Below are 102631 nucleotides of genomic sequence, written 5' to 3'. Positions count from 1 at the left end.
GTTTTTTTCTCTGTCCTCTCAGAACGGGCAGCTGCAGCAGCGCTTGGACAATGTCCAGAGAGACTTCATAGTCTTCAACAGAGAAAAGTAAGAAAACTTCTCGACCTGACCTGCATCCCACACACAATAATGTCCTGCAGTGAAATTAAAAAAAACAATCTGTTTATTCTGAAAGTTAACTTCTTTTGTTTAAAAAATTGCCAAAATGAAGTTAATATGTGATAAAAACTGCTTATATTTTCCAAGAGTTCTGTTTGTGTTAAACTAATACTTATACAACTAATTACCATACTCATTCAAATTCCATAGCAAATACTAAGACTTGTTACACTTCACCTAAAACAGTTAACGCCTTAGTCACAATTGCCCTTATAAGTGAATATGGGCTGTCTGTGAGTGAATATTGGCAATTTTAAGATCATAGACCACACGGCATCCAGGAGAACAAAAATGTTTATGTACGTTTTTTCTACTGGCATGCTAAGAGTTACAGGTCATAGCAAACATTTAAACAACATGGCCGTATGAGCCTCAAGGGAACTGCAAGCCATAACTGCTTACAACCCTTCAAGGGCCCAGACAGCCCAAAAACCTGCAGCCCCCATATGGGTCAACCCCCCGCACAGAGGCATGTAACTTAGACATAGTCAGGGACAACTGTAGTGCAAATCAGAAAACAAACCAAATTAGTACAAATTTAAGCTACTTAGAACAATTGTTACTTTTTGCTGATCCACATTTTTGGCCAAAGCTTGATTAATTGAAACTTGTCACTTTTCATTTGCACCAAATTTGGTTCAAGTTGTGTTAGTGAAGCTCTGTGTCTTACATGAGAAGTGTTGTAGAACCTATAGAATAGGACTTCTTTCACTAACTTGAAAAGGAGCATAATAATGTTTTTGAATTACAGTTTTAGGTAATATAAAATTAATATATACAATGTTCTATAATTAGGGCGAGTTTAATAAAATGTTTTTTCCTCCAAACAGGTCAAGAAAAGCAGCAGTGGACACTTCAGAGTTCTCCATGAGTGAGAAAAACAAGGCAATAGAAGATGGACAAAACAATAACGTTGAGCCAACCCCATTTTTATCAGGATAGGCCATATACTCTCTAACCCTTTCCTCACTCCTTGCACCTGCTTGTTGATTAGCAAACAATGCCCAGACAGCTACAGTTCTTGCACTCACTGCTGCCAACACTGTTTGCACGTCTGCAACCCTGTTCACCCTTACACAAGTCCTGCTGTCAGGAAACCTAGAGCGGCTGGATTGAGACGGACTCCTTGAGCAGCAGCCATGTCAGACTCTTCCCTTCGCTGTCACCAAAAAACGAAAAAAAAAAGGAATCAACTCTCTGCAGTTTCACTCATAAAATGCTCCCTTAAACCACTCCGGTGCTCACATGGCTGCTCAGAGAGACATAGCCAGATCCTTGCCAAAAGGAAAACAGGAGTGAATCTGCTTAGCTGGTTGGCTGCGCCTGAAATGTTTGAGCTGCACGCTGGCAGAATACAGTTTTTGAAAAAATGGTTAAATTTGTGTTCAAGCAAGGTCTTTAAAAGCATTTCTCTTGTTCAACTTTAAAACCTTTATGTGGGAAGCTTTAAAGAAGGGTTTTTTACCCAACGATGGCATTCTAGCATGGCAGGAAAACAAACTTTAAAACTGAGATTTAGGCAAAACACAGAGAGCAGACTCCTACAAGTATTCGGGCCAGCATAAGAAAAAATAGACTTTACGAGAAAAAAGTTATAAAATTAAGGGAAAAAAAGTCGTAATTCTAAGATAATAAAGTTGTAAAATTACAAGAAATTAAGTAGTAAAATTATGACTATAAAAATGTAACATTATGATGAAAAAGTGGTAATTTTTTGAGAATAAAGTTTTAAACTTATAGAATGAAGTTGTAAAATTATGAGAGAAAAATTCATAATTATACTAAAATAAAGTTGTAAAATTACAAGAAATTAAGTAGTAAAATTATGACTATAAAAATGTAACATTATGATGAAAAAGTGGTAATTTTTTGAGAATAAAGTTTTAAACTTATAGAATGAAGTTGTAAAATTATGAGAGAAAAATTCATAATTATACTAAAATAAAGTTGTAAAATTACAAGAACAAAAATGTAACTTATAAGAAAAGTTGTAATTTTTCGAGATTATAGTTTACATATCCGAGATTAAAGTTTAAAATTTATGAGAATAAAGTTGTAAAATTATGAGAAAAAACAGATTTCTATGATAAACTAAAGGTTTATTGCAAAGCTTAATGGCTACATTGATAGATTTAGTTTCCACGTAATGTGGATGAAGGCTTAAACAATCAACTAGCTTATATGGCTTTTTCCCTGTAAAATGTCAACTTTTTTCTCTAATTTCGCAAAATTATCATTGTAAAATTGACTTTTTTTCTCTTAGTTTTGTGAGTTTTCTCATAAATTACTCTTAATTTTTTTTATGGTGGCCAGAATATTCCATTGTAGAATTCTGAAATGCTTGTGATTGAAAATAAAAATAAAAATGAGCATGAATGACTCAGATACATGCTGTGGGGATTATACTTTTGTTAATGAATCTAGTGTAGAACCCCAGTTCAGTCAGAAAATCATGTGCCTCAATCAGTCTTTAGCTCAAGTTACAAGTAGTAATATACAGGTTTGTTTGCAGCATTATGTTCAGAAGCATTTTGGGGTTTTTGGCTGGTGATCCGAGTAAACAAGCTAAATCCTTTGATTCTCGGATTAAAGCCTATTTAAAAGCAACTGGTGCCAGGCTGAGTGCAGCGTACCCACTAGAGGCTTGTTACACAAGCAAGTCTGTACCCTCTTACTCCAATGTAAAGTGGTCCTCTGTGGCGAGATCTTATATGTGGGCCTATATGTGTGTGTGTGATAACTACTGGGGGTAAATTTTGATGAACTAAAGTTTATTTGATAGCAGATTTCTGAAAATTCTTTTCAAATGGCAGGCAATTGTCAAATCCAGTAAACCAAATTACTCTAAATTTTAGGCTTGACCTGCCTATTTTTCAGGTTTTGTGACGTTACATCTGACTAAAGTAGAGACTACCATAAAGCAAAAACCTTGCTGCAAACTTCTCCATGTGGAAACCAGTGATTACATATGATGTCCATCTCTTTTATAGTCTCTGGTTTGGACAAAAAAAGAACAGATTTGACCACAACATAAGTACACAAGCAAACAGCCTCTATATTACGACAGGTACCATGTCATGGGTTTGAAGACAACTTCTTTATTCTATTTTTGAAAGTTTGAGTTTTATTCAGGTTGCCTGATGTAGCTAAAACTTTAACGCAAATTAATCTTGGTCAAATTTTTGTCCAAATCCCACAAGTCTTTGGCTCATTTTGCAAATGCTTAACTGGGGGGTTAAAATAGTAAAGCTAGCTGGTCGATGTTTGATCTGCACCGACCCTTGCTTTGCACATGCGTCTTCATTAAATGTAGCATTTATGCACAAAGAGACAGAAAAATCTGAAGCTGTGAGCAAATACATTTCCCCTTAGGGATGGTTTTATAGATGTGGATTAAACTCTTGGACAAGATTAGTACTTTAGTGTTGTCTGATCTGTAATGTGTTTTTTGTCAAATATCTGTTCATGTTCTACTTTTGTGTTAGATACACTTTACTTTAGAATGTGCCACCAGACATCTGTTTGCAGTCTTACAGCAACAATCTCAAATTCTTCTGCAGACAAATGTTGCGACTGTAGAAGGCAAAGAAACACTTCGAAGTCTTCACGTGAGACCGGACTAAAAAAAGTCTCTAACGTTTGCAGAGGACTCTTATACTCAAAGAACACCAAAAATTTGGATTATTTTCTTCCCACATTAAAAAAAAAAGCAACTTAATTTCTACCAATACATGACAGTCTCACTGACCTTAGTCTTATACAAATTCCATAGGAGTCATTCCTTTCAGGCCTCTGATCTCTTGTAAGTACATGTAAACCAACTTTTATGATCTAAATGAAGGTGTATGGGTGTACTGTATTTCTATTGAACACTGGTACAACATTTTAACTTTTATGTTGTTTGGACTGATGTGATTTTACAGAAGATGATGTGGTCCGATGTACATGTTGAGAGACTTTGTGGGATCAAAAAAAATGGCTACACACATTGCATTGGTAAATCTGGTCTAAAAAATGTTCGACAACAGTTGTTTTGTCATAACGTGGGGTCATGCATCAGTGTAACGGCTTTTATTTAAAAGACCCATGAGCTAAAATAACTGTTATCAAATAATATTTATGCCAGTTAAAACCAATTAAAATATTGATACATATAAAAATACAGGTATATAATAATAGCTTAGCCCAAAACAAAGCTGTTTTACACAAGTGAATTTAATCCTAAAGATGTTTTTTTTTGTTTTGTCCTTTAGCTGTCACTGTGTCTACTGTAATCAAATGTGACTTTTAAGGTGTGCCTTAAATAATAACTTTCTTTATCAGAATCAAAATGTGTACGTCTTGGGATTTATTACAATGCAAACTTCTAAGTTAATCACATTTGTAAACACAGAGCATTTGGTCCAAAGGCAGCTTAGTCTAAATCTAATCCTGCCCCCTAGCGTTGAACAACTTTAAGTGCTATAAACGATCATTAGAGAAGTGGAAAGTCTTGAAAAATATCATTTTATAAAATGGTTAAGACAAAAAACCTTTCATTTATCATGACACACTGAAGCTGAGACTCACTGGTCGTAGCTGCTTTCTGACGTGACTATTTCTGTCCCTCACCAACAGTTATCCTGAGCTCACAGATTTGAGTTTTCTTCGAGGTCATCTGTAGGGTAAAGTCTCTGCTCTACACCAACCAGACAGAGCTGAGGCAGCACATTTTCACATAACAGCTAAACTGGGGGAGGGACTTTCAGTTGATAAATGATTCCAATTTCTGGCTGGCATTATTGCGGAACGACAACAAACCTCATCTCCATTGGGAGAACAAAGAAGATATGCTGTAAGATACATATACTGTTTAGACTGAGTTTGCCAAGTCTCCTGTTTTTATTAGGTATTTCTACAGTCGACAAGTCTTTTTTGTTTTCCAGTTCAATATGACATAAAAGAGAATTTGAAATCATCTAGATTGAAAAAAACGACCTGAAAGGTGGAATTTTCTGTCTACAAAGCAACATTAACTTGTCCATTGTTTTACAGTTCCACTAAGTCAGTGCTTCTCAATTACTTTTTGCCAGGCCCCCCCTAGGAAAAAGAAAATGTGTCGGGACCCCCTAACCCCCCATAATCCACCCCACACTCGCGTGGTGACGATATATTAGGTTAGTATCTATAGAAATTGTGTAAGTATACCTAAAATCGTATCTTTTAACAGTAACAAAAGAAAAAAGGAATATAAATGCACTTTCAACAAATATTAACTTTATTTAGCCACAGAAACCCTGTTCTAGTCTAAAACAGAAAATAAGCTTAAAGTGCCTGAAATAAAAGAAATCTGTCATTCCTTATTTAAACTAAAAACATTTTGACCAAATGAACCATTTGATGCAAAATATTAAATGTAAATTGGTCTAAAACATTAACACAGCAGCACCAATATATTTTGGTGCTGCTGTGTATTTTTGCTCCTCCCCCTGCAAAAGAGTGCAGACGCTTTTTCCCCTGCTCCTGCCGCTTCCTGCTTTATTTGCTTTTTAATCATTTAATTAATCATTTTTAATTATTTTACCTCATCCACAAATCCTGGAATATCAGACTGGTCATCCTTTTTTGTGACTTCCACCTATACAAATCAATATTTTTACGTCTGACAAGCCAGCGACATGTCCGGAAGAGGAAGAAAAACAAACTCCCACTGTGAACGCTGTCGGATCTACCAACAAGAAATAAAAGAGCTACAAACACGGATATTTACTTTGGAAACTGAAAATGGACTTCACAAGACCCTTCCAGTGACATCGGGTGGTAAGAAGCCCACTCTTACTACAAATGAGAAGAATAACAGTGACATAGACCTGAGTGATGTTGTGTCTTTTCCGAAACTTTGTGCGGAGGAACTCTGTGTTAAGCCAAAGCGAAAAGATGACAAAACATCCGAAATAAAGCTCACAAACAGATTTTTACCCCTAACACAATGTGAAGTTAAAGAACAAAGTGAAATTGGACCACAGAATAGGAGTCATAATGTTGGAAACAAAGCACAGGCAGAAAGAAAATCTGTGCCAAACGTCAAGGTCAGAGATACGCTGCTGCTTGGAGATGGCGCTATCAGTGGAGTCAGCCACAGAAGAATGCAAACTTTATGTTGCCCAAGTCCTACTGTTCCAGTGATTACAGGACTCTTATCTAAAGTCTTGTACCAAGGAGTTAAACGAATAATCATCCATGTAGGTGCTGTCGATATCAAAAAAGAACAATCTGAACGTCTGAAAAAAGACTTCATCAAGTTATTTGAAGAGATCGACAAAGTAGAGGTTGAAGCATTCATCAGTGGACCTCTTCCTAACATCGATGGGGTGTCACTCAAGTTCAGCCGTCTGTTTCAGCTGAACAATTGGCTCTCCAGAGAGTGTGCTTCCAGAGGATTCCATTACATTGAGAACTTCAATACATTCTGGAAACGAAAGGACCTATTCATGGGAAGAGGCCCACACCTGAACAGAGGTGGAGCAAGAGAGTTAGGGAAGAACCTCCTCCACGCTCTGGGGCATAGAGGCTAAGGCCCTGAAAAGGCAGTAAGGAAGGACCGAGCCAGTGTCCCAGGAACCACAGCACAACGGCAACAACAACTACCTCCACCACCACCGGTCAATGACTTGGATCCAGCGGCACCAGCACAACAACCACCTCCATCTAAGGACTCAGCTGCACCAGCATCACAACAACCACCGCCAGCTAAGGACCCAACCGCAGAACCACAACAACAACCACCAGATTTGGCCCCAGAAATACCACCATCTGACCAGCTCTGGGCGCCCCCTGCTACATCTACTCCCAGTGAAGACTCACTTTCCTTTTCATCCCCCCCACTTTCACCCATGGCCCTACCTAGCCATTTTGATAGCCTGATTAAGTCAGGAATTAAGATGGCTCCCCTAACACCTGTGAGCCTCACACCACACAGGAGCTCTCCTACCCCTCCAGCGCCCCCTCCACATCCTTCACCCAAAGTCCCTCCAACACGTCCTTCATCCAAAGCCCCTCCAACACGCCCCCTCCATCGTTCACCCAAATCCCGTCCAGCTCCCGCTCCTCCTGGTCCAACACCCAAACTACCCTCAACTCGACCTCCCCTGCGCGCCTCTAGACGTGCTATCCCCCAGAGCTAGGATGAAACGGGCCCCCAGTGTCCTAGGAAAGGTTATGTCAAACTGGGGCCCTGTGATGAACAGCTTCCTTCTGGTGCTATACCTGTAGTTGCACCACGTAGAATGCAAAAAAGGGCAGTTAGACTGTCCAATCACAGAAATCTAGTTGATATCCCTTGCAAGAAGGTTTTGACCAGTCCCAAGGAAACTAATCTTAAACTTGCTGCACTCAATGTCAGATCTTTATGCAACAAATCATTTTTAATCAATAATCTTATCTCTTCTTTTAATCTTGATTTTATGTTTTTAACTGAAACATGGCTTGACAAAAACACAGGAAACATAGTTCTAGTTGAATCAACTCCCCCAAACTACAAACATGAATCGGAAATACGAGAAAATAAAAAGGGTGGAGGCGTTTCTGCACTGTTTAGAGATAATATTGCAACCCGCAGACTATCATTTGGTGTGTTTTCATCATTTGAGTATGTGTCCTTTAAGATTGAGTTAAAACAAACTCCTCCCTTACTCTGCATAGTCATGTACAAACCTCCTCAGCACAGCCAAAGTTTCATTGATGATTTCACTGAAATGCTCTCAGTTGTGTGCACAGACTTTGATGGTCTAGTCAGTACAGGTGATTTTAATGTTCATGTTGACAATGTCAATGACAAAAATGCAAAAGAGCTCAATGGTGTCCTTGAAACCTTTGGTCTAATTCAGCATGTGAGTTGCCCCACCCACAACAGAGGGCACACTCTGGACCTGCTCATCACAAAGGGGGTTAATATTTACAATGTCAGTGTGGTTGATGTCGCCCTCTCTGATCATTTCTGTGTATTCTTTGACCTGTCTGTTGCTCCCAAACCACCGCCTGGCCCTGCAGTTGTCCAAAGGAGACAAATAAATGAGAGCACTAGGGCACAGTTTGTAGAAATGATAGACCTTGAAAACGCCTCTGGTGCCAATGTTGATGAAATGCTGAATTCTGTTACTTCTAGCATCTTGAATGTTCTGGATGCCATTGCCCCTATGAAGGTTAAATTGAGAAAACATAGACAGAAAGCTCCCTGGAGGAACGATGATCTAGTCAGAGCACAGAAACAACAGTGCCGCAGAGCTGAACGACAGTGGCGCAAGTCAAAACTCCAGGTTCATTATGAAATGTATAAGGGGGAGTTGTACGCTTACAACCAGATCTTATGCAGAACAAGGGAAAGGTACTTCTCTGAAATCATTGGAAGTTGCAGCAGCAACTCTCGTGTCCTGTTCACAACAGTAAACAGATTAACTAACCCTCCAACCCAGCTACCAATAGAACTAGTTTGCACACCTAAATGTAATGAGTTTGCTGTATTTTTTAATGACAAGGTTCAGGGCATTAAAAAAGCCATCAACTCCACAACACATATAACTATCGAACGGCCACCTACTCACTCTAAGCTGACTCACTTTGTACCTGTCACTGACCAAACTGTCCAAGAGACCATCACCCGTCTGAGCTCGTCTACATGCTGCCTTGATGTGTTACCCACTAGATTTCTAAAGTCGGTCCTGAACAGTGTGTTGCCATCAATTACTCAAATAGTTAACATGTCTCTTCAATCTGGAATATTTCCAGAGGCCTTAAAAACTGCAGTCATTAAACCTCTCTTGAAGAAGAGCGGTCTTGATCCCACTGTACTGAATAATTACAGACCTATCTCTAATCTGCCATTTTTAGGAAAAGTCCTTGAAAAAGTTGTCTACCAACAGCTCACTGATTTTCTCTTATTAAACAATTCATTTGATGTTTTCCAGTCAGGTTTTAGACCCCATCATAGCACAGAAACTGCTCTTATCAAGGTAACCAACGACATCCGCCTGAACACTGATGATGGCAAAGTCTCTGTCTTAATCCTGCTAGACCTGAGTGCTGCCTTTGATACTGTTGATCATGGGATCCTTTTGCACAGACTCCAAGACTGGGTTGGCATCTCTGGATCTGCCCTAAGTTGGCTCAAGTCTTATCTAGAAGACAGGAAATATTTTGTTGAAATTGGGAGTTGTGTCTCAGACTACATGGCCTTGACTTGTGGTGTGCCCCAGGGATCGATCCTGGGACCCCTTCTGTTCAACCTCTACATGCTGCCACTAGGGCAGTTAATACGCAGTAATAACATATCTTATCACAACTATGCAGATGATACTCAGATCTATGTGTCACTGACAACAGGTGAATATGGGCCGGTGGATTCACTCAGCCACTGCCTCCAACAGATCAGTGCGTGGATGCAGAACAACTTTCTCCAGCTAAACTCAAACAAGACCGAAGTTATTATTTTTGGCCCACAGAAACAAAGAGAAAGAGTCAGTAGCTACCTTCATTCTCTGTCTCTTAAACCCTCAAATCAAGTCAGAAACCTAGGGGTAATCATGGACTCTGACCTGAACTTTAACAGCCATATCAAGTCAGTAACATCAGCGGCATTTTACCATCTGAAAAACATTGCCAAAATCAAAAACATAGTGTCAAAACCAGACCTGGAGATACTTATTCATGCATTTGTCTCCAGTAGGTTAGACTACTGTAACGGCCTGCTCACCGGCCTCTCCAAACGAGCTGTAAAACAGCTTCAGTACATCCAGAATGCTGCTGCTCGAGTCCTGACCAGAACCAGGAAGTATGATCACATTAGTCCTGTGCTCAGGTCTCTGCACTGGCTCCCTGTACCTCAAAGAATAGACTTCAAAGCAGCTCTGCTTGTGTACAAGTCTCTCCATGGCCGAGCACCAAAGTACATCTCTGACATGTTAGTGCCATATGAACCATCTCGTACTCTGAGGACCTCAGGGGCCGGCCTCCTGTTGATTCCCAGAGTCAGAACTAAACAAGGGGAATCAGCGTTTCAATATTCTGCAGCTAAAATCTGGAACAGCCTCCCTGAAGTCGTAAGACAGGCCTCTTCTGTGTTCATGTTCAAATCTAGACTTAAAACATTTCTGTTTAGCCGTGTATATGACTGAAAGGTCCTATCTGCACTTTGTTTTCCTTTCCTTCCTTTATTTTTAAATCATTTTTCAAATTTTTTCTTTTCTTTTAAAGTAAATTTTACGTTGATTATTTCAATGATGTATTGTGATTTTAATGCATTTTTCTGTTTTGTGAAGCACCTTGAATTACTTTGTGTACGAATTGTGCTATACAAATAAACTTGCCTTGCCTTGCCTAGTCTGAAGAAATAGCTAAAAACTTTGTGCTGATTTTTTTCCCCTAAATTATGGATTTTTTTTTATTTATGATCTCATAAAGTGCAGCTGTTTTCCTGCATTACCTGCTGTCTTTATGTCAAATACTGTTACAAACTAAACCACAGACAGACAAAGAAAACATTTATGGAAAATAAAGACACGTCATCAACATGTCTACAAAGAATGACATTATTAGCATGAGCTGAGGAATCTAAAGGCACAAGATGATCCTGGTGTTGCGCAACAGTGACAGCGCTCTGCGTAGGCGTTTCACCTGGCAGCCTGAGCCCACTACCCCTCTCCTTTCGTTCTCACATACGCAGCTGCGTGTGACAGGAGACAGGAGCGGCTGCAGGGACGGCAGTTCACAGTTTCAGGCTGTTACAAACTCTGTGATAGAACAGACAATAAGAATCGAATAGTGGCGCCGATTTTTTCCGCTGTCATCACCGGCCCCACGTTAAATTTGCGCACCGGACAATTGCCTGTATTACCTGTGCCTAAAACTACCGCGCGCCCCCCCTGGCATCGCATCGTGTTGCCAGGGGGGGCATCGCATCGCGTTGCCAGGGGTGAACCCTAGTTTTTATGGATTCTTACTCATGCTGAATTTTCCAAAAACTGGGTGGATGGTCTGTAGGCGAAAAATGGGCAAACCTGTACGGGACCAGCAGGTGCCCTGCACAAAATTTTAAGATTGTAGACCATTCGGTGAGCTCATAGAGCGACGATGTTCATGGACCTTATTTCTACTGGTATGCTGCAGGCATCAGGTCATTACGAACACTTAAGGGTAATCAAGGGTGAAGTAATTGAGACACAGGCACGTCGTGTGCTTTTTTTTTAAGTCCCCCGAAACCCTGCGCACTGCACAAGGATGTGCTATTCAAGGGATAAGTCTGCATTCCTTGCATATAGGAATCCTACGGACTTTCTACGAGCACTTGTCAATCACTTGCACAGCCCATGTGTGCAGCATGCGCTTGGACAGGAAGATTCAAAGATTTTTATTCTTATTGTATTTCTACAATGAAATTCTGTTGGCACTCAGTCAAAAAGAAACAGTAGACATAAAATTAAAAAAAAACTAATATAAAAATATAAAAAATCAGAAAATACGTTTAGAAGTTTTAAATAAAAATGTCATAATAAATTAACAATAAATTAGCTTGCCCGATTGCAGCGACACAAACAGAGAATGTCCAGGGTGGTTGTTGTCCATGCTGATACACTTTGTACACCGCGTCCAGGTGTGGGAGCTCAGCTTCCACAATCCTCTGCGCTGTCCTCACCACCCGGGACAGGTCTCTCCTCTGCTGTACCACACTGTACAGCCCTGGCAGGGGATGCTCTCCATGGTGCTCCTGTGGAACTTTCTGAGAAGTCCCATTGCCAGACCCGCCTTCCTCAGCTTCCTCAGGCAGAACATCCTCTGATTGGCCCTTTTCACCAGTTTGGAGGTGTTCAGACTCCATGTCAGGTTCTTGGAGATGTGCGTGCCAAGAAACCTGACAGAGTCGGTCTGTTCCACCTCCTCACCTCTTACGTGGAGTGGGGATTGAGTTGTTCTCCTGGTCCTCCTGAAGTCTTTAATGACCTCCTTGGTTTTGGTGGGATTGAGGACCAGGAGGAAGGGACCTCACTAACGACTAGAGAGTGGGGTAAGGGATACGACATAATCAGCCGTACATAATGAGTTTGTGTAACTTATATTATCATGACGTCCCTTAATGCACGTCCCTTAACTGTGGCAGGTTTGTAATAAGCAAAAATATACAAAGTACTCCTTGGCTAACAAACTTCTTTGTATTCATTGTTTAGGATAAAAAAAACTATGTAACAAAAAAACTCATTTTTAAGGTTTTCAAAATCACTTAGTGTAAAATGAAGCGGCCAACAAAAAATACCAGGACCTGGTCACCCTCTCTACACACAACTTACAAAAGATCCAACCTGCAGGTGAACAGGTGCACTAAATCAGATTCACCCCTTGATCATGTGACATAGTGACAATAGCAGCTACGCTCAAGGTGGCTGTAAAAGGGAACTGCAGGACACACTTGTGCTCCCCTAAAGATGCGAACGCTCCTGACTACTCTACAGGCCGGGACGACCCAAAAACCTGCAGCACCCATCATCAGTGGTTTCCAGTCGCCCACACAAACCACACTCCAGTATCCTGTCTCGTCATGGCACAGTTCAACCTCGTGTTTCCAAATCTGTCTGTCAACATAGAGCTGTTTCCTGTTCCATCTTGTATTTCTCCTCGTTCTCATCTTGTACAATCACTGATCTCTCCTTTGTTCCCATTTCGCATGATATCTAAATGTAACCAACAGACCCAATTCTTGAATTCTAAAATTATTTTTTTAAGTCTGAAAGTGATTAAGGTCTACTAAACCTTATTTCTTAAGCATGGGCAACCATGGTGCAGAAGTAAAGCAGTCAATCTCTGATCCAAAGATAGTGGGTTTGGTTCTTACCTAACCTGCCCATGTGTCAAACTGTCCTTGGGCAAGACACCGACCCTCTTAATGCTCCTGGGGGTTTGGTGAAAAGGTAGTAAAGCACTTTATGACATATATAACACCAATAAACATTTACTTTCTGTAGAAACAAAAAGTGCTTTACAGAATAAAAACTATCAAGCCAAAAAAAAAAAAAAAGTAAAACAAAGACTTTCACATTTAAAAATATGAATATAAATCCCACACACTTCCCTCTACCCCCTTGACCCACACCCATCCAACATAAAGAAATATACAATATAACATAAATAATACCAGAAATAGAAATCCGGCTTGATGCTACAGTGAGACAATGAGATGGGGATCTGTCTAGATTAGGGACCACCTCACTGAGGTCACAGAGGGAATCACCACAGGCTTCCTCTGATCAAAGCAAGCAGCCAGACCCTTTTCAGCAAGATCAGAGTGTGAATTTGCCTATAATCAGCTTCCGCCTGTTGATCTAAATAAATAAATAAATGCTTAGTCACTAGTGTAGAGGAGGTGGTATTGTTGGAATTTGAACTAAAAAACTATTGTCAAAGGGACCTATTGACATTTCTATTGTTTCCTGTTGTATCACCTTTACAAATTTGAAATAAGAATCTTTACATTATCACCTTTTATATATATATATATATTTAAATTGAACTTAACCTTTGTCATTGCAACACGAACAAGTAGAAGATTATTACGGCAAGGACGACAAGGTAGGGAAGAAGAGAGTCTACACGTGGAAGGAAAAAAAAGAAGTGGCGGCGGTAGTGGTACTAAAAAAATAGTTTATCCCTTTAGAAAATAATAAAGCACCAATTGTTAGCTTGTAACCAGTTCTTTATCGAGGAGTTTGAATATATTTGGTAAATTTCCATTAACCACACACACTTTTGCTTCATCCACTCCGCCGATATGAATTTTAAACTTGTGTTACAGGCTGATCCTTTTCTTCTTGTGTTGAGAGAGTTCTTCATTTTGACATGGATTGGAGTGATCTAAAAAACGTGAATCACTAAAACAAAACTCTGATTGAGATTCAAGAAGGGGAATTGCAGCCAGATGCAGCTAATTGCCTTCCAGTCCTTGATGAATTCATCCCCAGCAGGTGTACAGACCTCCAGAAGAGCTGAGCTTTTTGGATGGAGTGTTGCTTTGGAGAACTCAGGTGTGCACCTGTATCACCGTGTTCTTAAAAAAGCATGTGATGCAACTTCTATTCAGCAACTTCAGTTGGAATGCTTTTTAGTTCCAAGTTGACTGCTTTGATATGTACCTTAGAATAAGAATCTGGCTCTTTATACCAACAGACCTTGTTAAGCTTTACTGAGTACAGTTCAGTTCATAATCAAGAGCTGGCAAAAAAAAAAAAAAATTCTGTCTAAAATTATGCTGAAAAGAGTTTGATTAAGGTTGGCAAGTCTGCATCCAACCACAAGATGACTTTGAACAATGTTCTATCAAAATCCTGCTATTTTCCATTTGCTTAATCACTCATTTTTACTGAAAACCAGACATTTTCCAGGAAGGTCTGGTACCAACTTTCTAGCATGTAGAGACCTTACATTCCCCAAAATGTGTCGACCCTGGAGCCTCTGATTTTTAAAATGACCTTGCCGGTAAACAAAAGAATAAAAAGCCAGGGTTTGCTTTCTTTGTCCTTTTGCCAAAATCTGACGGTAAAACATCCACTTTTAACCCCATGATGCGTAGTAAGGCAAATATGCATCAATCCTCTTCAGTTTCAAAATGACCTTAGATTAGCTTGTACTTAAAAGCAAAACCATAAGGAATTTTTATTTCTGTTACTTTTCACAACTGGCGATAAATTAAGGCTTTAAGAAAAAAAATAAGTGCATAAAATGTAGTTGGTAAGTTATGATTATGTTTCCATTTGAAAATATTACTCTGAAGCTGCGTTCTAATCACCCTGAGCCACATCCATCGAAAAATCTATGTAAATCTACATAAATGATACAACGCAAACTTGTGTCACTACCAAGTTTCTATGACCGTCTCGTGGTGACGCTGTCCCTTTGCAAGTTAAACCAGGTAAAACTCTAAACAAACAGTTACTCGAATTTAATGTATGGATGGTGTCTCTTGTAATTCTTGGAAGTGCCAATCTTTCACAAAAGTGGCGGCTACTGGTCTGTCAGAGAGGGGGAGCTTATTTTTGGCCTACATCATAAAATTGTCTGTTAATTTAAAAGTAAAAAATCAAGCAATTTCGCCAAGCAAATATCAAAGAAATAGGTTGAAGCAGTTTTTATTTCGACTGAACTTGAGAAATCCGCGATGGGAATGAGCGCGAATAGCTTCATGGATTCCTTATAATACAGAATCGCTGTCAGTCAAAAGGAGATGCAGTCTTTCAACAGACCCTCCAATCATCATACAGAAGCTCGGAGTCTGGGCCAGCCCACTCCCCATTCACCCCCAGAGACGCTGAGCATCCATGGGCGGGACATAATTGCAGCGTTTATCCAATGACCGTCTAGTTTCGAAGCGCTAAAAAAAAAACGTTCAAAGCAGCCCCATTGAAGTCAATGGACGCTGGGCTTCAATAGGGAAATGCACTGTGAGGCTGCGGGAATCAATGAGAAGGAAATAGAGTCAGCCGACCTGCTGTATGTAACTGATTCTGAACGAACTCGTCTTTGAGATGAACGTTTTCTAACGCATTTTAGTAAACAAAATGTTAATACAATAGTAGATATTTGACCATTAATTTTGTGACATTATAAGGGAAGCCGAGCTTCCCTTGCAGTCTTAAAGAAATCGCCACTGGTTCACAAGGTGAACTTAATAATAGGTAATAGTAATAGGTTTATGCCCAGGCAGAATTGTAGAGCACCAAATGTGTGGTTCAAGAACCCACATTTGCATGTTCTTTGAACACATCTCACTTTCCCTTAGCTTAACAGTTAACATTTGTATGCCCGGTTGTCTTGAGGTGAAAAACTACTAGACAAGAGATGTCAGTTGCAACTCGTGTTTATTCAGGAAACAAATCATTCTTCCACACCTGTTTTTTTTTTTTGACCTGCCATCTGTGGGTTTTGATACAACAGTAAAAAAAAGTGACATAAAAACAGTAATAAAGGTTGTCAAACAAACATAAATACATCACACCGCTGCTTGTACCTGTCTCAGTCTGACAAACAAAAACAGCCTACTCCCAGTTTTGGATGTGTAACCAAACAAAAGCTTCCCTTCACTATAATCCTTAGCCTTATCAGGACACAGCAGAGAAAAAAAAAGGAAAAAGTAAATAAAGATACAACGCCCCCCCCCTCTCCCAGCAGAGTATTCGGCTGAATTTAATGGTAACAATGGGCTGTTTTGTTAGACGGTATCATCTTTAGGAAATAACTGCGTTAAGTTGAGAACCCAGCTGAAGGAAAAGCTCAGCATCGGATTGCTGGGATGTTATGCTGCGAGAAGCTGGAAAGTTATCTGGCTTTCATCTTCTTTCACTTTTCTGTCTGATCACTTCAGAGTTGCTGGTATAATAGAAGTGAGATCAAATGATGGGAAACTGCGATATTCATTTTACATCGCAACAAGGGATTTTAAAAACTAAAACACATACATTTTCAGAAAATACAAAATAAGACATTTTTAAGCAAAAGTGTTGTATTTTTTTTCATTTAAAAGCAATAATCAATATTGTATGACATGAGAATGGTATTAATCAAAGACCTTAGAGTTGTGGGGTGGATTTAAATGGATCGTGGATCACGTCACCCATGTTCATGTGGCCCATGCAGGTCCATGTCCGACTTCTATCCTCCCCCTCCCCTTAAGATCTGACAAATATATTTTACTTGGTCTGGTAAACCCAAACATGCTGCAACCACATCAATCACAAAGCTACTTTACATCTATCATATGTACATTGCCACCTAGAGCTAGCTAAAGGTACTGCATGAAAATACATGACTAATGAGGGTCTAGTTTAAAGTTTCGCTGACTATGGAGAAAGTAGGTAAATGACAAGGGGGGTCATATTAAAAGCCAAACAGAATTAAAGACCAAAAGCTTCTTTCTGAGAATTATTGAATCCATTTTCCTTTTGAGAAAGAGATAGACTTTTTTTAGAATGTGTATTTTTCCTGATGTAGGAAGTGTGTTTTAGTGTGAATGATTTTCTATTTTTTCTCCGCATAGAGAAGAAATAAGGCTAGAGTAAGACTTTGGTGGTGAATCTTGACAAATTTCCTCCGCAGGTAAATGGAAACAGTTCTCATCCGAGCATAGTAGCATTTGTGACAGGTAAGGCATGAGGATTCAGTGTTTTGCTTTTTTTTTTTTAATCTTTAGTCTAAACGCATTTTCCTGCATCTCCTTCAAAGTTTCCTTCCTCCCACCCTCAATCTTGCAGCCTGGGAGCGTTCCGTCACCTTCCAGCAGTTTAGCTGAGAGATGTGATGTTAGAGCGGCCACCAGGGGGCACTACAATACGGCGTCCTGCAGGCCTGATGGGAACCTCATCAGGAGTGGGGGGTCCTGGACCATAGGAGAAGGGGAAAAAAGATAAACAGGAGGATTCCAATGATTAATTTGGGATTGCAACATAAAATATTTTATAATTTGTGCTAAACACACAGATATCACTTCCCAAACAAGCTTTTTAGGCACATTATTATTTTTTAATAAGTGGCATACTTTCCCGGTGATTACATGAGTTGAAACACTGACAAAATATAATAAAGTTGGCTATAAAATGTGCTCTTTCCAAAGGATGAGTCAGTGTTTCTGCTAAAATGATAGATGCATGTTTAAATAACTGTCTAATCAAGCTCTTCCTCTCATCTCCTTCCAGAAAAAATAAACTCTGCAGGTGGTAACACTGGAAAAATAAAACTTGACAAGAGACGTACTCATCCTGGGAGTATGCACCTATTCACACTAACATAAAATACACAAATGCTACCACAAAGTCTGGGAAACCAGAAGCACCTTTCTCCCCCTCGAGATAAATCCAGTCAAATTTGGAAATACTTTCCAGCAAAGGCTACTCTTTCTCCAATGAGGTCTCACTCATCAGCTCTTCCTGTAAAGACGTGTTGTTCAATGCTGCCAAAGGCCAAACTCCATTGAGTGTTCTTTCCTTTTAGGATGAGCTCATTCATTAAAGCATACACATGGAGTCATTCAATCTGTCATGGAGCGCAGATTTAGTTCTGAGTTGCAGTGCCTCACTGTAAGAGGGTGGAAACAGCGAGCAAGGCCAGTACTTCTTTATGCATAATGTGCAAAAAGTACTGGTGTTTGATAGACTTTTTTTTTCTAAGTCTTACATAATCTTGTGTTGACCCAACATGTGGGCACAATCAGCATGTCACTCTGCAGCCCCGCAGAATGGAACAGATGCCAAACTAAAACACTATTGTGATTTCTCACGCTGGATAGGCCTGGTTAACAGCCTATGTCCAGATGCCTATTTTGAAAGCACTGCATGTTTTAAGGCTTGGGTCAAATCCCATCCAGTATGGCTTCATATAATGGCAGCCATCAGATCAGAAAAAATGTTGCCTCATTGCAGCCTAATTCATCAAAGACACAGTAAGCAGAGGTCAAAAGAAGTTCTTTTAGAACTAATTGGGGGCTATTTCAAATGAACAGCTTGGAGAATTTCTAAATTGGTTAAATTAAGTTGATCAAATACAAAATTATTCATGTGAAGTCCATATAAAATTAACAGAGCTAAGCTAGTAGGTTTACATACAGTATGTCCAAACAAAACTACAGGTAGTTACATTTAATAATTCTAAGTAGGTTGGTTTAAATTGTTTTACATTTTTCGAATCCTGGATTTGTGAATTACTGTTTTGATTTTGATTTTTTTTTTGGCATGAGTGGGCCTGACAAAGTTCGCCTCTTTTGGAACCTTGAGTTGGAGTGATAAATGTAGCTAATATCCTATGGGTGAAGCCAGAGATTATCATTCCAGTAATGGTTCCACCTTAACCTTAAACCTCACACAGAAAAATGGCTTACTTTAACTTAGAGATTTTTTTTTCTGCATTGAGAATTTAAATCAAGCTGAATTCAATAAAAATTTTGCTGCAGAAATTGTAACAAAAACATTGTTTCAATATTTACAAAATGCTTACTATGATAAATATTCCATGACTGCCTTCTGCCCAGACCAAAGTAGAATTAAGGTGCAGTAAAATGCTTCAGTTACTGATGCATATCCATCAAATGACTTAGAGAAAGCCCGATTGGTTAGGAGACTTGACTCACCACAAGCTGCAGGGTTACCTGTTAGAGAAAATCCAGACTGGTGCAGGTTTCTGACAGGCTGTTTGGTGGGAGAGGTGCGTGCCGAGGCAGAGGGAGTACCCCCACGGGACATGGAGAATTCAGACACTGGTCCATCGTACATTCCTCTGGGCACTGCCCTCAGAACCGCCAGCTAAAGGAAAAACAAAAGCATTGAAATGACCAAAGAAGAGGGGACAGAAAAATGTCCTATTTTTGGAACAGAATACTGGTAAATACAGCCAAGCTCTCTTGTGTTGGGTATAAAATGACTGTTGGTACAAATACTGATTTCTTCTTTACATATTATTCACTGAGTTATTCAACAAGCCCCAGATTTGTATGCTTAAAAAACACTACAGTACATCGTGCTTAAACTTTATGCTTTAGCAAACAAGTCTCTGATTGTGTGCGACAGTGTAGTGACTCAGTGGAACCTCTGTCAACACTTACAAGAAGACAGCTGTGAGGCAAAAAAATGTGTTACTAACTGAAAATTGGCCGTTGCCACAACAAACCAAACTCTTTCTGCTGCTCCATTCCCTCACAGGATGTAGCATCAACTGTTGAAAACAGTTTCTAAATAAATATTCTTATTCCTGTTGGATGTTATAAATAAAAAAGTGAAACAGGGGAAAAAAAGGTCGTTTAGAAGAGCAGCATAGTTTTCAGTTTTATATGATGTGACAGGATAATTAGACTTTGAAGGGACTGCAGTTCTCTGGGTTGTTTATTTTCTCTTTAGGGAACTACCAATTTGCTAAATTTAACATATTTTCTTTTATTCAATGACTATGTACATAGAATGTACATAGTCATACAGTAATATACTACTCTGCTGACCTTAACTAATTTTCAGGTCATGTCAGCTCTAATTTTATTCTATCTTTTGGCTAAAATTTGCAGTGTAATTATCACTTAATCCTACTTCAGTCTTAAATCCTCACCAGCTTCTTCTGTGTCAATCATCATGTCTTATCTATTTTAGTCTAAAAATTCACAACAATTCTAATAGCTTAAGGTAACAAAATGTTTTTCTGTCATGAATTTAGTCTATGTATTGCATTTTTTTAAATGTATCAGTTTTGCTTTCATAAGTACCTGATTATACATTCATTCTTTGATGATTTTAACAAATTGTAGGTGCTTCAATATAAAACATAACAATGAGTTTTTTTTTATCTGAAATCCTTCAAACCACTCAGATGAAAATTGGGATTTTGTTGTTTATAACATGTTCTTGAAGCATTTTGATTCCTTTCTCGATAGGTCTTGCCTTTTTCCAGGCCACAGTTGTAAATAAGAATGTTTTTTTGTTGTTTTTTTCATCCGTCCTGCCAGGATGAATAAAAGTTAAAGAAAAATTAAAGCTGCAAGCTTTAATTTTCTCAGAGTTTGCCACAAAATGGCCGCCAAGCCGTAGGTCCTGTGGCCATCCCATAATTTCAAAACTTTCTTGGGATATCCCCAACACGTGTGTTTTGGTTTCGTAACTGTATTTTGAAATAGTTTGTTTTCGGCCCATTCGCGATTTTCGGCCCATTAATTTTTTTTACAGGATCGCTGGCCGTCATGTCATCGTCTTCGGGGGGGCTACGTTGACTTTGTGGAAAATTCATTTTCAATTTATCCCAGGTGTGTGCACATTTTGGTGACTTTTCGAGTATGCGCGGGGGTCAAATTTTTGCTGAAAGGCGCCAAAATCTTTCCAACTGCAAAAACAATATGGTCCTTGCAGTCAGTGACTGCTGCTGCAACTGCAATGATGGAGGACAAATGGAGCTTAACATTGTGTATCAGGAACAGAATAAAGAATGCATCTTTGTGACGTAGGAAATACGCTGTGCAGGCCACAAGCTCCTTGCTCTGCTCCTTTTGATGCATTCACTTGCAGACGACTAAATCTATGTGCGTCTTGGCTTTAATTGTCTGACATGGCATCCGGCTCAAAACTGTTCAGCTCAATAGCTCCAATATTGTTTGCCGTTATTGTTGCACTGGTAAAGCTAAATAAATGTAGCTAAACTGCTGTAAGTTAGCGAGAGAGTGCAAAAACAGAGAGCTCTGAGTTATGGGTTATGGTGGTGGCTCTGCCCCAACGTTCCGGACCACAACTCAGAGGTGAATTTCTATATTTCGGCTAAAAACTGCATAATCCTAATTAAAAGACCACTGAGAACGCTTTAACAACAGATCAAAAGATGATGGCGAGTGGGTCTTTAGTTAAAACGCGAGACACTGTTGGCTAACTTTGTCTGCAGGGGTTTATCGGCATTGCTGACACATTTATGCTTACCTGCTTTCTGGCTTTGACCCGCTTATAGGCAAAGTCTGGGAATGGAGAGCAGGGAATGAAGCGGCCCGCTCCAGAGGTGACTTGGAGTTTTCCATCTTCCAGAACAATCTTGCCCTGGCAGATCACTACCAGTGGAGCTCCACGCAGCTCCATGCCCTCGAAAATGTTGTATTCAGCAGCCTATAGCACAGAAGAAAGACTATTTGAGGGATTTGTGGACAAACTGATGAGAGCAGTTTTCTGATTTGCTGTCAGACAACATGGAACTTTTTGTTCCTCCTGCTCTCACACTCTTACTCATTTGTCATCCTATTTCTTACTTGTGTGTTTGGCATGCAAAGACAGCTGCCATCTCCCAGCTGGCCCTTCATAAGGTTGCCTCTACTCCCTTGGCTCTGTCTCATCTCCTTTAACACCCATCACCTTTCAAGTTTTACACCTCTTTATTTAGCCATTTATCTCTTCTTCAGTCTTTTGTGCTACTCCCTCACAGTTTTTCAACTTTCCATTGTCCAGGTTCCCTTGCAACAAGCTTTCTTTTCCTAACATGTTGGTGATCTCTGGTGGCCCCCTCCCCTCATTCCATTGTTGCTTATTTCCTCTGCACACGGTCCTTTTTTCTGCTGCTGTCCAAATCCAGGCCAGAACAGGACATAACTAAGACTCACTGCGTGCCAAACATGATGTCATGAGCTTTAGCCCCTTGTGGATTTCAACGAGTCCAAATATGCTTTTATTTTTGACAGCAGCATTCAGTGTCAGTCCAGATGCGGGTTCACTGATAAACTGGGAGACAGCACAGTAAGCTGGTAAACAGGGTCACTTTTGTTAGCTTTGGCATGTTTAAAGGAGTGGGAGCTGCTTCACTCCAGTCTTTTTACCCACTTCTGTTTTTTTAACTGAAACTAGCAGGAAATTAAAGGGTGAGATCATCATACAAGAGCCTCTGTAGATGTTCTCCACATTTAAAAAAAGAATATTATTAGTCAGTTTAGCTTACACGTCTGAAAATGCAAAAAGAAGAAAGTGATTTACTTTATTAACATCAAATTTTCCACTTTGCTCCCCTCTGGTGTCATTTCAGGATATTTTAGCTTTTAACAAACATTAAACTCTAGCTTCTCCTTTGCAGCCGAGCAGCTTGTGTTGTGCAATTGTCATGTCATTCTAGCAAATACCAGGTGCACTGAACTCCTGTGGTGCAGCATGAGTCTCAAGACACGAGGAGTGAAGACAAAACACATCTGCAGTGGGAAGAACCTTTTGTTTCACATACTTTGAATGCAACTTCAACTTTTAGGATGTAACTCTGGATGCATGAAGTCATAAAAACTACTCAGTTGGAATTATTAGGTCATCAGAAGCTTTCTTTTTTTAAGGTAATGGGTCCCTGACAGTTTACAACTCTCTTCATGGGAAAGAAAATCTCTGTAGAAACTTTATCTGACTTTAAATTGTGAGTAGGTTTGTAGTTTGAAAGAAAACCAGCAAGTGTTTTTGATAAACAGACCTAAGCAAAAGTCATTTATTTTAACTTAATTTGAGAGTTTATCTAAATGTAACCAAATCAAAGCTTGATTGTCAAATATTCTTTGAACAAGATCCTTGACTGGAAAATTTGCATGAAGTGTCTGCAATAAAATGAATCTTGCAGGAAAAATGCTGGAGTTCAGCTGAAAGAGCATTAGGGAAAATGTTTAGATCTGACAGCAGGTTCTATGGATAAACTCCTTTGTTTGAGTCATCCATATGTTTCTAAATCATAGCTAAGCGGTTTGGGATTTTTTTTCCACTGAGCAGAGCAGGTCATAGGATGAGTGCAGTGTGATTTGAATTAGCAGTGAGCATCCAGTGAGACTTTGTTTCCGTTCAGCGGAACTAAGAGTGATCTGGAAGATGCTCAAAAATGTGCACTTACTCCTTCACTGTCTGTTTCTTTTTTGACTAACACTTGAAGGAATTTATGTCACAAAGTCCCACCACACAAGACAGTCATTGTCTTTTTGTCAAACATGCTAAATCCTATTTCATTGTATTAGTTTTTCCAGTGAATATGCTTGGATGTACAGTTCCAGTTGAAATAAAAAAGAGCTAAATGAGAGTCGAGTGTGCAAAAATGCAGGATGTAAGAGATTCTTTAGCCCTCTAAGGAAACAAAAGCTCTGCAGTACATACCGAATTGTGAGTCTTGGCAGTGATTGTACGAACAGAGTCTGTGTCCCAGATGATCAGGTCGGCATCGGAGCCCACAGCAATCCGACCCTTGCGAGGGTACAGATTCAGGATCTTGGCGGCATTGGTGCTGGTGATGGCCACAAACATGTTTTCATCCATTTTACCTGTGGTCTAGAAGCAGAACAAGACTATTTAAAAGATTAGTACTCACAAGTAAAAAGAAAACTCAAAAACATTTCCCTATTAATATTTATTAATGCTTCAGCTAAAATAGTAACAGATGGAGGGATCAGTGGAGAAGAGAGAACAACAAAGTCACCAACGTACATTTGCAGACAGTTTATTCAGGGGACAAAAATTACTGCAAACTATAAAAGAGACGTTCTGCAAAACATCCCAAAATATATATCTCCCAAAATAACACCATCAATGCACCACCATGAGAAACTGTCTGTATTTGACATTCTAGATTTCTCTCTGTTACCAAGACAAGACTTGCTGCAAAGGAGAAATACTGCCAATACAATTCATCCTGTAATTATTCATGTCCCTGAGAGACAGAGTCTGGAAGTTCATTTTTATTCATCCAGAAAGTTGTTTTTTCCCCTGGCAATAGTTTACATTTAAACAAAAAGGAACATCTCCAGATTTTACTGGGGGTATGAACAATTTTCAGCTTGACTGTATATTCATGATTGATTTATTTTCTATTAAGTTATTTTAAGTTTCATTTTTGTGTTAAATTTTAAGTTCATAGTCTAGGTCGACAGTGACAACAAAACAACCTTCCACTTGCCTCTGGTGGAAGGTTGGCGCCAGTGTTCGGCAGCGGTGCCGCCATCAGTGTGTGAATGTGTGTGTGACTAAGTGAATGGGTTTGTGACTGTAAAGCACTTTGGGCCTTCGAGGAAGGTAGAAAGTGTTATACAAGTATTACCATTTACAAATAAAGGCATGTATATCTATCTATTAAAGACCTACTCTGATGTTTTTTGGTGTTTTTAACATGTTCTTGTGGCATTTTTCTAATGATGGAGGACATAGAAACCCAATTTTAAGCTTAAAATTCTTATGAGTATTTCTTTATTCAAATCCTTGTTAATCAGGAGCAGATGAAAACAAGCTGTTTGAAGAAAAACAGTAGCAGTGATGCAGGTGCTACAGTCGGTGGGCCACTGCCTTTCTAATGTATCCACTTGTAGACAAAAAGATCTATGTCCGTCTTTGTTTTCCTCATCCGAGCTGGCATCAGGCTCAAAACGGTTGATAGTGCCGATCTTGCTCGCTATTTTTGTTGCACTGGTAATGTTAGGCTGGGATTGTGAGGGGCTGTAAGCTAGTGAGGGAAACAGAAAGCTCAGTAATGGGGAGGAGAAGGGGGTGGGGGTTGCTCCAGACCAGCAGTCGCACCCAGAATTTAAATTTCTAATGAACCATGTCCTAGAAAACAGATTTTTTTTTATTTTGCCAAAAAACAGCATAATCGTAATTTAAAAGACCAAATGATGATTTGCATGGGACTTTAAGTCATCAGTATAGAAAAGTTTAAAAAACTGAAAAGCGATAACCCGACTACCCCTCACCACTGCTTTGTCCCAGATGAGAGCCATCCTTTCCTCCACACCATTAACACCTTCAGGGATCTGAGTGAAGTCATCTTTGCCAATGGCCTTCTGGGCCACGCTGAAGGTGCAGTGAGCGCTTCCAGTCACGCTCAGGTCTCCGCTGTAGGAAAACGTCAAAGAAAGATGGAGTTAGTGTAACGCTGAAAAGTTTGTGTATGTGAATAAAACTCTGCCAACATGAGGGAATGTGTTTATTTCATTCAGCTGGAGAAGTCAAGCAGAAAAGAACAGAAAGAAGCTGGAGCAAGCAGCCTGCCAAAGTTTGTTCTTCCAGGACAAAACATTATGAATGTTTCCTGAATGACACAATAACTCTATTTCCAGATGAAGAGCGCGAACAGAATTTTTTTGCAAATCAGTAAATCACAATGCATTTCCATGAGTCCTATTAAAAAAAAGAAATAGAATTAAAATTTGTGCAAAAAGTTGAGATATAAATATTTTAATAATATATGTTATGCTAAGTCAAAACAATTCTGATAGAAGTTTTCTTTACTTATGAGGTTATGTCTACAGTTCTGCATGGAAGTATATTTCCCCATAACATAAAGTTTAGCAATAATGCAAGTATCAAACTGAAATCAATTGCATCATCAACTTAAGCTCCCATAGAGGGAGGTGCTGAGCCACACACCTAGCCAGCAGTGTGTTCAGATAGTCAGGAGTGGTGGGGTCAGGGCTGAGAGGAGGGGATGTCACAAAGGCTGCTGCTTTGGCCCAGTTCTTGCTCCAGTAATGCGTTCCATCAGTCCCCAAACTGGCTGTGATTGGCTCCCCAAACACTACGTTTCCTGAGAAACAAACAAAAGCACAAAAAAACACTGAGACATAAAAGGCAGGAATATTGGTAGCACCTTAGTCTCCCCTCACAATCTTCAGGTATGTTTGGTCATAACCAAGCATTGGTTTATTCCAATCATGGGCAGGCGTCAGCTGTACTTGCAGAGCTGACTCACTGACTTGCAGAAAGTGCATAGAAAATGTATCCAAACTATAGTATTTCAAGCATAGAAAGAGTTTTAATGAGTGGGTGAATTAAAACAAGTCTGAGAGGTTCTTCAGTTCTAACAAGGAACCTGAGTGATCCACTGAATCCAGAGTTTTCTGATCTCATTGTGGTCGTTTTTCGATCAGACACCAAGTCTGAAAGAAAGACATTTGTTCATCTGCTGAACCAAAGAGAGAATCTAGGATCGGTCAGTCACAGAATCTGCCTTTTTAACAAATTCTGAGCCAAACCTTGCATTTTTGTGTGCTTTAGAACTGACGATTAAATGTAACAGAGCAGATTTTAGTGGGAAAAGTTGGCATGAGCCAGGAATGTGTCGCTGTCTGTTATGAAGCACATGTAAGGCATTTATATAGCACAGTTTAGGCATTAGTGGGCCGTATGTTCGGCAACTCTTTGGGTAAAATAACCGAGGTTAAGTGAATTCCTGCAGCAGATCAAAAATAAAGGAAAAACATTCCTCTTAGTTGTTTTAAAATACATATTAATACCTCATAGTATATTTTTGAATAGCAGTTGTTCCATATTACAGCTACCTGATTTATGCAATTTCTAAAACATAGTTAGGTCTGCAGCTGTTTTGTGTAAGGATTTGTATTTCCATATGCTGCAGACGTACAAACCAAAGCCTGATCACTCGAGACAGATCTGACAAATCTGAAAACAACAATACCAGCTCCTGAGGTCAGTCTTTGGCTTGGTAAACCTCCCTGCAGAGTTTCTCCAAAGACTTTCAGGCTCTCTTTCTTCTTTCCCAGTGATCCTGTTATCCTTCATTCTTAAAAATCCATAAACACATTTTCTAACCCATAGAGGTTGAACAGATCACATCTGTTATTTTTATGAGAATAACAGCTAAACTTTGGCAAAGGCCAAGTTGAAAATGATGCAAAGATCCTTTTTCTTATCCCTTCAATCAGACACAAAACCTGTTTATCTGTAATCCCAGTCAAAGTTTTTAGGATAATATTCAGCCCTTTATTCTAAGATTAAAGTAAAAACAAGCACAAAGAATGTTGTTTTGAAGGTAAAAATCAATAATAATAATAATTGATACTTTATCGATCCCACAATGGGGAAATTGTTCTCCACATTCTGACCCATCCCCTGGGGGGAGCGGTGAGCAACAGACTAGCCGCGTTCGGGGGGCGACAGCAGGGATCAATCCGCCAACCCATCGGTTGTTGTACGACCTGCTCTACCACCCGTGCTAAACCGCTGCCCAACTATTGCTTTAAATTAATGATTTGTACCATCGGTCCTTGCTTGTTTTGGTCCTATTGTGATTGTAAACAACTAAGTACCTTTTTTCCGTGCTTGTGAGATGATGTCAGCGGCGCTCTTGCTCATGACACGGGTCACATAAAGAGGACAGTTGGTCTGGCTGGCGATGGTGACAGCCCGAAACACAGCCTCGGCCTCCAGCTACAAAAAAGATTTCACACAACGGTTGACTTGAACACGCCACAATAAACGTTTTACATCCATTTAAGCAAAATAACAATCAGGCACATAATATAAATATTGCTACATGGCAAAAAAAAATAAAAATGCTTATGCTGTAACAAATTGGAGATAGTCATTGGCAAATACATTTTAAAATAAATCAAGTAAGAACATGAGCAACAAGTGTATTCATTTTGTTTTTTCCAAAAATTTAAAAACAGTCAGTCAGCAATGATTTTCAACACGTTTACTTTTGATTATTACATTTCAGTTTCTACATTTTTAAAATCAAGATATTTGACCTAAAAAATGACTTTTCACAATATTACTGTCTGGAGATGAAGAAACCGGGTTGCTTTGTAATTTGAAAAAGTTCTCAAAAATGTTGTCATGAGACTTAATGTAGAGCAAAATTACCCCACTGAAAAAAAAAAAGACGAATCTTTTTTCAGATAACGGCAAAAAAAATTAAAGTTTTGCTTTGGTTTTGACTAGGGAAAGCAGGAACGTTTAAACACAGCACCTCTAATGTGTTCAAAACCACATGCATGTAACAAGAGCAATGTGTGGGAAGACCGGTCAAAATACGGTCACAGTCGATAATGAGAAGCAGACTCTTCCTTTTCTAAAAGAACATTTGTATTTTTAACACATTTTCAGTGTGTTTGTGTATGTTATACCTCTTCTGGCCTGCTCAGAACGTGTCCCTCTGGTCCTGTGATACCCATTTGGAGCATTCGGGCTTGCTCCTATCAGACCAAAAACAAAAAGAAGCCAATCCGTTACTCAGCATACAGAGACACTGCATTGTGTGTAACACTAGCATCCCAATCTTCTTTGGTTTATAAGCTGGAGCAGATGGAAAGTGATCGTCACGCTTTGGAACAATGGTCTGTCTCTGCGTCTTTCTTTCGGGGTGATGCACACGAGCAGTAACTTTGCCATCTTGGTCAGGCCACACACAGACATCTGTGGGAACCTCCTAGAAAACCCACACATACGCAGACAAAGCTGCAGTAAATGAAGAGGCAACAATGACTATGTCGGATGGAGATTTTATGAAGCTTCATTTAAACTGACCACTCAAATCACAATTAATACAATCTCTTCTATCACCCTTTCAAAGTCATATTTAGTCCTATGTTTCTACCTTTCACACTCTTGAGAGAGTGGGGAGGCAAAAGTACCTTCAGCCCTAAGCTACATTAATAATAATAATAATGGATTAGATTTATCTGCGCTTTTCAAGTCACTCAAAGCGCTTACATTGTATCCATTATTCATTCACTCCTCATTCATACTTGGTGATGGTAGCTACTGTTGTAGCCACAGCTGCCCTGGGGCAGACTGACAGAGGCGTGGCTGCCAGTTCACGCCTACGGCCCCTCTGACCATCACCGGGACATTCATACACATGCACACACCAGTGGAGCCACACTGGAGGCAAGGAGGGTGAAGTGTCTTGCCCAAGGACACAACGACAATTGGCTGGGGGGAGTGGGGATCGAACCGCCGACCGTTTGATCATTGGACGACCCTCTCAACCGCCACATTCACAATGCCCTCAGTAAGGTGCATTCAAGCGACCACTTCCAATGAAAAGTCTATGTAAAGGTGTGTTACGGGCTTCCACGTTCAAAATTCTCCTAAAGCTACCCAAGTTTCTACGACTGTTTTGGGGCTCTAGTTTCAAAATGCGTGGCAATTAAACACTCGTTGAAAGTTGTCCGAGGTCAAACTTTGACCATTCAAGGACTCGTGTTTGGGGAAAATGGTCCGGTATAAGTGTGTGTTATTGTGTTTGTGTGTTCAAGCTGTAATTTATCATTAGGTTACAATCAGCCGTTTTATTGACAGATTTGTATGTTTTCTGGGTAGAGAAACCTGTCTCTAAACCTCTGGAGATAATGTGGCCTAACAACCTCCATAAAAGTAAAAAAAAAAAGGCATGAAAAGGTTGTTTTTCTATGGTGGGATTTCACTAACAAATTTAAATGAGGATCATGGTGGATGTGCTGGCTGTTGGTACAAAAATAACAGTTTTCTTATGTTAAAGTTTTAAATGTGTCATATCATACAGCCAGTCTTGCTTTAAGGGACATTTTAGAATGAATTAAAGCTTTCCTGCTAATTTTCCAAAGCCACACTAACAGCTTTTCTCACAAACAGGTGGATCTGAGTTCTAAAGTCTAACATAAAAATCTGGTAACAGCAAGTTCACATGTTTCTAGACTTACAGCTGATGGAAATCAGAGCGGGACTAGATAGGGGAAGTACTGTGAATCAGATCCAGCATGCATGCAAGGTGAGGAAAACCAGGCATGGTGTGGAGACTAATAACAGTTGATTTACTTTAATTTGTCTTCACACGGCAGAACCTTGAATAAACTACGCCCACACATTGATGTCCCACAGGAAACTATCTCCCTCTCATCACTGACAGTGTGTTTAGTCTGTGGGTAAAGAAATGCACAGTGATAAGGCTCCTCTAGAAAAACGGACTCAAGTCAAATGATTCAAATTTAACATACACAAATTCATGGAGGGAAAAAGAATGTCATGTCAAACACAGATGATGGGAAGCTTTCAACGCTACCTCTGCAATGATCTCTCCGTTTTCAGCATGGACCTGAACAATGCCCCCCTTCTCTGCCAGGAAGGTGAAAATCTCGTAGAGCTGCAGGAAAAGACCAAAAATGTACTTTTAAAATGCAGCCCAATTGTTTAGGCAAGAACAGAGTGGTACTTTTGGACTAACTCAAAAAGCCACAAAGTAACCCCCAATTTCAATGATGTGTTCTATGACACACTGCAATTAGTCTGTGTGGTCTCAAGAAACGGGGTGATGAGCTCCAGTCGTTGCCATGTTACTGTGCCATACTTTCCCAGCGAGCTGCTCTATTTTAGCCGCCTCATGTGCTCCTCTGGTAACTGAATTAGTGAGAGAACAGCGGGAAACAAAGACCTCATACCAGCTGGACTTTTTTATTTTTCAACCAGGACTCTCATGATGCAGCTTAGTTCAGGGTAATTCCTGAACTAAATCATTTTTCATCACTTTGGACTAAAAACTCTGGTCAAATCATGTGATCACCACTTTTAATAACTTGACTTTCAAAGAGCTTTTTGTTAGATTGTAATCATCTTTTAATTTCTTTTTTATCTTTGTTACCACTGACTGTTGCAAATGCATGGTACTCTTTGAGTGACACATGGACTTTGTGTTTACAGGTTAATAATAAAATTATATTTCTCAAATTCCACAAATAATTTCACAAAATGCTTATTTCTTCTGAATTCCCCCCATCTCTCATTTCTAATTAAAATGAGTAAAATACTCTATACGCTATAAAACACGCTTCCATAATGTGATTATTTACTGACTAGAATGACATTTTAGCAATAAATTTTCATGCTAAAATAAGGGTTCTACCCTTATAATTTTTTACGTTGATAAAAACCAATCTATTGTGTTTTCTTCGTATCTTTGCGAAATCTTTGGGACTTAAACTCAAATTGAATGTATTTATTTTTTACCTGGCTGTTGCTCAGCTGATAGTAGTCCTTGTAGGCCATATAGACCTGGAATGAGTTCACTCCTGTAAAAATTTAATACATTGTAAAAAGGGGAGAAAAAAACATAATAATTAGACTACATTCCACCCTAGCCATCTAAATATATAATACACAGTACTACAGGGGCAGCACTTCCCCATAAAAGTCTGTCAGCCTATTATTTACGTACTGAAGAAGAAGACTGATCGCAAGAAAAGGGAAAACTACTCAAAATTATTGAAGCTACTTGAGAAAGATGTTGCCCTAAAGATCTTCATCCCAGTTTCCCAAATAAAGATAAATCTAACAAGGAAGTTCCCAGGTGGGTTACCCACATTTTACTAGAATTGTTTCTTCAAGTGTGCTGACAAAATAAGGAGATGCCATTAATGCCAACCTTTGTCCTTGATGAGGCTGTCCACTTCCTGCTTCACGCTGTCATTCCAGTGGGTGATGTCTACATGGAGAGAGTAGTCACAGCAAGCCTTCTCATCTGCCCACTGCCTCCATTGGTCATAAGCCTCCATCAGGCTGGTTCCGGGCTCTGGTATCACATGGTCCACTGGTCCAGATACACGGAAGGGAATAAGAAAAAGGAGAGGAATAAGTGAACGAGAAATTTATTAGGATGTAGCAGTTATTATGCAGGAAGTGGAGACATGAAAGGATTGAATTGAACAAACAGTGATGAAGAAGAAAGTGCCATCATGTATGGTTAAATTTTTCTTGTTTTGCTGACAAAGATGAGAAATGTAAGTTTTGAGTCTGTTCTCTATAGTTTCCATGATTAACAAAATAAAGCATATTCACAATATTCAAGGTCTATGTCAGAACCATGACTGTTGCTCTCCGCTTTATAATGGCAGGCAACAAATCTATATACATCAGTGTGTACTCCTTTTATTTGTTTACCATATGTCCAAACCTTAAAGGAAGGTTTTTGGAATAAAGAGCACACCATTTTAAAGCTAAATAGGGATGCAGTGCAATATTCACATCTATGGTTATTCTTAGGGATCTCACTGCAGCTTTGTCAGCACTGGGTGATACTGAGTAGTTTAGAGGAAGGTTAGCAGCATCTTGTTTGCTCCAGGACGTATATGTAGTAGCCATTGATTGTATATGAGAACTGGACAGAGTGAGTGTGACTTCACCCATGGACTAAGGCTTGCTTTTGGTTCCAAGGACATAAAGTCAATTCAGTCACAATTTTTTCGTGATATGAACACAGTAAGCAGTGAGCAGTATTTGGTCCAAGTAGGTCTGAGTCAACAACTCCATGGCAACCACTTGCCAGTCATAAGTGAGCTTGTTGGAAGTCCACAGCCCTTGAAAGTGGGCTTGGGAAAATCTTTCAATTAAACATTTTGAACGTTCCACACGACACCACATACTTTTATTCAGGTATCTGATTTGCCAGTTTATAACTTGAATAACTTGCACTACGGAAACAATACTAAGAAAACGGATGAGCAAGAACATGTTGAAAAAGGTTGGGGAGCAAGAAGGGTTATTCTGACAAATAGAATAGAATGAGTAACACCAGCTTTTTTCTCCATAGAGGTATATGGGATTTTGGCTTTTTGGGACCATTGGTACTTACTTCCTCTTTGGAACGTGAGGAGGGAGGGGCCACCCAATCATACACAGTGAATGACAGTAGTGCATGTGGAACTAATAGGATAGGAGGGTCAAACATGCTCAGGCTAGTGATCAGTTGTATTTGTCATGGGTCAGTATCACAATAGTGTAACATTTATTTTCACAAAAGATGAACTTCATAGAATTCTGTAAGAGTATATTACATTTTTGAAATAACAATGGGGTTTATACTAATATATTTTTGTCCTAAATCATTGTTTTAAAAATCAACAACAGTTTGGGAAGTTGGTCTGGAAATACTCATTAACTATTTGTGTTCTTTTAATCTCTATATTCCCCTTTACCTTCTGCCAGTATAAAACATTCAGGGAGATTTTCTGGATCCCTGCTACAGAAGAGGCATTCAAAAACTAAAACTGGAGAAGCCCAACAGGCAGACGGCTGAAATGAATGGTCATGTTTACACTCCAATGGTTGAATTTTTGGCACCTAAAAATGTTGACAATTTAAACATAGTTTAACTAAAAAAAATCTTAACCAACATTTTTTCTCAGATTGTTATCACTATCTTTCTGCATCCTACTCAGCTATTACCAAAGAAGGATGCTTGCCTGGCATCTGCCTATCCTTATAATCTCATTTAAAAAGGCTCAATCTGCTTATGATAATAGGATACCAAGCCAGTAACGGCAGTGGCTTGAACACTTTGAAGAACATTTGTTAACAATTCAACAATACTTAAAAAAAAACACAGTTACTTGGTTCAATAATCACCGGAAATATCTTTTTTCCTAATTTTTATCAAACATCTAAAGGGAAAATGATACTTAATAAAGCAGTCTTTACCACTTTCTCACGCATTACCCTCTGCAATATAATCTCCTAATGAATGGAGCGCATTAATGCTACTGTAGCACGCCTGTTAGTGCCGTTTTAAACAAAGAGACATACATGCAGGCAGAGAGCAGAGCAGCAGCCCACATAAAAGCGGTTTAATGAAACTGTCGTTTACGATAGCCATGGGATGCAACTGTCTCTAACCTACATCCATGCAGGCATGCAGGCACCCTTTGGTGTCCTAATTCCATGGGTGCACAGTTGCACTATAAAACCCCCTCTACTCCTGCTCCAGACATTCAGTGTTTTGTGTTCTCTGTTCTTTGGCGAGTTGCCCGTAACAGCCCCAAACTTCCCTCAGCCTTTTTAGCTTCTCTTGTCATCTGTTTTGGTTTTAGCCCTCCTTAACTCATCACTGTGCTCTCCATTTGGCCGAGGTCCCTGCCTATAATCTCTGCGTGACATCTTCCCTTTCTGCTCTCACCGATCATGGTCGTTCCACCAGCGAGGGCAGCCTTTGATCCCTGAGCGAAGTCATCCACAGTCGTGGTTCCACGGTACGGCATCTGGAAGTGTGTGTGGATGTCAATGCCACCTGGGATCACCATTTTCCCATTCGCCTCGATGGTCTTAACGCCACCGGGAACAATGAGGTTGTCTCCAATCTGCCTGGAAATTAGACATAAATGTACAAATATTATGATTATACTCTAACACAAAAAAGTAAAGATTGTGTAACGTTTTAATCTACGAAAATAAAATTCTATCCGTGCATGGGTTTTCTCCAGAAATATGCTTCAGAGGTTATCTGGATACTCTAAATTGTCCCTAGGTGTGATGTGAGTGTGCATGGTTGTGGGAAGTGCATATAGCTAAGAATCCAATTCAACTTTTCACAGTGATTTGAGTTTATAGTCCCACTCCAATCATATTTTGATCTATTCTAAACCATTCCCAGGGGTCTTTAAACTATGATCATGTCATTTTTATAAAGGCAAATGTGACATTATCATTTTCCTGAAGTGAAAACCGAATAAAAATGAACATTTTATGAGGACTATTTATGAATCCACTGTGTTCTGAAGATGAAAACTTGGACAGTTTATAAAAATAAATTAAAATACATTTTTTCACATGACAAGTCATTCAAGCGTTAAACATCGTGGTCTATATTTGCCAAACTAGCGTGCATCGATGCATGTTGCCACCTGATCTGTAACTGCTAGTTTTGTGCATGCGTGGAACTGATCGGATGGCCGTTACAGATTGGGTAGCAACTATGCAAACTGGTTTTCTGCAGAGACGTCTGGGGCATTTCTAGGGCGATAGATTTTCAGGTTTGTAGAATTGGACACCCATTAAATAGTGAATAGTGGAGGAATTTGGACACAGCCAAACACTTAAAAATGACATTTAAACGAAGAGTTTCTATAGTGACAACATCGTGAATCTAGCCACGTCTGGATGAGCACCTTGTTACCATGTCAACATATCAACATGGTCTGTTTTTCAATAAAACCTGTTCAGACTTTACAGAGAAAGTGAGCCAGTCAGAAAGACAGGCAGTGAGCCAGAATCTCTAAGGGTTTGCCAACAGCTTAATAGAGCTGAAGGTGAGTGGATGTTTATTATGCAACACCCTGAGGCTTTCTGTGAATTATTCTCTCTGAGCTGTTTTACCGGGGACAAAGAATCTACAGAGGGAAATGAATGGGGGGCTGTAGGTCCAGTTCCAATTACCTCAGTCTGGCTTTGTGATTTTGAGGCAAAACTAAGAAATAGTTTAGCTAATAAACCATTTCCCTCCTATGGCATCTCAGATTAAGTTCAGAAAAAAACATTATTGTTAAATAAGGTTTTTTTATGTCATTGTGATCCATCGAAATCCTCATAAAATACTGATTAGAGCAGCAACTTTTAAAGGTTTCTGAAAAGATGAAAACAAATCAAAAGTTCTTACTTAATGAGGCCATCTTCCATGTAGATATCGGCATGGAAAGACTGGTCGTCGTTCACAATCCTGCCGCCTTTGATCAGAAGCCTGTCGCTCTGAAAGAGGGGCAAAGAAAAGAAGAAACAAAAATAGATGAGTGGTTAGGATGCAGTCTGGCTTAAAGTGACGTTGAATAAAAATAAACTACAGTAAGATCAACTATGCAAAGGCATTATTGTGTAACATCTAAAGTTACTTTTTTATGCTTTAGGCTACAATATCTCCTCTTTTTCTGCAATGAACAAGGCTTCATTCACAAACTCGTTACTGGAAACAGATGATTATGTTTGGAAGTCTTTCTCCATGCAAACACATCAAACGCAGTTTGGCTAGAGACCACCCAGTGAGTCTGTCTGGCCAGCAAAACAACCTATTTGAAGGGATATTTATCAGAAATATGAAATGAGAGGAAACTAGCTTTAACCTTCAACAGCAAAGGGTGATGACATTGAAAGAAGCTCTGGATATTTATGGAAAAAATATACTGTACAAAACCAGTTCTTTGTCTCTAATATAAATTACAGCTCATCTATGTTTGTTAAAAGCTACATTGAGCCTGATGACCAGCATTTAAATGCAGCATAGGCCTTCAAAAAGCTCATGTAGCCACGGAGCTTTCTTTACAGTCAATGTCTAAAGTGAATGTCAGCATTAATTTTAAAGGAAACTGTATGCAGTTGCTGAGAGCAGAGCTCATGCAGCTCTAAAGCATTAATCAGGCTTCGACAGCTTGACTTTTTTAATGTTGTTATGCAACAAATCAGCTGCGGAAGTTGAACTCTGAATAATCCTTTCATCCAACAGACCACGTAAAACATGTAGGATTTAGGAATGTGGTTTCAGGAATCTCCCCGTTTTGGGATAAATACAGTTCCATCTTATCTATGTGCTACAAAACTGGAAAAACACTCATCAGTGGAGCAATTCAGTATTATTTTATTCCAGTCTGGGTATCACAATGACATTACATAGTCAGGCATCATACTTTTGCTCCTGGCACACCCCATGGGTGTGTTGTTGCCGTGGCAACAGGCTGCTACAAGATGAGAAACTGGCTTTTCTAAAATTGTGTTTCTCTTGAACTGAGCAGGGGGCATCAGAGAGGGATGGTCAGTTTTTTGGCAGATTGTCAGTCGAACAGCAGCTTAAAGGGTTCTGGGCAAACATTGAATTTAAACCTGATGTTTAGATGCTTTAATTAGCGACACAAAAAGATGTGTTAATACAATGCATCTATGAACGGAGAACATGATAGAGGCAACTAATACCTCCTGATCATGATTTCAGTTACCTTAATTATTCTTAACTTTGCAATTTCAAAACGACTTTTTTTTGTGATTCAGAACCAATTAAAAAGATCAGATAATACAGGTCTGAAAAAAATGTAAAGGCCATGGTAAAATTAGGAGCATCTCTGATTGCATAGTTTATAGGTTTTATGGTTAATTACTGTATTCATAGTTAAATAATAATAATTTATTTATGATTAATTAATGATTAATGACCTCTTTTGTATCTATTAACCAATTTGACTATTCTTGAATGTACTTAAAGAAGAAACAACGTTTAACCATTTATTTAAAAAAGTCTTTATTTACACAAACTAAATGGTTAAAATAACTGCAAGTTGCTTGGCTTTACTACACTCAATTATGCAAAAAATAATGTTTCGATTTGAAAAACTTCTCAAAATAAGGTTTTTTTATCTGTTTTAGCAGCTCAGATAAGGTTTAATGGCCTATAACCATCACTTTCATCAGGATTCGATTTCAGAGGTTTTTGGATGAGGTTCAAGTTGGGTAACTGTCATGCAAGTCCCTAAGGTATTTCATCCACACACAAAAAAAAACATTCCATGGATTTAAGTAATACTGTTGAAGCTTTAGGAAGCCAGTTTTCTTCCATTGACACTCTCTCCAGGTCTGGTAATTTTTTTTTAAAGCTCATTTATGTTTTTTATCCTTAGGGCTTTTTCCAGCTTATACTACTCAATTCCTGCTCTACAGAAGTGAGATCAGAAACATTCTCTTTACCCCAGCTGCCCTCTGACTTTCCATGGTCATGTTTGAGAGATATTGGACTGAGCTGAGGCCGTTTGACATTTTTAAAAACTAGTTTATGCTGTTTTTTTTCATTGATGTCTCTTGCGTTGCCTTGTTTTTATGAACCGTGGTATTTAACATTTTAGGAATGGAAGCCACTTCAGTCAGAATTGAATGGCTTTCAATGGCGTTTGTGCTTTCAGTGATACTATGTGTGGGTTTATGTAAGAATTCAATAGACATTGAAACAGAATACAGAATCTCACACAAAAATAACACACAGCAAGCAGAACTTTGTTCTTAAGTGTTTTAGATGAATTAATTTCTTTAGATATAGGGATTTTGGAATTATGTTTCCACTTGATTTTTGAGTAAATACACTCTTAAAGTTGTATGCACTTTAAACCTTTAACTTTATCGGAACATGCCTTTTTAGTCCTTTTGGTTGTGACTTTGAACGCTTTCTTAAGCTGCAAAAAAACTCAAGTGCAAGTGTGTTTGATTTAAAAGCACTGAATATTGAATCACTATTTACAAAAAAATAAAATAAAATAAAATAAAAAATCCACATCAAATAAACAAGTTCAGCCTTGTTATCTCTTCCACATTTTCCCATGAGCATGTGTGTGCAGCAGTTCACACCCCTGGCCTTGCACCCAAAGTTTCATCATTGCAGACAGGGAAAGGGTATAAAAAACAGTTTTCACTTATGTATAAGATTGCTAAATATTAGGAAAGCTCATACATTTAATCTCATTGTATTTGTAAATGGCGGTGATGTCTGTGGTGATGGAGCACATTGCAACCAAACCCAGAATCTGCATGCAGCCCCACCCTGAAGCCTCCCGAAACACACAGTCATCGACTGCAGCACACATCACACTGCTGAGCTCGCTGCCCTAAAACTGTCACTCATTCGCTCACAGACAGCCCCTTCCAATACAGAGCACAGTTAAAAAGCATCAGCACTACCTTCCTCTGAGCTTTAATGCTGCCTTTGATTTTTTCACATTATTTTAGAATCAGTCAATTATAATGTTCAAAATCAGCAACCATAAATATAAAGCTGCTGTTTTTAGTTTGTAAAATGTTTAAATTCAGGAAACGGCTTTGTTTTCTGAAACTGAAATGATATTATAGTTAGTACAGGTATTGAGGAGTGAAACTCGAGGTGGGGAAACTCAGCAGCTTAACAGATTTAAAGATTTCTCTTTGTCAGATATATGGCGCTGCAGTCAAGAGTATGCCCTCGTGCATGGCTGACTGACCTACTGATCCGCACAGTAAGAGGAATGCTGAAAGTTACGCTTCCATTTGCAGACCTCTGACTCATGACAAAGTCCAAGGAAGCATGTTCATTTAACAATCAATACCTTTTTATTAACTAGCTGGATGGAAAATGGAATGCATCCACCCCCGTTTTTGGGTGGAGAAAACAGCTACAGTCTGCAAAGCTAAAAGCATCAATAAAATTGAAGCAAAGAGTTAGTTGGACGCTTTCGAAAATCTGCAGTATTTTCCACACTATAAGTTTCACTTAAAAGCCTTATTTTTTTTTAAAAATAATCTGGAGCACATTATATGAATAATTCTGGTTGTGCTTACTGATGTCGAAGCCATTTTGAAATAAGCACGGTGCTCTGTCTGTTTTTTTACGAGTTGAAAATAAGGTTGGGTGTTTCTGTGACACCATCAGTCATGCCGTCAGAAACTTTTCTCATCCACCTGTCAAAACAACATTCTCTGTTCCTATGAAATATGACTCTTGTGGCTTCTTAGCCATCACGTTACTGAAGTTAATGCATCTGCGCTCTTCTGTGGTCATGGGAAAAAACCCAACCGTTTGCTTCCACATAACAGGACGGGACTCAGAGCAATAACGCTGTCTGGATTTTTCTCACTGTACCTATTGCCTTAATAATAATAACAATAATAATAATAATAATAATAATAATAATACATTTTATTTAAAAGCACCTTTCAGGGAACCCAAGGACACTGTACAAATCAATGGTCAAAAATAATCATTAAAAGCACAACAAATAGTGACTGACAGAAAATCGAAAAGTGAATCAAAACAAACAACACAACATGCATTGTAAAACAAGTGCAGATAAAAAAAAACCACATATTATTACAGCTTTATAAAGTTGGTCCTTACACAGCTAATGCAGGTAAATATCTTAATTACTGTAAATCATCATCTGTATGGAGAACTGGACTGAGTGAGTGTAACATAAGCCATAGAAAATGTTTTACTTATTTTCACGATATGTACACAACCATGTTGGAACCGGACAGCAGATGTACGCAGTGATTGATGTGAGTTGTTCTGAGTTTTTGTTTCTATGGCAACCAACCACTCTCACTAATCAAGTGTACATGTGGACTTGTAGGAAGTCCACACCCTTAACACTTGAAAGCAGTTCTAAAGTTCTAACATTTTGAACTTTAGATGCGAGACCACATACTTTTATTTAAACATCTGATTGGCCAGATTATAACCTAAATACCTTGCACTACAGAAAACGTATTATTAAAAAAAATAAGATTAGCAAAAACATGTTAAAAGAAAGGTATCATAGCAGGAATGGTTATTTTAACACAAAAATTTGACAGAGTAATAGTTGTTTATTCCTGAATAGAAGTATACGGGATTTTAGCTTCTTGAAACCACAGAATATTATTTGCTGTTTGGAACGCGAGGCGGGAAAGGGTCACTCAGTCCAGTTCTCATAAACAGCCAATAGTGTAAAAAAATTTATGTTTTTCTAAAACTCTGCAAAAAAGCTCCAAAAACACCAGGTAATTGAATATATTCTGAATTGTTTTCGTCATTAACCCACAAAAGGAGTCTTTAATCTTTTCAAAATCTATATTAGCTAAATGTTTGGCATCTTTATTGCTTATAGACAGGGTGTGGCCTTGAACTTTCCCAATGTTTAAATATTATTGTTATAATATTTTATATATTTATATGTAATAAAAATCTCACGGATTTCCTTACAATTTTATTAAAAACGGACAACCTTAAAACCGTAAATAGTCTCTTAGGGTGTATTCAGACTTAAAAAACGCTTGGGTTGGACTCAGTTCACTTAATTTGGTCCAGATTGAGTCCTCAACCTTAGTTAGGTCTGTATTCAGACTGCTGTCAAGTGTCCTTTCCTGTTCCGGACCAAAACCTGTAACCAAAAACACATAACCAAAGATCTCTTGTCTTATTGGTCAGGAATTAAGAGGGCAGATATGAAAGTCCCCTGCTTTGCATTCCTTGTCAGGTTAGTTCATTCAAACTTTATATTTCGCTGGCCAATTTTGAATGTCTTTATCAAGTTTAGGCTCAACCCCTTTACTGCTGCTTTGGTATGGCGGAGGCATGCTGCAGGATGGTTCCTGGCAAGAAGACAGCTAAGAAGTTACGCTAATAAGTTTTAATGACATGGAGACTGTAGAGGAAGCAATGTGTATCACATTAAAAGTTGTTTTTATGAGCCAGCATTTATCCGACCACATTTCAATGAGTTGCGGTGTCTCATCATTAGCTGGGATTACATGTGCAAAATGACTTTGATCGGATCAAAGATCAGATTAGAATTGAACTGTGTACGTGGGCCCAGCTCAAACACCATCCCAAAGCCTCTTCTCTGCTTGGAGACACAGTTCTTCCCAGAGACACAGTTCTCCTGAGTCCGGCGGCTCACTCAGACAGAGCAGCCGGACAAACTACGGTCCGAAGTATCCTCCAGAGCGCAAATCGTAACAAAGCACCCTCCCCTGCTCGCAAACACGAGTCCGGCTGCACTGTTGCACACAGTAAACTGGTTTTCTCACGCGAAGGGGGCCGCGAGTCCTGTTTGCGCTCCAAAGCCTCCTCTGGAGCATCACACCGTCTATGCGTGATGTAAAAGCCAGTGCAGTAATGACCCACAATCAGATTAAACTGTTTACATGCACGACGATCGGATTAACAATTGGCACAACCAAGCCATCTCAATCTGAAAGAATATTGATCCGAATGAGTTTGATCGGGGCAGAGTATTCCGAAATGTGTGTTTAAATGATAGATTTTTATTCTGATCAGGCGTTTATTGCAATTACTTCTGTCCATGTGACAGCAGTTGTTGTGGTGTTATGGCATTGATTTTAAGAGAATTCCGTTAAGGAACTTCAAGGTAGCTTTTAGGATGACGTCAGAGCAGCGCTGGGCAAGTGCCGCGTAACATGACACAGAAAAGCGTTTTTAGAGGAGTTAAAATAAACGCTCTAAAAATAGTTGGACCCTTTTATCTGTATGATAACATGAAAATCGTTGCTCATCTTTTGCTACATTCCTACTCGGTTTACGTCACGTGACTACCAGCTATGTTGGCCGTTTTGGTTATTCCACTCCGGAAAATGATTGTAGTCAGACTGAGGAATCTCAGAGCGAACCGAAGATCAGTCAGATTGGAAACAAATCGAGACGAGACTACCGAGACCACCTCCAAAGATGTTGACAAGGAAAACAAATATGTAGACAGATCTAATAGTCTGCACGTGGATGGCTTGGAGTGGAGCCGAGCAGGTAGCTTGCAACTCTAGCACTCACGTCACCACTTCAAACATTGTCTACTCCGGATTTAAAAATTTTTTGAAAAAAAAACATCAGAAATGAATTTTTAAGCTTAATTTTCTTTATCCCTTGTGCTAGCCTATGGGGTCATGATGACCATTGGCGTGTTATTCCTACCATGACAAAGGTGGATAAAGGGGGAGAAGATTTCATGTAATCCATGGACACCAGTGAAGATCACAAATCATTGAAGATAGAGGTTCAGAGCACTGTCTAGTGGGTCTAGATCAGTGTTTTTCAACCAGTGTGCCGCGGCACACTAGTGTGCCGTGGGAGATGGCCAAGTGTGCCGTGGGAAATTGCCCTCATTAACTGATCTAAAAACATTTCCCATCTACAGGATTTTAGCTCTCTGTTCATCCAAACAGGCCCTGATAAAACACTGAGTAGTTAGGAATATGAAAGATCGTAAAATACCTTTTCTTTGCGTTTATTTTATTTTATTAAAGACATTTTGATAAGAATGACGTACAGCGATTCAGCTGCACCTTCGGCTGTATTTTGGAAAAGTCCCGTGTTGGGGGGGTTAATCACATGTCATCGGTCTGACCAATCAGAAGTGCTTAAAGTCTTCACTTCCTTGTCCCGATTTAGCCCGTAAAGTCGCTCAGTTCTAACAAAAATACCAGCTAAAGCTCGTCTTTAGCGCTGTAGCTTTCCACAGAATCCGATGTCAGACCGTGGAACAAGTGAACAAAACAATGAAGCTCCGAAAAGCGATCTTCGGCCGTTTTATGCACTACATTTCCCATGATGCATTGGGTTGTGAGAGTGACAGCGCAAAAGGAGATCTGTTGTAAAACGTCTTGAAACTAACGAACACACATCAAACTGTTTTTAAATCTTCTAACTTAACTTTTATTGCATCTTTTAGAAAAAAACAGCTGCAGTTTCCAGCTTTTTCTGTAACAATTATCTCAAAAATGCATGTGAGATTGTGCAGGGGCTGTAGATCAACACAGACTATGAGTTTGTCCTTTTTTTTTAATTTTTGGATGCTGGTGTGCCGCGGGATTTTTTTTAAGGTTAAAGTGTGCCGTGGCTCAGAAAAGGTTGAAAAACACTGGTCTAGATGACCCAACTCCCAACGTTAAAGTGCCTAGGATAGCACAAGGGTTATATATGTCCTGCATCATGAGGAAAATGCCACAGAAACATGTTAAAAACACCAAAAAAACACAATTTTAATTGGAGTAGGTCTTTGACAAAAACATTTTACTTTAACAAAAGCCCTTTCCATTCCACAGGAAACGTTCATTTTCTGTTACACAAGCCATGAGTAAGCAAAAATAGATGACAGGATGTTGTTCTCATACTACAATGCTGATGCCCACTGACAGCTTTTTTCCACCTCAGCCACATTGGAAAGGGAGACGCTCATAAACCGGAATGCAAATGACATAATTGCCATTTTGTGCTGGTTAATTAGTAAGGATGGTCCAGGAAAACCACACAACCACAAAATAGGTCACAAAGCCGAGGAGGATGTTACGGGAGACCTCCATTACTGAAGTGACAGCACCCCTTTGTGTGGGTGGAGGGAGCTATGGCGAGGCCGGCAGGGTCCAGTGGAAGAGGGAAGTCATCTTCTGCGCAGCGGCCATGTTGCCTGGCAATAAAAATATTTACTCTTGAACTGCAGATTCTGTAAGAGTAAAAAAAAAAAAAAACAATGAAACTTTTCCATCTAAATGAATCGTGGAGACCTCTGCCAGCTCCAGTAAGGGAAGATCCTGCTTGTCTGGAGTCTTGTAATAGGCAGGGACAGTGAAATCTTGTTACCACGGTGATGGGAAGACTCTATCCGGATGGGGCCTGACAGGTCGTATTATCAACTCAACCAGTCAAGAGCCCTACGAAAAGCTTATCAGGGTGTTTTTTGATCAAGTTTGTGTCAGAAAGCATGACAAAGCAAACACAAGCTGTGTTTTCTTGCTTTGACAACAGGGATATGATCGCCATGGTGATTCACACTGTATGGGTGGCCTTTGGGTACTGAGTTTGCCCTCAAGATAAAACTACTGCAGCAGAAAGGGTTTCGTTTTTTATTTTGTCAAGAGGAGCAGGTTTCACTTTTTAAAACCAGTGGCTGTCTGCTGGACTTGCTTCAAAACCCGCAGATGCTCAATCCAACCGGAGAAGATTACTGGTGACATGTACCAGCCTGGAACCACACTGAAGCTGAAGCTGCTGTGAGGGAAGGAAAAGCCACACCTACCAGTCTGACATTCATTCCAGAAGGGAATAAACATGAAAGCAGCTGTGAGTGGATGGACAAATGACAAAGAATAGACTATGAGAGGGGAGTTTGAATAACGAAAATTAAATGTGTACGTTTGAGCACACAGTAAAAAAAAAAAAAAAGTGTCTAACTTGTATTCATGCCAAGCCATAATTTTGTCTCATCTCTTATTCCTTAAACAAAGTTAAAAGTGGTTTCATGTCAGAGGTTTGCTGACAGAGGTTTGGGTGTATAGGATGCCCATAGCGTCACTTTTGGATGTGCACAGACTTTCCTAACTGCTAACATTTGCTGCACAAACTGCTACGGGATTCTGGGAAATGTCCTTCCTACAATAAAAGGCATTTGGGATGTTTTTCTGAGCTAAACCACAGTAGTAAATTGAATTTGCATAATAATAGATAAAGATATGATTTAAGCAAAAAAGATATGATTGAGCAAAAAAAATCATATTGTGACACAATGTGTAAATGACATTTTTGAATATATATATATATATATATATATATATATATATATATATATATATATATATATATATATATATATATATATATATATATATATATAAATATACTGTTTTTTAAAACTTTTTTATTTCTGTGAAAGAATAGATGTTTGGGGGTTAATTTTAATGCATATTGGATTTGCTAGATTATTTTATATTGAATTGTGTCGTGTTTCTTGTGTGTTTTTCCCTTTGCTGGTGACTCACCTGGTTGTAGTTTGTAATCATCACACCTGTTCCTTGTTTGTTAATTGTGCCTCACTTTATAAAAGTCAGAGGCTGCGGTTGTTCACTGCCATTCTCTTGCTTACCTTGAATTGTCTTTTTTGTTTCTGTGATTTATGTTAAGTTTTTTGGTCAAGTTTGCATTTTGATTCATTTTGTTCGCTTTATGAAGTTCTTTAACTTCTTGTCATTTTACTCTTAGTTTCCTGTATGTGTAGAGTCAACGTAGCAGAGAACATAGTTCTGCATTGCTTTGTTTAAACAATGTAGTATTGGTGTTGAACCAAAAAGCCCACAAATCTGCTTCTTTTATTAAAACACCTGTGTACAAAATCGCATGCCTGTTAATCAATTCTGAATCTAAAACAGTTTAAGAAAAGTAAATTTTGGAGCAGTTAGATTCATCTGAGCTCAGCTCAGACAAAGCATGAAGGTTTTATTGACGGTGGCTTAGTTCTTTTTTTAATTAACAATAGATTGATGGTTTTATGTTTATATCCCTCAACTTTTTTCAAGTTTTATCTTTATGGCTAATCCCTTTTTTGGTTTTATTTTGGTTTTGAGAAAGGTGCTATATAAAAGTGCTAACTTTGATGGCTAAATCGTTACATTTATATCAGTAATTAAGTATAATCTGTATTTAATTTGCATAAATTTTCTTTATTCAAATTCATAGGGGAGTTTACAGTTTGGGTGTGACTGAAACTAATGTAAAACATACTTAGATAAAGTGAGGATCAACAGGTGAACTGTTTCAGGCGCATTACTGCTTTGCCAGAAGATGACAGGAATAAATATTTGCAGACCCAAGTTAAGAAATGGTGAAAGGAGGAAAAGAATTATGGCATTTTTTTAAACTTACAGCATAAAATATGCTGCTTTGCTGGGAGATTGATCCAAGTGCAAACATACAAGTACTAAAGACCTCTTTCTCCCATCTAAATGTCTTCACCGAATGTGTTTCCATCTCTGATATAAGGTAAATGATTTGTATGGCAAAAAAAAAAAACAGATTCAGACTGCTTCTGATGCAGCATTTTACTGATTTCACATTTGGAAATGGTTCATATTTAGACATCAACTAGTTTCTGAGAGAGGCTACACCCATCTTTCCTGAAGAGGTTTGGTCCAGTCCAGTGTCTGCCTGTGAAGACTCTCATTGAGGAGCCTTGCAGACGCACACTGATGCATCCAACACACATGTGGAAAGATCACCGCACACATGGCATGTGCGGTTCACAAAACTCAGTAGAGGAGATAAGACAAAGGCCGCCTCTCCCACAGCCGAGCAACACTGCAGCCTGAGCTGCAACAATGAAAACCGGAAGTCAGCCGTACACACACACACACACACACACACACACACACAGTGGGAGTGGCAGGGGCTTCTCTGCAGTTGTAACACCCACCAGCTCCCAGCTGCCTTGCTGTGTAACACTTTGCCCTGAATTCAACCCCCTCCCTCTCTGACAGGAGGTTGGATCCTTCCCCCTCCATCTCTGGATGCAGGAATACAAGCTCTGTCTGACCACCGCTCATCACAAATGGGTGTGTTTGCTCCCCCTCCTCAGCTTTCCCCCGTCTCACTCTTGTGCCGCACCAGCCTGCAACACAAGCCGTGTCTGTGCTTTCTGCAAGGGAGGGGGCTTTTTCTAAAGATTCAACCAAATTAGGCCCTGAAATCCACCTCCATTCATTTCAGCTGCTGAATACATTAACACAAATGGGAGTTCCTCTAAAGGACATGAGAGAGAAAAAAGAAATTGAAAAAAATCCTGTCATTGCTGTAGGATAGAAAAAAAAAAGCTTACTGTGCTGCATATTTCTTTCTGGAAGATTGTTTGCACACAAAATAAAAACAAGGTGCATTTGGCTTCAAGGTTTGCAACATCTTATTTGGTTTTAAGGAAAACCTCCTTTAGGCAGCTTTGATATGCCGGATCCCATCAACAAAGAAGATGCAGAAAACGCCTTTAAGAAAACGCCTTATCCCTCTGTCACTATGGCAGCCACTCATGCCGTTTCATTGTGCGCAAAATCCTGAGCGTTGGCTTCCATAATGAGCTAAATCCAGCGGGTCACGTTCAGAACTCGCTGGTTGATAGATGGAGAGCAGTGATGTGCAGAACGCATAAAGTTCCTGCAGCCTCTAAAGCAGAAATGACTCTGATTTTTTTTCTTCTTTTTTTTTTTTACTCACTGTGATCTTTGGGATGTTCTTCTTCCCTTGGTAAGACATTGTTGGTCCGATTCCACCGTCAAAACGCAATTTCAAAGAAGCAGTATTCTCCTCTTTGCGGATGCTGCAGCGGCCTTTGACTGGACGGGAGCTTCAAGAAATGCTCGCCCCTCTTGACAGCGCGACGTTCAGTGAGAGTTCTCCGAGCGTCTGCGGCCCCTCCCTCAGCAGGACCAGACGGAGGAGCAGTGTCACAGTGGCCCCACGAGAGGGCGCTTTGGAGCATTCATGAATTTCTCCACTTTTTTATTTATTTTTATTTTTCAGCACCTGAAGCACACAAATTTAATAATTGTGGGAAACTATTTTTAAAAGTGGAAAAAATTATGTTTTAACTTATAATTCCTTTATTTATGGTCTCAAGTTTGCTTGTTTGAAATCTTGTTTTTTCTTAAAAGTCTTTGAACAGGCATTGAACTCAAAGACCCGCTCCACTGAAAACGATGTTTTTGGTTTATTTAACACGTTCTTGTGGCAGTTTTCTGATGATGGAGGACATATATTAAATATTTAAGCTTAAAATTGCCTTTCTGAGTATCTTCATTCAAATGGTTATAAATCGGCAACAGAGAAAAAACATTGTGTCAAAAAGAGCTTATTTGTCACAGAAAATACGCTGGGTGGCCCATAAGCTCCCCGCTCCGCTCCATTCTGATACATCCACTTTTAAGTTACTTTCACACAATTACTTTCAATGAATAGTCCATGTAAATGCGGGTATTTGGCTTCCACGTTCAAAACTCACGTGTTCACTTGTAGCCACACCAGTTTCTACGATCTATGATCAACAAAATGTTTGGCTGTTTGTGCATTGAAAGTTAAAGCAGGTTGAACTTTGACCAATCGGGGACTTCGACTTGGTAATAATGTGTGGATGACGTCCCTTTTAGTTCACTAAACCAAATTGAAAATTGATCACAGAGGAGAAATTAATTACAGCGGTTTAAGTCCGGCCAGAATTATGGCACCAAGTCTTAAATTTTAGAATGGAGCTGTGAAAGAAAAAGCCTGGAGCAAGATTCACCAGATTTGCGCCGCTTCAACATTTGGCACCAAGCCTCTTGCAACTGTAGGTGATGGACACACGCTAGTAAACACTAGAAGAAGAAGAATCCCCTCCCTGCTTGCCACATGCCCAGTGTGTCCATAGCTTCAGAAGAAATCAATGTACAGTACATCTTTGTTTTCTTCATCTGAGCTGACATCTGCCTCAACTGTACATCTGGATGGCTCCAATATTGGGAATTCACCCACAATTCAGGCAAATTTCTAATGAACTTCTGCTGCTCTGCAAAAATTGTCCTAGGAAACCACAAAGGTATTTTTGATATTGGCTAAATATGGCATAATTGTGATTAAAAGATGACTGGAAACACTTTTGAAATAAAAGGTCATTGGAGCGGGTCTTTTAAACATCATTATGCAGAGATTTTGTGTGCAAGCTGGGGTGAAAGCCACTCAAACACAACGCCTCTCTGCATGTCCACACCCAGCCATGTGTTTCCTTTGTTTGAACCTGAAGTGGACCCCCCCCCCCCCTTTCATTCCCTCCTCCTTGTCACTAATGCAGCCAAAATGAGCCTCTAAGCCTGAAGTGCTTGTCTGAGCAGCCACTGGATAAACTGCACTTTTGTTGCAGAATTTCCTTTTATTTTTTTTTTGTTTTAATAGAAAGCAGTGTTATCATCAGATCTCTAAAGCATTACATAATTTGACATTTCTCCATCATACATTTTTGAAAGAGATGCATTTTTCATGTAAATGTGTTCCCTTTGCACAGTTCCATGCTGACATGTGGTTTCGTGGCAGCGAGGCATCACTTCAGCATGCAGGCGCTGGAGAATTCCTGAGCAGCTCCCAGACCTGCTGCCTCTGCAGACCCCGTTAACCGGCTGACACTGACTGACGGACAGGAATCAGGCAGATCAGGGACGCAGAAAACGCTAGCATTTCATCAAGTCTTTCCCAGTCTTTTCCCACCTCACTGGCCACAAATGTCTAAGCGAAGATCAAATTGGAATTTAGATTTTTGGAATTTCATGAATCCTGTTGATCTGTGATCATTTTCGTGAAACAACATATGAGGAACCTTTCACTCAAACTGCTGTCACAAGTTAAAAGACATCCAAAATCAGAGAACTTTCTGATTTATATCCTTGGGGGTCATGAATCCATGCATTGAAGTTTAAAAAACATACATTTGGAAGCATATATTGAAGCTTATATGTTAGGTCTAAAAGTTGTTTGTTTGACTGGCATCCCAAAAAATAAAAAACACAAAAAAAGGGGCAGGGTCTTCCTTCCTAAGCCAGCCTGCCTGGACATCTGGTGCACTGTTGCCCATCACTTCATCCATTAGTGCTTCTCATTATGAATTATTTCACTGGAGGAGGAAACAATAATCCATAATTACAGCCATTAACATGGTCTACAGCCAGAGGATAAAAGGCTGAACAGCTCAGTTGTTACTCTCTGGAAGTAGCACTAATTTTTATCTACAAAATGACAGTCCTAACGTTGACTTTGTACTCTGACTTTGTGAACACGCCCCGTCTCTGCTGTTTATTTGAGTCTGATGTCTTCAGACAATTTGGAAACAAAGCAAAAATGACCCACACAGCCATCCTCTGCAGCTGTTACCTTCTGCTGAGTCACGTGTTCTTCAGGAAGGCAATGCAGTTCAGGTTTAGGCCACATGGTGGGAACCAAGATTTGAAAAAAGCAAAAGAAGTCTGTCCGTGTTCATTCTTGTGTAGATGAAAGTATTGGGTTTTAGATTTTGTGGGGATGTTGAGGCATTTGAAGCACAGTTCATGATTAGAATTTGAAGACTAGATATGCAGAGTCTAAACATAACGTTTTCAGTTTCTCTTTTTAGTTTGGAAAGCTTAAACAGATGTGCACGCTGTTTGTTTCCCAGTTGTTTATATGTGTTTTTCTTTTCTTTACTGTATTTTATTAATTTTTGTACAGCTCTTTGAAAAAATAAAGCTCTGAAAAAGAAAGCTCTTGAAAATATGGCAGTATGTTGTGCAGCTAAGTTCCCAGTTTTTAAGGAGGCAACTCATTACCAGAATTTCTGCAGCTAATTTTCAGATCCTGCTCTTCAACCTTTTGTTTCTTCACTGTCATGTCATTAGTTTAACAGGATTTTACCTTATCATGTTCTCTTTTTTTAAACAGTTTTATTTGCTTAGTTGTGCGTTTCATTTAATATGATTTGTTTACGTGCTTTTTGTTCCTCTGGTCTTGTTTATTTGGGTCGTTCCATAAACCACAAAGCATGACAGACTAACAAGAAATGCCAAGCTTTATATGATGTTAGATTTCTTAACAGAGTAAAAAAGAAACTAAGGGGGGGGGGGACTTTGTTCTTTAAATTGACTTAGATACTTCTGTGGGATCTGTCACTCTTCTTGCATTAGCGCTCTCATGATAGATCTGTCAGTCATGTGCCTCACTGCTGATTCAGTGATGAGTCAAGGTTAGAAGCAAACATGTGTAGATCAGGGATCTGCCATCCCAGCAAAAAGAGAAGCAGAGGCAAGTCTGAAAGACGTTTGTCATGTCTGCTCCTCTTTAGTCAAATTTCTGAAGAAGAATAAGAAGAAGAACATCATCTTTAAAGGTTTTAGTTTATGCAGCTTAGATTTAACTATGATTCAGTATCAAAGTTTAAGTCTTGTCAAGTCAGAAAAAAGCTGAATATTTTTTGATAAATTTCCTTTGTTATTAATTCTGGTGGAAAACAAATCCCTTAATTTCTTGTTACAAACTTTAATGTGTGGAAAAATAACTTTTTGTTTAATTACCTTTTAGTTTTTCCCGACTGATTCTTTTGCCTTTTAAAAATATAACAAAACATATAATAATTAAAAAGAAGCATTATTAAATTGCTGATTTTTTTGTTTTTTTTAGTTGGGGTTAGGAATTTCTTAACTTTACATGTATCTCTCTCCATGGTGCTGAAACTTTAAAGTAGTTGGTTGCGGCCTTTTTCTTTTCCATTCTTTGTTTGCAAATGTTTCCAACTCTTATAAGAATAAATATGAAAGGTTTTCATTGGAGACCTAAACTATACAACCACACTCACATGCAATCTGTTTTAAACAAAATCTGTTCTGACTGGTAATACAAACTCAATCCAATTCCTCCATCTTTCCTAGAGTTTGTTTTTGTTGCATTTGTTGCATAGACAAAAAATAATCTTCTCTAACATCTTATAAACCTCAAACAACAACTATCCAATCATCTAACATTGGCCTCTGTGGTTTTAACCTCTTTCCTTAAGTATTTCACCTTTTGTTTGACATTTGTATTTGAAAACTCCCAGATAGAGTCCTGAAAGGGATGTCCATCGGAAACACTGTCTTTAACATGAAGCAAAAAAGACAAATATTTTGTCCTATAACAGACAAAACAACAGCTTTAGAACTTTTTCTACCTTAATGCAATGGAAAAGCTTAAAGCAGGTTGGAAGAAGAGTTTAATCTCACTATCAGGCCAAACTTGTTGCTTGAAATAAGGAACAAAAACAGGCAAAAGTTTAGAAAGTCTTCTGCAGATATTAGTACTGAAAACAGATTTATGTGCCTTCAGTACATCAATCAGAGCCCTAAAACGATTAGTTTTTAAAAACTAAACAATGATTAAAAAAATGAGACACTAAAAATCACATCAGTATTTTTTAATATATTACAGGATGTATAAAAAGGTATGTCTGTATTTTTATAAAATTTTTGCAGCCATTAATATATATATATATAAATTATAAGTTCAAATCTAAAATTGGGTTAAAGTTTGTACAAACCACACAAAAGAACAACAAGTCCGGAACAATCTTAAAATGAAACTTGATATCCTTAAGTTTGCAAAGTATCATTAGATTAGCCATTACTATTCTAGCAGAACTCACTGCTTATAACCTAATCAAAGTTGCTTCTAATTAAAAAAAAAGTCCTCCGGCAAGATATATATATATTTTTTAAATAGAAATCTTTGCCACAAAATTCACAAATGACATTAAATGAATATACATATTTTGTGTTCAGTGTTTACATATGGCTAAATTAATTTCTTTTGATTTATGTTTATTTAAGCATCCATAAAAATGTAATTTAAACGTGTACAGATGAAGTGGCCGAGTTATCAAAATAACTTTTTAATAAGCCTTTTTTTGTTTACGGAAATGTAAAGACTTATGGGTTGACATCGCTGAATCATGTTATATAATACAGACATGTGTTGAGGTAAAAGGATGTCCAATTAAGAATAAAACCTCATGTAAAATGTAGGTGATGTTAAAATGTTAAAAAACAACAACTTTCTTAAATAAATAATCTGTTTTACAGACTTAAAATGATTAAATATATCTCAAGCTTAACAGCAGCATTTCATCTTTATTTTCTTGTCAGCAGCAGAATAACAGGTTGGTTCAGTTCAGGGCCATGTCTTATGTGATGCCGCAGAGTTCTCCTCCTTACCTTTTCATCTTCCATGTTCTGCTGGACTCCGCAGGTTCTCATGTCTTTTCCTCCCTGCCTGCCCACAGCGGGACTTTTCCTCTCTTCCGGACCGGTCCTCTGGGTTCGGGAGCCCCTCTGGCCGACGCTCAGCGCGTCAAAGTCTATGGTTTTACTTTCAAACGCGTCCCGGACTCTACAGAACAGACCGCCGTGTTTCTGCCGGGACGCCTGGTCCGCCGCGCCGGGACGCGCGAGGTAAACCGGCAGCTCGTCATCTGGTCGGTGCCGGTCCCCTCTGCGCTCTGCCATGGTGGAGCCCCCACGCAAGTGACTGAGGGAGACGGGGAACCTGACGATGGAGCGCAGCGTGTGCGCGTCTGCGTGTGCGTAAGAGAGAAAGCAATGACAGAGGCACAAGACTAAATAAAAGCACAAAGTATTATTATTATTATTATTATTATTATTATTATTATTATTATTATTATTATTATTGTTGTTGTTGTTGTTGTTACCGTCAAATATTTACCTTTTGGAAGAGATTTCTAGTTTCTATTTTCCTAAAACCTTGAAGTGCATCATCATCAGTTTGGATATGAGCAGGTATGTACAGCTACATTTGTCTGATTCTTCCCTGAGTTTTTATAGTTACACTGCAGCCAAAACGCAACTCAAAGTTGAACCTCAATCTTCCCTGAGTGCTTGTCTGGCTGTCCTGTAAGCACAAACTGACTCAGCAGCTGTACACACGAACAGCTTCAGGCCTGCAGGTCACAAACTGAGAGACTGCTGAGTCCAGAGGAGCTCCAGCAGTTACAACCCAGCATGACCCAAAACACTTTCAAAATGGAGTCCACCTCAGGTCACATTTCTGATGTTCTCATTTGATTTGCGGTCCAGCAATCCCCCCCTGCTATTTATTTTTCAATTGTGTTTTTATGTGTCTGCTTTATAGCCACCCATTTCCCCCACTGTCTCCCTTTTAGGGTCACAGGGATGCCAGAGGCTGTACCAGCTACTGTCGGGTGAAGGCTGGGTACACCCATAACAGGTTGCCAGTCTGTCGCAGGGCTACACAGACACACTCACAAGCTCGTAACTGTAACTCGCTGTGTTCCTTTCAGGATCATGGGGCTGCCAGAGCCTGTCGCGGCCACTGTTGGATACACCCTGAACAGGTCACCAGCCTGTTGGGGGGCCCGTTTTGCTTTGTGTGCATTAAAAAAGACCTGCACGACTTTCTAAACATGCAAATGCATAGGCAAATCCTATTAAGACCAGTCTGAAGGCTTTGCCAAACAGGCCTCATCTTGTCTCTTTCTGTTTTTACACATAAGGCCAATCATATACTGAGCAGTTGCATTTTACATATTTCCTACAAGATCGACTTGCGTTGAATTGACTGCTTAATTCCAAAGTAAACATTTTTGCAAAAGTAAAATTCAGGAATTGGACAACAGTTTGATCGTAGTTCATCTATTTCCACTCATTCTGTGATAAATTCTTCTTGCCAATGACTTCTTTGAGATTCTTGCAGAGCAGTAGGTTATACAAGCAAAATTTCCCACCACTGGCCAAACATGATTAAAGCTCCAACATTTGCAAAGACCGCAGGAGCCTGTGCTTTTGAGCTTAGCTTTAACTGAATTGTTAAAGCTAAGCTCAAAAATAATAAGCGATGCCCACATAAGCTGCCTTCTGAGTGTCCGTGTGAGAATCCGCTTTGGGTTTTTGCTTCTCGCAGATTCACATCCGGTCACCAGCCGGCTCAGCAGCCTCAGAAAGAAGAAAATGACATGTGATAGATCAGGGCCAGGCCTGTGAGGCGCATGTTGAGTGTCTGTCTGGAAATGTAGACCGTGAGGCAGCAGAGAGCATATCACACTGTCTGGGGCTTCCAGCTTCAGTCAGGTCATCAAATCTTTCTTTCCTTTATATCTAATGAACAGATTTCTACTCTAAACCAGTGAAGCTCTCAAAACAGTGGAACTCAACAGGAAACTGTCCCTGAAATGGGAAACAGGTGAAAGAAATATCTAGAACAATTGAACTCATGTTGCTGTTCAGGCAGGAGGGATTGACAGCTCCTAGGACAGAGTTTGACCTATTTACAGCCACCGGGCTTCATGGATTTGACACAAATGGCTCAGGGCAGGGTGGTGGTCTAACTGGGGCCAGAACTCCACAGACAAGTGGAGAAAAGCAAAGTTAAATAATGTCCAGTGAAGCATAACGCATGGAAAAAACAGACAGCAAGTGGGTAAGAAACCAAACAGAAGATGAAGAGATGCCAATTCATGGACTTCATAAAAGTTTGGCTAAACTTTAAAGCTTCAGAGGGCCATTAGAAAACAGCACATTGTTTGCTAGTAGCCATTTCCTCCGTCAGTAATGCAATTAAGAAACCGCCATTAACAGGATCAGTGGAGGTCAAACTGAGGTCTGGCAGGACAGACAGAGTAAAACAAAGCCCCCCCCCCTCACAACAGCATTAGAACATTTCTAATAAAACACAGGTCCACATTGGTTTCCTGAAACAAATGACAACCAACCAAAAAGAAGCTTTTCATATAAAATCATCTTAAAATTTGCCGGAGGTATGAATCTTTTTGAGCTTAACTGTAATCAGGAAAGAACAAATGGGAAAGAGAAGAGTAAAAAGTAAGAATGGTTAAATGGGAGAGGAGTCAAGAAAACTGAAAATCTGAACTAAATTGTTCTACTGAGTTTAAAAAGCCTCTTAGGTGATGGGATGTGATTGTCAGGAGGGAGAGGCCAAACCTTAACTATATGAAATAATGTAAATACCATATTTAAATGTTTGTGTATGTGTCTTGTTGGTAAAAAAAAAATGGAATGCGACTCCTTTATTGATGTTTCAAAAGAAAGAAAAAACAAGAAAAAAACAGAACTTCTTGGAGGTTTTTAAAGCTTCCAGAACAAGAGTTCACTTTGTCAAACTCCAATGATCTTTTTTTTTTTTTAAATAAACCAAAAACGGACAGTTTCTTAAAATAATTTGGCCGATTTGGTATTTTCTGAGTGACAGGGATCATCACTTCAGTGAATACCACTTTGTGAAATAAATAGGGTACAAAAAAGGTATTAGTTTCTGTGCTGAAGCCGAACTGATGAGAGTTGAAGTTTGTTGGCAGTCTGAACTCCAAGGGCAGCCAGACAGAGCAGCTGCAGGCGCCTCTGAGGGTTTGAAGCCCAAGCAGCTGCCCTACAACCAAGTCAAAGAGCCTCAGAGGCTGGATGTGCTGTCATGTCAATCTCATGTCTTGTATTTTCTGTTATCCAGCACAAATTCTACTGTGACCTTAAGCACTGTTAAATGGTTTTCCACATGGTTTGTACACGAAAAGCATCTTTTCTGCTCAAAGTGCAGTTTTCCTGTCACTGTACCAGAGTGCAACCAATAGTTAGTGTGTTTAGGAAATGAGTGGACTGAAATGACAAAACTAATTTTGAGCTTTTTATTTTAGCTTCAAACTTTATTTTCCCTTTGTTTCGGCAGCTTCGAGGATGACCTCTATATGAGGTCATTCCCCCTCGAGAAAAGGGAGACGAAGGTGCTTTTATGGCAGACTTCCTCTGGCAGCACTGGAACACTCCACAAACACAACCATGACCTTCTGTGTGAGTCTGACTTCTCAGGACATTACCAGAGAGAACTCTATCATATTTAATCTGAAAAAAAAAATGCCAATGTTTACAAACTGGATGAAGATTAGAAAATTAAAATTGTTTATGGTGGATTCTTGTCAATTTTCATAGTAAGCTATGATAGTTTAACATTTTTTTCTGGAGACTGTCCAGAAATTGTCTGAGTTGCATCACAAAATAAAAGTTGAAATGAAGTAAAAGAATAAAAGAAAATTGATCTAAATGTTTTTCCTAATATAGGAAAATATTTAATACCAAAAAGGCTGTAAAAAAAAGTCAGTTTCTTCTCTTTTTATTAAAAAAAATTAAATGTGATTCAGAAAAATTCTACTTTTCTGGAGTCAGGTTCAACTGTTAAATAATATAAACAAAGTATACACATTACTTGACACTACTGACGGCAGATACTTTGTTCGTTGGAGTGTGAGTGTGGAAGGAGCACGCTCAGCTGCTAAATATTTCAGCATCCAGGCAGTTAGCTTCAAGGCAGGACTAGAGTTGCACCAACTGGGTCCTGTTTCACTCCAGAAATGACCTCTACCGCGGCCGGTAGTGTTTTGCAAAAGTTGTTGGTATCAAATAAGTTTGGCTAGTTAAAAAAAATAAAATAAAATGAGGGAAGAGAATCTGTAGTACTGCAAGTATGTAGTTATTTGAAGCGCTACTCTTTTGAATTTGTGTCAGACTAGATGGTGATACCTTTGCAAATTATCCTGAAAATATTTACAAGTTTTTAAAGGGCAAATTGGTGAAACCAGCATCCCTGTCAAGCAGAACAACACATTTCAAATAACAATCCAGAACGATTTATCGAGGTGGATAACAGGGGAGATTTCCTTTGTTTTTGTTTTTTTTTCCCCTCATTCATATACTATCAACTCTTGTAACTTTAAAGTAAATAAAGCTCCTCTTTGCAGCCATCACTACAATAAAACAGCAGCTTTGACCCTTTCAAACTACCGATTACATCAACTGTTCAAGCTGCTTGAGACTTTAAAAACACCACTATTGACAAAAATAAAAGGGGAGACTACGGTAAATAATTCAGACACATGTACATATCAACAGTGTGTATATATATATATATATATATATATTACAGTAAATATTTTTATGTAAATCTGGAGATACAGAATCTGCTAAAGTAGAAAACCAGAGAGGGAAGCTCCGACAGTCTGCTGGCTTTGGAGGACTTCAGAGCAGAGTTTTCCTGTGGAGATCCAGGCAAGGCGACGTGTCAACCTGAGTGTGTGTCACTGCTTCCTTTAGAGTCCGCGCACACAAGAGTCTGTGGCGTCGCTCTGTCATTTTCCACGTGTAACTTCTGAAGAGCCCAAGCACCATTCTGGTAGGAGCGGCGACCTGGCCAGGTGGTGACGCTCTCGTGTCCACAGCGATCTCGCTTTGTGATTATCTGACGTGAGTTCAGCGAAGGTCCAGCAGCCTCTGCACGCGTGGGCCCTGAGTTGACTCCCTTTGACACGCTTCGCGGTGGCAACTGACAAGAACAATTTACAGTTTTGGACAAGAAGGAAAAAAAGAGCAAGAAATGAAGCTCTGGCCCGGTTGGTGGTTTTTCTTTGTGTGTGTGTGTGTGTTTTGTCTCTCTGTAACACAGTTTCCGTATAACAAACCTGCAGTGCAGACAAAAGATTTCCTTAGCTTTGGTTTAGATTGGTCAAAGCACAAGTTTGCATTTGTGAGTTTCTCCATGTGTGTTTGAATATATTTATTTATGTGTGTTTGTGTTGTACTGTCAACTGTTTATCCAAGACTTTTCTAAAAATATCGCTGTGGGAAGATTCCTGTGAATCCCATCTCATTTAAGGTATTCTGAAATGAAAACGGGCCAAACTCAAAGTAGTCCGTGATGTCATGACAACCACTAATAAACTTGCTTTTTCCAGCTTGTCCACAAAAAATAACATTCCAGTCAAAAACAAGAACTCCAAGCTGACCCACGACCTGAAAATGAACAGAGACTGGAGTTAAAAAAAGAAAAAAAAGTGATTACACAATCCACTTACGATTTATTCAAAGATGTCTTTATTTTATTTTTTTATCTTATTGAAGAAATTTTAATGAAAAAACATTCTTTTCTTCCTGTTCAATCGTGGGATTTTGATTTATTCTCACAAATATTAAAAAAGTAAAAAAAGTCCACTTTGACCCTAAACTGCAACAACTTCTGCATTCTCTGCTGCCCCCTGGTGGCAGAAAAATCCATTAACTTTCTTTTCTTCAACATTATTTCAAACACTACTGAGCCCGTGTCCTGACGGTAAAAAATAAAATATATCTTGTTCCCACAAATTAATATCTAGTTCGTACGAAATAATATCCCCTTCCCACAAGATAATATTCCGTTCCCACGAAATACTATTTCGTTCTCTCGAAATAACTAATTTGTGCAAACGAAATAATTCATTCGTGCGAACGAAATTAAAAATTCGTGCGAACGAAATCATTGTTCAATTCATAAGTCATTAAAAAACATGGATATACTCTCCATCCGGCCGCAAAAGCCGCTTTCAGTGGTATCCTCCATGTTTCTGTGACCCACATACGTTCAAGAAAGGAAAAAAAAAACAAGAATGATCTATTTATTATTGTTTCAATGAATACAAGAAAAATATCATAAGATTTAAAATGACAAAGCTTGCTGCTTTGCCACACGGCAGCGATTCTCCGGACATAGCTCCTAGCTCCGCCGCAGAACTCTTTAGCTTGTCTTGCCGGCATTCGGGCAGCTGACGGGCCGTCTACTGCCCAGCCAGGAGCGGTATTGGATATTGTAGTTTAGGGTTGAATAGGAATAAAAGTAATCAGGACTTGTCTTTTCATTAAAAAACTCTTTAGCAGTCACTTTACATCCATAGGCTACATGCTACCAAGTCCATCATTAACTTGTTATTCACATCATGGCATTCATAAACACGGATGTGAGCAATAGTTGGATTTACAGCAGATACTTTTTACATGTCTGTCTGTGTGTGTCTCATTACATTGCACGGAAGACATGGAGGATGTTTAGAGATCAGATTTATTTATTTTAAAAAGCTCTACAAAAGCATCATACTCGTTAGCAGTCATTTTACATCCGAAGGCTAGAAGGCTACATGCTACGTGTCGCATCGTGCATCACGTTTTCCCCATAATGCATCTTGACCAATCACTGTGTCCCTGTAACTGTAGTGTAACAACAAGACAAATGATTGGCTGGTCACGATGCATGATGCATGATGGGATACGTAGCATGTAGCCTTCTAGCCTTCGGATGTAAAATGACTGCTAACGAGTATGATGCTTTTGTAGAGCTTTTTAAAATAAATAAATCTGTTCTCTAAACATCCTCCGTGTCTTCAATGCAATGTCATGAGACACACACAGACAGAAATGTGAAGGTATCTGCTGTAAATCCAGTTATTGCTCACATCTGCGTTTATGAAGCTAGGAGCTATGTCCGGCGGTAGGTGAAGCAGCAATCCGTGTTTATGAATGACTTATGATGTAAATAATTACTTCGTTTGCACAAATTAATTAATGCGGGAGCCAGTTTAGCTCGTGCTGGTTTGTGGCGCCTTCCGTCCGTGAAACCAGGGCTCAAATCCTATTCCCTTCTCTGCTTCTGTGCCGGTCCCGAGCCCGGATAAATTGAGAGGGTTGCATGAGGAAGGGCATCCGGCGTAAAACATTGCCAAGTTAACCATGCGACTCATCCTCGAAAGAGTGGTTGTTTCACTGTGGTGACCCCTGATGGGAAAAGCCGAAAGTGAAAGAAGTAGCACGAATTAATTAATTCGTGGGAACGGAATATTATTTTGTGGGAACAAGATACTATTTCGTTTGCACAACTTAATTATTTCAAGGGAACGAAGTAGTATTTCGAGGAAACGGAATATTATCTTGTGGGAACGGAATATTATTTGGTGCAAACAAAATATTAATTTGTGGGAACAAGATTTTATTCTGTGGGAACGAGATATATTTTAGTTTTTTAATGTCAGGACATGGGCTCTATAAAACACACCAAAACCAAATGAATTTAAAAAAAAAAAGGCGATTTTTTTTTTTTTTTACCAACAAAAATATAAAACAAACCCCAAATATTAAATGAGTACAAAGATATTTGAGACTGGAAAGAAAAGCTGAACAGGTAGACTGAAAGTGTTGACTGTGGTCAAATACTCATCACTTCTCAACATTACATTTAGCAAAGGTTAGTTGCAAGCTAAGAGGAGAATTTTGATCAGTTTTGCTTCAGAAAAAGCAGATAAGTTGGCACTATGTAATAAAAATGCAGCAATTTTGCAGTTAGAAACTAATATTGCAGTCAATTCAGGCAAAGGCCAAAACAGCTGGTGCACAGATGCTGCTTTAGCTGGATGATTTTTTTGACCAAAGTCTTGAAAAGCAATGGCTGTGGTCTGAACTGAACTCACCTTCACAACAGGAAACTCCACAGACTTTAAGGCCAAAGGATAAAGGCAAGAGAAAAGAACAGGAATAGAAAGAGAAACTGTGGAAAGTAAGAGGGGAGAAGGGACAAAGATGATGAGAAAAGGGACGCAGAAAAATACTTGAGTGACAGCAGATGTTGTTTGCAAGACAAGAGCATCTCATCGTAACCTTTATGTGCACTGATAGTGCTGCATTTTCACTCTGTACCTTTTCTTCAAGGTCTTTAATCTGCCTTCTCTGGATTTCTGTTTTGTCTTCAAGATCCCGAATTCTCTGCAAATTTTGAGGAGAAAAAAAAAGTTTCTGATTGAAGCCAGAACTGAAACTCCTTTCGTCCTCCATCTTTGGAGTTCACTGTCAGCCAAACCTGATGGGCCTGGTGAAGCAGTTCCATTCGCTCCTGGAGGATCTGACAGTCATACTCCCGACTTTTTCGTAGCATCTGTCTCCTCAGCTTCTCCACTGCCGTTCGTAGCTCATCCCTCTGGAGCTCATTCAGAGGCTCGCCATACTTTATTACCTGGAGAATAGACGGGTGTATACACTGAACCATGATGGATTTAGAAACATGGTTTTAAGATTTGCCTTTCTGTTGGAAAAAAATAGACATTCACAGAATTCCTGACACAATTATCAGATTGTATTTAATGGAAGTTTGCTATGTCTATTATCTGACTGGAATTTTATTTCCCCATAAACCAAAACATCAAGACATTTAGACTCATTCTCAAGAGTTATCAAATGTCTTGAGGGGATGCATGTCTTTTGACTTGTAGTGAACTTGATAAAACCTAGTTCAGTTATGGTGCTGTGACGTAACAAAGTTTGTTTTGAATTATGAAATAAAGCAAACCTTGTCCTGCTGCAGGGAGTTGTATAACGTTGCTTCCAACTCTTGGATTTGCTGTCAAAACAACAGAACATCTTCAGGATTGCATTGATAAAAACACATAATCCTCACATCACAAGATCAAACTTGCAGGGTTTTTCTTTTTCTTTCCATCAGTGTATTGAAGACATGAAGCAAAACATGCCCATTTACCATGTAGGCCTGGTCCAGGGCCTGCTTCCTGTAGTCCAGCTCTTCTTCTAGATACCCTTTCTGCTTGCAGAACATTTCCTGTACACAGTAAGCCCAGTGAAATGATAGTTATGGAGAAAACAGTGGCATTAAAAGGCTGTAATGTGAAACTTTCAGTTCTTAAGAATGCAAGATGGTTAGTGTTTCTGTGTTGTGAGGTTTTTCCACACAAAAGTTGACTGGGTGGATGAAAATTTTGCTTTTTTTTCTCCATATAAATTAACTTTCAATCCTGTATTGCACAATTGCAAAGATCTGGGTAAGAAAGCATGCTGACGATCCCCTCTGCTTTCCCAACTTTTAAGGCAGTTGTTCCTGTTCTCTAAAGAGGCGTGACCATCATCTTATGTCATTCAGTTTTTTTCTATTTGAAAGGTAACATATTTTGAATGGTACATATTTTTTGTTTTCAGCATTAATCTATTGTTTATGCAAATAAAAGGTTATATCCATAAAAATTGTGTTTTTTTTATGACATTTTATACAACAATGTCACATTTTCAAATAACAATATAACTGTGTAACATATTACAGAGGAAATTCCTGCAAGAAACCACTATTGAGTAGTTATAACCTACCATCTCTATCTGTAAGTCCATCATCTTCTGGTGCAGTGCTGCCTCTGTGCCTTCTATCTGCTGAATCCACTAGAGGGCGACAAACCACAAACATTTTGTTTGCAGCAGGAAATATTCTGGAGCCAAAAGATGCAGAATACAGTTTCTTACCTTTTCTGCTAATGATAAGACCGTGCTAGCTTGAATGATAGCCACTTGTTCTTCATTCCTTAAGTTCTGCACAAACAACCCAAAACTTTCAAAAACTGCATTTTCTTAGCACTAAAGCTTAAAGGTGTATGTAAATTACCCCGTTGTCTCCTAGTATATCCAGAAGTTTGATGAGGTCCGGTATGCAAACATCCTAAAAACAAAACACGTGCAAAAAGGAAGGTCATCTTGCATTTTGTTGTTAGATTTCAGTTTAATTCAAATAATAATCCAACTCCTCCCACCTTGACTCCTTCTTTCATGCAGTAAATCTGAAGTGCACTGACTCCCTCTGAGAACGGATGCATCCTCAAGTGGTTGAACGGAGGAGACCGTCTTTCACGCTCCTACACCAAGACAGAGGCATTTTATTGTTTAAAAGCTGAACTTCTGATGCACAAGAACCAGAAAAATGGCTGGATAAGAGATTAGAGTTCCTACAAAACCACAAAATGGGATGCAAGATGAATCAATACCTTAAGATCATTTCGATTTTTAAGAAAAATTATTATTCTCCTGATCTTGAGATGTTTCTGAGCTCAAATGCACACCTGGGAAGCCATCACTTTGTCGAAGGTTCACAGCAGAGAAAGGCTAATTGTGTGTAAACATGCACTTTAGAATAGCCTGAAGCAAGGAACATGTGCACAGGCCAGCATGGGGGGGTTAAGTCTTTATCAACTTGTCATCTTTTTGGTTATTTTCTAAATTGACAATATGTGCCGTTGAAATTGATTCAGTCAAAAGCCTTTGACGTTTAAACCAAAAAAAAAAAGTTTCCATCATGAAGGTTTTAGTTCTGCTGACACAGACACACATTTGCACATTTGTTATTGGGATTGATTCACCTTGAGGGAGTACAGAATTAAAGCAGAAAAATCCCGAATCCTGTGATGGATATTAGATTGTTAGGCTGGTGAATTAAGAAATTGAATCAGTTAGTTCAAAAGGGGCCAAAGTCCACAATTTTTCAGAATAGAGAAATTATATGTTCTATGGTCTTCAAGGGAAAAGCTCTCTGATTATGTCCAAAAACGTCCCAAGTCCGTTGTTTTGTATTGACTATGCTTGACAGTTAAAATGCATTAAGTGTAACAATCCTGGACATGGGCCTCTCTTGCATGGGTTTAGCTATATCCCGTAGATGGCAGCACTTGTTATCCAATATTTCAGCACCCCTGCTTAATTCAAGAAGGACCCAAGTCCAGAGACTTTAGTTTGCTAGTCCTCTGAAATGATAAAAGTGAGGTGCTTCATATTAAAGCATTTGTAAGCTATGAACTGCTGATAAATCTGGGTAAAGTATTAATCATTTGGTGTAGCCTCCCTTTAAGCTATGCAATTAAAATCCTTTCCAGGAAAAACAAACCTCTTGGACTTGGGCCCCTATTGAACTAACCGATTCAATTGGTAGAAATGATTTCTACCAATTGATGTTTCATGATGCAACCTTTGCAATTTTAAAACAAAAGTAATACAGGGTTTTCAAACTGTGCAATAAACCATTTGATTGATGCACAAACATTCAGCATTTTCCAATAATAAAGGTATTTTGCTATTGTTTAATCTTAAAATTGCATTTAAAGTTGTTTATTTTCTAGCATATAATCCAGAGGTCACCCTATCAAATTAATGTGTTGGGGTTTTTTTTCGTGCTATTTTTCTTTCTCAACAACTGGAAATAACCAGTTTACTGGTTATCGAAACACAACCAAAAAAATAAAAATCAGTTTTACCCCCCCCCCCCCTCCTAAATTTGATAATAAACATGCTACACTAAACTTCTCTTATAAAACCATGAAAACCAGCACAACATTGATTATTATCCTACTCTAATGATACATCATGGAAGCTACAACTTCTGCTCTCCAACATGAGTTCGGGGTGTGAAAAAGCTGCACTTTCTGACTCTTAATGAAAACCGGTGAGTTGAATTATGAACCCACTGTTGCATGTTGTTGTTCCTCATGTAAAACTGTTGCGTTCAAGTGGGCTGCGTCATGCTCTTTGTGCGGACATGATTTGGGACTTACCTCCAGCTCCAGGATGCGAAACTCCAGCAGCTCATTTTGGTCTCTGGAGTCTTGTAGCTCCTGCTGCAGCCGGCTGCAGTCTGACTCCATCTTCTCCACCTGAAAACAGACGCAATCAAACAGATTTTTCTTTCATTTCTAGCTACACATGATAAAAATCCAAGCACATTTTGATATATTTATCATAACAAAATAATATGGAAGTTTGTTTTTGGTGGATAATTTCTCTGTTCTAACAAAATGAAGAGTTAAGCTTCGTTCTTTTTTTACACTAAATTCTGCTGGTGACTTTAACACTACAATTGAGGTTAGAATCTGATCATAACGTTCCTCTGCATGTGCCGGAGTAGAAAAACCTAGGATGAATCTTTAACTTTAGTTAACATGCTGAGGTAAACAATATCAAATCCTTTAAATTAACAATAGTCTCTGAACTCAACAATGTGTTTCCAATGATGTAAAATGACAGACACTTGTGTATTAGTTAATTTTTCATTCAAAATTTAACGTGAAGGTTTCAAAACGCTATTAGCTTTGAAATTTTGGGTTCCAAACAAACAGAACATGAATTATGACACATAATTAATTGTTGGAAAACATAATCGCTTAGAATAAATCCCTGTGAAATTGTCTTTGAATGTATGATCTTTGTTGTAAAAACAGTTGGATTTTTAATTTTTATAAATTTTTTGCAGGAAAAAAAAAGACAAAAACAGCTACTTTGACGTTTTTGTGCAACTTTACGGTCATTGTGGAATATTTGTGTAGCATAATGAAAAAAATCTTTAAAAAAAAGAAGCAGGGAGTGCTGAAAAGATGGATATTAAGCATTGCCACAAAAACGGTTATAAAGATAAAATATTAGAGCTAATTGCAAAGTGCCAGTGGTAAAAAAAAAAAAAAAAGCTCTACAAGCCACCGGAATACTAAGGGCAACATAAAGGTACTTGAATGTTATGATATGAATTCTCTGATATAAGAACAGCAAAGTAGGCTGGAGTTCTTTATCTTCATATCAAATCTGTGATTAGGCTTTAATTTAGTGCATCTTTTCAAGTTGGGGTACTTCATCAGACTAACATATAAATGCCAAAAACCAAATTCTAAAACCATCCAAACTGTATAATTAAATACAATATAAACAAGTCAAATCTTGACAACAAAGCAAACGAGTAAAATCTAAAATACAAAGTTAAATGGGGAAATGTCAGCTTTAGCCTTTTTGCTAACAAAGATTGTTTTTGTTTTTTTTCCTTTTCTGGGTTGCACGGAGGTGCAGTGGTTAGCACCATTGCCTCACAGCAAAAAGGGCCCCGCACTCAAAACCGAACACCAATGGGAACCTTTCTGTGTGGAGTTTGCATGTTCTCCCCGTGCATGCGTGTGTATTCTCCAGGGACTCCGGCTTCCTCCCACAGTCCAAAAACATGCTTCATGGTTCATTGGTTGGTGAGAATGTGAGTGTGAATGTGTGATTCTGACCCAGCAACAGACTGGCGACCTGTCCAGGGTGTCCCCCTGCCTTGTTGTTGTCACAGTTCAAAAGTGGCCAGGATAGGCCCCAGCAGCCCCGTGACCCCCGAAAGGTACACAACGATGCATAAACATTTTTTTGGTGTCTTGATTTGGTCACTTTTCTGATTCAGCACTTTTTTCATTTCAGGTCCTTTCACGTTTCGTCCCTCGTTTGGCATAAAAAGTGGCTCGCTTTACATCGATGTTTGCCATCAGTGGCCCTCGTTAACGTTTATCAGCTTTTTATTAAACGCCAATCACTGAAAATTGCAGCTCACTTACAAAAACACACACACACCACAGCCTTTTAGGCTGTGTGGTGACAGCAGAGATGACTGACTAAAAGGTTGATGGGCAGAACATCAATAATCTGTTGCCTCTTCCACAAACTCATGTTGCGTTTGCAACATTTATGACCAATGGGAACACAAGCATCTTCTGGAAAACAGCAGCTGTCTGAGGTTCAAGAAAACCCCACCTTGTCTAACAACTCTTGATTCCTTCGGAGGAACAGCTGCTTCTCCTCCACCCATTTGGAATCCTGGTTGATGAGAAAGACAGAGGGTTTCATTCAGAGCTGGGAAAAATCGGTAAACTTCCAGGAAAAAAACAGTGATGAAAGAATGAGAGTCATAAATTTAAATCAGTTTGAATGAGTAAGGTTAAGGTAACCGAACAAACATGCAATCTTCTCATGCAGTCAGTAATAAATCAGTTTGTTTTATAAGCCATAAACTCTTCGTGCAGATTGTTGGTTACCCAATAAGACATGGCCTTCCCCAATATAAAGAAAATCGTCTGGTTTCAATTTGTCACTAAAGATTTCTTGACTTCTTAAACTGCGAGAAAGTAATCCAACAGTTTCATCGAAGCTTCAAACTAATGGAAGTGGCCAAATATGTCTTATTAAAAAGATTGGACAGTAATAACATCTCAGCACTGTAGCTTTGTGTGTAAAGTGGATTCTCTATTCTTGCATGATTAGGAACTTCTTCCATGAACCGAAGTGCAGTTCTTTGCAGGTTTACAGATAAAGCTTCTTTTGGTTAACAGGTAGTTATATTTCAGAAAGGAAGGATTCAGGCGACGGTTTGATGCTGTTACTAAAAAAAGAACACAGCAGATCAATGTAAACGAAAAGGCTGAGAACGGCAGCGTTTGATCAGTTACAAAGAGTGTAGAAAGCTTTCTTCAAGTCAAAGTGCAAGAACTTCCTTTAAATCCAAGGACAGCACAAGTATTTGTTGCAAAAAAAAACACACTAAATATTCTTTTTTTCCCCCTAAACTTTAAAAGTCATCCAGGTAAAACAAGTACGCTCCATTCATGAAAAACTTCTTACCTGTCCTTTAAAGGCTAGTTCTTTCTCCAAGTCTTCTATTTTTGCCTTATACCTCAGAACATCAGCTTGCAGTTGTTCCTGAGCCTGAAATGGCAAAACAACATTTTTTGTAATGAGATGCATTGACATTGATTTGTTTATTTTTTAATGCAGTGTAGTAAGGCTGTCAACGATTAGTCGACGACGTTGACCAATGACCTCGTGCAAAGGATGAGCCTGGTTTAAGACATAACCTGACTTCATTTGAAGTCAGACAGCTGTGTAAAAAAATGACACAAAAACAAATCACATTCCTGATGAAAGCCAGATGTAAAAAAAACAAAAACTGTCACGCCTACTATATCTGTGAGGTTAGAAATCTATCAGATCTGAAACTAAGCCAGCTTTTTGAAAACACACACTATTAAATCCCTCCAGCAGTTTCTTTCTTCTCCTCAAATGGAGACGAGTCATTCTGACTGGAGGGGGCACGGTGCTAGAACCAGATAAAATGTAAACAGTAAATGCTACAATCTAAAAAAAAACAACTAATCACAATTCAACTTTAACAAACACAACACAAAATATAAATTACAATGTACAAAACGAAAAGAAAAACTAACAAAAAAGGTTTAAATTAATGCTGTTTCAACTTTGTGAAGCTAATCTGGTTTCCTCAGTCAGTAATGATCCTGTTTTGGAGAAGATTCTCTTAGTTCTCATGGTTCTGGAGCCGATTCTAGATTAGAATTAGTTCTTGTAGACTCTAAAATCTCAAACTCATATTGACATGTCGCTTAGAAAAAAAAAGTAATAAAAGGGTTAAAGATTTTGGAAAAAAACGTCTGTGGCTCAGGGATCAGGCACCGGATAGCTATGTATTTTTTAGTGCTGGCATATAGCCTACCTGGGACCTTAAACTTCTTATCTTTTATACGGTGAAATTGAAATTCATAAACTATATGTAAAATGTAGATTATTGTGAACGCACCACACGCCGAGCATTCGACTTTCAGCTTTTATTCTTTTTGTTCAACCCATGGAGTAAAAGCTGAAAGTCTGCCCTTTAATGGCATGTGAGTTGTTTTTCACTGTGGTAATGTACAGAAACTAAATTAGAAAGAATGGGTTTATATATATTTGATCCGACCTAATAAGAGCTGCATGTACTTATCAGAAAACAATGTTCAAAGCATTCCTGGATGCTGCACAACCTCTACGTAGCTCCGTTCAACATAAATAAAAGCAATGACAAGAGGCTACTGTGACATTTTCTGCACAAAAGCAAATTACATAATAAGGCAACTTTTGTACCTTTGCCTCCATCTCAGCATCCAGCACACCCCCCTTCTGTTCCTGCAGGAGGGCATAAGCTCGCTGCAATGCCTGATATTCCCTGGTCAGCTGACGGAAACGTAACTCAGATTCCTCATTGGCCAGACCCTTCATTGACACACACACACAAAAGTGCCAGGTCAAGGATTATCTGTTGTGGAGCTGCAAACGTGAGGCTTAAACTCAAGGAGTTCAATCAAAATTCATTTAAATCCAAAGGATTTTTCTGTGAAATCTCCAGTCTGACTCACCTCATCCGGGTCTTCATCAGGAGTGGCGGGGGTTCTGTCCATGCGAAATGAAGCCACAGAGGAAGACTCCGAATCCATAGACTCTTCGTCGTACCCAAAAAAGGTGTCGACTACAATGGGCCTCTGCAGGAAAGAAAGGTGTGATAAATCTTATCTGGGTTTGAGCCAAATTCTTTGAAAAAAATATTTTATGAGGTCTGGGCGAGACCACAGAGGCATGTTGGGTAATTTAATGTTTAAAGAGATCCGTCTTCAGTTTACTGCTTTTGAGCTTCTTGTAGGGATGCTGAATTAAACTGTATACGTTTCCATACTTTTTACAAGTAATACACAAAATAAAAAGTACAAAGAATACATTCCCCCTTTACATTAAGCAGGAAAAGGGTGTTTTACCTTAATAGGCCTTGAACTTCTTTTATGTCTTTTCTTTCTTAGAAGCTTTTCTCTGTCCTGGAAAAAGACAGGAATAAATAAATGAAAACACGCAATTGCCAGAACAGTTTGCATGACTTTTGCAATCAACTAAAAATACTGTTAATTTTGAAGTTGCTGCAGCTTTATAATTTCTAAAATAAACAGAATGGGAAATTCTTATTTCTGAGCAAGTTTATCAGTTGTTATACTGTTTTGGTTGATCATGAAAATGAAAGCTAATCAAATCTTCTACGATTTTGGCACACTGAAAAATGTTTGTTGTTCCAACATATTTGACTTTTGCAGGAGCTCGAGGTCGTTTTGCCTCAGTAGCTGCATTTGTCTGGACTTGTAGGTCATTACGGTCACTGGAACTGATGAAGGAATTACACTGAGACTGCCTGAGGACGCCACGTCGGGTCGACTAACCCTGTCAATGTTGATTGATGATTAAATGATGGAGCCAACCAATGGCCTCATTGAGGTTTACTTCTGTTTTCAATTTTACCTCAAAGCATTTTTTTAAATCTGGCTCTTAAATTTGGCCATGCACCAGAAACAAAAAATAGTGCTTGGTAAAAGATCACGCACATTTCCGACATTGTTTCCCGAACAGGGGATGAATTTCTTTATTTTTGTCCTTTTCTTCTTTTACAGTTGTAAACCGATTCTCAGTCCCATAGTTTAGTGTTTAGATGATCTTCAAGTAAATGAACAAAAATGGGAAAAAACTTCCAGCTGTTACGCTTAACTTAATAGATTTGCCAAGAATGTTGGTATTTTATCCTCCAAGTCTTCCTCAAAAGGGGCCGAATTACATAATACTCTTAAAATGCAAATCCTATTTTAACTGTTTGTTAATCTGTGTAAACATCCCATAAAATCTGATTCAAGAAAATTACAGGACAAATGTCCAAGTAGACAAACTGTGTAACACGGACGTCCTAATCTCAAATAAAGACTTTCACTTGTTTGTTAAGATCCCCACCATCATCACCAGTTGGTCCGAAGGTTCACATTGTAACGTCTGGATCACAAAAACTCTGCCCAATTCTGTCCCTTTGATGCAAGTGTTCGGCCTAACCTGTTTTAATCCCAATTTTAATCTAACTCCACCTTAAAATACATCTAACAAAAATTCAAGTGGATGATAAAATTCTGATTTCAACAGAATTAAATTTAAGAAGAGGAGGTTTTTCCACTTCTGTTTGTCAGTTTACAGGTGAGTTGTCATGTATGGATCCAGCAGGTTTATCATCACGTTACCCTGTAGTAATAAAAACTGAATTACTTTGGATGAAATGTTAATTTTAATCAATCTGCTTGTTTTTCTCAGAACAAAAGTTTTCTGGGAAGGGAGAAGACACTCTGATGATGATGATCTGCTTTTATGCCTTAACATGCAAACATGCTTTGTCAATAAGTCAGTCAACAAATGGCTGTAAACGAAATTTTTTTCTCTTATGTCAAAAAGACTGAATGAGATAATTGCTAGAACTCGATTACACTTGTTTTTGTGAACAATGTTAAGTACGGTCTTCTCTTTAAACAGGGCCTAAAGGAAGGACAGCACTCGCTTTGGGCAAGCACCGCCCTTTCAGTATTAGTTTGTGTGGCTCATGGAACTTGTTTCTTCCTGTTTAAGACTATAAATTAAAAAAACAAGCAATTTTGATGTCTTCCCCGTTGTTTTACTAGAAGAGCCATGAAAATTTATTACTGATAATAGTATCTTCTTTATTGTGATAAAATACAGTGAAATTCATTCACAATGTGAGGAAAAAGCTCTCACAACACTTGGGAGAAACAGCTGAACAGAGGGGTCTTGGTGTACTTAACCCTTGTGCTATTTTAGATGACCCCACCCTTACATTGACGTGTTCTCCCTACCATGACAAAGGTGGATAAAGGTGAAGAGGATTTCATGTCATCCATAGACACCACTGAAGATCACATATCACTGATTAAAAAAGTTCAGCGCACTGTCTAGTGGGGTCCAAATGACCCAACTCCCAATGTTAAAGTGCCTAGGATAGCACAAGGGTTACAAAATTGGTTCTAAAACCAGTCTCTCTAAATTTTCCGTCACACTGAAAATTGGCAGAAGTGCTGGAGAAAATGGCGATTAAATTCCAGTCATTTCAGAATCAGAATCAGAAATTCTGATTCTGAAATGAATCAGAATCAGAATCAGAATCATTTAAAGTCAAACCTACCCGTGTAAGTTCATCAATCATGTTTTGCTGTTCCAGGACTTGAAGTTTCAGAAATGTGATTTCCTGGTCATCGTGGGCTTGGTCCAAGTCATTCAGTGACTTTAGCTTCTTGAGAGGAGGATGGGAGCTCATTCTCTCTTTCTGCAGGAGCATGCAAGATGTTAGATCACAAAATCTATAAATCTGTTATGGATGCTAGCGTACGAACCATTTCCAGATTCTCTTTTGTCAGGTTCTTCAGCTTCTCCTCCAATTTTTGGATGGTCATCGTCAAGTCGTCATTTCTTTTACTCAGCAGTTTGTTCTTTTCAAGCAGAGGCTTGCACTGCTTTTCTGTTTCACGAACGCGCTTTAGCTAGTAGAGAGAGACATAAAAAAAAAGGGAATGACCAGGAGTCAGAAGATGGGTAGTCTAAAGGCCTGTCCAAAGTCCGTCTTGTGGGCCAAATAGGATCCTTGGGCTTTTGCCATAAATATGCAGCCCCAGCACTTTCTAAGAACCACGATTTCTTGATTGTGATTGACTAAACTGCGTTTTTAAACCTGTGGCACCAACCTGACCTTCAGAGCCTCTTTTTGTTCTCTGATCAAAACTACAGTAGTTTGTACTTCAGTTTAATATCACTATTTGTTATTTTCCTGTTCACATGATTTATTTTTAGTACTTAATAGAGAATAATATGTGAAATTTCATGTGAACCCAGATGTGACAATGATCCCGTTGCGCAAGAAAAAAAAAATTGTGAAATTGTTCATTTATATTTTAATGTTCAAAGCATGCAGGCTGATTGGTTGGCCTCACACATTTTCACCTCACCAAATCTGGCCCTCTTTGAACAAAGCTTGGACACCCCTGATGTTAGGTTAAGGCCAAAAATATTGAAACAATGGGTTAGATTTCACTTTTATTTGTAGAACTTGGTCATACCAGTTCATTTCTCTCATCGCCCAACAGTGAGTTGCGGTCCTCCAACCTCCGTATGGTTGAGTTCAGGTCAGCAATGCGCCTCTGATTCCTCCTCAAGTCCTAAAGTGAATTAAAAAGGGAAAAAAAGGCATCCAGGTTTACCGCATGACCAGACATCATACAAAAGGTAGTTAAAATAAGAGGCTAGTATAGTTTATTTGAAATAATGTGAATGTTTGACTGGCTCCAAAAATGCGTGGCTTTGTTCGTACAGGGCTGCCGTGGTGCTCGGCTCCATCTCCAGCTCTGCCTGGAATCTCTCTTTTGGGACTTCCCAGGCCGCACTCGGCCTCTTTGGCTATAAACAGCTGTTCATCCAGAGCATCTTTCTGGAGCTGCAGCTTCTGCAGAAAGCCTGTCGTTGACTCCAGTTCCTTCTCCAGAGCAAAAATGGTGCGATCTTTCGCCTTGATTTCATCTACCTAGAAAGAACAAAAATACTGGTGTCATTAGATCAAATGTTCCAGTTTTTGTCTTCGTTTTGATTTAACCGGCAAAGTAAAATTAGAACCAGTTCTCAGAATCAGAATAAGCACAAAGACCACAGAACATTTACATGTCTTAACAGCTCATAGGCCATAAAAGTATGACATAGGCAAAGAAACAAGAAATCTGCTTCTTGAATTTTTTAGTAATCAGGCAGGAGATTTTGTTAATTAAGTTATTTAGATTTTTTTAGTACTAATTTCATTAGGGGTGCAACAGATCATAAAACTCAGTTTGGATTGTTTCACAGCTTTTTAGGACCAGTAAAAAATAAAATAAGTCAAGTTATACCATGGTCCGGGTGAATACTCGATTCTGATTGGCTGCTGGGTGTACATTAAAAAGTGATACCACAGTGATAACCGCATGGTGAAAAAAGAAGTTCAGGTCACCTAGCTTCAATGTTTTGTATCACTTCTTTGAAACAACCCTTTGCTTCATCATTTGGAAAAAAAACAAGCGGTAAGAGGTGAACTTTCTCTCTGAATTGATGCTTTATTCAACCCATCGGAAAGATCAGCATTATATATATATATATCGCCAAATCTTGAAACTGGTTAATATGTATTGCTTTTGTAAGTGACCATGGCATGAGCGGGTTAATGGCCTTCGCCATTAACGCACTTCGTGGAAGCATCCGTCGGACGGTTCAGCCTTCCACGGCGTGCGTTAAAAAGTAATAATGCACACTACGTCGGCCATTAACCCTTACGTACACGTTGTGTTTCGAATCGTGGCTACTGATCTGTACGAATCACAGTTCAGCCAAGATTGGTTGCCCCTCTAGAAATCATAGTTTTTTACCTTTTTTTTTAACCACGTTATTGTTTACCTATAGAGCTTTTTTTGCTAGAAGTATCTTAAATAAGAATTTTGCCTTTCAACTGTTAAGACAATGCACCAAGAATATTCCACATCAAGAGTGTATTTTCATTTTAGTTCAGTTGTTTCAAATTGATTGGTTTTTATTTCAAGCATTTTTGTGCATACCAGTCTGCGAATGTCCCGCTCACAGTCCCACTTGATCTTGGAGATCTGTTCCTGATGCTGCTGGTGCTCCACCCGCAGGTCCCCAGCCTTCATCTTGTCTGCCTGGATCATGTTGCTGAGCGCCTCGTCGGTCTGCTTCTTAGACGACTTCAGCTCTGCGATCTCCTGCAGGAGCTTCACTCTTTCCTGGTCAAAGAAGCGGCGCGCCTCTTCTTTTGCCTCCAACGTGAGTGCGGTACGCACCTGAAGAGCAGAAAGATACAGTGTTCTTGCATCTCTTAACAGCAAACTTGCTTCAGCCATCAACCTTGACCATACCTTCTCGCCGCTGCCATCTCGCATGGCATTCAGTGCAGCTTTGAGTCTCTGGTTCTCCTGGTCTTTGATCTTGGCATGGCGGGCCAGCTCCTGCTCGTGCTGCCGGGTCAGGCTTTCCCTGAGAGCTTGTAGCTCCTTTTGCTTTTCCTCGTGCCATTTGGCTCGCTGCTCCGTTAACGTGGCAGTGTGGCGATGCTGCTCCTGCTCTCGCACACGTTTCACCTCCTGCACCTTGTCCCGCTCCAGCTTGCTCACCTTCATAACAAAAAAAGGTTAGTTTTATCTCATTTTGCATGAAGTACACATCTCCCCAGGTTTCAGAATCATCCATTTTTTCTTGCAATAACTAAAAGAATATCTCCAATTTCTTTTTTATACTAGTTAACATTTGACATGTTGGGATGTCTAACTTTATTCCATATTGCACCATACCTTGCATTTTTCTTGGTGAAGCTCTATCTGAATATCAGTCAGCTTGGACCTGAGATCTTCATTGGCTGCCTGCAAGGCAGAAATGAGGGCTTCGGGCTTCTCGCCCTTCATTCGGCCTTTCTTAGCCATTGAGTCAAGAACTAGAAAAGCTCTCTCGATGCTCTCATTGGATCTTCACAAAAACTTTCCAAGGTGCTCCCAAAGTTTCCAGTGCCGCCTCTTCCTCATTCTCCTAACAGACGCAGGGGCTTATAGGATGAAGGAGAAATCAAAAGAAAGACACTGTTAGACAAACAATTTAGTGTCATTCAATTATATGTAATTTACCGGTAATCAGCATTGTAACTCTGTTCTCATTGCTTAACATTTTCTACATTTTTGTTGATTCCTGGCCAGGGCTCCTTGAAAAATGGAATCTCAATGGGCCCCTCTGGTTAAATAAAGGATAAAAAGTCTACTAGGGATTTTTTGGGGGTATTTTTAAGGACAAAAATTACTTTATTTATTTATTTTTCAGTCTGATGACATGATTAACAGTAAAAAAGTTATTCCGGTTACCAGTAATTACAACAGAAAAAAGACTTTATTCACAGAATTTGGTCTGATACATAAATCCCCTCAAGACCAAAAATGTCCAAATCTGGTGTCACTCATGCAGATAATTGGAAATGATCTCCTCCATTTACCGTACGATCAATTTTTACAGAAACATTTAAAAAATCTGTTTTGAAAGTTCAGCGGTGCATCAGTGGTAGCTGAAGCCCAAATCCGCCCACAGGACCTGCAGAAACAGGAAGCATGAACCTCACAAAAACATCAGTCTAGTGCAAATCGCCAAACTAAATTTTTCAAATTGCCACATTATTAGGATTTTCCACAAATCTGTTTTTAATGTACAAGGCTGATTTTGAAAATGGCCATCACATGCAAAACCCACAAACACATCAAAGAAGCTGCAGCTAACGGTATTTGTCTGCCTAAAACCCAAAACTGACGGTGAGAAGGCCCTGGTTCAAATCCCAGCTGGGACTTTTCTGTGTGGAGTTTGCTTGTTCTCCCTGTGTGGTGTTTCTCTAGGCATTCCAGCTTCCTCCCACAGCCTAAAAACATGCATTCATGGGTTAATCGATGATTCTAAATTGCCCCTATAGGTGTAAAAGTGAGTGTGTGATTGGGGGGCTGGGACAGACTGGTGACCTGTCCGGGGTATACCCCGCCTTGCTCAACAGTAGCCAGGTTAGGCTCCGGCAGTCCCGTGACCCCAAAAGGGATACAACGGGTTAAGATGGATGGATGGATGGATAGATGGATAGATAGATGGATGTTGTTTTTTGCTTTTGTCTGTACCACTTTAAAACAACCTCAAATGGTAAATTTAATCCACTTTGAAATGGTGTAATATCTGACATTTTTAACATTTTATAATTAATAGAAATTGGGTTTGGCCTGACTTTCAAAACATTACAAAATCCTAAAAATTCTAAACCAGGTTTTCTTTTTTTCTGATAAGTCAAAGACTTACCAGCCACAATAAGACTTGACTGAATTAAGGATGACAGCTTACTTCATTGTTTTACACCCTTACTTGCTCACTCACGCATATCAGCTTTAAGAATCCTTTTGGATTTAATTTTTTCCCCACGGCTGTTTATTGGTGTGCAGCTGCAGAAGAAGCCCTGCCTTCAGATCTGCCGCCCCACATTGGAATAATTTAACCCTACCTTGATGTGAGCAAATTAACTACACAACATCAAAAACACAGAAACCAAAATAACAATTAAAATTGATAAATCAGTTGACTATCTCTACAGTTCTAACATCCTGAGGGTCTTTCATAAACCCAGAAAAGAGTCTGAGTCTACGTATCCAAATGAATTCTCTTATTTTAATGAGTAGGAGTATTTTGAGATGCTGTTGCAAAAGCAAGCAGTCTGCAATAAATCTTCAAATGTATCTTGTTGGAAGAATGCATTGAGCTGCAGGCACCACAGCAACTCCCTGGAACAGTGCGGTGTGGTTGGACCCTAACCAACAGAAGGCAACCCTCCACCTCAAGAGCGTGATGGTGAGAAGATCTTTAAATGGACTGGAAAAAATGATGGTTGAGGGTCAACCTCTTACTTTGTGAAGCTGGAAAGGTGTTTTATTTATTTATTCAAATCTGGTTTCACAATAAAATAACCTGAAAGCTGAATGACATCAGTTACAGTATCTACCTTCCTGCTGTAAACTCTGTGAGCCACATTCTCTCATTTGTAATAATGCGTAACTACATCAGTAGAATGCAATCACAATTAAATTGCCAAATTTGATTTTATGTAAAAGATTTCCCCTTCTCTTCTGTCTTCCTTTTTGTGTTAAGATTATTTTTCTTATATATTTTGATTGTCTTTTAAGAAAAAAAAAAACATATTACGGACAGCCATAATCTGAAAAAGAACAGTATAAAATTACCTGTTAAGGCACACATGATAATTCCAAGATTAAGGGATTTAGAAAACCAACAAAGCACTGATGGAGAGTGGATTTCTGAGAAATTCCTAACAACCCTGTCACACGCTACGTGTGATCCATTGCCCCTAGAGGTGTGCACCGTTTTCATCTTGTTTGAAGTTGTCTTCACTTCCAGGAATCCCTGAGAACAACTTACAGCGTCTATACAAGGTTGAGTATTTTGACTTTAATCTGTTTGCTTACTTGCCAAATTCTTCCAATAGGTATTCTGGAGAAAAATGTCATTGATAAAATAAATCAGTTTAAACCTTGTGCTATCCTAGGCACTTTAACATTGGTAGATGGGTCATCTAGACCCACTAGACAGTGCTCTGAACCTTTTTTCTTCAATGATTTGTGATCTTCACTGGTGTCCATGGATTACATGAAATCTTTCCACCTTTATCCACCTTTGTCATGGTAGGGAGAACAGGTCAATCATCATCTTGACATCATAGGATAGCACAAGGGTTAAAAAGTAAAGGTTTTTGCACTAAATACAAATGACCTGGGGCACAGAAGTGTAAGTTGTTTTTTTTTTATAACACAGTCCTTATTTCTAACCCATGGCACATAAAAAAGGCTGAGGAAATGCAAAAAATATAAATAGCAAAGGGAAAAAATCCATTTCAAATAACTAGGACTTTTGTCTTGTTTTTTAGGTCTCTTTTTTGTTTGTTTCTTGTATAGATTCTCAGTTATTGAGATTCTTCACAGATTAAACAGATTATGGTTATTTAGGCGTGACTTGTGTTTTTATATGGATATGACAGATTTTTATGGACATAATATTGGATTTTTTTTTTACCATAGTTGTAACAAAAAAGATTTCCTTTCCTTAAAGGACATCATTATAGAAGTTTGACTTAACCATCATGCATACAAGCCAGAATATAGAGCCATAGCAGCACAGTTGATCAGAAGCATTACATCTAATTTTTCTGCAGGTGCTACAAAAAAAAAAATTCCAGTAAATGCACGAATGCCAGCTGTTGAAACAAATTCGTCTAAAAACCTGAAGTGCAAATTGTGCACTGCCAAGATAATTTGCACCGCAGAGATGATCAGAGGCATCCCAGACGTGTCTTCAATCAACTGCAGAGGAATGACATAACAGCGTTTTGATACGCAGATTTGTGATAAAGCTGTCATCATGTTAAGACCACTCAGGCTGACTGCAATGCAGAGTTACATGAACTTTTGAAAAGCATTGCGCCGTTCATAAGCCCCATTAGTGGAGACCGTCCAAGGATTGGAATATTACCAAGCACTGTGTGAAACTGTACGATAAACACACGTCTAAACATGCTCAGGAAGTTACATCATTGGACCTTTTTTCCCTTAACTAACAGAAAAATATGTTATCAATCATAACTAAGCAATTACTACAAAACATACTTTAGAGTAACTTTGATTCACCTCCACTTTTTATTCAAAAGATTCAGATTACATACATAAAGGCATCTTGGCAATTTAGTAATTTTTTTTCTACATTCTTGAAGCAAATGAGAAGTTTTTAAATAATGTAAACAGGAAAAAAAGGTTTTCCTGCGTTGAGATAAAAAACTTATTTAAGCTTTCAACAAGGTGCACCAATGGAATTTCAAGATAAACTCCATGTTAATTTCCTGTGAACTCACAAGGGTTGTAGAAATGTTGCTACATTCAGATTGTCTACAGTTTTCGCCTATTTATTTGGTTTAATATATGGTAAATCTGTTTTAAAATGTTAGCTATCAACATCGATCAACTAGAGCAGTGTACAGTGATGGTACAGAGGTCAGATTGCTGTTTTTAATGGAATAACATGGACCTGTACTGGTTTGGTGCCGGTAGGTTCTCCCTGTTTCACTTCTTTCAATTTGGTTTAGTGTGTTATCACAGCAGAACAAAAAAAAAACGATTTTATAGAAAAGGAGAGAACTCTAAGGGTAAATCATGTCACTTTTAGTAGTGTTGTTTAAAAACAACTGAAACCTGGCAGCTATTTCCAACCTTTTATCAATAGACTCTGGAGGATTTTTCACAGTCTGAACAGATAGTTGCCCTTCAGCAACAATTTTTACATAGAAAATCTCCTTATATGCTTTTTTGAGTCATTTTTCATACAGTTTGAAATTTGTAAATATTTTAGGACAGGATTATCTTTGCTTTCCATCGAAAAGATGAAATTGTACTTATTTCTAATCTCACATTGGGGAAAAAACAACAACCTGACTGATAAATAATTACTACCTCCACACGCAAATATAATTCATGCATTCATCATCTCGTTTTTTTTTCACTTTTATAGTTGCAGTTCAATCATGTATGATCCTGACAATATTAAGTCATTGATTAATCTATTATTTTCATCTAAGCTCATTTGAGTGCACAGCCTTCATGCAGAGCCAATCATAACTTACCATAACTACTAATACAGTATTAACCTACATTTCAAAATGCAACAGGGCGATGCTGTCCTACAGGAGCAGACTGGAATAAACTGTAAACCCAAACCTATCCATTAAAGTTGATACCAGACATTTACATACACCACATAAAAATACATATATGTTTTTTCTCACTATCACACATGAAATAAAAGTAAACTTTTTTTCTTTTATGCCAATTACAATTAAAAAATAATTTCTATTTGCTAGATGTCAGAATAATGAGACTAGGTTTTTTTTTTTTTAGCACGTTTTCATTACTTTTTCTCAAAGCCAAAAGTTTACATACGCTAAGATAACTGTTTGGCTTTAAACAACTTGGGAAACCTCAAATGATGATGTCATCTCTTTGGAAGCTTCTGATCCGTTTATTGACAGTATTTGAGAAAATTAGAAACACACCTGTGGATATATATTGGGACACATTTGAAACACACTGGCTTGTTTGTAAAACCTCATGAGACAGTCAAAAGAAATCAGTCATACTGTACAGACGTGGGCTGAAAGGCTACTCTGCCAGGAAGAAGCCATTACTGCAAAAGAATGATCCAAAAGCCAGATTAAAGTTTGCTAGTTCACACAAGGAGAAAAACTTTAATTTTTGGAGACGTGTCCAGTGGTCTGATGAAACTGAAATTGGCCACAATGACCATCGTTATGTTTGTACGTCAACTGAATTGAAATTATCTTATTTTTATAAATTGGGAAATAGTATGTTAAAAACATAAAAGCTAAATATTTCATTTAGTAGTGCTCTGTTCCACAATAAACCAAATTGTAAGGTGAGCACCAAGACATATAAATAGGAACATTTTCTGTTAGAATCTCCTCTATTACTAAAAAAAACAAAAAGAGTAATAACAACTGTAAAACTTAAAATTTAAGATCAGACGACAGATAATTTTGTTTAATCATAAGCTATCATTCTCCATAGTATCAATTTAAAATAGGCCTCAAGCACATTTCTTCCAAATAAAACCAGACAAAAGTTTAGTTTTTGAATCAGTCTCCTGATCATTCCATGACTAACTATGTAAGAACAAAATAACTAAGTACAAAGGTACCAAGGAAATGAATTAGATCTACTAAAACCGATAAAGGTCAAACTGTGTCAAATTGTAGCCTGAAGAAAGACTGTCCTAAATGCAGCAAACTGCATCTGAGAGGTTTCTGTAAAGGGAATAAACATGACAGCCCCTCTAGATATATTTAGGTACATTTTCAAAGTCTACCATTGTACAGCAAATGTGTGACGAGCTATTCAGTACATTTCTTATTGCACACCGTTTTACCACCTTAAATCAATGTGTATGCTGGCTTTTAGGTTGGATTTTTAACTTGAGCAAAACATAGCCACAAAACAGATATAATGTTGGGAAGTTTCTAACAGAACATCTACTGAAAAGCCACATGATCAAACTACACGGCCAATTTTGAGTTGGTCAACTAAAGCAGGCTTTAAAAAGATAAAGAGGAAGTATTCCTATGGTCTGGTCTTTCATTTCTTTAATCTTATGTAACCCTTGTGCTATCTTAGGCTATTTAACTTTGGGAGTTGGGTCATCTAGACCCACTAGACAGTCCGCTGAACCTTTTTTCTTCAATGATTTGTGATCTTAACTGGTGTCCATGGATTACATGAAATCTTTCCACCTTTATCCACCTTTGTCATGGTAGGGAGAACAAGTCAATGTAAGGGTGGGGTCATCTAAAGATAGCACAAGGGTTAATTGGGTTGCCCCTTTTTTTGGTTCTTGTGTTTGTATTTGATTTGTTTCTGTACAGGTTGGCTGTGACTTCACCTGGATGCCCCACCCTCCTGGGTTCTCCACGAAGCAGTCACAGCTGTCACAGCTGCCTGGAGTTACCCATTTGTTGTTTACGGAGATGCCTTTCTGTTCTGTCAAACAAAAAGCAGGAGAAGAAATTGAAGATTCTTTTCTAGTTGTTGTTTTTTTTGCTGGTTTTTGCTCCCACGTTTGACACACATTTTTTATTAATAAATCTTGTGTTCTTCCTGCTCCAAGGTCCTTTCTAAAGCAGGATTTTTTAAAAGTCTTTTATGAATCAATAAATATTTTCTAAGCAGTTTTAGTGATTTGGCATAAACCCCAACCCAAAATCAATTGTTTTTACCAATTTCAGGCTCCAAATGGTCATGAAACCTTAGTAAGACTAATAATAAGACTTGGAGAGTCTAAAAAGGAGTAAACCAGTGGGAAAGCCTTTCAGATGAGGGTTTTTTTTTTTTAAATTAATTTAGTTTTCTTTTTTGCCGTCTTCAGGTTCGATTTTTTTTTTATTTCCCATGAAAATATCATATTCAATTAAAATAAAAATCTCAGAAGTAGTATGAAAAGATTTTCCAAAGGTAACTCCACTCAAAATTGTACGGTTGAAGACTTGCACAAATAAATGACTTATTTATACCAAATTGCAAAGGTACATATAAGTCATTTTGTAAAATTACCTGGCATTGTTCACTGGAAAAATTATATATTTGTTGATTTAGTAAATACTGAGTTCAAGGGAGATTGACCGCGCTGCTTAACATGCAAGCCTTTGGAGTTTTGTGGTATTTTATTTCTCAGCTAGACTTTTCGTTGATTTGATAAATAAATGATATTTCAGTCTGGATTTCTTAACAATTATTATCCACCACAACACCTGAATGAATGGGATGTGCTCTAAAAGTAAGAGCAGGCATTTTCAAAGAGAAAAATTAGACCAGTGCTACAATCAGCCAAAACATATAGTGTAAGGATTCAGTGGTTTGGTTTTCTTTGTCATGTTTTTGGTTTCCTTTGTCAGTCACACCAGTTTCTGGTTCGTGATCCACAGCTGTCTTCAGTTCAGTTAATTGCCCTCAGCATTTTAAAGTGTCTTGGTTTCTGTTCATCCTTGTCTGGTCATCTGCTCTGTTGTGTCACAGTTTTGTTTCTCCTCATGGTTTTGTCATGTTTCAGTTTGCTAATTAAATGTTTTATTTCCCGTCACCAATCCTGGTCTCCTGCATTTTGGGTCCTCCACCACCAGTTCTTGACATATAGTATCTGTAATTGAATCAAATTCAAAGGAAGCAAACATCTATGAGGACTGAGCAGACATTTACTATGCTGGACGACCCATTTTCTGTCTGTGCTATGAAGTAGCGTGCATGCTTCGCAGTGTCAGCTTAGTGTGATGCTGTTAACTACATAAAACACACTGGCACCATGACCCACATTTGATTCTGTAGACACTAAATATAGTTTGGGAATCTCCTTCTTTCAGTTAATCAAAAATGAAAATCTCTAAAAGATATCTGGATGTGGATTAAGATTTCTTTGCAAATAGATGCCCAGTCTTTTATGACTCATGTAACCCTTGTGCTATCTTAGATGACCCCACCCTTACACCCTACAACAAATATGTAGACAGATATAATAGTCTGCAATTGGATGGCTTGGAGTGGAGCCGAGCAGGTAGCTTGCAATCTACTTCATTCTACTACTTGCAATCTCCACCTCAAACATTGTCTACTCCTGATTTAAAACAATTTTGAAGAAAAAAACATCAGACATGAAATTTTTAAGCTTAATTTTCTTTATCCCTTGTGCTAGCCTATGGGGTCATGATGACCATTGGCATGTTCTCCCTACCATGACAAAGGTGGATCAAAGTGGAAAGATTTCATGTAATACATGAACACCAGTGAAGATCACAAATCATTGAAGAAAAAAGGTTCAGAGCACTGTCTAGTGGGTCTAGATGACCCAACTCCCAATGGTAAAGTGCCTAGGATGGCACAAGGGTTATACCACACACAAGCAGCAATCCCTCTGCTTTTATCCAACTTGTTGCTGATTAGTTTAGTTTAGTTGTTGAATATCTTGTTACACAATATAACGTAGTATATGTTGGCTTATATTTACCTAATTTTAGCATCTAGTGACTCTTTGAAAATGCTGTGGTGCATAAAATCCTAGATTTGAAAGGTACACCGTAGTTGACTTTCTGTTTGACATCATTGCATTTTCCAGCAAAGGAAAAAGTTTAAAGTTTAACTCAAAAAATAAAAATATAAAGATTTGTAGTCAAACTCTGGGATATTTTAGCTTTCAGACAAAAATAAAGCAGCTTGAATTTCTGTAAAGTTGATCAATCCGTGAGAAAAGAAGTTGAACATCTTGGTAGGTTCTATCTGATGCAATTTGTTCAAATATGATTGCTTAATAATTACTCCTAAAATTAGCCAATACCAGCCGTCATCAACACAATCTGCCTTTTTAAATCCTAGTTTAATTGAAACGAGTGACAGTCACATTTGTCTCCTCTCTGCTTGCTCTTTCCTTGGCAACAGCAACACGTAACCCATAAATGGGACTCCCTGGTAACCAGCTCAGCCTCCTCTGGAGTTGGCCACATCTCAAAATTCAGAATATGGCAGAAAATGTTGCCAGTTAAAAGATTAACAGCTCTAAAAGCATACTTTTAGGAAAAAAGCTTGGATATGAATTTACAAACTTCCAAACTGTCCAACACGGATGCTTACACACAATTATATGGCAATATTTAAAGAAATGTTCAAGTTTTGCCTTTCTGCTTTTCTGTGGGGTCTGGTACACATTGCCTTTTTTTTGCGTCACAATATTTGTCATGTAACATGCTCCACAGACTCTCACATCCAGCCTTTATTCATCCGGCTTGGTCTGGTTTTAACAAAGTCTTAAATTAAAGATTTTTTTTTTTGGCCAATCCTTGTTATGCAACAGAGTCAGAAAAAATTAGTCTGAAACTCAAACAATCTTCGGATGTAAATGAGCAACTAAGGCTTAATCTGTCTGGGATGCAGTTGTGATGTAAGATGGTCCAAAGTGCCATCATGCTGGCGCGATTGCAGCAGAAGTCCCAGGCTTAGTTTTGGATTACATTTCAGCGGAGCCAAAAATGGCTTTTAATCTGTCCGTCAGAGGCCAGAACGCCATATCTGTTTTTTAACGGAGCTCTGTTTAAGCAAGACACCGGAAGCTGCATCAAAGTTGTCAGAGTTCACATGGTCTGTAAAAGACGTAATTGGGTTTAGACTGGTATTTTGTAGATTGGAAACATCCAACCATCCACATGTGATGCTGTGTGAAGTTCCTGCTTATCATACCACATAATATATAATCATTAAAGCAATATGCTGTCTACTTTTTTAGCTTTAACAATACACTATAGCTTTAACACTTGTAAACTACAAATAAATGTTATTTTCAATAATGCAACAATAAAGACAATTCTTTAAAATCTGAATAAAATGTGCTCAGATTTTGTTCAAAGTGAATCCAAAGTTGTTTCATTTGACCAACTTGGTCCGTAAAATAAAAAAGAACATAAATAAAAACAACATGGAATATGATTAATTAGAGCTGAGAGTCATTAAACAAACTGCACACAAAATATCAAATTGAGATTTAAATCCAGACTAAAAAAAATAATTTAGATTTCTATCTGCTCACAATTTTGATTAAATATCTTCATTCAAATTTAGAACCAATTTTGTTTTGTTTTTTAATCAAAAGAAACTGCCAAAAAAAATCTGTTTTTCTTGTTTTCTGAGATAATTCACAAGAAATTACTTTGATAGTAAATTGATCCATGGATTCAATCAATTTACATTAGATAAATTAAACAAAAGTTGATCCATTACATATATTTTATTTGTAAATTCCTGCAGGATTGAGCCCCCAAGGGCTACTGGACCCTCAAAGACAAGACCACTTTTTCAAAACAAGAGACATGGACAAAAGAACAATACATTTGAAGATTGGGAGCTAATAAAAAACCACATTATACTAAAATAGTCTGTGCATCTTCCATGATTGAGAGCATCCTTGCCATGTTGGGGGCCCCCTGTGACTGTGCTCAGTTTGCCCTTATGGTAGATTTGGGCCACTCAAGTGGTACGTTCCAAAGACTGGGATGTTGTGGGTTCAAATCATTAACTGTATATGAGAACTGGACTGCATGAGTGTGATATCACCCATAGAAAATGGTTTACTACTTGCTCCAACCAAATGAAGTCAATTTTTTCATTTTTTGCAACATGAACGCCGTTTTGAATGTTCAGTTTGGGACCGAATACTTTCATTGAGGCGTGTGATTGGTCTGTTTAATTTGAATAACTTACATAACCATAATACCATTGCTATACCGTTATCATAAAGAAATAAAAAGGTTAGCAAGAACATATTTAAAAGGTTACCAAAGCAAGAGTAGTTGTTCTGACAAATATAACTGAGTAACAGCTGTCTTTTTTTGAATAGAAGTCTATGGCGTTTTAGCTTCTTGCAGCCAATAGGTAACTCCTGTTTGGAAAGTGTGTGTGTGTGTGGGGGGGGGGGGGGGGGGTCACTCAGTCTAATTCTCACATGCAGTCAATGGTTCAAATCCACAGCCAGATCATAGGCAACCTAAGAGTCTAAAAATGGGTCCCAATGGATCCCGGCTAAATAGTCCCTGAGCATGTCTTTGACAACAGCTCACAACAATGAATCAACAACACAAGTTCCATCTATTGAAGTACTACATAAGTAATTCCCAATGGTGTTTTAATTAAAATCTAACAACCTGTGTAGTTTTCTAGGATGTAGTTTCTGCAGAAGAAATTCACCTCTGAGTTGGGGGAGTTGTTGGTGTGGAGTAAGCCCACCCCTACTTCCCATCATCCCCTTGTTTACCCGCTATAGCTTTGAGCATCTCACAACCCCAGACTAACATTACTGGAGGAACAAAAATGGCGAGCAATATTGGAGCTATCCAGTCGAGCAGTTTTTATCCAGATGCCAGCTCAGATGAGGAAAAGAAAGATCTATTTGTCTGCAAGAGTGGATGCATCAGAATGGAGCGGAGCTTTTGGCCTTCTGCGGTAGGTTCTATATCACAACCACAGGCTTTTTCCAACGGCATTTTTTCATCTCCCCTCGGTTCACAATGATTTGAATAAAGGAATACTCAGAAATGCAATTTTAAACTGAATTTTCTTTAAATATGTCCTCCATCATAACAATGTCTAAAGAATGTGTTTAAAACACCCCAAAACACAATTAGTAATGGAGTCGGTCTTTCACATACTGATATTTTAGCTTTACAGAGACATCTATTATTTATCTGACTTTATTACTCATAATCTTAAATTGTAATGCGTGTTTCAGTGCTGGGTTGCTTTTGAGTTATTCCAATCCGAATAATGAATTTGTCATGCACCTGATCAGCAGTGACCCCGGCAGAGTATCAGCTCTGACTTCCAGCTGAGCAGTGTCTGTTAAATCCGACCATTGTGACCCACTGAGGTATAGCTGCAGGCCACTCACTCAGGCCTGCCAACACACTGTGGACCACTATCCTCTCGCAGCATCACTGCACCACCATCTCTGATGATGATCAATAATAATGTGCGTTGATCCACCAGGCAGGGAGAACGGAGGAAAACGACACCGTCAGATATAGCCTACTTCACGTGCCAAATTTCAGAGGCTAATGCGCAAAGCTGCGCCGGGATAATCATAACGGGCATCCTCTGCGCACAGCGAGTGCAGCCTCTAACCGCAGACATATGAGCCGGAAGAGACGGCTCTGCTCGGAAAAAAAAATCATCCCTAAAAGCGCACTGGTCTCGCTGGTCTCCTCACTGCTGTAGGCCGAGTCTGCCACTTCCATAACGCAGGCTAAGCTCTTCGATGCGGCCTAAACGGACACCATCACCCGTATAGGAGCCGATATGAGCACCTATCACTTTGATTTCACCGTTCTTGTGACAAAAATAAATCGAACCCGTTCTAATAAGCCTGCATGGCTGCAGCGATGACTCCTCCAAGCAGGCCTGCTAGTCCCTTTAACGACCAGTATCCCACCGATCAGCGCACGGCCTGCGCGTTTCCCTGCGTTACCTCGTCGAGGGTCTCCATCTGCTGACGGTTCCTGACGTGGGAGGGTAACCATCCATGGTATTGTTGAAAATCAGATGTGGCTTCCGCTACGATCTCTGCATCAGCAACAGCAGCAGCCCGTACAATGAAGCGATGATGGCCGGTGGTGATGATGCTGGGAGCCCCGCCCTCCTCTCGGTGCAGCCAGGATGAGCTCAGCGGCTCCAAGACGCGGATGCAGTCCAACCAGCAACCTCCCCCGTCAGCACATGATTCTTACTCAAAGGAAATTAGTATATGTTAAAAACAATTCTACTGTCATCTTCACTTTTTATGTTAAAAGAAATATTAAAATATTATTTTTATATTTAAATGTGAATCTCTGGGGACCAGTGTGCTTTTGGTTGTCAATTTAATCTGTATCTAGAAAAAGTGAAGGAATTTCTTGCCTCTCCATTCAACAAGGATAGCATGGAAAATGTTGCATTTAATCAAAAAAATGAAACTTAAACAGAATACAGATTCAGGGCTTACTGTTTAACCCTTGTTCTATCCTAGGCACTTTACCATTGGGAGTTGGGTCATCTAGACCCAGACAGTGCTCTGAACCTTTTTTCTTATATGATTTGTGATCTTCACTGGTGTCCGTGGATTACATTAAATCTTTCCACCTTTATCCACCTTTGTCATGGTAGGGAGAACACGTCAATGTAAGGGTGGGGTCATCTAAGACATCACAAGGGTTAATTGATTTCAGGTATTTATTTATCTATTTTTGCATAAATTGGGGTTCCAGCTGATAAAACGCACAAAAATGGGATAGTCCTTTTCATTTTTTTTCTGTTTAGAAAATTTAAATCTTCTGGAGAAATGTGCCAAAATCTTGCAGTTCATGAATGTTTTCAGCTGAGTTTCGCCCACTAATCATCTACTAAACTTGAAGTGGCTGCACAGGTTCCTCAGATGTCATTAAATTGGCTCAGTTGGGTTCAATATGTGAAAGACTTCAGACTTGGCAACTAGCCAGAAGACCATCATTGATCAGGTGGTTGAGCAAGTATGGGCCATAGGCGCGTGCTGGCAGTCACGCCTCTGTCAGTCTGCCCCATGCAGGGCAGCTGTGGCTACATCAGTAGCTTACCATCACCAAGTATGAATGACAGGTAAATGAATAATGGACATACATTGTAAGCGCTTTGAGCATCTGGAAAAGCGCAGAAAAATCCATTATTATTATTATTATTATTATCATCCCATCCATAGTCTGGGTAAGGCTCAAAAGTTCATAGCTGGCTGTTCATAGAGCACTGTGTCCAAGCAGATCAATGGAAAGTCTAATGGAAAGGCAAAATTTGGCAGGAGAAGATGCATCAGCAAGAGACGACCGTGGGCTTCAGCGGATCAAGATTCGAGAACCTGGCAGACATCCAAATAATGGAATGAGTTGGAGGAGCAGCTTCAAAAACCACCACATTCAGTCGCATTTTGGAGATGGGCTACAACTCACGGGTTCCTGGGATCAAGCCACTTCTGAGGCTTGGCCAGAAAAGGGAATGTCTCAATTAGAAGATGAAAAAGAAGGACTGGACTGTTGGCCATTGGTCCAAGGTCCCGTTTTCTGATAAATGGAAAGTGTGCCTTTCATTTGTAACTCTTTGCTAGCAGCATGCCCTAAAAGTTCTTTAAAAAGTCTTCAACATGTTCAAAATGCAGCTGCAAGATTGTTAGCAGGAACTAGCAGAAAAGAACACATCACTCCTCTGTTAGTTTCACTTCACTGGCTCCCAGTTGAATCTAGAATCAAGTTCAAAATCCTCCTACTAACCTATAAGGCCTTATATGGTATGACCCCATATTAAAGATCTTTTAGTGCCTTACCACTTAAACAGAACACTTCGCTCAGAAAATGCAGGACTGCTTGTGGTTCCTTGAATCTGTAAAAGTACAGTTGGAGGTAGAGCATTTAGCCACCAAGCCCCTGTTTTATGGAATAAACTTCCAGCTCATGGAAGAGAGGCCGACACAGTTCGGATTAAAACATTCCTTTTTTGGACAGGCTTATTGTCAGATTAGATAGTTATCAGAGATTTTTTAACTTGCTATTAACATGTTTGTTAACAGTTGTTTGTAGGCTGCTAGAAGTTTGGAGATGGGGAAGGTATGGTTCATTTCTCAACTTTCTTCTCCTTCTCTCCTCCTCTCCTCTATTCTTGATCGTTAATTTATCATTCAGTTCTCCTTGCTTGCTACAGTACGATTCATGCATTGTCCCTCTTGATTCCAGATTCCATTTGGCTCGTCCGTGCACCTGCACTTGGCTGTGGACCTCACCTCTGGCTCATCTCTGCTCCTGCTATTGAATTCTGTGACTTCATTCTTTATGATTTCATGTTCATCATACAAAGACCGGTGTGAAGCCCATTGAAACGACCATTGTTGTTATATTGGGCTATATAAATAAAATTGAATTTTGGAATCAATGTGAAATGGTCTGGAGGAAGACCGGTGAGGAGCAGAACCCAAACTGCTTGAGGTCCAGTGTGAAATCTCCACAGTCAGTCATAATTGGGGCTGCAATCTCCAACGGTGTTGGTCAAAATCATAAAGCAAACTTCACTCACTTAGGTGTGCATCTCACGGGTCATGGTTCAAAATTATTAAGAATAAATGCCACAAACTTAGATGTGTGTTACTTTAACTTATTAATGAAGGTGGTTTGTAATTTAAAGAATTAATGTCAATTTCCTTGCATCTTCAGGACAAACGGATTTCTTTCTTTTTTAACTGATCTTCAACATCAAAGCTTCAATTAAAATAAAAACATAGTAAAAGATCTGGCTTGTCGGGACAGATAGATACAGATTGGATATAAATCTGCTTTTCAGTTAATAATGATGGGTTTAGAAAGAATTTCGCACTTATGAGTGTTGGGGTTTTTTTGAGTGTAAAAACAGTTGTATGCCTAAGGCATTGAGCTTTTTTTCCCCTTTTGTGAGCAAAGTTTTGACGTGGAGAGGTATTGAGTGACATGGAAAGTCACATTCAGCATCTACGTACTTGTTGGATCGCGCACAATGGGTGTTCAATAGGACAGACATGTTTATGGCCATGCACTCATCTGAGTTGATTTCTTGTGAGAAAAAATATTTGAAACTGTTTTGTTTTCGCATGTAGTTGATTTTCTTCATGCGGCTTTATGCTGAAAAAAATAATAATAGATCTTTGCCATTCATTTTTGATAATGCAAGATAGAAATGCAGAAAATCCCAGCAAGGCACCAGTCTATGTAGCTCTTCTGCAACAAAATTAATTTAGCACTTTACCAATATGGTATCTGAGCCAATTCTATTACTTTATCCAATACAGCACAAAACAAATGGTAATTAATTATACAACATTTTGCCACTTTCTCAGAAGGCTCAAGGCGCTTTACACTCACAGTCCTATTTACTCATGCACACAAACATTCACACACTGATGGCGGTTCTACTGTCGAACACTGGCGGCAACCTATAACCACCAGAGACAATGTGGGGTTCAGTTGCCTGCCCAAGAACATTTTGACACGTGAGCAAGCAAGGCAGGAACCTAACCTGCAGTCTTCCTTTATGAGGCCAACTGCCCTATCTATGCACCACGACCGCCCCATAGTGGCTAAAAGATTGAGAAAACACAGTATATAGATGTGGAATTGCAGTAAAACAACACTTTTCCATATAAAACATGCTCCTAAGATTCTTTATGACCGTATAGTTGATTGTTAAAAATAACTGTAAAAGCCGGTTGGTGCTTGTCAGTCGTGGAAAATACGCCACCAGCAGCAAACTTATCTTTATGTGTGTCATAAAATTTTAGAGGTGATATTTTCTTGTTTTTTTCCTGCTGGGTTGGGTTTTAGAAGTTAAAAAATAGTAAATTGAGAAACTACTTTCCTTCTTACTAATCAGAAAATCCTTGTTTATACAGCTTTCCAACCATGGCTGTAACAGGTCCTCAAAAGTAGCTCAGTTTCAGAAAATAGACACCACACGTTATGGTGATGAATATAGAAAAAAAGTTAAATCGCTCTTTTTTTAAATCAATTTTTACAAAATGCTTCCTTTTTAGATATGGCCATACTCTTAACTAGCACTTTGACTCAAGTTAGTTAATGTCGCTAGCATATTTAGAAATACAATTATAAGACATTGTAAAAGTAAAGGAATTAGAGTGATGTATTATTTAAATGAAAAAACATTTTTTTGAAGTGAATGTTTTGTAATTTGATGAACAGAGCAACAGTATGTGTAGTCTTTTTATCATTTGTTTTTTCTTTTTTCTTTGGGCCGACATTAATTATTAACATTTATATAGCTAATAACTAATTTAACAGTTTGAAATTTGAAAAAGTTCTCAATAATTCGTATTAGGAAAAACAAAGAAGTGGACCATAAATTAGAGTGATTCTTTCTTTCTTTCTTTCTTTCTTTCTTTCTTTCTTTCTTTCTTTCTTTCTTTCTTTCTTTCTTTCTTTCTTTCTTTTGCGTTTCAGTTTGAGCTGCACGTTGGAGTGGTGCTTAGTGGAAGGCCCTGGTTCAAATCCCAGCTGGGATCTTCTGTGTGGAGTTTGCACGTTCTTGCCGTGCATCCATGAGTTTGCTCCAGTCACTGCTGCTTCCTCCCACGGTCCAAAAACAAGCGTTAAAGGTTAATTGGTGTAAATTGTCCCTAGGTGTACACGTGAGTGTGTGTGTGAACAGACTGGCCACCTATTCAGGGTGTACCCCGCCTTCAGTCTACAGTAGCTAGGTTGGCTTCAGCAACCCTGTGACCCCGAAAGACCTTCAGCGGGTTCAGAAGATGGATGGTATTTCATTTCAATTTTATTACTTCCACTCCTCATATCTTACTGAACACAGTATCATATCACACACTATTCATCTATAGTTGTGTAAGGCTTCGTTTTATCAACAGCTTTGGTAAGTGTTGATAAAAACCACTTAACCATATTGTTTTATTTCATTCAAACTTTCCACTTGTTTGGAACCACTTTTTATCAAATATCAATGCATTGCAGCAATAAACACAAAACAAAATAGTAATTAAGTACCTTGAGCTATTTTATAGATTTTCTAGATGAATAAATTATTTATATTGGCACATAAGAGTGAGTCACATTATTACCTGCACTGGTGGTTTAACTCAACTAGTTTAGTAGATTTATGCCTTACTTTCAACTTTGTTTGTCTTTTATGCCTCTGGTTTTTAGTGTTTTTTCCCTAGATTTTCTTCAAAGAAACTACAAGTTATAACTTGTCTGCACTCAAATAAATCTGGAATTGTCAAAGGTGTTAAACTCCACTAAAGGTGTGAAATAGCCTGGGGGGGTTAGAACCTGACTGTATGCCTGTTTGTTTTACTATTCCTGGAAATGTCATAAGACTCATCCAAGATTCTAAAAAATGTATGTACTCTGATGCAGTTTGGTTAGAACAATATACATCTGTTTGATAAGTAAAGAATACATGTCTGAATTCATAGAAATACATATAAGAAAATGTGGCTTTAGTTCTGAGTTTTACAGGAAATCAGTGACATATTTTACAGCAAACCTAAGGATGAAAAGAAGGACAGATTTGGTTTAAACATTCTGGGCAAGCAATTTTTATTTTATTTTAATTTTTAGAAGATAGAAACAAGTGAATTCAAAATCAAATTTTTCATCATTAATGCAATTCCAGATAAACTTTTCTTGTTTTCATGATAATGGCTTCTGTCTTCACTTGACTAGGCTTGTACGTTTCTGGCAGAGCCTTGCACAATTATCCATTTCTTTATTTTTGCATATGTTTTTGCATTACTTCCTGTCCCTGCCTATTTAAACACCCCTGTCTTCACGCTTCACTGCCAGATTGTCTTACCGCACTGCACCAACTCTTCTCCCCTGAAGTCTTTACCTGATTATTGGTACCTGTCAATGTGACTCCTGGATTTCGCCTGTCTGCCTCTTGCCCTTTTACCATGGATCTGCCTCTGCCTCTTCCCTTTTGGATACTGGACGTCCGAATTTGGACTCGGCCAAGCATTTTGGAATAGGAACCCTGCTTGCCCCCCCCACCTCTCTTTGCTACATTATTTCAACCTTCCACCAGTGGATTCTGCAACATTTTCATCATCTAGTGTGTCCATCCCACCCCCATCCATTCTGAGCCTGTCATTAATCTGCTTCTCCTGTTTTCCCAGAGCACCCTGTTGACAGTTCCTGTCACCTGAAGCCAACCACACTTCCTGTCCTCGCAATTATATGCATTTGTATGTTTGAAGATGTGGGTTTTTTAACTGGGTCCAGGCATGACAATTGACTTTGACATATAGAAACCAGCAGTGGTGGGTAGCAATGAGTTGCATATAGTTGAGTGACTTTTCATTAAAATTGTACTCCTCAGAGTACTTTTACAGCACCATAGATTTTAATTGTAACTGGAGTAGATTGAAGTTAAATCTCAGAAATCTTCCTTTAAACTGACATTTTCACTTAGGTTTTTTTTTTGTAAAATGTCTTTATTTTATTCTTGAGTAGCATTAAAATTGGCAGATAATCGAAACATTTTAAGGTTTTTAACAGTGATTTTTTTGTCAATACCAATTGATGTTGACTGTGTAACCACAATGAACTCATTCATCTTCAAAAACCTTTAATGTTCACTATGGCACCAGTGATGTATGAGGAAGTAACAATCTTTATTAAACATTCACAATTCATTGTACCTGGAAAAGGAAAGGATCAGGTGCAATTAAAAAAAAAATTATGATACAATGTACTTTGCCACTACTAAAAACCTGGAAATTACTATATTATCGCTGGATGCTGAAAAAGCTTTTGACAGAGTAAAGTGGAAGTTCCGCATTGCTGCCCTCCATAAGTTTGGGTTTGGAGAATCATTCATCAATTGGATTAAAATATTATATCACAACGCCAATGCATCAGTTAGAACTAATAAACATACTTCCAACAGGTTTTTTCTTGGAAGAGGAACCAGACAGGGTTGCCCACTCTCCCCCTCTCTTTTTGCTATATTTATTGAGCCTCTAGCTGCAGCATAAGACAGCAGGAGAGCATTAAAGGAATTAAAACCCAACACAGCCATCATAAAATTAGTCTTTATGCAGATGACATATTACTGTTTTTAAATAATTCAAGTTCTGTAAATGAAACAGCAAGAATTATTAATGAATTCTCCTCCATATCAGACTACTCAATTACTTGGAATAAATCTACCACTGAACAGTAACGCAGAGCAAAGACTCTTGATACAAGTCAAATCAGGCAATATCAAATATCTAGGTATTTATTTTTCCCCCAAATTATCAGAACTGGTGCAGCTAAACCACACCCCATTACTAAAAAGCATACAGGATGATCTAACACGCTGGACCAACCTGCCTCTGTCCCTTATGGGCAAGGTAGCCACGGTTAAAATGAAAATCTTACCAAAAGTTAATTATCTTTTCTCGTTGATCCCCACACAACCGCCATAAAGTGGTTCAAAACATTAGACTCATCTATATCAAGCTTTTTATGTAACAATAAACCGGCAAGAATAAGTCTAAAAACTTTTAAATCTGCAAAAAGCTGTGGAGGTTTAGAACTACCTAACTTCCACAAATACTTTCTTGCAAATAGATTACAATACATCTTAAAATGGTTCAAAAATAAACCAACTCATGGTTAGACTTGGAACAGGCGTTATGTGGGAAGATGAATTTGTCTGATCTACCATTTATTAGCCAAACAGTTAAATAACAGGAATGTTTCCAAAGTACTAATATAAATGCCACTTCAACAGCCTGGTGGGAATTTCTCAAAATATCAAAATCGTCAATTCAACCATGCAAAATGACACCCATCTGGAACAACCCGGACATCCTTATAAACAAAAAAATGACACACTTCCCAACTTGGCAAGCAGGGGGCGTAACACTACTAGAGCACTTAATTATTGATAGAATATTCATAACACCCCAGGAACTACAAGACAAACATGGAATAAATAACTTCTTGGAATAGAAGCAACTAAATCTATAATTACCAATATGTTTAAATACAAAGACAACAACTTAAAGCTACCAGAACTAGTTACCTCTTTGATAAATTTTTCAATGAATAAAACTATCACCAAAATATACAAACTCTTATGCAACCTAGATAATACCAGTTCAGTTCCAATAACAAAAATGGAATGCAGACTTGAACAGCAGCCCAGATCAAAGCTTCTGGTCAGAACTTTGTCTAAACACCTTTAAACTGACAAAAAATCCAAACTTGCAGCTAATCCTTTTCAAAACTCTTCACAGAATTTACTACACTGGACAGAGGGTGTTCAATATGGGTCTCAGTAACTCAGACATTTGTGAGCACTGTGAAAGTAATCTACCAAACAGTTACATGCATGCACTGTGGTTCTGCACGCCTGTCCAGGCTCTCTGGCAGCAGGTATGTGCCGATCTATCAGTCTGGCTTAAGGTTTCAATCATGGCTTCACCGTCACTTTGTGGTGACATGAGTGCCATCGATATAGAAGGAGGATTATTATCTATCATTTTCATAAGTATTTGTATTGCAAAAAAAAAACAATTTTAATAAATTGGAAAAACAAGAAAAATATTAATGTAAGTCAATACAGAAATCCTCTGCTTGAACATATCAGCTTGGAAAGAATTTCAGCCCAAAGTTCAAGTAACTTTGAAAGAATTCAGTCTCTGTGGTCTCCCATAGCCAACTCGATGATTTAGAGCAGGGGTCGGCAACCTTTTTTACTCAAAGAGCCATTTGAGACCCCCCCTAATGAAAAGAAAGCACCTGGAGCCACAACCCGTTTTGACATTATTATATATATTATACATGTATATATTATATCAAGGGTGCTCATTACGTCGATCGCGATCGACCGGTCGATCTTCAAGGAGTGTAGATCGCGGGCCAGAAGACATTAAAAAATAACTAAATAAATAAAAAGTACTTCTTAAAAATCCACCAGCCAATCAAAATCCTCACTGAGAAGTACGAAGCTTGATTGACATGTAGATTGGCCAATCGGACATCCTCTGAATCACTGCACATGCGTGTTTAAAAACGCTGAGCGCAAACTCTCTCTCATCAGAAAGTTGCTCTCTGCCCCGCGGTACGTCAAGTTCCCGGCAGAAGACCACTCCGGACAACCGGAGTGTTTATTGAAGCAAAACAAGAAAATCTGTCTACATAATTGTGGTGTAGATCAGTGTTTTTCAACCTTTTTTGAGCCACGGCACACTTTAACCCTGACAAAAATCCTGCGGCACACCAGCATCCAAAAAAAAAAATGCAGAAATTCATGGTCTGTATTGATCGTCAGCCCCCCCGCGCAATCTCACGTGGATTTTTGTGATAATTGTGGCAAAAAAAGCAGGAAGGTGCGGCTGTTTTTTTCTAAGAGATGAACCACCAGCTAAAGACGAGCTCAGTTGGTATTTTTGTTAGAACTGAGCGACTTTATCAGCAGAATTAAGAACAAGGAAGTGAAGACTTTAACCACTTCTGATTGGTCAGACTGATGACATGTGATTAAGCCTTCAAGAATGATTGGCGGAGACAGTTAAAGGGGAGGGACTTTTCCTTACACAGTTATAGCTGCAGCTAAATCGCCGTACCGTGATTCTTATCAAAATGTCTTTAATAGAATTAAATAAACACAAAGAAAAAGTAATTTTAAGATCTTTTATATTCCTAACTACTCAGTGTTTTATCAGGGCCTGTTTGGATGAACAAAGAGCTGATTTCCTGGAGATGGAAAATATTTTTAGATCAGTTAATGAGGGCAATTTCTCCACGGCGCACTTGACCATCTCCCACGGCACACTAGTGTGCCGCGGCACACTGGTTGAAAAACACTGGTGTAGATCTATGGAATGGATTGGATGAAGGTTTAAAACAAAGCAAAAGTTTACAAATATTCAAAAAATCCTACAAGAAGTCACTATTAAAACTTTATAAGGCCAGAAACGATTAAACAAAAAATGTCTCTTTAGCACAGTTGCCATGCAGAATTGTATTGTGAATGTTTTGTAACTATCTGTAAATAGCAATACGCGGATTGAATACGCACATCATAAGGTTTTGTAAAAAGGGGTGGGAGCAGACAAGATTTTCTCTTCAACCCACTCCTTTTCAAGCACACTGTATTAATTCATGTCTTTTAAACCACTGTGTGTTGACTTTCTCATTTATTTTGAGTTTGAAATAAACGAAACGAAACGAAACGAAACGAAGCAGCCCCGCGTGTGTCCTCCTGCTATTAGCTCTGCAGTTCTCGCCTGATAAATACGAGTTCATTAAGGAAGCTGTTTTTTACCTGGCACGCGCTTCATACGGAGCCAGCAGCGCCTTTGAAATGCCATGAAAAATGAACAAACTAAAATAAAATTTAATTTTTATAAAACAATCATTATTTTCCAAAGTCACAGGGAGCCACAACAGAAGGATGAAAGAGCCACATGTGGCCCCAGAGCCATGGGTTGCCGACCCCTGACTTAGCGGGTGGAGGGCCTGGTCGTCGCTTCTCCTTGTCTTTCTGCCGTGGTTCAGGGTGGGGGTCGGGACCTTCCGGTGCCCGGTGGGGGGCGGTGGGGACTCCGTTGGTCAGGGGGTCGGGTCCGGTGCCTGGGTGGGGCGGGCTGGGGTGCTGGGCGGTCATCCGGGCTCGGGTGTGGGGGTGTGTGGTTGGTTGAGTGGTGGTCTGGCTAAGCTTGGGGGGTGGTCCTTTTGCCTGTGCTGGGGGGGGGGGGGGGGGGGGGGGGGGGTTTGGGGCATTTGCACCATAGGCATGTGGGGCCCTTAGTGAGAGGGGTGCTTGGATATCACTGCCAGCAAGCAGCAGATGTCCTTTTAGCGCCCTACCTGCCAATTTTAACTGCACCGTAGACATTTAGGGCCCCTTGATGGGGAGGGCAATGGGACATCACTGTGAGTAATCAGGAGATGTCCCCTCAATGCCCTACCCGCCAATTTTAACTGCACCCCCTTAGTACACACCCTTAACCATTCCAAATATACATTCCAACATAAACACACACACATTTACACACAAACCCTCACAAACACACAGACATGCATTTTGCTAGGAAGGTGGGACCTTGGACCATTTGTCCCCTGATATGGGGTACTGGGCCCTTGGCAACGGCGGCCGTGTCCCCTGGGTGCTGGCTTCCTGGGCCAGGCGGCCCTCTCTCCACGCAGGGAGAGGGATCCCTGAGCTTTTTGGCAAGACCAAGACCCGGGGATCACATCACACCTGAGCAGAAGGGGGCGTCCGTGTGATGTGGGTTCTGGTCCTTGCCCCGAGCGCTGGGCCTCGCCAAATTTCCAACTGTGGACGAGCACCTCTTGTGGACCCCCTCTTCTCTTGGATGTCTTCCTTCTGGGCGGGGGCAGCTGGCCCCTGCCTTGCTCCTTCCTGGACCAACGGTGGGCTGGGTGGGTGGCTGCCTGGAGCGGGATGCGGGTCTCCCTTGGGGGGTCCTGGCTCGTACCTGGGGTTGGGGCGGGGGGATGCCCAGAACTCCTGGGTGGTGATGAGGTGCACGTCCGGGGCTGTGGGCACCCTTCTGGGGCGGGGCCCTGCGTTGGGCCCTCCCTGCGAGGCGGGGGGGCTGTTCTCCTGGTTGGGCGAGGGCTGCACTCTCTGTCCCCCCCATGCCTCTCTGCTCTCTGGGGGCCCCCGTGGGCGGCCCCTCTGGCCCTGGCCTGGGTGATGGATGCGGCCTCCCAAGGGGGGTGGTTCTCTATCTGCTGCCGTGCCGGCATTGGCGGGTTCTGGCTGCCGCTGATGCTGCAGCGGAGGTCTTGGTGTGGGGATGGCTGGTCACTCCTCCTCCTTCTTTTTACATTCCATCATCCATTTTAAGAAGAACATAAAACTCACTAGAGCATAGGTGTTAGCTCACCTTTGCACTAATATTTTGCGTGGTTGAATGAAATATTTCACACTATCTGTATTGTGTACATGTTGACATGTGGAAATTTTTGGAGCCAACGGGTGTGTTGTTAACATTTGAGTGTGTGTGTGTGGACAGGCCCCGCCCCTTTTAGATTTGTATTACATCTGTACCTGACCGTAATGATAACCATCCAGCAACGTGTTGCTTTATGCTGCTTTATGGTTTTATCCCCCCCCCCCCCCCCCCCCCCCCTCTCTAACATCACTCTCTCTTCTTCCCTTCTTTCCTTTTCCGTCCGGTCCAACACCAAAGATTTTCAAACACGATTAAAATGAATAAAGTTTGGCTTCGATTACAAAAGGGGTTTATTCAGACATACCTCCGGTTTGTCAGAAGATTCATAACCCCTGTTTTAAAAGTAAAATATGTCCAACACAAGAGGCCTTCAGCTCTCATCTGTTTGCCCAGCTGTTGGACAGGACAAGTTAAAAAAAAAATATGATCTTTGCTTAACACATTTGAATGATCAGAATGCAATTTTGTGTTTGGCAAAATGGGGATCAGTGATAGCCCTGTTATCACCAAAAAACAAGGAGGATGCTCTTTTTTCTTTTTATTTAAAATGTAATTTTTATTCTAATATTTTATAACATCATATATTGGACATTAATAAATTAAATTGTAGAAATTTTGAATCAAATGTGTTCAAACTGTCTGTTTTTCAATTATTTTAAAGCAGTTACTTTTTGAAACTTCCACTAAAGCAGTTAATTGGATGACAACTTTATTTGCCTTTAATATAACTTTAACTTTATTTAGAAAGAACATTCATGAGCATTAAAATGAATGTAAATATGCCAGATTTTTTATCAGCAGGCTCGTTTCCATATAGAGTCTCTTGGCAGGTTGATGCTCAAAGAAATAAAACTGAGTTTAAGAAAAAGTCATTACACATGCAATTATAAAACACAGGTAAAACACAATCTACAAAATAATACAAATAAAATACAGAATACAATTTAAACAAATGTATTTTTAAAGTAAAACTGCTAAAACTTTATTTTTGGTAAGTCTTGTCTTGTCTGATTTGATTTTCTTTCTTTAAATAATGTCTTCTTGAAGTCAAGTTATTTATGAGGTTTTGCTGTTTCCCTCAGTCTCATTCTCACCTGCTAAGTCATGAACATCTGCCATCAGCAAACTTAATCATTCCTTAGTATTTGGTGACTGGTTTTCACTTCATCTTTGTCAAGTCACCTGTCATCATTTCTTTCTTTTTTTTGTTCCTCTGTTCATGTTTTTGTCAAGTTTGATGATTTTGTGGGCAGATGTTGATGACATAAAGGGTATGCAATTCCTGTGCTGATGTAGATTATAGTATGCTGTATAAATTTAAGGTATATGGTAGGGGTAGGATTAAAAAAGTTTGAACTTCCTCTGAACTATATGTTGATGTCATTTATTTGAATTTATAATCTATATAAAATTGTCCTTTGTTGATTTCTTTTGTTGATTTTTTTTTATTGTTTTCTATGTATTGTTCAAAATAAATTTACAAATAAAGTTATTTATATACAATAGCATATACACATAGAAACATGCACACTTGACTGACATTTTCATTTATGAACACTCATTTACCGGTAGTTCAATTTAAATCTTAATTCCGTATACGCCCAAATGCATCTACATACAATTCAAGTTAATTTTCATGAATATTTATGGTGCTTTCTGCAGATTCTCTTCCCAAAATGTTTGAACAAACTCTGTTTGTAAGACATCAACGATATAAAACGACAGCAGTCAAACTAGTTTCAACAACAAGCACAGCAAGTCTTAAACAGACACCAGACCATTTATAAAACAGATCAAATGCAGTCAGGATTTGTCTCAAATCATTAGTTTTCGCTTTGTTTTTGAATCAAACTACCAACTTTGATGCCATTTTAATTGTACAGAGATTCCCTCACTTGTCAGAAAGAGAATTTCAAATGAAAAAAAACAGAAATCATTGAGCAACAGTAGTTTATCATACTCCTTTATTGTTGCAGATGCTACTTCACTGCCCCCTTTCTGTTCAATAAATATCTTTTAACAGGTTGAACAAATTAAATAAAGTCCCACAGGCAGCTTTCCTGGATTGCTTGTAGTAAAAAAAAAATTCAAGGTCGGGATCATATTGATTTATTTTACTCAAAGCTACTCAAAGAGGTTGTATAATTTGAAAATGCAAAGAAGACTAACAGAATGAAATTTTGGAAAGTTTTAATCCTTTATCCTAAATCTGAGATAGAAAGAGGGACAGAAAAGCAGAAATTGAATATATGACCATTGAAGCCCAAATGAACATAAAAAAAGGAGAAGTAGGCCCTTTTTCAGCAGTGACATACTATTTGTGCACTTATAACATTCAGGATTCATTTTTATAA

General features: G+C 38.9%; 3 protein-coding genes across 7 annotated transcripts in view; 1 reads left to right on the top strand and 2 right to left on the bottom strand.

Annotated features, from left to right (window-relative positions):
• stk32a (serine/threonine kinase 32A) overlaps nt 1-3570 on the top strand; it is a 70126-nt gene extending 66556 nt beyond the window's left edge. For both annotated transcript variants that reach the window (XM_004084211.4, XM_011492373.3), the window contains 2 exons: nt 23-87; nt 990-3570. In XM_004084211.4, coding sequence (XP_004084259.2) covers nt 23-87; nt 990-1101 — 177 coding nt within the window. In that variant the 3' untranslated portion in view covers nt 1102-3570. The remainder of the gene's footprint in view (nt 1-22; nt 88-989) is intronic.
• A 12444-nt stretch (nt 3571-16014) lies between these two features.
• LOC101165934 (dihydropyrimidinase-related protein 3) lies at nt 16015-53504 on the bottom strand. 3 transcript variants are annotated; one of them, XM_020699614.2, is made up of 14 exons: nt 53199-53504; nt 35812-35900; nt 34336-34520; nt 31810-31974; nt 31395-31456; nt 30454-30534; nt 28538-28606; nt 27716-27836; nt 26037-26193; nt 25361-25502; nt 23778-23948; nt 21603-21782; nt 19289-19460; nt 16015-17545 (listed from the first exon to the last, which is right to left on the bottom strand). In XM_020699614.2, the coding sequence occupies exons 1-14, from the start codon at nt 53487-53489 to the stop codon at nt 17451-17453; spliced, it is 1980 nt and encodes a 659-aa protein (XP_020555273.1). In that variant the 5' UTR covers nt 53490-53504; the 3' UTR covers nt 16015-17450. The 3 variants fall into 3 exon arrangements, with proteins under 3 accessions (XP_020555273.1, XP_020555274.1, XP_011490677.1); XM_020699615.1 differs by having other exon boundaries at nt 19307-19460; XM_011492375.3 differs by lacking the exon at nt 53199-53504 and adding an exon at nt 47677-47871.
• A 3138-nt stretch (nt 53505-56642) lies between these two features.
• On the bottom strand, nt 56643-88444 carry LOC101166183 (janus kinase and microtubule-interacting protein 2). Of its 2 annotated transcripts, XM_023962620.1 has the most exons (24): nt 88272-88444; nt 75434-75681; nt 75002-75256; nt 74684-74926; nt 73420-73629; nt 73169-73267; nt 72449-72595; nt 72241-72381; nt 70004-70060; nt 69611-69733; nt 69339-69467; nt 68046-68129; nt 67182-67244; nt 65189-65287; nt 63401-63502; nt 63256-63309; nt 63117-63182; nt 62967-63035; nt 62350-62427; nt 62161-62211; nt 61675-61827; nt 61515-61580; nt 61289-61365; nt 58575-58811 (listed from the first exon to the last, which is right to left on the bottom strand). In XM_023962620.1, exons 2-23 carry the CDS (start codon nt 75560-75562, stop codon nt 61315-61317), a joined length of 2469 nt encoding a protein of 822 aa, XP_023818388.1. In that variant the 5' UTR covers nt 75563-75681; nt 88272-88444; the 3' UTR covers nt 58575-58811; nt 61289-61314. The 2 variants fall into 2 exon arrangements, with proteins under 2 accessions (XP_023818387.1, XP_023818388.1); XM_023962619.1 differs by lacking the exon at nt 61289-61365 and having other exon boundaries at nt 56643-58811.
• Nucleotides 88445-102631: the final 14187 nt, after the last annotated feature.

Source organism: Oryzias latipes, chromosome 14 (assembly GCF_002234675.1).
Source record: "Oryzias latipes chromosome 14, ASM223467v1".
Taxonomy (NCBI): domain Eukaryota; kingdom Metazoa; phylum Chordata; class Actinopteri; order Beloniformes; family Adrianichthyidae; genus Oryzias; species Oryzias latipes.
The sequence above is the reverse complement of the archived record's forward strand: the minus strand, read 5'-3'. Positions and strand labels throughout refer to the sequence as shown.

Bases quoted from the DNA above. Each gene is read 5' to 3' on its own strand.
- LOC101165934 (XM_020699614.2), bottom strand. From the start codon at position 53,489: ATGGCAGAGCGCAGAGGGGACCGGCACCGACCAGATGACGAGCTGCCG. The intron at 30,535-31,394 runs GTAAAAAATAAA...CTTTTCCTGCAG, and splicing joins ATCAGCTGAGCAACAGCCAG to CTCTACGAGATTTTCACCTT. The intron at 23,949-25,360 runs GTGAGGGGTAGT...TTCTGCTTCTAG, and splicing joins TCATCTGGGACAAAGCAGTG to ACCACAGGTAAAATGGATGA.
- LOC101166183 (XM_023962619.1), bottom strand. From the start codon at position 75,562: ATGGCTAAGAAAGGCCGAATGAAGGGCGAGAAGCCCGAAGCCCTCATT. The intron at 62,212-62,349 runs GTAAATGGGCAT...TTGTTTTGACAG, and splicing joins CCCTGGACCAGGCCTACATG to CAAATCCAAGAGTTGGAAGC. The intron at 58,812-61,514 runs GTACAGAGTGAA...GTTCATTTTCAG, and splicing joins TTAAAGACCTTGAAGAAAAG to GTCGTGGGTCAGCTTGGAGT.